Source organism: Columba livia, chromosome 1 (genome assembly GCF_036013475.1).
Source record: "Columba livia isolate bColLiv1 breed racing homer chromosome 1, bColLiv1.pat.W.v2, whole genome shotgun sequence".
Taxonomy (NCBI): Eukaryota; Metazoa; Chordata; class Aves; order Columbiformes; family Columbidae; genus Columba; species Columba livia.
This window is the reverse complement of record NC_088602.1, coordinates 23,115,083-23,259,261: the sequence shown is the minus strand read 5'-3', so window position 1 is coordinate 23,259,261 and position 144,179 is coordinate 23,115,083. Positions and strand designations below refer to the sequence as shown.

At 42.7% G+C, this 144,179-nt stretch overlaps 3 protein-coding genes across 7 annotated transcripts; 1 reads left to right on the top strand and 2 right to left on the bottom strand.

Moving 5' to 3' along the window:
* Nucleotides 1-4,087: 4,087 nt before the first annotated feature.
* Nucleotides 4,088-7,095, bottom strand: GSX1 (GS homeobox 1). Its single transcript, XM_021286174.2, has 2 exons — nucleotides 5,501-7,095; nucleotides 4,088-5,056 (listed from the first exon to the last, which is right to left on the bottom strand). The coding sequence occupies exons 1-2, from the start codon at nucleotides 5,886-5,888 to the stop codon at nucleotides 4,701-4,703; spliced, it is 744 nt and encodes a 247-aa protein (XP_021141849.2). The 5' UTR covers nucleotides 5,889-7,095; the 3' UTR covers nucleotides 4,088-4,700.
* Nucleotides 7,096-58,046: 50,951 nt separating this feature from the next.
* Nucleotides 58,047-76,104, bottom strand: LOC102094897 (uncharacterized). Of its 2 annotated transcripts, none has more exons than XM_065050791.1 (3): nucleotides 75,947-76,104; nucleotides 67,201-67,275; nucleotides 58,047-59,415 (listed from the first exon to the last, which is right to left on the bottom strand). In XM_065050791.1, exons 1-3 carry the CDS (start codon nucleotides 75,970-75,972, stop codon nucleotides 59,130-59,132), a joined length of 387 nt encoding a protein of 128 aa, XP_064906863.1. In that variant the 5' UTR covers nucleotides 75,973-76,104; the 3' UTR covers nucleotides 58,047-59,129. The 2 variants fall into 2 exon arrangements, with proteins under 2 accessions (XP_064906863.1, XP_064906853.1); XM_065050781.1 differs by having other exon boundaries at nucleotides 67,201-67,271; nucleotides 75,947-76,082.
* A 534-nt stretch (nucleotides 76,105-76,638) lies between these two features.
* On the top strand, nucleotides 76,639-137,790 carry LNX2 (ligand of numb-protein X 2). 4 transcript variants are annotated; one of them, XM_065050747.1, is made up of 10 exons: nucleotides 76,639-76,868; nucleotides 109,499-110,014; nucleotides 118,196-118,434; nucleotides 119,518-119,717; nucleotides 123,572-123,943; nucleotides 125,974-126,120; nucleotides 128,297-128,474; nucleotides 130,049-130,280; nucleotides 132,037-132,195; nucleotides 135,398-137,790. In XM_065050747.1, exons 2-10 carry the CDS (start codon nucleotides 109,614-109,616, stop codon nucleotides 135,531-135,533), a joined length of 2,064 nt encoding a protein of 687 aa, XP_064906819.1. In that variant the 5' UTR covers nucleotides 76,639-76,868; nucleotides 109,499-109,613; the 3' UTR covers nucleotides 135,534-137,790. The 4 variants fall into 4 exon arrangements, with proteins under 4 accessions (XP_064906819.1, XP_064906845.1, XP_064906830.1 ...); XM_065050773.1 differs by lacking the exon at nucleotides 76,639-76,868 and adding an exon at nucleotides 95,405-95,640; XM_065050758.1 differs by lacking the exon at nucleotides 76,639-76,868 and adding an exon at nucleotides 95,688-98,987.
* Nucleotides 137,791-144,179: the final 6,389 nt, after the last annotated feature.

The window sequence follows — 144,179 nt, the reverse complement described above, 5'->3', positions numbered from 1 at the left end:
GTGTTCATAGCAAAACCACTTTCAAAATTAATGTAATTGAGCTACTGTTGATGTACCTGTCTACAAATCATTAGGAATATCATATAAAAACATTTTATTTAGGGCCTTTAGTTAACATCCACCTAGATTTTAAAATAATCACATTCACAGACAAAATAATATCATTATTATAGAATCGAATTTCATAGCCTCTCTCAGGAACTTAAGGATTAAAAATGAAGCCTTGTTATCCCAGTAAATTTGTAGGTAAGATTCATTGCAAGTAAACAAGAGTGAAAGAAACACTCAGCTATACCTGATGTAATGCTTTTTCAAAGCAGAAACAGTTTGTTTACTCCAAACACTATTCCAGATCCATGGGGCCAGTACAGAGTTGACACTGTGTAAAATACATTAGCTGCAGATAAACTGAACTATGAGTTGTTGATCTTATGAAGGAACAACTACCCTTAAAATACCAATACATGCTTTAAACTCTAAATCTATGTGATGCAGTCTTTGTGTAGAATGAAGTGAGATACAGGAATAAAAATCAAAACCACATAAATATAAAAGCCAAACAGTGCAAATTAATATTACAATCGCTGTAAGTACACAGGTATTCAGTGCTGAAAAGCTTCTTCGTTCCAAACCTTTATTTTTTACAGGTATTTTTAATTAATCATGTTCATATTTTGTGCCTGGACTGCTGAAGGGAGAGTGGCTGCATATGTGATGGATGGGGTTTGGGTCACCCACACTCAGCAATGCTAACGGGTGGAAAGGAGAGTCCCAAACACCCTGCCCTCCTTCTCCTGCCAGGACAGACACCTTTGCACTGGGACACAGCTTTTAAAGACTCAATAGCATCTGAAGAGTCTCCTCTCTTCATGCTAAGGCAGATATAGCTCAACTTCTAGATAGAAATATGGTCAAAATAATATATGCTGGAAAATATGCAAACTGTCTGTGGATTTTCAAATGTGGTTCCTATTGTAATCAGGCAAGCCTGGGTGTTTTAGATACTAAAATCCTTAAGTAACTTTCAGAAACCTGCTGTCAAAACGGCTAGAGATAGAAAGTTGAAAATTGGCGTTATGACATACTCTGTAGCAGAGGTGCCCATGCTCTTCCCACAGCAAAATTACTTTAATTTGCCCAACCCCAGAGTCCTTGAAAATGACACTCTGAGCATTTGCAGTAATGATTTCTCACTAAATTAGAAAAATGCCCAACTAAGGAGGGATTATCTCTGCATGTGAATGTGGCATAATGACTGTCAAGTACACTGAGAGCCCCACTGGGCTTTGCAAGGTACACAGGGTCTGCAGCAGAGGCCAGCGCATATCAGAGAATATTAATACTGTCTTGTTGGGGGCATCCATTGTGATACTCTACTGCTGTTCAGACACAATTATACCATACAGGGGAATTCTCTTTGGTACTTTGCATATATGAGGTACCTTTTAGGGCCAAGGATGAGTCCCAAATTGTCTGGCTGACAAACTCAGTCCATAAAGGACCCAGGCACATGTGTGCACACACTCTCTGTAACGTGTGCACAAGTGGGACAGCATCACTGCAAGAGTTTGCCTTGAGGCTCACAGTCCATGACCGCTGTGCCTACAGAGAGGATGTGCTGCTGAACTTGGGTCTGCACACCCAGAAAGTCTCCTAGCTGCTTCCCAGGAGTCCAGCAGCTCTGGTCCCAGAGGACAAACTGTTTGTCTCCAGGTGCCTGCATGTTGCTGCCCAAGTTTCACGGCAAGCAAGAAGATGGACAGGCAGTGCCTCATCATCCCTGTCACACAGGAGGAAAGACTTTTCCTGGCTACCTCCACTCAGCCACAAACCAGAAGTATGAGGAGACACTTTTTTTTTTTTTTTTTAGATCAGTGCGTGTGCCATGAAGGACCAGCACAATGGTGGAAATATGCTGGCAGACAAGGATCTTGAGAGTTTCCACATAAGTGCCACAATAGCACTTCAACAGCAGCACTCAAATGCCCAGTGCTGGTGTTCCTCACATCCTACTGCCAGCCAATTGGCTCAAACCCACACCGTTGAAAAGGCACAAGAAGCACACACACATGCCTCTATGGACGCCCATTGAGTCCAGTGCCATGGCCCTGTTAAAGAGGATGTTGGGCCCCTTGGTAAACCTGTGTTAGGCTGTTTCTGTTTTGCAAAGACTTTTCAAAACAAATCTGGTAAATGCGGGCAGGAAGGGAGGTGAGGGCTAGAGAGGCTGCAGGGACCTGCTGACCCAATTAGGGTCCCCTGAGAGGTCTTTCCTGATGGAACTGGGCCACTGGGGAAAGAAGGACACATAGGGAACATCATGTAGCTAAGCACCATGTGAGACTGACTTTTTTAGCAAGATCAGGATTTGATCCCTTATCTGTCAAGTCCATCCCCAACAGTCATGGGAAAAGGAAACAGGACGATGCTGGCCACAGAGTGTCCTAACCACTAGCTTGCCTGATCATCTCCTCTCAGCGGAGTGATGAGTCAGAAAAGGAGGAAGCAGAGAGGGAGAAGCAAGAGGTCTATGGGTTACAGGAGGCAGTGGAGGAAGGCAGCCTGTCAAGGTGAGGAGTAGCCCAAACATTTTGTCCACATGTCCCAAACTTGATGGTGCATCACCTGCTTAACATCACCAAGCGCTTGCCATCTTCTAGCCAGGGGGAACACAAATCAGGACAGTCAGAGCAGGGCATGTGTACTACCTTGTGCCTGTCCTGCACTGCCACATCTCCACAGTCCCCTACACCTCACTCTGAACTGGGATGTCCCAAGGGGTCCACAGTGCCCTGTGGTCTGCGGGGCTGTGCTCTCTGCTCACCCGTGGGATGGTGCTGTAGGAGTCTCTATGTCTCCTGACCTCACAGTTATATGCTGCGAGGACCTGGGAAGGGCAGAGCATGGCACGTTTGTTTTATAGATACGACTTGAGGCTGTTCCAGCAGTGGCAATTTTACCAGCTCTACCTTCACCCTCGATGCCGGGGGATCCCAAACCCACAGATCCCCACACCGACCTCAGTCTGTGTGCAGAGCTGTATGGACCCTTTCCACGTGGATTTCCTGGGGTGACCGACACCTCCGTTCCCGGCTCTTCCCGGTGGCCTCGGTTGCTTCGGACCTGCTCCGAGATGAAGAGCAGGTACCGTCCCGGTGCGGGCAGAGACCGATGGCAGCCCAGCGACCCAAGCCCATTCCCCAGACCACAGGACATGAAACCCACCAGACCAGGCGGTGCAGCCCTGGCGCTCCGCGGGAAGAGCAGGGGCGCCGGCTGCGGGCGCAGAGACGGCCGCTGCAGAACATAGGAGAGCGCGGCTCCCTGAGCCCGAGAGAAGCGGGGTTCCCCGCACAAAGGGCTTTTCCCTAGGCAAACGGAGCGGCAGCGAGAGCGCGGAGTCCCGCACCGTCGAGATGCAAACGCCGGTCGGGCACTGTAGCCGTCTCCCTGCGTTTGGCACCCCCGGGGACTGCGGGACCTGCCGGATGTTTTTCGGCCGGGGTTCTTCACCGAGAAGCTGCGCGTAAAAACGGGCGCTCTGCTTCGCCGGCGGCAAAGCGCTGCCGGGAGGCTGCGAGGCCGAAGCGGGGCTGGCTGAGCCCGGCGGCGGCGCAGGGGGCAGCCTCAGCAGCCGAGTCCGTTCCTCCCCGTGGTAACGGTGGGCACCTGGAGAGGGGATCTGAGCCCAGCCGCCAGCCAGGTCCTTGTATTCACCTATAGTCGTACGTACAGGTGAGTGCAAATGATGTATCTCTCTCCCGTAGGCTTGAGAACATGAAGGGAGTGGTAAAGGGAAGGGAAAGGTGTTCTGTCGAGCCAGACTCCAGCCCGACCTATAGGTCCATGAGAAGGACGGAGAGAGCCCCCGAGACAGGCTACAGGGGACCCCCGCACCCTCTACCTTCAGTGCAGCCCGGCGAAAGGAGAAACCCTCACCATCCGCGTTCGCCAGGGCAGGGGAATCCCGGTCCTGATGCCGGTTACGGCGGAGAGGGACGGAGAGAGGCTGTGGTCCCGGCGCACGCACGCGGACACGGAGCAGCTGCTTTCTACGTGAAGGGAAATAAATAAACCAACAACGAGCTTTTATTTTTACCATCATCATCATCACCATCATTATTATCATTGCCATTTCTCTGCACATAAATAAATAAATAAATATCTCCCGCGGGGGTTGAGGGAGGAGGACGGAACGATACAGCCACAGCTGCGCGCCCGGCAGCGACGAAGTCAAAACCAAACCTGAACAATTTTGGAAAGACAATAAAAAAGTTATATAGATATAATAACCCAAACAGTCCCGACCCTCCCATCCGTCCGCTTTTGGGAACAGCCGAGTAAACGGAGGGAGCCCCGGTACAGCATCCCTTCACCCGTCGTCCCGCAGCATCCGCGCCTGGCTCGGTGCACCGGGAGGTCTGTGAGGACCCTCCCGGGTCCGGGGCTGAGCCTGCAGGGCGACAACTGAGACAGCACTACTGGGGCGCCTTGGGTCCTAGGGAGCTGTTTATTTACAACACGGACACTCACCCCCATGGGCTGGGGGTCTAGAAAGGTCAGAAAAATCCTTCGTAAATTACACAGATTATACAAAACGGTATAAAATCCTTCGGTTGCATGTCAGCACCACAGCAGACCGAACACCCCATCCTGCTTTCACCACAGTTCTTGGGAGGGCAGAGTGCGTGTGCGGGGGGCTAGGGGGTGACTGCGAGGCCTCTGTCGTCCTTCCCCGAGGAGGACGGAGACATGCGCAAGTCCTCGTCATCTTCTGAGCACTTCGTGGTGGAAAGGGACGAGCATTTACAGCTGTGGCCGGCCCCCCCGCCCCGGTGGGAGCTACTTTTGCCTTCTTTCTTGTGCTTGACCCGTCGGTTCTGGAACCAGATCTTCACCTGCTTCTCGGAGAGGTTCAGGTAGGTGGCGATCTCGATTCGCCGCAGCCGGGAGAGGTACATGTTGGAGGCGAACTCCCTCTCCAGCTCTAGGAGCTGCGTGCTGGTGAAGGCGGTGCGCATCCTCTTGCTGCTGGGCAGCTGGCTGGACGTGCTGTCTGTGAAGCGGAACGCACCGTCAGGACCTGCGGGCCCACCGCCACCCGCCCCGCAACGCCGAGCACCCGACAGTCCTCGCTGAGCTCCCCCGCCGCCTGCTCTGCGGGACCGCAACCCTCCAGCCCCGGGGGGACGGTGAACTGGCAAGTGGTTGCTGGCCCGGAGTGCGAGGTCACCGGGTGTCGGGACCGCCTCCCCCCGTTCCCACCGCCTGGGTCGTAGGCTCGGCGGGCAGCAGCGGGGCTTCCCCTGAGCATCCCACGGCGCGCTGGCAGATAGAGGTGCCAGGATTTCTCACCCAGCGTGTGGGCGCAGGGCAGGGATTCCCCGCCCCACGTGCCTTCGGCAGGGTCCTGTCCCTCCCGGGGACCACCATCACGTCCCCAAAGCGACCGCGTTTAGCATGCAGGCCTGCAGACCCTCCCCAGGCATGTCCCCCTTACCCACGGAGATGCAGTGGAACTGCCGGGGGTCGGGCAGCGGGTAGGCGCCCTGGTAGAGCGCCGGTGCGTGCCCGACGCTGACGGTGGAGACGGAGTGCTGCTGGCGGGCCAGGGGCGAGTGGCAGTACTGGGAGCCGAAGGGGGGGAAGGAAGCCTTGATGAGGGGGATGGCGGGCGGCGGCGGGTGCAGCTGGGAGGCGGTGACACAGAGCGGGCAGACGCAGAGCAGCCCGGCCTTGCGAGCGTGGCAGGCGCCGGCCGACAGCCCGGGCAGCGGGTGCGAGGGGTGCACGGCGTAAGGGAAGAGCGGCGGCGGGGGGCTGCTCTCGCCCTTCTTCTCGCCCCCCTCCCGCAGCACCAGCGAGTCCACCAGGAAGGAGCGCGGCATGGCCCCGCGCAGAGCCCGCGCAGCGTCCGCGCAGCACCCGCGCAGCGCCGCTGGCCAGCCCGAGTGGTGCTGAACGGCGCCCGCCCGCCCGCTTTAAATAGCGCCCGCGCCATGTGATGGCGGCGCCGGGGCGCTCAATAGGCTTTCTGTGCCTCTTCTCTTGGCATGCACGCCGCACGCTCCCTCATTATTTCCCTTGTTAACTAAATGAACTGCATAATGTACTCTATTCTTGTCGACCCCACCCACGCCGTAGCAGGCGGCCTCTCCCCTCCTCTCCCTTTGGCGGGGTTATTTTCTCATTCTCTCGCGATTTAATATTCTTTTCTTTCTCTTTATCGCTCTCCTTCTCTTTCAGCCCAGCTTTCAGTCCGCTCCCCCTTGTTTATTTTGCCGCCTGCAGCCGCGGTCTCTGCCGGCGCCAGCTTCCCCTGGCAGTCCCCCGGCACCTTTCCCACCTGTGGCACCAGGTCGGCCCCCCAAGAACCACCGGCCTCTCTCTCTCCCCTCGCCGCCAGGCTGCATCGTCCTGGTTACCGCGTCCGCTGCCGTCCCCAGCCCCGTGTCTTTGTTCCCAGCCCGGTGCCGGGACCCGCTGCTTATCGCTGTCGCCGCCGTCGGGCGAGGGCCCCGGACACCGAGATGTGCCAGCCAGTGCTCTACTGGCCGGTACACCCGCCCGGCCCCGGCGAGGGCGTGGGTGCCTGGGTACGGATAACGGCCACAGAAAGCCCCAAACAGCGCGGGTGTGTTGGTGCGGGTAGAGAAACCCCGACACGCAGATACCGCTCCGTGTCGGCGGTACCCACGGCGAGCGCCTCAGCGGCGGGAGAAGAGGTGCTCGGCACTCTCCGCGTGTCTTTATACCTGTTCCCTCTACCCGGTTTTAGCGGTAACACCCGCCGTCGAGCTCCACGTACCGCAGCTCTGGCCCCGGTCCCGCACCGGCCGCGCCCCGGACCGCCGCGCCCCGCTTAAGTGTTCCTGAGGCTGTGGGGACCGACAGGGAAACGTGTTATTTCTCCCGTCGGATGAGAATTAGCGTAAACACACCGGCAGTGTCTGGATTTGTTAGCACAGCGATCTGCAAAACTTCCAGCGCGGTATAAAGCTAATTTCTGCGCGTTCATCAGAGCTAACGTGCACTGGCGCGGCGGCACGGCGTCCGCCCAGGAGACCTCGGCGTTGGGCTCCCTGGAGCTTTTTGATTTTGCAGGTGAATAAGAAATGCTAACAAATAAGAAAAAAAAATCATTGAGATACGTCTTCCTCCCTGCTCTTCCCGTTTAATATACGGGAAAGAAAAAGACGAACGCACCCGCCGACTCCTGTCAAAATGTGGAGATATTTCTCCCTACAGCAAATCGCCTCAAAAACAGATGGACTTTTCCAAATAAAGAGAAGGAAAAGCCTTGGAATCAGTGTAATCCTGCGTTTCTGGCTTGTGCAGAGGCTGTTCTTTCCTGCAGTCGCATTTCTTACTGAAATCTATGGAAGTTATGCCGAGAGATTGTTGATGCCCGAGCCTAGAATTGTACGTAAGTGCACAAATTAATAGCGAAAAAAACAGAACGAAGGAAAACGAATGCTAGTAAAAACTCAGTCCCACAATGATTTAGAAAGGATTTCCAAGTGCCATTCCCCTGAAAGCGTTAACGTGGTTTGTTTTGGGTTTTTTGTTTGTTTGTTTTGTTTTCTTTTTAGGAACTGGTAATTTAAAGCATTTTCCCCTGAGCTGATGCCCGGGACAGGGCATCTCTTCCCGCTGAGAAGTGGCCAGCCACCGAGGCGGGGGGGATTCAGCCTCAGCCTGAGGGATTCCCGCTGCCCAGGGGCTGAACCCCAGGACTCCGAGCCGCAGGGAGGCAAAGGGTTAACAGCTCCTGAATGCACACCAAGCCCAAAGCTACTGGGAAAGAATATCCCAAAAAATAACCAGTTTTTTTTTCCAGCCGCTGGACCTTATTGAATGTCATTGAAGAAAGTTTTGAATGCCAGATAAAGAGAGGCGAATTAAAGTGTGTGACAGCAGAGGATAAGCAAACACAAAGAGAACTCTGTCACACTTTGGGCAAAATCCGTGGGCTTTTTACCAAGCCTCTTCGCTATGATTGAATTAAGTAATAGGAAAACATTTTCTTTCAGTTTAGAGCCATTAGACAAAAACTTCAAAGCGAATAACACTTTTTAATGTGCAGCCCAACAATGGAATCTGTTTTGTGCTGAAATGTTTAAATGGTTTGTTGTGCAACTGTAGGCTGAAATAACCCAGACTGCAGCAAAATAGCATCCTTCAGGAGGTTTTATGAGCGCTTGAAACTAGCACAGACCTTTAATCCCAGATCTTTAAACTGGCCTCCCCTGTCTTTTTCGCCATTTTTTTTTCTTAGGGGAAATTCGCCTCCTATGTTTGCCATCTCGAAGCGATCGCCACCAAACGAAAACGGCACCGGGCGCGGGGGAAAGACAGCCGCCGAGGGGTACGGGACACAGGGGGCTCGGGGGGACTTGGGGGGCACGGGGGAGCCCTCCCAGGGACAACGGGAGGGCCCCGCCAGGACCTGCCTCTGCCCGCTCTGCCGCACGCTGCCGGGCTGCCCCGGCCCTGCGGGGGGTCGTGCAGGGACTGGGTCCCCGCTACCACCGCGAAGTGCGGGCGCTTGGGCTCCGGAGGGAGAGAAATGTTGGGTGGTAAATGCTACCCCCGCGCCCGGGTCCCCTGCACGCTCTGTCACAGCTCCCGGAGAAGTGGGTAGGGAGAGGGAGGTATTAAGGTGCGCATCAGCTCGGGGGCGCCTTCAGTAAAGGGAGGGTCAGATATCATTGCGGTGAAGAAGGAAAGGGCAAAAGTGTTAGCACTGACAGAGCCCTTGGGGGCTGGGAGGCCGCTATCACTGCTGCCTGCGAGGGGCGAAGGTGTCACACTGCCACTGCCTGGGGACAGCTGCATGGACATTGGCTTTTGGAGGTCCCTCATAATTTTGGGGGACCAGCCGTTGCCTTTTGTGACGAGGCCCTCACTCTCCGGGGATGTTGCCATTAATATCTGGGGGTGGGAGGTGACACACGCCTTCAGTTCCTGAGGAAAGCATGGAGAGGTGCAGTAGTTCAGGGGCAGGGCAAGGTGATGATGGGATCCTGCTGGGATGGGACAGAATCACTGTTTCCAAGGAGAACATGTCCTCAGTAGCTGAGAAGAGTTCACGGTTTGTGGGTAACTATAATATTCTTCAGCCTAGCCCAATAGATTATTTTCTAATGGCAAATAACAAAATGTAAATCAAAGCCATTACTGAACCACAAGGCACACACCGTGTGGTGGATTGCCCAAAGGATGTGTCTTTTTACATTGGATAAGCACACCCAGGAGCAAGCCCATAAAGTACCTGTGCACCCCTTTAATTAACTTGTCCACAGAATGAATCTGAGTTTACTTGAATAACCAGAAACATATTTTTTAAAACATCACTGCTTTATCAGCAAATTTGATTTTTGTGTACTGTACTTTTCTCGTTGGTCTCTTGCTTCATTGAATGGCACTAACGGTATGAACAGATAGCCAAAACTTATTATTTTTGGCTCCTGACTCAAACTGTACTCTGTACAGAACGAGTGTTTCCTCATGGCCTTATCTTGCACACTGACACAGCAGTGCCTGCCTGACCACTTGGTTTTGCAGTGTTTATTTCTATAGCATCTCAGAGGAGAGGTAAAGAAAGGTCCTTTCTGCTGATGGACCACTAAAGCAAAGTGATGAAGGCTGGTACCTATCTGGGACCAGCAGAACATGGTGCTTGCGGTGTGTTTGTGTCACTCTGTATTTATGTGAAGTTCAGTGTCTGAAAACTTCACTATATATTTTTGCACTGACTTGGGTCAAATGTTGGAAGTGTCTGTCACCCTCAAAGCCAGGGCTCAGGGAAGGGAAGCAGTCAGATAAATGGTGAGAACACAGGTATTGACCATCTGCAGAAAAAAAAACAGCGAAACAACAACAACCAAAAAAACACATCACACCACTTTTTATCATTTGTTCAGTGGTCTACTTTGCACTGTCTGTGAATACAGTCAGAGAAGCAAAAATAAAACCCAGTCTAAACATAGGCCACATCACATCAGACCAGAAGCTTATGTACAGCCATAACTCCCCTGCAGCAGTGGCTGTAATGGAAATCTGAGGAAGTCTATGGGAAAAGGGCAAACACAGGGTAAGCCTTCACTGGCTTATTCCTGGCCTCCAGTGATCCATAATGCAAAAGCTTCCAGAAACACAGGTTATATGCTTGTGTTTAATTCCAGTTCTTCCAAAATAAAGGCAAACCCACAGTTTTGTTTGTCATGGAGTTGCCATATTTTTTTCTTAAGCTCTAGCTTAATCTATCAATTCCTTCCTAATTTATCACTGTATAAATCCGATAGCCTGCCAGCAATGGCTTTCACCATGAAGTCCTGATACATTTATGTCACGGTTCATCTAATTTCCACCACAAGCTATCAAGGCAATAACTCCTCTATGCTTGTAAAACCTGTGGCACAGAAAAACCAAATCAAAGCTGCTGGTTTCCAGGACCTGTACTATTTTCCTTTGATGATTTTCAACAGCAGATATCTAGGGTAGAGATTTGCCTTTTAGTTTTTATTCAGGTCCATTGCTTGCTACTAGGGTGGGTCTATAAGTGAATCCTGTAATCCCCTTCCAAGAAGACAGTTTGCTGCTCTGTTTCCCCTCCCTGATTTGTCCTTCCACTCAGGAGGGGACGTCAAAGAAGTAGTTGGACAGGAATTGTGAAAAAGTAGCTGGAAAAAATACGAACATCCTAAATACTCACACAATTGGAAATAGACTCTTGCTTTTATAGAGAGACCACATTTCAGACTGGTAGTGACCTCGTAAGACAAAAGGACATACAGGATAGATAAATTCTTGAGAGTAATGAAGATGAGGAATTGCAAAAATGAGCTGGATATGGATTCTGCAAATCTGGTTCAATTGTTAAATCATTAGAGATATGTTCCTTCAACCTCAGAATCCACCCTGTTTCCCAGGCATTTTTCATTGTCATCTTTTAATTTTCCCAAATTTCTCACCTTTAAGTATGCCAAGTCCTTTAAAAACTGTAAGTTTTTGAGGTTTTTAGTTTACTCTTTGAGAACATCCAAGGGAAAATCCTGTCATCTCATATGATAAGAGACTATACAATATCTGTTATTTCTATGAAGCCTTTGAACAGTTTTCTGCAGTCAATAAACTTTGCGGTTTTTAATCACATTCATGTGACAAGTACTAAACAAACCATACTGATCTGTAGCATGTGTACTTCATGTTATGGATGCACTTGTTATAGTGCTGGCTTCTTATCCCCTACCCAGTGGATCTGGAGGGTTCTGCAGTGGTCGTAGTTATTGCTGAATGAGACATCTGGTTACTGCATTCTGTGATAGTAGAGAGACAAGGTCTGTGCATAGGTATGTTAGAGTCTCTGTTGAAGATCTTTCTTCAACTTCTCCTAAATGAACTTATACAGGAAGGTGGTAGGAAAAAATAGACTTTTCCTGAACCATTTAAAAAAGAATACCAAAGACCTGAAGATGTTGGGGTCAATAAAGACACTCAAGATCAAACTCTTTGCTTGGAAAAATATTAGGACTTAATCTTCTCAGTTGCCCAACACACAGAAGACATTTCCTAGAGGGTTTTGCAACACTGCTATACAGTTGCGTGCAGAAACACACCGCGAGGAGGAGCATGGCAAATGGGGCAGGGTGTTTTGCTTTGGATCAATGACTAGCAGGTTGTGCACGGCAAGTGACCATGGTTGTGAGAAGGGAAGGAGACTTGTTTGCCTGCAGCAGGGTTTCCTGGCCGTTGCTGGTGGCACAGAGAAGAGACAGAAGCTGAAAGTTGCAGATCAGAACTGTGTGGCTTGATTCCTTCTTTGATGTTGGTGAATGCTTATTCCTCAAGTGTTTATCATGTGTGAATGTGAAATTATTATCTTAGATGTTTATTCAACTTGTGTAAAGCAGATATCACCCAGGCATGTTAATTACTTTAACTTGCCAGTCCCAGCAGCGGACTGAGAAGAAGAACACTCTGAACTGATTAAAAATTTTTCTTCTTTTTATTACATTTTGAAGACTTCAAAAACCCTTTTGAAGACAGTGGAGTATTCGGAATATATGAGGTTACATGTGTTTGTGTCTTCATATCTGGGTATGAACTTGTGTATTATATTATTAAACAGATAAATCAATATATTAAGTGTATAGGATAGGGCTGTACAGCCAAATACAACCATATTGTAGCAATTTCATAGAAATTATTTCATGAAAGCTGAGCACAGCCCTTTGTTGACCTCCCTATATTTGTATGGAAATCATCCAATACACAGCAGAATATTTTTTTAGAGACACAAAGAAAGCATTAGTTAACAAAACCATCCATATGGATATCCAAGTCAGTGTATGACAAACATGTGTGATGTCACTGCATTTTTTGTGTATTTCAAATGCAAGTAAAGCCTATGAACCTCATTCTTCCCCTTCCTTGTTTTTGTAAGTATACTGACCCTACACATGAAAGTTTGCATTTGTAGTTGTTATAGCCTGTCCTTGGCTAGTAACAGACCTGGGAAGTTTCCTAGTTGAAATGTGAACTTCACAAATCTGACTGTTTTTTGCTTCATGCCCTTTTGCTGCTAGATATTCATCTTCCATATTTGGAGAGTGGTGACAAAGGCTCTCCTGTCCTGTGGCCCTGTGTACCTGGTGTGCAGAATCACAGCTGAGCAACTGCTGGGGATGTGCACAAGCAAGGAGATCCAAAGTTACTCTTGAAGCAGATCACTTCTTGGCTTTTGTCTAATGCCCCAGTCCCATCCACCATGGGCTAAGGTGGTTCCCTCCATCATGCTTCAGAGATCGTTGATCACATGATTCTAAGCAGAGCTGTCTTATGTTTTGGGAAAGTAACCCAAAGCTCTGTGTTCTGATAGCTTTATGAAAAAGAGTATCCCATGTTATGGGCCTTGTGCTCAATGGGAAGACAGCATACCCCAAAATACAGGTTGGATATCATGGACTTCTGGAATCCCAAAAAACTCGTCAGACCCTTGAACTTTAACTCTTGCAGTTTGTGTGAAATACTTACCTATGAAAGGATACATTTGTGATAGTATAAATGCTTATTGGCAGCCATTCAGAATATTCTTTATCCCCTGTAAGAGATTAAATAACCTTAGTCAAACTTCATTTTCCATATAGTGTTACTGTGGGTACATAAACTCTTCTCAGTGTGTTACCTTCCACTGTACCTATTACAGACATATAGGGAATGTGCTGTTTTAAGAGGAGAGAGTCTACAAAAGAGCTGGTCACCCTTGGTTCCATTTGTAGTCAATGGGGAGAAACAGGTACTTGAAGGGAGGGATTTGTCTGACTTATTTCATAAGTCATTAAAATGAAATAAATCCCATGAGAAACATGAGTCTCGTGTTACAGAGAACCCCTAAACGCTGAACCAAGATGTGTGTGTCCAGGTAAAGCCCACTTGCGCTGTCTCTCTGTATTGTTCTGTCTCAGCTGCTGCCTTTTCTCATGGACGGAGGCTGCAACTCTTCAAAGCATGGAGTCTCCAGGAGCCATGGAGCTGCACAGTGTAGTAGCCAGGAGCAGGCTGTGTGGAACCACTCTACTCCATGGCTTCTCCCATTTTTGTCTTCTACGTTTGAATCATTTGTCTTCTGATATCTTTGGCAGCTTGCATAGGTGAGGTCAGAGCCTTTAACTCCACTTCTGTCCTAGAGTATGGAAGCTAATTAGAACCCTGTGTGTTAAAAACATGTCCCAGGAGACTGAAGTGATTAATTAGATTTTGGTCAGCCATTCCTCTTTACTCTGTATTTTCTAACTTTTCCCTTCAGTTTTCCAACTTCACGCCTTCTTTGGATGCTTTCCTTACTTTTCCTCCTCTTCTTCAGAGTGTCTGTCATTTTTCCGTCATCATCTTCACTCATTGTCTTTGTTTTCTTGTCTTCAGCCAGATCACTACCTCAGTAAATGCAGTAGTTCTTCTAAGACCTTTGCATCCAGAAGTGTGAGAGGTTTGAGTCTGAATTAATGAGGTCTTCTAGTTGTCTCAATCAAAAGATCAATCCAGGAGGGAAGACATTTTTTTTTCACATTACACAGACACAGGGCTAGGGAAAAAAAAAAAGCCGTAAAAGAACAGCATTTTGTCTGCCACAGATTAGGAGACTACTGTGTTGGTCACAGGCATATAAAATGAAATTATAAATTAATCTTGTCTAAAGAACAGGCTGGGGGAAAATCGATGTTGCAATCAAGTAAGATGAGGAGAGAAATTTTAGAAACCTCTACAGATGTCAGGGGACCAATTGTGCCCAGAGATGAACAAACACTTAGACCAAATCTTCAGCACCAATTGAAAAATCTCAGCAATTGCATAAACCATTCCTTTTGCTTCTTGAGAGATTTGAAACAAACTTCTACTTGTCCTCTTTTTTTTTTTTTCATGACCAAGCTTAGATCAAATATTGAAATAATTTCCTTCATGGGTAAAAACTTCTGGAAAGGGATTTGAAGCGAGAAAGTTGCCAGAATCCTCCAGACCCAACATGGCTTTTGGTGTGTTCGTTGACACACTTAATGTACACAGAACAGCACCCAAGAGATCTTTGCTAAGTAGTATCCTGGCCAGGTTGCTTAAGGATAAGGCATGCTCTGTAGGCAAAACATCCTTGTTATGGCAAAATCTGGAGGGTGAAACTGTGGCAACTACATGTTCTCCAGCTGGTTTGTCACTAAAATAGCCACAGATTTGGCTTGACCAAAGAGACGAAGCAGGGTCACATAAAAGGGCTTTAACATCCTGGTGAATGCTCACCAGTATTATCACCACACAGACACCTTTCCCCTGGGCCTGGCAGCAGGGGTGCAGTGCAGACCCCTCTCTGCAGCCTCTCAACTACCTGTGAAGACTCTCCAGTAGTGGCAAAGGCAGAGAAAGGAAAAGTGGCATAAACCTCCTACTTTCATTTTCAGTTTTACCCCCTTTAACAGATGAGATGTCCTATAGCAAAAAAAAAAAAAAAATCAAAAACCAAAAACCAAAAACCAAAAAAGAGACTGAAGTGTGTCTGCTACTAACTTCTATCTCATTTGTCTGAGGAACACTCTTTGTCCTTCACTTCATCAAATCCCTTCCTTTCCAGCAGTATAATCAGCCTCACATCAGGAACAGTCCTCCTCCGTTTAGAAGAGATGGGAGTTTTTTACCACTGATGATCTCAAAACTGTGTTCTCCTATCTGGATTGGTACAGCGAAGCCCAATTTGCTTTGCTTTTCTGAGCAGAATCCTGCATCACCTCTCAGTATAGGTAGCATCTTGCTCTTAAGCAAAGGCAGCGGCACTTTGGAGGAGGCTGTGACCAGTCTGGATATTGCTGGGCTTCTCTCTCCGATACTACAATCATTTTGATACGTGTAGCTAACAAGTCTTGGCCTTACCATCATCCTCGTCATGAAGCTATAGCACACTCTCTTCCTATGCCCAAGGTATTTTCCTCAGCTGATCTGTTTTGGGGTACCACCTTCTTCATCAGCTGGTCCATCAGCACTTTGGTCAGAGTGCTGTTTTGGGGCTAGGGAACCTTGGCTTCCCTCAGTGATACAGTGATAACAACAAAATCATTTGCAACACTGAGTGCTTCCATAGGGAGAACACAATCCTACAACTGTCCCCTATTTTAGACATTTTGGGGCAGTTATTTTTAGGCTTGATTACCTATCATTTTACTTGCACGTATCTTTTGGCTTTACTATGGTACTTAATGTGAAAAATTACTTTATTACACAAGATTAGAAGAACTTCCATGAGGCACAGCTGTTCAGCATCCCATTAGGTACAGTTCACAGCATTTAGCATTTTTTATATATACACACACATACAAAGGCAGACAGTGAGTGTAAATATGTGTATCACTCAGGGCAGCAAAGCTGCAGAACTTATTTCTCACAGATTTCAGGGCTTTAGCTCTGCTCCCCCGGTGTGTCAGGAACGGAGACGACCTGCAGGTGAATTCAGCTGCAGGCTGTTACTGCCCTGGCCTGGGGACATGGCCTCCTGGAGCTCTGGACCCCATGTTGTCCCTGCCCCAGGGCCGTCACATCTACTCCTGCACAGTCGGAGGTGGCTGGGTTAACGATCTTTTTGCAAGCTCATAGAAGTTGGATTTTAAAAGTAAGAGTAAGTATCTGATAGGTTTATTTTGTGTATTTTGGAGCAATAGATTCAGCAGAGCAGCCTTGTGTTTCTTAGAGGAAATGAAAAAGGGGTAGGAAGGAAGAAGAAAGCATTGTCATAAGGAGGCACAAGTGCAGAACTTCTGTTGTCTTGTGCCGTGCTGTTGCACAAGAGTGTGAATCTGTGTGTTGGTTATTTGCTTCCCTGGTGTGGTGGGTGGCCCAGCAGGAACACTTTTTTCTGAGTGATTTGTAGTAACATGAGTTTTCCTTAAGGAGATCTGGCTGTGGCCCATGAGGAGGACAGTGCTCAGCATGGCGGGCCCGTACCGGGGGCTGATCATGGCCAGGAAGCAGCAGAGGGGCCCCATCCCAGCTGGTGGTCCCCAGAGTGGAGCATCATCATGGCCAGACCTGCTCCCATCAGTCACCCTTCTGCACCACCAGACAGGACTCTGTGTCCATGGTGGCTGGAGAGGGTCACCACGAGTTCCAGCCGCACATTCCCAACCTGTCCCTGGAGAGATCAGCAGTCCCAGAGCCCATGCCAGGGTCAGAGTCATTTGTTTCTCTGCAGAAAGTTTGCAAAGAACAAGTGTCACACACGGTGCTCCCCTGGCCCTGTGCTCGGCTGGGGGGTGCAGCCCTTTCATTGCCCCTCGACCTCTCCTGCTGACCTTTTCCCTGCTTCTGCTCTTTTTCACACAGGGGATGTTTGTGTGTGGCTGTGAGAGGGTGTCCTGTTTGTTCTGTGGCCGTCACCATGCAGCACACACCAAAATGAGCTGCAGCAGGGCGAGGGCATCACTCGGGGACAGCTTCTGAAGCATCCAGACCAGTGGCTTTGCAGTGCCTGCTGGTGGGGTTTCTGCAGCACACGCTGCTAGTCATAGCCAGGAGCCCTCAAGCTCAGCATTAATGGTGGTAACAACTCCCTAACTTCTGTGTTGCTGCGTATTTCAGAAAGGCTCCTCTGCCTCTTCATAAATTAACATGGTTTAGATCAGCAGTAAAGTCTCCCTTAGAAGGGAGGAGACCTTCTGAGAGAATAGTTGTATTGGTTGCATGTGACACTGAATAAGAGCACAAGAGTACATGTCTACTCTGAACATGTCTATTCTGTCCCAAGCTTGTCTTCCCTGAGCAACCTGTTCCAATGCCTGACAACCCTTTCAGTGAAGAAGTTTTTTCCTAATATCCAGTCTAAACCTTCCCTTATCCTGTCATTTGCTACTTGGGAGAAGAGACCAACACTCTCCATGCTACAACCTCCTTTCAGGTAGTTGTAGACAGCAATAAGGTTTCTCTTCAGCCTCCTTTTCTCCAGGCTAAACAGCTCCAGCTCCCTCAGTCACTCCTCATCAGACTTGTGCTCCAGGCGCCCTACCAGCTTTGTTGCCATTTTCTGAACTCACTCCAGCACCTCAATGTCTTTCTTATGATGAGGGGCCCAAAACTGAATACAGTATTTGAGATGCAATGCTTGAGGCTGAAAATAACCATTGTGGGCTCCATGAAGCCTACCAGCATGCGGAATGTAATTCAGCTGGTTGCTGTTATTATTATTGCTGATTTTTTTTTCAGCGATGAATACAACATTCTAGTGGTCTCTGAGACCAACACATTCTGCAGACCTCTGGTCACTCCAGAAACTGCTGTCAGTGGCCTCTGCCTGGGAAGCATAGTGGGTCCTGTCCCGTATTTATTACAGGGTGTCATTTAGCATTCCTGGCTCCTTATATGTTACTAGGATCACAAAATGAATCTTCTCTGGCCTGCATTTTTGACACTGATCCTTGTGTCCTGTGATCTGAATTTTTCAGATTTTTATTAGCACTGATGCATATTTGACAGAAGAAAGATTCTCAAACAGTAGCTGATACCTGTAGCTGTTGACAAAGCTATTTTTTCACAGAAATCAGCATGGAAATTTTGGTCAGGATTTTAAGAATAGTTTCTTGTTTTCTGTGTTTCTTTACATTTGGGTCTTACTTCAAGGTTATATGGGCTTGTTTAATGCAGGCAAAGCAGCAGAAGTTCAACACAAGTGCCTTTGGTGTCCCCTTCAGCTATGCTCACAAGTGAGAAACAGGGGAGTGTAATCTGTCTGGCTTCTGTAAGAGGGGAGAAGTAACCCAAGATGTGAGTGTGGGCAAATAGAAGAACTCTGCCACTGCCACACTAGAGCATGTGTTTTACAGGGTAATGCCCATCTCTGCTGAAAAGCATCGCAAGTTTGTGTTGAGTATCATGAGGAACAGTGTGGAGTACTCAAGTGGAGCATCTCAGGTTTAAAAGTGTAAAATTCTCAGCTGTCTGCTCCTTAACTAATATGTACCAAAAGGCTGAAGTGTTGAGCATCACAATACCAGAGAAACCTGCTCTGGGGCAGCACAGCACGGTAGGGTTCAGACACATACCAGTAGCAATAGCACACTGGACTGTTGCTGTGCTGGTTTCACATGACCAAGTCATGCATTGTCCTACTTGGAATTAAAGGACGTGGGATAGACCCTCTTCAGGAAACTGTGGTGTTGGGTGCATGGGTTTGATTTGTTTTTTCTGCTGTTTCACTGTTGATTTGGCCATCTGGGAAGCCATGTCTGAGGACAAGGCTGAGTCTGCACTTGCCTCCTGCACAGACACTGTGATTGCTGAGCAGTAAACAGAACAGAAGGAAAAGTCACCTTCGTGGTATTGCTGGCTGGATGGTGAAGAAAAATGTACATTTAATTTCGCCCAAATTGAATGTGAAAATTCTTTCCCAGTCTTTACTTGGAGCTTCATCTCTGCTCACACAGACAGAGCTTTGCACACAGAAAAAAGGTAAAAACATCCATCAGCAAACTAGTGCTTGTGAGAAGGGCTTGGGATAGCTGAATGTGCATGTGTGTGCTCTTCATTGTGTGCTTGCAGGTCTTTTGGTACCATGACAATCTCAATTTACACTTTGCCCTGAAGTCATGGAGTTATGAAAACTGGTGTGAGACATAGATGTATCCCTCAGTATAAATTTTCCCAATTATTTCCTGCTATGTAAGTCCTTGGACCATGTAAACAAGAAAGTCACTAAAAAAGTTTTGACTTTACTCAGACTGTTGTGTTCTTTATGTGTCATTTCACCACAAGTAATGGCCCAGTTCACATTTTTTGGCTAAAGCAATCAAAGAAAAGTGTGTAACATCACAACACCTTGAAATGTAACCCACCTGCAATGACACTGCCCTTTTTTGCAGCAAGTATCCTTGTTTTGTGCAGACTGGAGAGATGAGTTTAAGAAGAGTAGAAGGCAAAAGCCTTGTGACACATTTGCATTATTTTGTGTACCTTCTCTTAATTCAGCATACAGGCTGACATGAAGGAGTTTTTAACACTGAATGCCTGTGGAAGCATTTTAGATACTGGGGCAAATTATTTCTCCTACATGGGAAACTTGTTTGGAGCAACTTATCTTGTATGTCATTCTCTCTCACATATTTTGGTACACACTTGCTTGGAAATATAGTAGAGATAAAAAAACCCAGCAAATTAGGAAAAAGTGGAAGTCACAAAAAGGTGTTCTGGTTAGCACAGTGTTCAAAAAAATTGTAAAATAACGAATAATGAAGAGGATGGAAAACTCTAAAACAGACAGGGTAATTGTTTTACCATTTGATATTTATGTATGTTAAAATACAAGGGAAAAATCAGGAGCTTGGTGGGTCAGAGAAGAAACCTGGCTTCCTTTGGTTGTATTAGTCCCAAATCTGTGAGTGCACCTGTGTAACCTGTCCTGGGGAGGATGCCAGTGCAGTTCCACTCATTACAGCACCTTGCTAAAAGCACCATGGCAGGAGAGTTGGAAGAATACAGTCCAAGCAAGGTGTTAGGAAACTAGTCTAAACCATTGGGTTTTCACCTTGATGATGTGGTCTTTATCCCCAAGCCCCTCCAGACAAACATTGGAGGCAATCTGTGCAGTGGAGCAGAACTAGGTGGGGCAGTCCCTTGTAAATGTTATATTTCTAGTGGAAAGATACTCAAAATCATAGTAGAACTGTTAGAAACCTAGAAAGCTAGCTGCAAGAAAAGATAGGCAACTCTAATGCTTGCCAACATAACAGTGAACATATCCTTGTTAATATTGTGGACTGGATAGAAGTGGTTGGTGTCTAGCTGTGTTGTGTATTAACAGGTATCTCATTGTTATCCTCCTCATGGCCATGACAAAAAGGAAAAAACATCTGAACTGCCCCCCTGAGAGGGACAAGCACAGACGCTGCCTGAAGGAAGGCAGAGGGAAGGGGTGAAGAGTGCCATACCCAAGGGCACTGATACCTGCCTGTCTGGGCACAACGTCTTTCTGCTGAACCAACCACATGATGGGCTGAGGTCCCAAGTGGTGGATTTCTTGGCACTCTAAGTAAAAGAGAGCTTGAGATTCCACCAATTCGCTTCACTTTTGTGAAGTCAGTAGGTGAACCTGTAAAGATCAGGGTCCTAACAAATAAAGATGAAGGTCTTGCAAAATCAAGAGATGAGTGCTATTAATGAAAATGTGACATGGAAGCCAAATACTATATATTTCTGAGGCTTTCCTCATGATTTTTCGTTGCCTCAGGTTGGCAGTGTTAGACAGCTTCACAGCTAGAAGGCAAAACTGCCAAAGGTGGTTTTTCTAGTGTTTTCATGTCTTAAAGTTTCTTTTTTTTTCCATATAGCTTTACAACATCCCAACACTAAAAATCCCAGCCAACACCAACCTCCCTTTTTAAAGTTGGATGTTGCTCACCATTGTTCTCCATGTGCCATCATCACTTTCAAATGAAAACTGGCACTTCTGTAAATTGGACAGAGAGGAGCAACTGTCAGTTTTCTTCAATTGGAATTTATGGATTATACTTTCCAGCAGAAAAAACAACCTTTTAAAGAGCTTAGTGGCATCTGAAAATACTAGATATTTAAATTCTCATGTTCACCACAGTTTCAACAAATACTGTTTTCACTATTCAAAATTTTACAGTAAAAATAAGGTAATAATCAAGAGAAATTTTCCCTTAGTCATGGAAAAATGTCCCCAGCAGTCTCACAGAATAGCTCAGAAGAGTTAGGCACATCTTTCATTAGAATTAAAAACTAATAAAGGACACAGTGAACACCCAAATATGAGAAACTCCAAACAAAAAAAGTAACCCATTCATTTGATGTTTTTTACAAACTGTGAGTCTGGAAAATATAAAAAAGTTTTAATTAAAATGCTGCTGCTCACAATGTGTATAGGTTTTGTGTTTTTTTTTTTTTCATTTTCTTAGGCTAACATATCATAGCTGCTCTGTTGCTGCTTCTCTTTGCTGCTTCACATCAGCCTGTGGGTGGCTGGACACAGTGGATGTCTCCTGGTATTTGTCCACCTCTCAGCATCCAAACAGGACCGGTGCTGAGAGACTGAGGGTCCTTACAAGGGGAAAAACTGTTACCTCTACGCTTCCTTGCCTAAAATTAAACTTTATTTCTTAAATATTACCACATCTTCAGGTTTGTGGTCAAATGTACTTAGAAGTCAGTGAAAGAACTGCCATTGCTTCCAATGGCTTTTGGATACCTATCACCTTGCAATATTTTCCTGTGTTTTGTTGTTGTCCACGCTTCAATGGATTTGTTTTGTGCTGTTTTCCACACCAGCATGAGGATCAAAGTTCAGAAGTCTCTGATCCTACTTCTCCTTCATGGTTTATATTCACAAAGCTTTATTTCCCATTCTGACATTAGGGGGTCCCTGGAGCACAATCCCGCCATCCTCCCCATGTCCTGAAAGTGCTAACAGCAACAGCAGCAGCTGCTGAGCACTTTAGGGGGCCTGCAGACAAGGGGAAGTCTTGTATGACTAAATGCAAGGTAGGAGCTCACATCAGGTGATACATCTTGCTTAGGATGTGTTTACATTTGAATTTTTGTAGGGAGTAATAGCATTATTTTGAAGTGAATCTCCAACCACCACCTCACATCACACTCAGGCTTAGCTGACAGAATGGTTTGAGCATATGAAAGACAGGTGCGTTCTGGAGAACAGCAAAACGGGAAGTTCTGCCCAAGAGGCACATCAAGTGGGCTACAACCCATAAACTTGGACACCAGGATCTGAAACAGTTACTCCAGAAGCAATGAAGCAGAGGCATGGTGGAGGTATTTGATCCAGGAGACCACTCCAAAGCTTGTTCAGAAGATAGTCTCTCATCTGAGAATGAATGTATTATAGAAGAAGCGGTTGCAGCACTGGAGGTTTAAGGTTACACACTTGCCCCTACAGCACGGCACTACTGCAGGGGTGGGCACAGCCCTGGAAGGTGAAGGGCACCCAGCTCTGGGTCAAGCACATCCTCTCCCCAGCCAGGCCATCCGAATTCATTGTGCTGAATCTGGGACTTTGTTTCCAAGCTATCAAGTGGATGGAAACCTGGGCTATAATGGGAAACCAATTCATCTGAAACCTAAATACCGTTTTTTCTACTCCTAATAAGTATCTAGGTTTTTACCATTTTGCTGATGAAATAGCATGGATTTGGTGCCTTAAACTTGGCTTTCTCATACTGGGAAATCACTGATAACTATGAGAGTGTTTTGCACTACTCACACATCAGTCCTGGAGCAGAGGAAGCCACACTCAGTGCATGGGCTATCCCCCTCTATCTATACCTCTGTGGCTATTTCCCCACAGGTCACTATTTTGAAGATTCACCTCCAAAAAAAGAGAAAGAAGCAGAGTGAACGCTTGCTACTGGGTGCCACAGCTTCTCCTGGAGGACAATTGCCCCTCAAGCTGCACACAATACAGCATTTCTTCCAACACAGAGGCTAAATCTTGCAGAGGGAATTATGAGGCACCTGAGTCACATTTACTGCCTCCTCATCCATGACAGACTGGTGCACCCAGAACTAGAAGAACACTGAAGAACAAGGGTGTTAAAGCACAGAAATAACTGAAGTCCACTTTCTGTGCTAAGTCCAGTCCAATACATCCACCTTACTATACAGACTTGGTAAAATCAACAGTATTTTTTCCTTTGGTGACACTATGTGTAGGAATTGACAAGTTTTACATTGGCTAACATTTTTAATGCTTTTACAGGTTTTGCTTATTAGTTTTATCACTAGAATAAAATGGACAGGTTTGTGAGAGATAAGGATGTAAGTGCAATGCAATTAATTAATGCAATTAATAAAAGGAAGGACATTTGTCTTTCTGCAGCACAAGAAGAAAACCAGATGCAAACATATTCTTGAGCTTCTTTTCTGCATTTGAAACTGTCTCCAAGGTTCCTTTGTCCACTTTCTAGATTGTTCATAGAAATGTATTTCTCAAGCAGTGATTATGGTTTCACAATGAACATAAAGGTCACTATCAGAATAAAAAAATTAAAACCTCCAATTTTTTCTTTTACTATTAACTTCAAATATGGAACAAAAAAAGTCTTTATTTCCATCAATAATAGATAAGGGTCAAAGGCTACACATTAAAATCCCCTCCATTAGGCACAGTCAATTGGATTTTGAAGTTTGGTTTTCTATTCTGGAGACTTGGTTGAGAGCTAAATGTAAGAAGTCGTCACATTTCCTGGAAAAAAAAAAAAAGCCTGGGGACAAAGGGACCTGCTGATGAGTGTTCACACAACTCTGGGCTGTGACAGCAATACGGACTCAGTTCTGACTCCTAGCTCTAAGGAGGCAGTGATGGATGACGTCCCAGTGTGAAGGCTGAGCAGTGATAAATGAGGCAGCCACACTGAGAACACTCAGGACAGCATGGTAGTTTTACAACACATCATAAAACAACTCTGGCTGCTGCTTTGATGGGCAAAACTCATGGAGACTAGAGAGGAAATATCATCTGGCTGTGATAAAGCGTTGGGAAGGTCTGGCTGGCAAGCAAATGCAAATAAGAGCACCTTTGCTGATGCTTCTGCTGGGAGAGCATGAACAGCCATTGGTAGGTAAAGCACAGCTTGTGCCTTTGCTCTGTGGATGGCCATGGAGGGGCTGTGGGTGAAGGACATTGAGCAAAATGAGAGACAAAGCCCCTGAGGTGTTTTGAGCCTTCATCTCAGATGCACAGGTATGGTGGGACATTTGGAACCTTGCTCTTGGACTTTGGAAGGAGACAGTTGTCAAAACTGGTTGGTACAACATTTAGAGAAATTAACTGAGTCTGGGTTCATGTTTGCGTTGGTCCTTTGAGTGGGTTTTCCATGTTGAAGCTATGGCCCCTCAGGCCTGAGTGAGAAGAAAGTGGCCAGATGGCACAGCCCTGGTCACAGCAGACCCATCTCTGTGACCTGTGGCTCTGCAAAAGCAACCAGGGCCAGAGCTGGGTCTGGCTGAAATGGGAGGGAGGTGCAGACACTGGGAGGCACGAGAGAAAGAGCTGCTGAAGAGGACTGAGGTGAAATCAAAGTAACAACCCTTTGCTAATGCCTGTTCCATTGTCTCAGCTGTTGTCCATGGATGGCAGAGAGCAGCACAATAAGAGCCCTGACGCAGTGACACCACCTCAGCGAGTGTGAGTTCAAAGCACCAAAGCATGGACTCATCAGAACAAACACTGCCTAGGTCTGTGATGGAATATGGCACTAAACATACAATCTCTGACACACAGAGGCTGGAAAGGGGAAGTCAGAGGAAGCGGAAGGCCAGATGACCCTCGCTGCCAGGTGGGAACCAGTAGGAGTAGATGCCCTCTATAGTTGCCCTCAGCCATTCCCTGGAACTACAGAGGCATTCCCCTTTGCCTGGTAGTCACATAAACGTAGGGAGTATTAGGTCTCCTCCACAGGCTTCCAGAATGACCTGGTACGCTCATTGACTAAGTGAGGATGGGAGTCATCACAACCACCCTCGGCTGCCCAAAATCTTGGAGTCAAGAGTGAGTCAGCTGGGCTTCTGCTGCATCTCATGGAGGGAGGTAAGCATCTCAGCTGGCAACTAATCCCCCATCAGGGCAACCTCATTTCCCTAGGACAGCACCCCAAAACTCAACCACATATATCATCTGTCAGAATCACATTCCGCCTCTGAGCAGTGGCTGCAACCACACTGCAGTTACATTATCCAAGGCTGCAAACTCTCCTGCATATGCCTGGCTTCTCACATGTGAGCGGTCCCTTTGAAACAGGTGAAATTAAGGACATGCATCGGGCATTGCACTATTGAAGACTAAATTAATAATATGGATCCTGACTTATTACTACAGATCCTATACAAAAATATGAATACAAATAGTTTCATGCAATACTGAGGTTATATGCTGAACACTATAAAATCTTAAGCTGATTAATTTTCATATTAACATAATAAAAATATATATATAGGTGACAATTTGTGTACATTGCACAATCCAACAAGTAGGCCATATACCATCTTCAGATTGTATTTAAATGTGTGGATTAGTGGAACCAAAACAATGAGCCAAGTTTAGAGGAGGAGAGAAATAAGTTTATTTGTTTATAAATGTTTGCTTGTTTTATTTGATCCAGAATTGCCAGTTCAGCAGCAGTTCTCATAGGGAAGATTGAAGACAGAGCATTTATAAGGTAACTTCCAGTTGCTTTTGCCTTCCATGAAGTGAGAGTGCCTTTAAAAAGACACATCCTTTATTTAATTGAATTATTCAATTTATTTTGTGTGATTAAATTTATCCTGTGCAATGGGATAGACAGATGACCTAGAGTATCCTTAGAATATGGTGTTAATTTTTTTTTTAATCCCTAATGTCCTTGATTCTATAAATGTATGTATCGGTGGGGTCCAGGTCCAACCTGAGAACAGCAAATAGCTCAACTGAAATAAGGAGATCTTCACCAAAAAAAGCAAAAGCCACAGGACACTTAGCTCAGAGAGAGACATTTCCTGCCCAGCCCTATCCATCCACCTAGAGCACTGTGGTCCTGCGACATGTATGCAAAGATTCCCAAGTTGGATCTCAAAGGGGAAAACAACAGTGATGGAATGTATCACAAAACCAACAAACTAAAAGAAGTGTACTGTCCTCTATGCAGTCTGCTATGCCTGCTAGTGGGAAGGTTCACTGGCAGGCATGTTCATATGGCAGATTGCTCGGCACCTCTCCTTTGAAGACCCCCTGGTCCTACCTCTTTTCAACTCACTGCTGTGTTAACCCTGAAGTTTTGACTACCCAGTCCAGGTGTTTCTTACACAACACATGGTCAAACAATAGCAACTTGGACATTTCTGAGTAAAATAAGTTTTTTTCTGCCCATGTTTGATGCAGCATTTTTATTCACTGTGAAGCTGTACCATGTGCTGTGGAGAAAGGACTGGGAATTTACCCCAGAGGATGAAAAAACAGGGCTGTTATTATACCTTTTCACTTTCTATTAGCTATCACCTAATTTTGCCCCAGGCTTTTAAGGAACACATTTTAAACATGCTCAGTAGACTTTGCAGGGTTGAACAACTCTTGCTTACTGAACTTAACTCCATCTGAGGGCCAGACAGGGCCATCCTGGGATACAAGTTCAAAGAGACTCAGTCATATCTGTGGACTCACCCTGCTGCATCCAAGGAATACCGGGTGGAGAACAGACAGAGTAGAGGGTGGTCAAGAGGGGAAGCTGAAAGGAGTACACTGAGCCAATGATGCTGCAGAGGCAGGACAGGATCTGTGGTGGAGATGTGAAGACTGTGAGGTGGTACATGGGATAGCCTGGGCAGCTAGAGAGTCCGGAACCTAGACAGCAAGGTTGGAGAGGAGCCTATGACAAAAACATTGTCACAGGCCTGCGACAATGACTGATAAGAGACTTGAAGAGACAGAATGGGGGGAAAAAAAAGGCCAAAATACAAATCAGGGTGGTAAGGAGAAATGGGACAAGGAGGGTGGCCAGAAGGGGCCAGATAAGGGCAGAAGAGCCTTAACATCCTACCATGGAAAGGAATATCTGCTCCTTCATTGTGCCTAAAGCACGCATTATATGGTAAAGCTGCCATGAACTTGGCTTGATAGTGGGGGTTCTCATCTACATACTACAGAGCACCCTCTGTGCAAAGCAAGGGGAAAAGAAGCACACTTCAGATGCATGAGTTGCTAAATTGCAATTCATTGCAAACTTTGCCCTATGGCTGCTAAAGTTGAATGCAGAGGAATAAGAAACCTGGATCCAGTCCCAGAAAAGAGTATGTTTGGTCTGATGCAAACCAACATGTTTGCTTTGATCTGAACCTCAAAAACACCTCAGGAAATAAAGATAGTCCCCAAGCATGAGGACATTAGCCCTCCTGATTCAAGACCAAGATATAATAAATGCCAGTGGGGCACTTCTAGCAGCAGCTTTGCAAAGTCTTGGGACCATGAGTCGACAATGTGCCCTTGTGGCCAAGAAGGCAAATGGTATCCCGGGGTGCATTAAGAAGAGTGTGACCAGCAGATCGAGGGAAGTTATGCTCCCCCTCTACTCTGCCCTGGTGAGGCTGCATCTGGAGTCCCGTGTGCAGTTCTGGGCTCCCCAGTTTCAGAAGGTTAAGGAACTACTGGAGGGAGTCCAGCAGTAGGATACAAAAATGATTAGGGGCCTAGAGCACCTTTCTTATGATGAGAGACTGAGAGAGCTGGGTCTGTTCAGCCTGAAGAAGAGAAGCCTGAGAGGAGATCTCATCAATGTTTATAAATACCTCAAGGGTGGGTGTCAAGAGAATGAGACCAGACTCTTTTCAGTGGTGCCCAATGACAGGATGAGGGGCAATGGGCACAGACTGAAGCATAAGAGGTTCTATCTGAATATGAGAAAAAACTTATTTACCTTGAGGATCACAGAGGACTGCAACAGGCTGCCCAGAGAGGTTGTGGAGTCTCCTCTGGAGACATTCAAAACCCACCTTGACATATTCCTGTGTGATGCACTCTAGGTGAACCTGCTTTAGCAGGTGGGTTGGACTAGATGGTCTCCAGAGGTCCCTTCCAACACCAGCCATTCTGTGATCCTGTGACCTCAGAGCTGATGCTGTTGGCCATTGCCATTGCCAGCACCTCATTCTGCACCTGTCCTGTGGTGGGTTTCCTGACCTGCCTCTGCAATTCCTCTGTGTAACTCTGCAGTGTACCCCATCAAGCTGGACATTTTTTCCCAGTATACTGGCTTTGTAGATTTCATTCATTTTTCCCTTGTATTTTGAGAGGCATTGGAGTCTTCTGTTGCGTGTTTACTTTTGATCAGTGCCACTGCAGTGAAGTGTACACCTGCAAACTCCCTTTTTTGTTTTCTGGGAAGTTCAGTCAGCTCCAGACCTTGGTGAATAATATGTCCAGCTCCCAGAAATCATGCCTGTAATAATAAATCTGAGTTTGTCTTTTTTTGCTTCTGCTATGTTTCAGCCAACAGAAGCCACCTTCTCAAAATTTCCTCTGCAATTTGGACACCATGGAACATGTTACAGTTGTTTCTTAGCCCAAGCTGAGAACATCATATAAGTCAGGATTGTAGGAATGGAGACTGAGAAAAAAATAGAAATCATGAGACATTCATCAAGTCTGCCAAACCTGGCAAATGATGAAGCTCACTGTTTTGGTTTATGGTGTGTTGTTTTCTGGTTGTTTGTTTGTTTTGTTTGTTTGTTTGTTTCTACTGCTGTCAGATCAACCTGCCCCATTTGCTCTGCTGATCTGGCAGAAAGTAACCCAGATGAGGACCTTCTGTCCCTTTGCAGACTCTCTGCACAGGGCTTTTGCCCCAGCTCTGTGCCCCCAAGTCTTTTCCATCTCTGCTCCTTCTCATGTGGTCTGTCCTTTTTGTTATCTTGGACTCAAGGCTTGTTGTAGCTGCTCAGCTTCTCATTACAGGACAAGTCCAGCTCCAAACATAATTCAGCCTCTGAATGAAGTTTATTTTTTTTCTACCTTTCTTTATTCTTTACTTTCTTTTTTTTTTTTTTTTTTTTCTTCTTTCTGATGTATTCTAAAAATGTTATTTGGCTCTTGTTTCATAAAGAAATAAACTAACACATAAAAGAAAAAGTACAACTGTCAGTGCTTTTACCCTCTCAAGTGAAACAACCCCCAAACTCCCATATTTTGTCAAACAGTGATTGGACGTGGATGAGAACTCCTAATGACAATTTTCTATCACAAAGACAGCTTTGTCAAAATCAATATGTGACCAAGGAAGATACCAAGCCTAAAAAATTTTCAGTTAGAAGAAGTTGCAGTGGTTTGTCCTGACTTTATTATTCCATGTTAATAATATTGTAAAATATACCATTTTGATAAAGTCAAAATGTAATAGTTTGAAATTTTTATTCCAGTACTGGTGTTATTTATCATTGAGTAACATTTTATTATAATGCTTTCACTTCATTGAAGTTAAATGAATTGTAAAATGAAAACATGCCAAATTACCAAAGCAAAATCTTTCAAGGATTCTAAATCACACTCTTTTTTTTTTTTTTGATTCCAATGTGCATTCAATGGGGAATTTAAAGTGCTGGCTTTGCATTTAGATATAGTTCACCATGAAACACCAGCCAGTGAGGTGTATCCACAGCATTCCTCCCCCTTCCTCCAGCCTCCTTGAAATGGAGCAGTCAGCTCCTCATTGCTCTGGGTGTGCTCCTACCCACTGTGGGACTCATTATACAGGTATCAGTTATCTTAACTTGCTGTTCAAAAACACACTCATAAGCTGCTGGTAAAACAAACAAGGATGTTCTCAAAGCCTTTCCACTAGTTCGACTAAACCAGTTCAAACTCCTGATTTCAGTCAAGCTTTAGCCATATTCTGTCGCTGATAAGGCTGAACTAATATACAGAAGGGAGATATCTCCAAGAGTGGTCAAAACAGACATTACTCTCGCTGCTTGGGCTGAGTGTCCAGCTTCTTGCCTTTCAAGTAGAAGCCTATATATTCAACCCTTTGTTTACATGTCCCTAATCAAAGAACCTTCTTTAACAACACATCTGGGAGTGATAATACATTTGAGTAGTTTTCATCTATCCTGCAAACACCTATCTGGAGCAAAATGGAAGCCAAGCATTGAGATGTTTGTTTGGCTGGCATCTACCACCTCATGTAGACGTACAGCAACAAGTAACTAAGCCAAACTAGCAAAGAATATAATCAAAACTCTATGGAAACTAACAGAACATCTCTGACTTCACTAGGTTTATGAGAAATTATCCAAAATGTTACTGGAATGTTCATAATATCTTGTGTTTCAGTGGCAAGACACTAATATACCATGAACTTAAAAAAAAATAATTTTCCTGCCCAAGCATTGAGTATCCTTTCCTGGATTAGGACAATGTTTGTGCAAGTCTTTATGTATGAGGCGAAGTGAACTCATTAGCTTATGAGATGGAAAGTTTAGGAAGGAGTCATGGGCAAATTACTGTTGAATTTCATCTTCATGAGATAACCAAACAGATCAGCTTCAATATTGTCTGCTCCATGTGATCTTTTAATGTAGTAGAGATGATGTAAAATCTTTCCTTTTTTCTTGCAGGCTATTATAAGGGTTTGTGCTATGTGCTGACTTCAGCTTTTAGGCCTGCACAGGTATAAATCACTTTGATGAGATGTTCATAGCCCTAAATCTTCTTCTTGCCACCTCATCTGAAGAGTCTGTCTCTGACTGACTCCACTATGTTTGCTCACCTATATCTGCCTTGGCACAGTGGAAGAAAAAAAGCTGTTTTCCATAATAAAAAAGATCACGCATTTTCCTTCTCAATGAAATCTTAAAATATTTTGTGAGAGACTTGGCAGTGGTCCAGTGAAAATTCCCCTGGCCTCTCTTTCTAGTCCGACTGTCATGAGCAGGAATGAGGCTTTGACTCCAGAGGTGCATTGGTGACAGGGTTGGACCATCTCCAACTCTTGTTTGTGGTCTGGGAGCCCCATAAGAGAGCGGTTAGTCTTTACTGTCCACACTCTGTAAACTGAAATGGTAGGGACAGCATAAGCATTTGCCTTTTCCTTTCCAAAAACAGTAGTAGCTACTATTCCTTTTCATGTCCCCTGGAAACAGTCCATTTACCTTATTTCCCACCTGGCCATCAAACATGACAACAGAGAAAATATGCTGCCCATCAGATCTGTTTACCCTACAACTTTAGCAGCAGTGCCTGAGCTATGCAACTGCTGTCATCCAGCTAGGATACTAGTCATGATGCTCAAGAGAAAAGTGAAAGGATCATAATAATCACTATGCTTATTTCCATCAGGCTTTGGTTACACATTTCCATTTCTTAATGTAGAGTTGTGACAAGACATGAAATAGTGGGCAGCTGGAAGGTGTGTTTTTCTCCACTGTCCCACTGTAATTCTCAGAGGACTATAAATTGCTGAAGATGTTGTCTTCTTGAATCTTATATTCTTCTCCTTGCTGATGGATGTGAGGATAAGTATAATACCCCGTTGTCTGCAGTCCTACACGATACAGGCACTTGCTCACTACTGTACTTTGGCTGGATTGACTCCTCACATGACGGAGCTTAATATACACACCATCACTGTCAGAAAGAAACTTGTTTATACTCTTAACATATCAAACTATGAAGTTGTTAAAATGTTTAGGGTTTAGGTTTTTTAAAAGGAACTTAAACTTGTGAATCTAACATTTTTGGAGAAAGCTCAAATTGTTAAGGAATCAGCAGGACACATCACCGAGCTACAATAGGTTCACTTTCATGTGGATGCTGTAGCAGGCAAGCCTTCATGGAAAAACTCTGAATGTGAATTTAGCTAGTTTTGGATAAAGACGCCTTTCAGCGTCAATAAACACCATGAATGCAGCCACGGTAGAGTTACAACTTAATGAGATGAGGGGAAGTGCACAGGGTCAGGCCTCATCTCCCGGCCTCTGTCATGCTAATCAGCTGGGCAGCCTGCAGCTGAAAAACTGCTGGAATTTTTATTTGCATTTCATTTAGTTGGAAGGAAATTGACCCAGATGGTCCACAAAGGCAATAGAAGGCTGGCAAGCAGTCTAGTGCTGCACACTTTTCCGAGGGGCTGCACTTGTCCGTCCATCCCTCTTGGAGCCCAAAACATAAAAGATTAAAACAGCGTAAGGGAATTGATTTCATGATTTTTAGATAATTTCCCTAAGATTTCAGAAAAGACCTAAAACCCCTAATTTAATCAGGCAGGAGCTCAATAGTAATTAAAGGGAAGAAAAGATGAGATAATGAAAGAGGTGGTGGGGATTTTTGCTGTTGCTGGTGGGAACCTTTCTTAATTAGAAAAAGTCTAAAATCTAAATGATGTTAATGATGACAAGCATGAACATTTGTTGCAAAGACTGCGTATCCTTGGTCAACTTTGATGATTGATTGCCAAATCTGATAAACTTCCTCAGAAAAAGATAAAATGATTTGCTATGCATTTGTCCAAGCCAAATACTTCCATATGTTTGCTCAAATGAACAATATTGGTGTCACTGTTACTCATTTGTCCAAAGCTTAGGTATTTGTCCAAGTCATGTGTGATTCCACACCATCTGCTCGTGGTTTCATCTATTTTGTTCTGAAAGCTTAGTTAAACTAATAAAATAAGGGCACTCCAGATTCCACCTACGTTTACACTGTAATCTGAAAGACTGTAACATTTTAGAACAAGTGCAGCAGCCTAATGGAGGACCAGCTGATGCTGTAACTACTTAATTGGAAGATATAAAACATAACGGTAATCACATTACAGAAAGTATATTGTAAGGACAAACTTACAGCCATAAATTGTTTTGACACTGGAGGAGTGCACAGAGATGGAGTAAAGGGCTGGGGATCCCTTGTCTTCCAGTTACATCAGTGGAGGTGCTATTCTTTACCTCCACCCTGCCCTGAAAGGGTGGAACCAACCGGTCTTTGGTTTCTACCAGCATGAATCTAGTCAAGGTTAAACTTCCTACTCGTTTTACAAGCTGTCTTTCTAGTTATGTTGCCTTAAACAGCAGTGTGCTAACCCCACTGGCTTGGATAGTCATTGAACACATGCAAACAAGTCTTCTCAGTGCAAGTCCTGGGGAATCAAACCCAGCCATCTCAAGGGAATTGCTTCTGATTTCCACTTGTATAATAGTGCATGTAAATCTGGACAATCTCCCTTGGATTGCTGGGCTCACACAGGGCTTTGTTTTCATTCTGTTTTTGGGGAAATGTAATAAAAAGAGCCTGAGGTAGCCACAAAGACATATAACAGTGTGGGCAGTGTGACAGTTCATGCAGGAACAGAAAGATTGGGGATTTTTCATCTTCTTTTGGTTTTCTGAGGTCTTGCAGTTGGTTCAACTTGTAGCAGCTCAACTGCTAAATAGTGTGGGCTCTGTCGTCACTGAGATGACCCAAACACACCATCTGGTCCTTGCTACAAGCCAGACAGAGACCTGGCCTTTGTCTTCCAAGCCATCAATGACTCAGCCCTGAGTTATCTCTAGGATTGTTCCTTCCCACAATCATGACAGTCACACTTGAGCTTTGATTTTCTAAAGCTTACATAAAGCACTCATCCACAGTCCTCTATGCAAAGCAGAGTGAGATAATTCACATTCCCAGAACAGTCAGAAGCCCCAAACTGCTCCCAGTGTCCCTGTTAGCAGTTCAGTAGCAAAGAAAGAATGGAAGAACAATAGGTTGTCATTAGCTCCATTTCTTGATATGACAGTGGCTTCTTTAGTAACCTAGAGTAATTTATAGGGCAAATATTTATAAGGCAGCCAAGATTCATATGGTTCTGAAGACCAAATACTCAGGATATAACACCTTAAAATCATACCTGAGAACCATAAGGTAGCAGGCATAGCCACTGTCCACACTGAAGGTGGCTGAAAGAGCTTCTGACACTGCAAGTCCTTGAGTTATCTTCTCTGAAAGTCAGGAAGAGATGAATACTTTTAATGTGGCTTTCAATACTCTTGCTTGGCCTCCACTGTAGAAGGGAAGGATACTGACTGTGGACAATGTCTGTCTTACGAGAATTGAGCACACTGTGTAGGAGTGGTCTTGGCTTGCTTGAATGAACAAGCTGACTAAGGAACACTTTTATTTGCACACATCCTCTTACCCACCTAGGAGCCTGGAGGTGAGAGAACTTCATAGAAAATATGGAGGGCTGAAGCATTCACATGGTGCACTAGTTACATTAAATCCTAAACCACATAAGAAACCCCCAGGAAAGTTTAAAACAGCTCTTCCCAGCTGGGGTACCAATGGCATCACTGCAGGATGCTCCCCTGGGAATAGCAGTGAGGTCAGCAGAGAAACAGAGTAAAGGGCTTAGAAAGACCTGGATCGACATTCAGCATCACTGAAACAAACTTATTCACAGATGTAGGCGTCTCTGCCTCCTCTGGAGTCTTCTCAGTGCAGATACAATCCAGCTTTGCAACCGAATAGTGTCTTGGTGCTAGAACTCAGTGTGGCAGGCCCTGCTGCCAAGGCAATGCCCAAGCTACATTTTGATTGGTGCCTGAAACGCACATGTAAACCCCAAATCTCCTCCTCTTCATACTGACAAGGCAGAAGAAAAGTTTGAGGTAAACGTGGAGCTTTTTAATTTTAGTCATACCACTGCAGACTCAGTGTTGTCCCATCTGGGGTGTGGGTGAGATGCTCACTACCAAGTTGCCTGTTACACATTTCAATTTTGCATGAAATCACTGTATTGTTGCCTATCTCTGTCTAGGGTAGCTGTGGTGTGCAGATGGACTGAATTTAGTGTACCATACATGAGGGCAGCAACCTGCTGGGCCTCATGAATCCCATTTGTAAGACCTGTAGGATGCCCATAGCCACATCAGAGCAGATGACAGTCAGAGCTTGCTCTCTGACCTATTCTGCTAATGAAGCTCGTACTGGGGTAGTTTGGATGAGCAGATTAGAAATGGAAGGTAAAATCTGAAGAAAAAAAATAAAAACACCTATGAAAACAATCAATTTCTTTAGAAATCATTCAATATGTTTAAAGAAGCTTGCTATCTTCTTGGAGTGCTTTTCAGCAGCTATCTGTGCTCTTTAGTTGGAATGTAGATAATTTTCTTCATAAGAGTTACAATCTTTTATTTTTGGTAGCTAGCACAGTCTTTTGTTTTACTTTGGGATTAGAATAATGTGATAACATGCTAAGTTTCCCATGATTTGCCTGAGAAAAGTTAACTTTTTTATTTCCAGTAGCTGGACTATGTTTTGAAGTCGGTATGAAAAGAAGGTAAGAACTCATTGATATTCTGGCTGTTGCTGAGTGAACTGTGGACTTCTTCAGTTTTCCAGCTGCGGGTGCAAATAGTAGCTGGGAGGGAACATAGCTGAACAGCAACCATTTTGACATCTGGGCTGGTCAATGAAGTATTTCCTACCATTGGCATCGTGCTCTGTATATAGCTGGAGCTGGCTTTTCTGACTCATTAGGTTGGATTTTCTGATTCATTAGTTCCATATGAGTTCTGTGTTTGTTAGTTCTGGAGTTAATTCATTAATTTTTGGACTTTTGCTGTTTTGTTCTTCTGCCTTTTTGCTCTCTCCTGGATCAGCTGTTCGGGACTGGAGCACTCTCCTTTCTGAGGTGGGATGTTCAGCGTGATCGTGTTCAAGTGATAACTGCTGACCAGATCTCTGCTCTTTCAGAATTGATTGATTTGGACAGGAGTTCATGAGCAATTGCCTTGTGCATAATTTATTTCATATACACATATATAATTGTTATTGTTATTATCATCCATGCTCAGCACTGGTCCCATGCTACACTGGCGCTCAGCCAGGGACCTGCATATCTGGGAAGCTGTGGGCAAAACAAAGGGCCCAGAGCAGGACAAGGAGAATGACAGTAAGTGTGTGATATACAATGAAAGAATTGGGGTTGCTCTGCTATATGCCAGGGATTTCCTGATCATATTTTTCAAATATGCCAAGAGCTGCTGCAAAGAAGGAGTGAAATGCTCTTCATGCCCATATAGGACAACAGATAATATTCTTAGGTGCAGTGATGATGCTCCAGTAAGGCACTAGAAACATGTCCTAGTGGTATGGACAGTGAAGGAGTGGAGTTGTGCTAGAGATATATGTGTTGCCCATCATGGGAACTCTCTAAGAACAGCTTGGAGGAACCTCCGTCTGACAGGTAAGGGTTATCATGTCTTGTGGCAATAGTCTGGACTAAAAGACTACTTGAAAACCTCACCACCTTTATTTCTATATTTTGCTTTTTTATAACCTTTCAGAGTGAATTTACTTTGATGACTTCAGCTCTTTGGATAGTTTTGGTTTGATTATGTAGAGTCACCTTACAACATGTATAAGGATGTCTGCACTGGTTCATCTCTCCAAAAAATAAAATAGTGTCAAAAATAGGGCTGTAGTATGTGGATACAACTGAGCTAAATGTAATAGTTTTGCAAATTCTTATCCTAAGTCTGAATTTGATCTCTGTGAACCCTATAGAAAAAGTGTTATAGAGCTAGTACATTAAAGGGAAATAATTCTAATGAGCCAAATTATTTAACAGAAAAAAAAAATCATGCTACAGAGCTCTATAGATTGGCTTAAAATTCAACAGAAAGTTAATTCATTAGTAGAGTCACTCAAGCTTGACTAATAACAGCCTGAGCCAAAAAATCTGGTAATTTAAACTAAACCTTTAGTTGAGAGCATAACTTGATGCATATGATGCCAGCTGCAGAAATTGCCATTTCAAACTTCACTCTGGTTGGCACAATGGGAACAAATAGCTCTCAGCTGCAGGTGAAGCCTACCAGACTTTTCTCCTCAATCTTTGTATAGTGTCAGTTCTTCTTAAAAAACAGCCATTAAATTATCGCCATTGTCTTGGGGGAATGGTGATTGATGCCTCTTCTTTTATGCTAACTCAGCTTGTTTTTCTGCTCTAAATGGCCTTGTCTTAGGCGTGGGTGTTGGTAGTGCATCATTAGGTTTTGGTAGGCTTCATGCTGCTAGTTTGCTTGCAGCTTGGCAAACAAGGCAGTCAGACAACGTGGCTGTTCAGCGGATTAATACAACTGCCCTGAACTCCTTAATAGAAAAAGCCACAGGTTCCCACTGGCTGGGGCTCGACCAGGGTGCTTTGCAGGGAACATCTTCCCCTTGTGAATACAAAGGTGACAAGATAAAGTAACCAGGCTTTTCACCTCTGTGGTGTATTTTGGGCTTCATCCTACCTGCCCCAGGCAACCTGGGAGGAGGCATACAGGAGAGTGAGAGCTATGGGAAATCCTCGTGATGGCAGCAGAGTCCAAACCAACCATTTCAGGTCCTTTGGCTGGCACTCAAGCACTGTTGCTTTGCTGTTGCACTGAAAATGTGAGCTACTCCCTCATGTGCTGGTACACTTCAGAGGATGGCCCTTTTTTTTTTACATAGTTGATCACTCTTTGTAGAGGTACAACCGTATACCTTTGGGGAGGGATCAAAAAGGGAAGTGGAAGCCAAAGATCAATCCTCAGTAGGAGAATGAGAAAGCTGTAAAGGTCTGTAAAGAGCTAAAATCAGCTGAAATCCACTTCCCTCATGCACCACCACACTGGCCTGAGCAGGGAGGTGACCTGATCCTTGTTCCTGAGCACTGGGAATCCAACCTGACAGTTCTGCATTTTTTGGGTTAGCAGTCTGAGTTACAGTTCCACCCCAAGTAAGTTGTTCTGCTGGATGTTTCTGCAAAGCAGGAATGATATCTGTGGGATACTCACCAGGTGACTTCTGAGAGCAACTGAACATTTCTAAAGAGCTGTGAAATGCTTTCACAGGAGACTGAGGTGGGGACATGGAGATAAATGGTAGAAGGGTTTGCAGATACTTCCCTTGTGTGAAAAGTCTTTCTTCTCAAAACTATAAACCCGGAAAGAGAAGAGCAGGTTTTACATCTCTCTGGTCCCCCATGTAGCATCACACTTCACCTCACTGGTTCTCTTGCCCCTCTTTCTTTCTTGCCCATTTTGTTTGCAAGTTCTTCAAGCAGAGAATGTTTCCTGCCTCCAGCATTGGCTGTGGTTTGTCCAAGTGAAATGAGGCTTAAATGTTTTATTTTTCCATTCATGTTCCTCAAAGAGCCATAGTTTGAATCAGCTATAATCGTCACAGCTTGTGGATTTCAGCCTTCCAAGTAAAGACAGTAAGTACTAAAATAAACAGGCACATCAAAATTGTTATCTTAAGCAGATGAAAAAGCTTAGCCAATCAGCTATACATCCTACCTGCGGAGTGTGTGCAGCTTACCCATGCAGAGATGAGTGATCTGAGCTCAGAGGTTGTTATTCAGGCTCTTATATTTCAGCAGTTTCTACCTCGGGAATGCTGCAGACACCAGTGCATCTAACAGATTTCACATAGGCAAAATCTCTCCCACTGGGAACCCTGTTTGAACTAAGTGTACTCACAGGATATTACTAGTGAGATGACTATGGTGTTCACGATATAACACAATCCTCTTTATTCAGTGTATAATGTGGTTTATATTTAATTCATGTTTTGTATTCTTTTTCACATCATGAGTGGGGTTGGATACAAGAGGGAAATTTTTCACAACAAGAACAATCAGCCATTGGAATAATCTCCCCAGGGAAGTGGAGGATTCCCCAACATTGGACACTTTTAACATTCAGCTGGACAGGCTTCTGGGCCATCTTGTCTTGACTGTGCATTTGTCAAGAAAGGCTGGACCAAATGATCCCTGTGGTCCCTTCCAACCTGGTATTCTATGATTCTATGATTTTCTTTGATAGAATGAAGAGACATCAAAAACCTTATCTGTCTCATATGTTGAGTATTGGGTGCAGATCAGGTCTCTGCATTTCAAGAAGGCTGTAGTGAAGTCAGAAGATGTAGGAAAAGGCCATGAAAATGACTGGGGACGGAAGCAGTCACCTTATGTAGAGAGACTGAAAAGACTCCTCAGTTTAGAGGAGAGAAGGGTGAAGAGATACCGTACGAAGTTTACAAAACTGTGAGGGTGATGGCTAAGGCAAATGTGGAACTGCTGTTCACCAAATCTCACTGCGAAGGGACCACCATGGGCTGGCAGGAAGTGTCATGGACTAAATGGTTCCCACATCTCTGAATGTGGTCCTGGAGTTACTTTTATTCTGCTTTGGTGGCCGGGAACAATACCCCTTTAATAGAGACACTGTTTTAGAGTGACTCTGTTTACAGACAACTCCAAACAGATTCTTGCAAATGTTTTCTGAAATACAAAATAATTGGTCTGCTCTGGTGGCATTCAACTTCATCTCATTCCTTTCCAGAGATGTGAGGGGAATATGGTTTGTTAGGATGGTCATGGACATAGAGCCTCTGGCAAACATGCTCCTTCATGAAAACTCACAGTAGGAAAGGGTCATCTGGTAAATCTTCAAAGTTTCAGGAATTGCCTAATTTGACATCAGGAAAAAAAAAAAGTGTCTCTAAGTTACCAATTATGGCTCAGTCACAAAACATTAAAAAAAACATCTTAGAAATGCACAAAGCAATTGACAGGTAGTCTGTAGATAATTCAGAGACTGTCCAACTGCTGAGCAAATAGTTACAGGTGAATGACAAGTAAGACAAACAAAATCCTTTTACAGATAATTTTGCAAACAAGAAAATGTCAAATAAAGTAGCATTTGTTAGGAGTCCAGTTTCAGCTTTTAAAATCTAGATTTTGTACAAAGTTGGAATAATAGAAAATAATGGCTCAAAGTGTTGTTTTAGATCTGGGTTGGGTTTTTTTCTTAAGTTTGCAATTGCTTCTTTTGGATGAACTTTATGCCTTTGGAAGATGTCAGGCTGACCTTTCTGTGAACTACAGAACATCTTATTTTTAAGGATAATTCCTCCAAAAGCTAAAGAAACCCTTATTCCTACATTTCCACAGCCAGCCTTTCAACAAGATGATATCCTGTCACTACCCAACACTAAAGGCTTTCCATGTGTTGTTTCTGCTGCTTCCTTTCCTCTACATCTTTTAGGTGTTGAGATCTGTAAAATCATAATGATGTGAAGGTAGAAATTGAAGTAGAACCTACTCTTTTAGAAACCTACTACTAGATGAAGAGGACTTCACCTGTTTCTGGACTTTCTTATGGACATTTAAACTCATCTGTGTTCTCTGTGTGAGCTGCTGCATTTACTGAGTTTATTTGTCCTACGAATTAAAGTACTCAGTTGACATTGTTTCTGCATCAGCTTGGTGTGGGATGAGGTATGCTGGAAACACCTGGGAAAAATTTTTAACCATTTCAAGGCTCTTGAGAGCATTCTGCTCCGAGAAAACTGAGAGCAGATAGCTGTGTTTGGGGAATAAAATGGGATAGGGTGGGATGGCCTAACTTTTGCTGAGCAGGAATCTGGACACAGCGCTGACCCACACCTCTCATCACTGTGTATTCCTTCTGCTGTCTTCCCACAACCACGTCTCTGGATTTTGCACTGCCTTAACATCTCTTAACCTCATAGTTGTTAATGCCTGTTAACAGTTCTTGAGATTCAAGCGGAAAAGATGTGAAAAACTAATGGTCAGATCTGTGGACTAGATCCCGTGGAGACATATTCTGAGAGCCACACTTTTCAGGCTCCAGCTGATTTCTGCAGCAGTAAGGATCACCTACATTTCTGAAATGTGTTCATCAGATGCCCAAACTGCCTATAAGTCACTCCATGTGCAGGGTGATGTGCAAGCTGGGTGTGTGAGCCACCCCAGCTCCCAGGGGTGGAAATGCCAGTGAACCACTCAGCTTTGCTGAAAGGAGGAGATGAGCATCCAGCATTCGGCACACTACTCAGATACCTAAAGGGCTTTATCCAGGTGCCTAACTCAGTGTCCAGGGCTATCTAAGAGGCCTCCACAGTTGCTGGCACATCGATATGTGAGGCTTGCAGCTCTACTCCTGTTGCTGGTGCTCAGACCTCCAGGGACACCCAGGCACACAGGCTCCTCATGCCCAGAAAAGCAGCTAGAAATGCAGTTTAGTGAGAAGGTGGGACAGACTGAGGTGATCAGGCACACAGACTGACCAGTAGCTTTGTTATGCAACCAGCCCTTTTTATTCTCTTTCCCTCTGTTTTTCCACACTTGTTTCCCCAAAGCACCTCCATCCCTCTCTTTGTCCATGTTTAGTCCTTCCCTTACAAGTCCCACAGAAAGTTTTATATGATCCCAAAATGTTCTTCCCATACTGAGTCCCATACACCTGTAGGCACTAACCCCCTCAGTCTGTAAGGTGAGCAGGGAGCCTCTCAGCGAGGTGGTGTCACCCCCAGACCATGGGGCTGATACTTTGTCTGAGACAGGCCTGGGAAGGGTAGGGTTTCTCAGTTAGTTTATGGGGGTTCCTCTGCTGTCACTACTGTTCCTCTGTGCTTTTTTGTGTTCACAGAGATGAGCTTTTAGTCACATAACTTAAAAATTCTAAGCAGCTGAATCCCACTTCTAATGTTGGTAATGAAAATAATAGTTTCTGGAAAGCTGTGCCAAATACTTGGATCATGCACAATCCTTTTTATTGAAATTATCAGTTTGCAGATCTCCTCAAGGCAAGTTATTGTTTTTGAAGATCTGTGTGGCCTGTCATTTGTCTAAAGTTTACTTTCATATTTGTAATTTCTTTTTCTTTCATTCCACTTTTCCTGGTGTAAACAACCCACAAACCTCAGATGCAGGTGAATGCAAGACAAGGTGACCAGCTCACTTCAGCTTTGCACAAGTGCATCCCAGAGGATAGCTGGGGCTCTTGGCATCTCTTCTTGTCCACATCTAAACAGGTCTGACCGTGCCTCCTGGGTCAACCTGGCCTTTCCCTGGCAGTTTACAAGTAGTCTCTTCCTTCTCAGACCCACAACATCAGCTGGATCAGCCACATGCACAAACACCTCTTGGTCCAAGATTGTACTCCTTCCTAGGAAACTCCCAGTTTTCAAGATTTTGATGTTTGAGTCCTAGTTGAAAACTAAATTAAGACTTAAATCTATGTTTTGTCTCTAAAAGCCTTGGATTTTATGCTGTATTCCCAGGAAGACTGAACACTAGTTCTGAAATTTGGTCTCCAAATGCAGAATAAGGTTTATCTCTTGACAGTAAAAGCTGATTACTTCTTTTTCCCCAACAGTGCAGTTGACCGTGAACACGTCAAGAGTCTAACATAACGCAACCAACCTCATGTCTGCCTGTCTGTATTCTAAAAGGATTTAAATAATATTTATCTACCCTGAACATCACCATGCCCTGTTGAACAGATGACATAGAGCAAGAAAAAGTGGTCAGTGGGACAGTCTGCAGGCTTCAACTTTTTTGTCTTCATTTAAGAAATAGAAAGCTCTGATGAACCCCTTCAATGCCCTTGAAAAACTGGACAAAACTGCCACTCCAGCTACAGCCCACACTTCAAATGGCCGTGAGATGGCCTTTTCTGAATGTTACACAGTTCAAGGAGGCAGTGAAGTGCTCGGTGGAAGATTTTGTATGGGAACTTTAACTTCCCATTCCATTTGACTTTTGGTCTTTAAAATACAGGTCAAATCAATGAATTTAATGAAGGCCGTGGAACACAAAGGCTTTGCCTTGCATTTTGACCTAAATAAAGGAGAGTCAGTCCAGGTCAAAAGGCTTTAGCAGCACTTTAAGTGGTTAGTACACAAATGTGACAGAGTGTTTAGACTCTCAGAGACTTGCAAGACCCAGTGACAAGCCGTTAAAAGTATTTGAAATAGCTGCTTGAATACACTTTGATAAGGTTCCGCTATTGTCTTCCATTGTCTCTTTCTTTTCATACCAAAACACCCCCAAAAGAACAAGAGTCAATGAATGTATAATGCAGTCCCACTTTTACTGGATTTGGGGCTTCTTTCGGCCCTTTGGACTTTTTTTTTTTTGTGAACAGTTTATGCCATTTGCATTCGTTTCTCCACATTAAGCTTTTCTCAGACACTAGTGATTAATGTGACTTGTCAGTAAGAGCTTTTAAAGTGTAATGATACTTTGAGAAGCTATAACGTGCCAATTGAGCCTAAGATTAGGAACAAATTAAGAGTAAATTTACTTTTACTGAATCTTCTTGCGAGATGGAGCTATGGTACCTGGAGGTGGTGGGGACACTTTCTAGCTCCCACACCACAGATCCAGGTGTCCAAGGCAAAACTAACACAGAGCAGCAGACTTGGATATTAAGTTCTGGATTCATACCTTTCCTCTGACTGGGATTAAATAGCCTGATGAGATCATCAGGCACTTAACACACATTCACATACTCTAAGCAGGCATCTAAATTAGCTGGTTGAAATCAGCTCGTTGGTAAAGGTAGGTTTCTATTATCAACGATAAATATATTTTAATGGTGCAAAGTGTGCTGTCAGAAAGTGCATGATCCGAAGATCTGCCAGGAAGCAAATCTCCATTTAAATACATAATTAATCTCCATTACTAGAACACATTTGTCCAAGAAAAACTGGTAAAATGTGTAACAGTTCATTATGCAGGACCAAATTTGTCTAGAAAGACCAAAATTCTAGTTAATTTGTGCAAGGCAGAAAGGTTCAGTTTTGTTTTGCTTTTCAATTTTGTTGTAAAAAGTCTGCTTCTTGAAAGCTTTCCAGGCCAGAGATCAGGTTCCCCCTTCATAATGAGAGCTATTAATGTCTGAAATGGGCCGCTCTAAAGAACCACATGTCTGTTTCACATGGTTTGATAGCTCCAAGATTTTGCTCACTGTGCTTTTGGGACTTTTCTCAGTATTCTCTATAGTGAGATTTTTATTGTATTTTACTCTTTTGTCTGGTTTTTGTGTTCAAAAATTTTCCCTTATTCATTGACCAGCAACTTTCTGTCACCCATCTTTGACTTTTCTTCTTACATCTGCATTAAAGCTGTCATTTACTTCTGCTTTTTCCCCTCTCTCCATATTTGACAGCAAAAGCCTTCATCAGCTTTTATCCCTTTTTGTTCACATTATGACATAACCTGCGCAAAGTGGCACAGCTCCCCAATTCTTGTATATAAAATTTGCAACATTTTTTGAGACGGGTCAATGCCCATTTTTGGGATCCTTTTCTTTATCTGAGTACCGTGTTAAAACTTTTTGCAGATGTGAGCTATTCAGGAGCAGCCTGCGGCTGCATGCAGAGATGGGGAAAAGAAGAAAAGGCCTTCCTATTTTGTGATTGCCATAGTAACTCAAACATTGCCAGGGTGTTTGTCGGTTTGGTAGGGCACAGCCACGGAATTTTATTTCCTGTGCAATCAAGCCCTCTACTGGAGATCATGGCTTGTATGACACAGGGTTACAGAGAGGACAGTGGGCTTGTTAGGCCTGGGATTAAGCATTTTGCTTTAAAATAATACCCATTTGTATCCGTTTTGTTCAACATAACAACAGCTGCTGGCCTTGGGATGACAGGCTTGCCTTTTTAACCAAAGTCTCGTATGACATTTATGAATGAGGCAGACTCCATTCATTTTCACTTTGAATTCACATTAGTTATTTTTGCTTGCTTTATTCTTTCTTTTTCTTTTTTTTCTTTTTCTTTTTTTTTTTTTTTTTTTAAGTGTGTGATGATAGTTAACATTGCTCCTGCAATTATATTCATGGTTTATGAGAGCTGAAAATTCAGCTTTATTTGGGGTGTCAAATTATTGCTTTCATTTGAGGGCATACAGGTTAAAAAAAAAAAAAAAAAAGAGGAAGAAGCAAAGAAAGCATCTTTCATCAGTATAGTGGAAGGTTTTTATCAGAGCAATAGATAGAGATGGAGAAACGAACTTTCAGGTGGAGGAGCTTTTCTTCAGGAGCCACAACCCTCAGGTTGCAAAGGTTCCTGCCTCCTTTCTAGATTACAAAAAAGACTTGCTACTCCAAGAGCTTCCTGTTTTTCCAGGCTGTGGCAGACACCATCTCTCCCTGCAAATGGTGCTTTCCATGCACAACCCCAGGCCACCTTCTGTAATGGGTTCTGGCAGGGGACTGGAGACAGATGTATGGATGCAGGCAGGAGGAGGAAAATAACAGCTTGTGGGGAGGCTCCTTCAGACTGTTGATTTCAAAGGGAGTTCAATCTTCTGCTCATTCGTGGTCATGCTTTCTGCTAAGCATCTCAGGGCTGTAGTGAAAAGACTGACCCACCTGAGCAATAGTGATGAGGCTGAGAGACACCCTTCATCCCCCATTCTTTCATCCCCCCAAAAGGTTGTATTGGTTTGCATTTCTAACCAGAAGCAAGTAAAAAAGTGAGGACTACGTTGAGCATGGCATCAAGTTTTCCACCCAGAGGACATGGGGCAGATCTGCATCTGCAAGTCTCATGGCCTTTGGCCCTGGTGAGCCTTCATGCTGGTGTCAGTTAAGCACAGAACATTTCCATTTCAGTCAGGCAGCAATCGCACTCCTGCCTAAGAAAATGCAAAGGATCAAGGCCAGCACAAATCACACCCAGGGCTGTAGTTTGCTACCATAGCTCTGCACAAGAGAGCATTAGCCCTCCTTCCCCATCCCCACCCTCACACAGCCAGTCCCAAGGCCAGGGCTGCCCTGAAGTCTCCAAAGAACTTGCACAAAGAACAGGCACAAGTCCCACATGTCCCACCAGTTCCTCTCCTGACTTCCCTGCTCCTGCAGCAGAGCTTCAAGACTCCCAGACATATTTTGATGCATCTCTCCATTTTAGGACTCCGTATTCCCTGAAGACTTCTAGCTCCAATTAAATACCAGCCAAAGTACTCAAAGTCTGGCACATTGGGAAGGCTATAAGGAAAGACTTCCTTCCATGAAGTCAGAGGTGGAATTTAGCTTTTCTGTGAAATATTTCATAGAGGATAGAGTCAACCTGATCTTTTTCTCCACTGAAGCTCATATTTATGAGCTTCCCCAATCCAGGACAGCAGCATGAAGCAGTTTGGTGGAGCCTCACCATGTAGTGCCCTGCACCTCTCTGAAGAAGCAGCAAGATGAGGTGCGAAGAAGGAAGGTGCTCCTGGAGACACCAGCATAGCAAAGACCTGGAGCTTGGTATCAGATCCCGCCTGAAGGACAGAAGCTGACTCATGCAATGTCACATCATTAAAAAGCTCCCTCCCTCCTGGTGAGGTCCAAAGTTTTCATTCCTACATAATAAATGAGGTTTCAGGTTAAATGATATGACCTGAAAGCTTCCTTCAGTGCTGCTGACTGAGGGAACAAGGAGAATCGCTTGTGATATGAGGGGGGCTACAGTCAGACACAGGAACTACTGGGAAACATTTATTTCATAGTGCACTCAACCTTGTGAATGTGCCTTTTGTGTAAACCAGAGCTTCCTCAGCCCTGTGTCCTCATAGCTTCAGGGTCCAAATCCTGGCTTGCCAGTGAGATGTAGGAAAAGCCAATGAAGACTGAAGTTATCTTTCTACCAACTTTGGAAATAAAATTAAAAATTGCTTTCATATAGACAGAAGCAATGATATAATACTCCAAACCTCACTGACCAAATCTGGTGGTTCAAACAGGGATTTTCCTGCAAATGATATGTTAAGAGATTTTGAATCTGATTTGTTTTGCTTTTCCATTCACAGCTGTGAGACTGGTGGGTATGTCCCATATTGCCCCATGGATTCAGCCTTAACCAGGTTGGATTGCAGCCACAGCCATGACCCATTTGAGCTGTTTGACCATGGAAATGCCTGGACTGAACTGATGTTGTCCACCAGCTGACTGCCCCTGAAATAACTTACCCAGCCAAGCCCCGGCAAAGGCAGCGCCCAGTGCCTGAGGAGCTCTCCAGCCCACCCCGTGGCTGTGCCTTTCTCCTTGCAGGCACTAACAAGTCACACCAGTAAGAACTGGAACACAGATTAAGATCACTAGCCACACAGAGTTCATAGATAAGACATTGAAAAAATCTCTTTGGTCGCATTTGCTGCAGGATCAGCCTTTTTTTTCCTCTCAAACATAAATGAATTAGCTGAGGTAGAACGACGAAGGAAATAAATAATGTACATCAGGATGACGGAGTGGCTGATCTCCTTAAGTGTCTGTTTTCCATGAAGCAGATGCTTTCAGACTGGAAAGGTTAAGATTAATATTCAGCTGTCTCCCTGAAGCAAACAGGATTGTAGCCCAGGACTACTTCATTAAATATGCTTGAAGAGCTGGATCTAGACCATTCAGCTCACAATGGAAGCAAAGCTTAGAAGAAGCCTGAACATGCGTATGACTCATCAGTCCTTGGAAGATCTTCCTCAAGGCCAGCTCTCCTCTGTACTGCCCCCTCACTTTGTGCACAGATGTGAAAAAGCTAATGTGGGGACTTCTGAAGGCTTTGCCCAGCATGTGCACCTCTTCTCTATGTGCTACCTACCTGGTGGGTGGCACTGCACAAAGCCACCTTTGGGCTGGATTGCAGAAGCCCTGTATCCCTTGCCCATTGCATAGGTTTGCTTGTTTGGGACTCCAACCCGGCAAATGAATGCAGAAAATAAATGCAACACAGAATCAGCTTCAGACGTGAATCACATCCTCCTGCCACATGCGAGAGCACTTCTGCCACGCACCGGCATCTGGCTTGGAGCAGGCATGGCCAGTCACTCTGCTCTGGGACTGGATGGGGCTGCAGTCCATGGGGCCATACAAATCAACACTGAAACTGCTTGTACTTCAGAGAATCACACACAATAAGGCAGAAGCATCTGGAAATACCACCAAGCTCACCACTCTGACTGAGGACAGGTTCTATCTGTCCTGAAATCCAAATTCTGCCCTAAGATAAATTCAGTGATGTCAGAAAGTCTCATATGCAACCCAGGGGCAGACTTTCCTCCTTAAAGCAAAGCTGCCTACATCTTGCATTCTTCTGACCTCTTCTCTTTACCAATAACTTCATTTTCCCTCTTCTTCTTCCTTCTTTTCCCCCCAAAATACAAGCCCACTGGGAGAGTCACCATTTAGAAAATAAACTTCATCATTATATCATAATTGACATTATTGTATTCTTTAAATATTTGCCCATTTCCACTACCAGGAATTCTTCCTCTCCCATTACAGCAGGTAAAAAACTCGAGCGGGTTGGTATGCTTCTATGATGTTCATTGTCTGCATATGGTGAAATCAGTCCTATTGTTATCAATAGAAGTTGCACCTGTAATAAATCATCACAATATGATAATGTAATGCTAGGACGTTTGGAGATACTCGTAACTCCTTGGAGACATTCAGAAGCCATCTGGACACAGTCCTGGGCAACCAGTTCTCGGTGACCCTGCTTGTGCAGAAAGGTTGTTGGACCAGGTGACCTCCAGAGGTGCCTTCCAACTTCAGCCCTTCTGTGATGATAAGTTGAATGCTAGTTGCTATAATCTTGCTAAAAACTCACAATGACATTGCTAAACTGCTGTAAACAGTCTTCAAAAAGTAAAGATAGCAAGAATTGAAAAAAGATGTAGAACTTAAAGGATAAAAGAGGCTCTGAAAGAGCTTCACTTCTAATTTTCACCAGCGTGAATTCACAGTAAGTCTTCTGATGTCTACGGATTTGTGCAGAGCTAAGAAGTGAATCCCACCCAAGTCCCATAGTTCTGAAATAAGATGTTTTAAAGGTCAGTCAAATATAGTGATGTATGAAAACCTGTTGTTGTAGAAGATTTCACTTGCATGCCACATCATTCCATGCTTACTGATGTTATTTGCAGAAAAATGTAACTTTTCTTCATGTGGCACTTAGTTTATAAATTTTGCAAGCCCAGGCAATTAAAAATGTATCTGAATGTAGCTGTTTTCATCATGGTCAGGCTGAGGTTTGACGGGATCACTGTCTTCTCTGTGAATGAGTCGTGATTCACCGGGCAGCAATGGATGCTGGGTCCTGGCCTTGCCCTTCTTTCAGCACAGGAATTAGGATGGTAGGGGTATACATTCGCCTTTAGGTTAGAAATATTAAAATCCAGAGGGTGGTGACCTTTGGAATACAGAGGTAATGTGTTTTTCATATGCATTCCAAAATTTACTCTGGAACTTTGTATAAATTCCTAAATTTAATCTCCCAAATTTACTTATTTACAAAATACTTCCACACAGTTCCCAGAACTGAATAACAGGAAAAATTTACTAAAATTGTGCACCACATGATGTAACCCACTTCTAGCGAGAACACCGGTGTGGCTCAGAGATTGTCCTCAAGGTGTGCATGTCTAAAATGCCAGTGGAATCTCAGTCTTCTTCACTACAGCTGTTGTACAAAGATTATTATGGGACACATAAACATGCAGCTGTACAGAGAAAATCAGCTCTGTTAAGTTCAAAATGTATGAGTCTACTGCTATTTCATCTCACAAATTTTGAGCGTAACAGAGCTTAGAAGCTACTTCCATCACTTTGTCCTTTGCAGACAGAAGGGTTCAGTGGAACTCATCCTCAGAACCATTTTTCACTGTGTTATTGCCTTGCCAGGTATTTTAATATGATATAAGCACAAGCAAAGGCAAATAAAACCTGCAGCCAGCTCGTCATCAGCAAGGTGCATGGTGTGCAGCTTCATTGCCACTGCTGATGAAGAAAGATGCTCAGACCAAATGCCTAATGGCACAGGAGAGAGGAGAAAAGAGCCTGCGCTAGCCATGGCAAATCTGTAGCTGTCTCTGGCCCGGGAAGGGTTAAACACTTTGTGGTGAGGTGGGACAAACTTCACTTAAACTCAATTCTGTGGCCAGCCTGATTGTTTTGACACCTGCGCTATGTGAGGGATGGCATGGTCTCCTTTGTGGCGTATAATGGCACATCTTCATTATTGTTCTAATACCCTGTAAAAAAAAAAAAAAAATCCCTAATCTTTCTGTGGTGCCAGTGACTGTAACAATACCGGGACGTTTTATTTTCCTCCTTGCTCTCTCTTTCCCTTAACCCGCTATTGTTGCCATAGCCACGATGGTGCAGTACTGCTGGTTCAGGGAAGTTTCTGTACTGTACCGCCCTGAGCTGATTGTTTAAATCTTTATTATTCAACTGTTCTGAAGATTTACATTTTTAATGGCTCATTTATGTAATCCCATAAATAAAGTAGCAGAAAAGCATCCCACACAAATGAGTGAATTGGGGTTTGAAAAAAGCTGCTGAAGCAGGTCACTCAGGGTCTCAGCTGCGGGGCCTTGATTGGTATCAGCGATATAGCCACTGTGGCAATGGACTTAAGACCACCCAGTCAGCCCCAAAATGGTGCATTACCAGGGAATAGTGGAATGGTGCTATAGTTCAATCTCCCCTATTTAGCAGGGAGCAGAGTTCTGCTGCAAAAACCATTTCAGCCTCAGACTCATTTACCTTATTGCTTTGACAGCTGCACCTCTCCTGCACTAAAGTTTAGATGATTAGCTTTTCCCTCCAAGCAGCTGATGGTGATAGGTTTTTTTTTCTTAACCAGTATATTCCTGGGGCTGATAAATTCCCTCTAAAGACGCTGTGAATTCAAGCACCTGCCTGAAGAATTTGTTTTATAAACTGAGCACTGAGATGGAGATATGTTCTAATAATTCACTTTTAAGCCTGCTCCCCTTGCTGGCTTCCTCCCCACACACAAATCCTTCGTGAACTGTAAATCCTTTGAGCAGGGTGAGTGTGTTCGTAGCTGCAGACGTGCTAGTGAAAGATGGGGAAGATATTTTGTTTACAGCCAGTTCTTACCCTCCAAAGTTGATTTTCAGTTGCTACCTCAAAGAGCAGCCACACAGCCACTGTGCACCCCTGGGACTCTGTCTCAGGGCATCCACCACATCTCCTGATGCATCCTGCTCTCCAGGAGAGCTGACAGCAGCCAGCTACCTGCCCCACACCTCACACCCTCACACCACTCTGCTGAGTCAGCAGGAGAAACTCACCTAACTGCAGTCTTGTCTTTTTGGCACTGCCTTCAGTTTGTGCCACTCTGGCACTGCTTTGGCCCCTAGCATCTAGCATCACCCTGGAGGGAGTTCAGGCTCAGCATGGGCAGCTCGCCTGGGTTTGCCCTGTCTAAGGGACTGCAGCCAGCCAGGCATGAGCTGGCAGCCCCAGGGCTGCAAGACCACTCCTGCCCTGTTTTATTTATTAGCACAGATGTAACTGTGGAGAGCTGGTCCTCAGCATGAGCCCTCATCACCTGGACAGCCTGGGGCTCCATAGGCGCTGGGGTCATGGCAAGATGGGGTAGCAGGAATGGAGGCTGGTGCTACCTGAGAAAGAGATGTAGGATTGCCCACTCCTCCTCCTCACTCTCAGGAGCTCCTCTGGGTACCCCAGTTGGTGCAGCATGTTTGGGGAACAGTTTGCCCTCTTCTAAAATGGGAGGTGGACACCTCTACACCTACCCTGGGGGCACGGAGTAGCTCATCCCTGCCAGTTCCTGCCTCTCAAATTGTGCTGACAGGTAACAACCGGTGCCAGCCTGTCCCTGCTGCAGGACAGCCAGGCCAGGTCCCCGCAGCATTGCTTCCACATGCCTTCCCTTGTCCCCGATAGCTGCGGGAGCACACAGCTGCAGAGGCAGCCCCATCCATCCTCCCTGGCTCTTCCCAAGGCTGCCAGGATGAGTGTCAGCCAAGGCACGGGCTGCCAGACAGACAACAAGCACACAGTCAGAGCAATGTGACCCACACCCAGCACCCAAACTGTGACACACAGTCTGCTGCTACCAAGACACACCAGTGCTGCCTTACCCATGCACAAGTATTTTAAGTGCAAAGGAACAACGAGTTTTCCCCTAATTAAAAGGCAAACCAGCTCTTTACAGAGGTACACCCGTGTGAAGCTCTGCCAGCAGATAAAGTGTGGTGGTGCACAAGCAGCCAGACAATAGCCCTTCCTCAGTTTACCTGCAGGATCTCGTTCTGCCCGGCTGCGTGGAGCGGAGTCAAAGGAAGCTGCTTGGAGGCAGGGAGCAAGCAGCGAGACAAAGGCAAGGAGAATACCCGCCGGCCCAAAGGAACAGTGGGGAAGCTGGTAATTGGGCCGTGTGTGTTTGGCTTTCGCCAGGCTAGCAGGTTTGTTTTTCCCAGGCTGGAGCCTAGGCTGAAAGAGACACAAAATTATGAAAGACCTCAACCTAGAAAGGAGAAAAAGGGAAAAAATGCTGGCAGTAGCGGATGGAGGTGAATCTCGAGTAATGAAAGCACGGTGGGGGCTCTCTGCTCCCTCCCAAGGGCAGAGGTACCAGGGAAATTATTTTCAATTGGCAAAGAAAAATGAAGTTTAGGTAAAATTCATTCCTGTGCACTTTTATTGCTAGCTTAACTCATCTGTCAGGTGGCAGGGAGCCTACTGGGCAGGAGGCAACAGGTCCTGCAATGGAAAGGTGGAGCTGTGCCTTCCAGTCCCTTCCTTGCTGCAAGGAGATTACCACAGGGATCCATGTCCAAATGGGACCCATTGGTGTGGCAGACTCAGAGCCACCCTTGGGAAGGGATTCTCCTGTGACAGGGCTGATGTTTGGTACTTTCACCAGGCAGAAGTCACAAGGAGCTTATGTCTACCTGCAGGTCTACAGTGCTGCTTGCAGGGACAATGCATGTAGGAGCTCAGGGCAGACCAAAAGCCGTGCCAGTACAGCACCAAGCCTGAGCTGCTTCGCCCTGCGCTGGCTTAACATGCCGCTAATCCCAGGTGTTAGCCTCGAGGACTGCGATTCCATGTATATATTTGCAAAGCACACTATAGATAGGAAATTTTAAATAAGGTAACCAACTACCCTAAATATGAGCCTGGTGATAAGGATACATTTGCAGTTTCTTTCCCTTCTGGTTCAGGAAGAAACTGCCTTGACCCTCACAGTCTCCATCCACAAGAAAAGGGGATGCAAAATCCTGCTGCTGGACAGGCAGTCATGAGGGCTGGGGGAAGCAGTACCCAAATCATGAGCCCCAGGGACAAAACAGGACAGGTTGGAGTTGCTGGTGATCCCACGCTGCTCTTCTGGCTTCCCTGCCCCTTTAAACTATGAGTCAGTGGCTTGCTGGACACAGAGCAAGGTGCTTACCTGATGCGAACCAGCCCAGCTCTGCTGACTGCAGCAGAACCTCGCTGATCCATACCAGATGAGGACTTACTTCCAATACAGTATCATCTGCTTTCCTGGAAGCCTACGCTTTCTCCCAGAGATGTATTCAACCAGTGTCTGACATGAATGGGGTCTTTGTGGTAGCCGTGCCCCACACAGCACCCTGATTGTGTCCCTCCAGGAGGGAACTTACCATGGTAAGTTCCACCTACCTCTTCTCCAGGCATACCCCAGCTTGGTAAACTGAGACCAGCAGAGAAAGGAGGTAACATTCAGAATCAAACTCTTTTCTGGACAAAACATTTTCCATCCTCCAAGGACTTCGGAAGTGTCTTCTCTGTGTGGAGGGGTTCAGAGAGTCACTAAACTCCCAGCACTGCTGGGAGAAGCATTAGAAACCAAACTAGCAATGCCATGAAATCTCAGCAACCACCTCTCCACTGCTTTAGCAACACAGTGGATTACACTGAAGAGTGATGTTTTAATTTAGGGGTCTGCTGTGGGCAGTTGCCCAAGTTTAGACATCCAGATTGACAACACCAACTATTTTGCTTACCTTCTTTTTGGCTTTTGCTATTACTCTGGTGTCTGCTAGTAAGGTAGGGAGAGATGACTGTATTTGAATATAATATACAAAATTAAGACAAAGCAATATCTCACATAGAGCCTTGGTTTTCTTCATGTGTTATACTCCGTTCTTAATATTCTTATTATTGAAATTAAATGATGGCTCATTACCAGGAACTGCATGTCACTGCTGATCCTGATGGGTTACCTGCTTGCTGGCCTTTTTTATTTTATTGGAAACATTTTGACTGTCTAGCATTGGGCAAACTTTCAGCCCTTGTGGGACATTTTAAAAGACACAGGCAGTTCCTCTCCAGGAAAAGCTGAAGAATTCAGAAGAAGCAGAGTCTCAAGTAGAATGCCCATCCATGTTTCCCAAAACCAGACTTCGGTTGTATTTACACAATTAGTATTAACCTGTGTGTAATATTGCTCCTGGGGCACTTTCTGCAGTCTTTCCCTATTCCCATCCACGTGCCCCAGGAAAGCATTGGTGACTTTGCTGGGCCATGGGTTTCATGACGACCAGAAGACCAGGGACATGCTTGGCAGGGGGTGAATGTATGTGCTCCTGCCGATATGGGTGGGAAGATGGCAGAGAGCAGCAGGATTTCCCTTCTTTTCACTAGCAAGAGTCTCTGGGCTCTCTAGGGTTATACTTAAAGACTTAGAGTGCAATTAAATCTTCGGTTACATCTGTGCTTTCTCATCCACACTATTAAAGACACCATTGCCTTCACTTTCTGACAAAGCTTTCATTTCTACCTTTGGGACTGCAGTGTCATACCCCTCTAACACTCTTTTTGTGACCATGTCCCAACCTGCGATGACACTGAAAGAGCAGAACACGAATCTGTTTGTCATGCCATACAACAGACCTTAACCCTGCTTCACTGGATACACAGAGTGCCTGAAATTATTTACATGAGGCTGTGACACAATTTTCTCAAAGCATCCCTATATGCTGGGTATTCCTACATCTCAAATCCCTGTTTATAGAGAAGAAACTAAGCCACGGTTCTGCCCTGCTCACTACCAAAGCCATGGTGACCACAGCCTGTCCACATCCCGAGTCAAGGCTTGTGGCAGCGGTGCCTACCTGTTCTGAAGGCACAGGGCTCCAGTGGCCTGTGGGACCTTATCAAACATGGCCAGGCTGGGAAGCTGATGGCCATCTGCAGAGCAGGCAGAAGGACAGAAGGTGGGTGAGAAACACAGCCTACAGTGCTTATGACCACGCAAAACCTGTTCTTCATGGCACAGTCACATTCAGAGCAACAAGAAAACCTGCCTAAGATCCTACAAAGAAGGGGTAGATTTAAAGGAACTCTTCACCAGAGACCTATGCTGATATTACAGGGGACCACATCCCCTCTCCAGGGCACTGTGCCACTCCCCACACAGTATTTGTGCAGTTAGCCCTATGTGATCACAATATTAAAGACATGGGACACTCTCGGGAGAACTACACAGAACTTGCACTGTTCTTTACCCTGAAGTATTTGGCTCAACATTCCAGTTCTAAAGCCAGGCTCATAATTTTGGGTAGCAGTGAATGTTGTAAACTGCAATTTAATGTAAAAAAAGCATATTCTTCTTGCTTTCCCTTAATTTTTTTTCTTCATATGGATGGAGAGACAATGTTTTGAGATTCAAGATGGATGCAGCCTACTAGAAGATTTTATAAGGTGGGGTAACAGGCTGAGAGCTACCAAAACCATATTGGGTAAATTTAGAGTCTAAGCAATACTGAACCGATGTAAAATAAATAAGGGAGGCACATCCACTGTGCTCATTTGAGACTCTGGGAGGCTGCTAAATATTTGTCAGAAAAGTATTGGAGCTTTTTTCAGTCTTAAGACTATCATATCTGGAAATGAGGGTATGAATATATATAGTCTGCAAAATTCTTAAGGCTTATTTTTTTAATTGGAGATATGCCCTCTTTAACATTTACTCTTGACTACTTCCTATTGACAGCCACGAAAACAAAGAGTGTATATTAATGCAGACGAGAGTTTCATTCATAGACAGTAAGCTACAACAGGATTATTTGCAAGTACAAAGATCACTCACATGAATAAAGATTTGGTGGATCAGTGACTCTACTGATAAAATGGATAAAATCCTCCTCCAAACACAATCCAAACATGTTTTCTTGCTACTTATCCAAGCAAGTCTACTTTTGTGTTGTTCCAGTTTAATTAACTGAAAACACATAATTATTAATGAGCGCTCTGATAGGACAGGAGAGGAAACAGGCTTCTAAGCGATCAACTTGCAGCCACAACACAAAACCAGTTCTGTTTGTGCAGGAAAAGCAACCCCCTCCTGCTACATTATTCCATTGATCTACGAACATTTACATCTCCTTTGTTAAGTAGTTTTCTGTAGTTTTCATAATCACTAAGTAACAGTCTTACAACTGCATCTCAAGAAATTTCCGTGAAGTAAATTTGGATCAGTCTGAAAAACAGGGTCCATTTTGCCCAAGTTGTGTTATACATCAAGTCTGTTGGGCTTTTCTTGAACATTCATGACTTGTTGCATATAATTCAAAATGGATTTACAAGAGAAGAGGCTGCACAACGAACAAAAAACCTGCACATTACCATATCGCTGACAGCCAAAACTAATATTTTATAAAGCTCAATCATAAAATGCTTCTCCTCCTCTTTCACATTGTTTTGTGATCTATATCTACTATAACATCGGTGAAGTTTGGCGGATTTCTGTCCACCACAATAAAAAAGTCTAATAAGGTCTTGTGGTTATGGCAGAAGAGCACCCTCACCTGAGTAAACTCCGTTATCCACACAAGGTGTGCTGAAGCTAAACAAAGACAACATTAGCGATTCACAGACAAACAAGGAACACCTCTGAAGGATCATTGCAGCAGCATTAATATGAGGTGTATTCCCTTCCCATTTGAGCAACTAGAGGCTGCAACGCACTACTACAGGAAGCTGAGACCAAGACCACACTATTTTTTGATGTATTTATTTTAAGGACTAGGCACCTTTATGAGTAACAAGTGGTCTAAGTTACAGCAGTTAATAACATATTTTGAAAAGTCACGTTTAGCTTTAAGTTTCAGGGTTTAAATCCTATCTTTAAGATACCTTATAAACATGATTCTGGTGTTGCACAATACAAGCAACTGCAGACATAATACAAACCAGGATTTTTGCACCTAAATTCTTATTAAAAAAGTGATCAGCATGTGAAGATTTGCCTTAAGAACAGTTCATGAGCAGCAGTTCTTTATTAGGTACACTTATGAAAGACAGCACTAAAATATGGAATCAACCAATGAAAGAATAATTCACATATAATCTGTAAATCAGAAAAAAGTGGAATTAGATCTGCACTTACCACCACTGATGAAGACAGGCTTCCTCCAGCTATCTGGTTTAGGTCATGTCAGATCCTCTAGTTGAGCATTTCTAGTATGGAAGTGCTCTCTGCCAACAATCCAGACTAATTTTGAAAGCATATTCTAATCACTTACCCTACCTGAAAGCCTGGCTTAAATTAACATAGAATCAACAGCAGCACTTCTCGTGAAGAGGTGTTTGAAGACTTGAATGTGGAAAGCTCTCAGGACACCATATTATCACTACCAGCCAGACCAGCAAGAATTCGTGGAGCTTTGTTCTGTTGAACATCTCCAGGCCCAATCCTGACCAACGGTGAGATGAATTCTCTGCTGCAAAGCCACATCTGTGCAGCACTGTCACTGCAGCAGAGCCCAGCTGGTATTACAGGTGCTGTCCTTCCAATAAGGATTATTAAGGAGAACACAACCAATGTCCAGCAAAATAATGACTGCAAACAACATCCGTTTATTTAAACCAAAGATAGTCCTATGTTCTCCAAAGATACCACTTTTTCATTCATCCCAGTCCTATGTTCTCCAAAGATACTACTTTTTCATTCATCCCACTTAAATAGTTGGATATTTTCTGAAAGACAGGGACTTCTACAGTGCTCTGGTTGCTGCCAAGAAATAGAGAAACTCTCCACAACTCCCTAGTGGAAATGTAAAAGTGTCCCACTGTGTTGGCTAAACTGACCCTGGCAGGCACTGGTGGCCCCAACACCAGTTTAACTACCTTCCCATAACTCAGAAGAGGAATTCCCAGCTCATGCATCAAAACTCAGGCACGGCAGATCTCCACTTTGATGTCCCCATCTCCCAGCTAACAACGTCCCTCCAAGAGCCGGTTAAGTATAGCAAAACGAGGTATAGAAAAGCCTATAGGTGGCACTCTCGCCCTGGCACAACACTGAAGCACCACGAAGCGCTGGTCCTCCCTGCCCTCAGAAGAGAGAGAGGCCCATGTCAGTTACAAAACCCACTAAAAGCATTACCTCCACAAAGTACTTTTAATGAACATTTTCAATTTTATTGTCAACACACTTAAAAACGGAAGCCTATGTTCAAAACAATTATTTTTGAGAATACCAAAATACAAAATATTTCACATGGAAGTCTGTTACTGTAACACGAACAGAAATGAGACGTAGAATATGCTGATGTGTATTACACGTGCCCCAAGCCACAAGTTTAAGAACTGTACCGCTACAGAATTGTCACACAGACTTGGAAAGTGAGCATTTGACTGTTTTTAAGTATCACTTCTGCACTTCTAGTATTACACATTTACTTGGAAACTTCCCAGCACTGGACAGAGAACATGGACAATTTTGTCTTCAAGGTTTGTTTTGAAAGCACCGTGACAACAGACTGTTCAAAATGCTTCCTTACAGAGGGAAGTCTAAACAGAGGCAATTATTGCAGCTATGGCTTTTTAGGGATAATGTTTATTATTACCTATGACAGGTTTGTGAATATACAATAACAAGCAAAACCAGTGTTTCCTGGTAGCTCCTGCTGGAAAGCAAAACCAGTGTTGCCCATTTTAAATTTGTTCTTTTTATAGTAAAGCAAACTGATATTCTGTACAAAACATATGTGCTTGGCCAGGCACTGATCAGCTTTCCCTTCTAGATTCTGTAGAACTAAACTAACCCAAACACACAAAACTTTATTGGTTAGCAGCAAAGAAGTTCTGCCAACTTTACAGAATAAATAGATTTATGCTTAATTAAAATGTCTTTCCAAAAGAGTGACATGACTAAACGAGTTGTATCAGACAGTGACACACATATCACATTCCATCACTAAGACCCTAAGCTTAGTCAGACGGGGAGAGAGGAATGGAGCAAGGGAAAGGAATGTCTGTTCTAAAACAACTGGAAGATTTACGCTGCACTTTGCTTTTACCTTAAAGGTCCCAAATAAAGGTTTTCTAAAGCCACCTCAAGGTTACTTCTCACACAAGCAACTCAGTTCAAAATTCAATTTTGAACAGCATATTTTCCTGAAAAATGAAGACATCCCTGCAGTCTGACAATTAATGACATTCCTGGCTGGTAACAACACATGTTCATCACCCTCCTCTCCTCATCGTTTGCTTGATCGCTTTTCATGCTTATCCTTTGTGTGCTGGTTCCTGCTTCGATGCCTTGGAGGAGAGTAGTTGACTCTCCTTCTGGACTGAAAGCTGGGTGTGTATGGGTGAATTCTGCGTTTCTTTGGTTTTTCTTCTTTCCTGCTTTTGTTTGGCTCAGGCTCTTTACTGTCTTCCTTTTGTTCACGTTCTTGGTCTTGTTCTTTTTGAGATGGTAACGTGTTTTTGATGGTATTAATAAGAAATCTTTTATTTGTACCAGCAAGAGGACACTTCAGCCTGCAAAGACATTTAAAAGTGATCAAAAGACAAGATAAAAACATCCTGAATCAAGTCTGAAATTTTAACTTCAATAATTTTAAGACAGGTTTGTGCTTTCGGCTTTCCTTGCATGCCACCTAGTGTAAACTCTCAGTACAGAAAGATATTCTCAAGTTTGTCTCCATTCTCCTTTTATCTTACTCTTTATAGGATGAAAAATATTCTACTTCAACACAGTAAAAAATCTACATGATTTTCACAAGGTAGCATGTGCAGGGCTAGGCAGAGGATGACAATATATTTTAAGGTTGACGGTGCTTAACTTGGGTATTCAGGAATTAAATGTTTAGTAACATATTTTAAGTCAAATTGGAATGGTTTACAATATCATAAGCTACTAAAGTCAGTATTATTTAACAAACTGAGATATTCAGAAAGTAAAAGATACAACTGCATGAAGAACCTAAACAGCTGTAGTGATAAAACATATAAGTTAAAATTAGTATGCCTCACATATATCTGGAAACCATCAAACAATATGTTTTTTCTGATACTTATCCAACTCTTCCATTGCTTCTTTCTTCTCTTACAGCTTAACACTTTCGCACTTAGCTTTTCAGCTAGCTTTAGTAAGCAAGGGCTACACATTTCATTTATCTTCTTGGTATCAGCTGTACTCTACTTATTCCAAATTTATAATTTCAGAAAAAACAAGTTTGAATATATTCCTGCAGTAAGTAGGAATCACTCTGAAGGTTTTGTTTATAGTGGGAGCCACCGTGGTGTTTGTCTCCAAAACATTTTTGAGTCTGCACGCTAATGGAGAAGTTACGTGATTAGTATAAAAAAGCAGAGCAGTTGGAGATCACAGTGTCATTTACTATATCAACTATGGAGGCAATTAATCCTAACACCACAATGTTACGATCATCTGTGCTAACTGAATACTTTGTGTAACTGTAGAAGCTATACCCTGAACGCTTAAAAACCTTTGACACTTCTGAATAATCAGAGGTATCAGTATAACAACAGAATTGTAACGAAGAACAGGTCTGATTATTCAGCATACTTCATGTCTTTTAACTGGGTAGGGTAATTACTTTGGTATTTTGCTTCAGGTCTGCCTACTAAGCAGTATTGGTAATTGTTCTTGTCCTAAATCCTTAAAGAACTTATGAGAGTAATTTTAGAGGTACACATTAAACAGCCACACTGTTCTATTTCTGCCAGGTATTTTTCCTGAGATATTTCTACAGCATAACCAGTTTTAGAGTCTTCTAAACTTTCTGCATATAAATCTACACTGTTTTGCTCAAATCCTCGTTTAAAAAAAAATAATCTCTATCTGTATCTAGTATAGCTGTTTTGTAAATTAGGTAAACAGTATTTATCCATTAACTGTATTACTGAGTAAAAATACAAGGCTAACATATATCAGTAGAACAGGGTTTCTACTTCAAGCTACATCAGCTATGAACATGGTGCTGAACTTGGTACAGGTTACACTCAACACATAAAACAAATCAACCAACATTTAAGTCCTCGGTATGTCTTCCGCCAGGATTAAACACTGTACCTCAACATCTCCCACCCAGGAGGGCAGTTTTCTCTAGGCTGCATCCAGAGAAAAACTATTTCACATTTGTCTCCTTCCTCTCACTTGTTCTTTAGAGCTAATGCATTGATTAATCACGAATATATATAGCACCAGAATGAGACAATCTGCCCCAAAATAAATTCACCTTGCTGAAGTATTTATTTCTTTTTGGCACCATGAGTGCTGCCTGAGCTATACTAAGAATTAAAACTGATGAGAAACGCAGAGCTTCAGCATCAGCGAAGAGATGCCACTGGTTCACCATCACACAGTGACAAAATCAAGCCACCAGCCTTTCATGGAGCAGCAGTAAATTACAGCACTGAAGAGAAACATCAGTTCTTAGTTTTATTGACCTCAGACTTCAACAAAGCAAATTCTGCTTTGAAGTTTTAAAGGAAGTGAGATGTGTGGCACATGGTACATTACACATGCACATAAACAAACCCATGTTTACATACGTCCATGGTATATATGGGACTGTGAAGATTAAAAGTGAACTATATTAATCTACCAATGTCTTTAAGAGCATTTCAAATAGTGAGAAAACTGTAGACTACTTCTACAGTTGACCTCCTTGATGACAGGCCTTTGGCTTGCTGTAGGTCTGATTGTGTGATGCTCAATTCAATGACAGCTTTTCCCCGAATGTACGTTCTGAAGCGCTGGGAGGCAAGCTCAGCCTATGCAAGGTGGGACACAATACTGTCAACTAGTAAACAGTGCCACAGAGCAGCTTTTAAATACTTTTCTTTAATAAAAAATATAAAAGACACATTAAAAGAACATTCAAGTTCTGATCTGAAGCGTGCCTGGAGCAGGACAGCAAGTGTGACCAAAACCAGCACGAAACCTGCAATTCTAGAGCAGTCTTGTCTACTAAATTTACTCCAGTTCTGTAGCAACGTATTCACTCAATGTAAGGGTTCACCTTTTGCTTCACATGCTCCAATAAGCTAAATCAAGCTATTCTTAGCAATAGAACCTCATTCCTCTCCACGGAGAAGTCCCACAACCCCCAAACCTCAGCACTATAAAATTATGAAATGTAACATCGCATTTAGGGCAAGAAAAATTAAATCCGTTATTGCGAACACAGGTCAAATCTTAACTCTATTTTTGACATTTCAAGCCAACTTCTCTGTAATAAGACAGAATTTCCAGCCAATACCTGTTATCAAGTGTAGCAGTGCAGCTCAGAGCAGAAGTGCACCGTACCACTTACCAGTAACACACACTAACACCACTTAAGACACAGGAGTACAGCACCATGGGCCACGGCCTGTTCTCTGCTCAGTAACTGGACATATTGAACAGGTGGCCTTGGCACACAGAGCAAATCAGATCTTCCCAGGAAACAGAAATCATTCTGCATGAACTTACAAGTACATTTCTACCGCTTCCAACCTGCCATGGAAAATAAAGTACTCAACAGAATAGTGACTGAAAAAAAGTAAAAAGCAGCTAGAGGTTGTTTTGTTAAACCAACTAATCTAAGCTTTTGTCCTTTCACAGGAGATCTCATAAAAGAGGATGCCTGAGATGACACTGCAAGCTTTTTTGTATGGTGTTTGCAGCTAGATACAGCTGACAGGACTTTGGATGGGAACCTGTGCTCTGATTACAAGATTTTAACATATTTACTTTGCAACCTCTGCCCGTACCCTGTTTCTCCTCCTCTTCACATTCAAATGAAAGAGATATAGTGGAATCACATTGCAGTGTTTCTGCACAGTCATGCAACATCCATTCAAAGAAAAGATGCAATACAGCATTTCGCAGTTCCGATGCCCTTAAACCCTTTGGCTTCATCTTCATTATTTTTGTATTTTGTATTCTGCAGCACTTTTGACTAACAGATTTTATATTGAACAGAAAGCTATCCATAGGAATGAAAGCAATTTTAGGATTGCTTTACAAGAAATAGGATTAAAAATAATTCAGTGCTTTCAACACTTTTCTTCTTTTTTGCAATTCATCTGCTCTTAAAATGTAGAGCTGAATAAACCATCCCAAAATATCCTGTTTTCCATATCTCATTTTTAGGTTATCCAGTAAGATGAGAAGATTACATTCAGTTTAGCCTTAGCTCACTTGCTACCAGCATATTTGAAGACCACACCTCTACACTGGAGGAAGCAAAAAAAAAGGCCTCTAGAACTTGTCCACACAGCAGCTTTTGTGGCATTTTAACTACTTTTCTCAATTAATGTGGAACAACTCCTTAAAATGGGACCTAACTCCCCTACTATAAGAAGCATATGAATTATGTACACAGGACTGACAAAACCATTTAAGGAAAGCTGAGCTTTTAGCTTGATTTTACCTAGACACACAATGGAAATCCTAATGTCTTACAGCTTTATTCCATCTGTTGAATCAAGGATCCATTTATCTAACCGCTTCAAATGTTCTTACACTATTTGTCCACAAGTTCCCATTCTGCATCCAGCTGGCCCTTCAAGGGTTAACTTTCAGACAGCTGCTCTGACGTGTTTTCTGATCTCAGAAGTTCCAGAATCACAGCAGCATCCCTGAGATTTAGTAAACAGATTCTGTTTTCTTTTGCTCAACTTTTTGAGAATTAAGACACCTTTAGAAGAGGATCCTCCCTTCCCATTCTCTTACACATTTTCTTACTTGTGATGAGCTCCACTAATGCTTGAACCAGACACACCATTAGCAGCATTTGTATCATGTGGTATCATAAGGATGTAGGAGAGCCCCAACAAGAGTCACTGTGGCCACAGAATACATACAAAATAGGTACTGCAGGAATTAGAAATACTGTAAAGCTGAGAACCAGAATCTTGTGGATATCCAATGAACAAGTCAGTACTCGAGAGCCAATAATGTGAGATCTACAAAACACTAATATCCCAGTATTTCTTGGATGAATTTGCCATGGACCTAGATACTGCCAGTGTAAGCAGTCCTGAGAGCATGGAGGCCAGTGAGTGAGGACTCTTACCAAGAGCTCATGAACCCCATTGACAATACTAACAGTTTCTCCATGTCCACAGCATCTCAGATTATGTCCTTTCCCACATAAAGTCTTGCCTGATATCACCACCAACCTCCTTGTTTGGGACAAGCCTTTCTTCTACAGGCATCTAACCGCTACAGGTTGCAGCACCTACCCATGTCATCTGCAGCAAACTTGTATTACAATGTAACACTGGCAAAACATTCCCAAACTGGAAGGAATCCTAGCAACGCCACCCCTTATTTCAGGGCTGAATCCTTAAATCAGCGACAGCGGGCTAAAAGCATACTGCTCAGTGCATGTTTTCTGTATCTGTCAGCTATGCTAGCTTGGATGCTTGCAATTTAAGATCAAACAGCTGACAATCCATCTCACACAAGGAGACAGCAAAAAGGTAAGTAGGGGTGCTTGGGGAACTTCTTCAAGCAGTGCACTTGGGCTAAGAAGAACTAATGACTCTGGACACTAAGGGAGCAGTGGCTTGAACCTGAAAGCAGTCCCAAGAGTATTCAGAAGCTTGCTGGCTACGGCTTTGCTGCCATAAACACTCACCAGGAGACACTCCTCCTTTGTACCAGTATGCACAATATAGTTCCCCAGGAATGCCCCAATTCTTATCAAATGCCACTGACTCCAGAAATTTATTTCCCAGTATCCAGCAGCTGCTGGAGATCAACATAATCAGCAAAGTATGAGCAGTAGCAGCCTCTGCTTCTCCTTACCCAAAAGACAGATGGCAGAACAAATCTTTTCTTCATAAGCCGAGTTGCTTCAACTATCCAGTTTGCGCATCTCTTCTCCAGGACTCCTCTGACAAAGGGCCGAGGAAATCCCAGAAGTCCTCATGAAACACACCTGTAAGCATTTTGAGTTTGGCAAGGAAGGAAGGTTTTGTGTTTTTACCTGTTAAGAGTGCTTTTAGCCAAGCAAGTGATGACCTTGTCTCTTTGCTTCTACCACTTATGCTTTCCTAGATTTGGTCCACTAATGCACATTTTCACAAACTAACTTTTCTGCTCATTTCATTTGGTATCCACAAAGCTCAAGGCAGCAGCTACCTTCCACTCCATAGTTTACAGCTGCAAGGTTACATGTCAGTTCTAGATCTAATCTCTGAAGCTCTTCAGGATTTACTGTAACATCAGTTACATCTGATGGTATTTTGCTGGAGTGCAATACTCAGCCGAGCATGGTTAATTCGCTTTCCAAATATCTTACAGGTTACCTCATCTCCCACAGGTATATGCAGTACCTAGATGTTGGGCCAGTTCAGAAGAATCAGAACAGCACAATGGGGCACAAAAAATATTAAGAGGAAGAGAGTAGTGGCAACTTCCGCTGTTGCTCTGTCTGTTGTGCTTGCAGAACTAGACACAAAGACTTCTGGGGAGTCTGCCTATGTGGGAGCTTTACACCTTCCTTACAACCACCCACACTAGCAGGACACTAGCCTATGCCAAACTCTATGGCAGCAGATTTGTAGCAAATGAGGTGACTACCAGTCTCTATAAAAATAAATTCAGAGAGGAAAAAAGTCCCTGGAGAAGTATCATATACAAATATCATATCTGGGTGCAAGATATCCTGAGCTGCAGACTGCCCAAGGCTGGGCTAGCACCTTGAGGAAGTACTGCTACTATCCTGTATTTGTCTTCCTCCATTTCCCAGGCACTGGCTATTGGGCACTGATAAAGACAGGACACTGCAGAGACGGGTCCTTTGATTGACCCGTTATAGCTATTTTCACATTCTTCCACAGCTGAAAGGATCCTTACTCGAAGAGTCTCAGTTCAGGATATCACTGCGCCAATCCCTATGTCAACAGTCTTCCTCTGCCTGAAGCGTTCTTGACCATCCTCTTCCTACACCTTTAACACAACCCTGGCCTAGTCACCTGCTCTTTCACTCTAGTTGAATCCGCAGCTGTTCTGAAGAACAGGTCACCCTTGGCTGTCCCCTCCTCTAGCAGGTCTTGGGCATCAGGCTTTAGCAAACCATATTACCCTGAGCTGCCCATCACAGCCAGCTGAGCAGGACCACTACTCTTTTACAAGGAGCATGAAATAGCCAGAGCTGGGAGGAGAAGCCCAAACACACTCCTGGCAGCTTTTCCAGACTGCACAAGCAGCAGCAAAGTTGCTCAGGGACACTTGGTTATCTCCCAACAGAAATCTTTAGTCTCCATAGTTGGAACTCACTTGCAAATTCACAGTAGCTGGATGCATGCAACACTTCACAGTGCTAATTATCTGCATTGGTGTACCTGGCCATCTGACAAGTCTGACAGGTTAAAAGCATGCTGCATCTGTATAGCTATAACCATTCCAGGGGATTAAACCAATCTAACTACTTCAACATAAAGCATATAAACTGCATTCCTAGCAGAAACACTGGGTAAAATATATAAACCCCACAAAACTTGTTTAGAAAACATAAAGGATTATCTTTTTTTTTTTTTTTCCCAGCACTATTTTAATCTCTTCAGAGCTACTAAAACAAACATAGCCAAGAAATAAACTGAGAATTTCATTAACAGTGCAGGCTTATCTTTTACTACTGTTGGTGGAGGAAGCCAAATCTTATCTACAAATGTGTTTAATGCAGTCAACTGGTGCCCTACTTGCGTGAACATCCCTAGATCCAATAGCTTCTTATCAAAGTCATGTACATTGTTTTAAGATGAATGACTCTTCTCAGCATGTTATTACTTCTTTAGTTATATGCATTACGTTCCATGAAAATCTAGCTGTAAAAGTGAAACAGTGCATTGAAGAATTAGTACTGTATTTCACTTAAGATTTAAATACTGTGATTCTTTTCCTACTTGCTATACAAATTAGCTCCTGGGTTTTAGGTTTCTTTTTTAGTATTTAAAAATACCTCCTTCCAAAATTGGATTACACTTTTGAGTTCATTTTTGGCTGCAATTTACAGATGAATTCTCTATTAGAGGATAATCTATTATTTTTACTGTTTTAAGGGTTTAGATTTCTTTGTCAGGCTATGAACTCTTAAAAAGAGTCTAACCCAGTAACAAGTGGCCAGTATGTTCTTTCTTATCCGGACTCCAATTTTTACCCAGACAAATTAGTATGTGGATGAAGACAAATTATTATTTAAACATGAAGCAAATTAAAAGGTAGAGACTTCTGTCACACATCAAATGCAAAAATTATTTTGGCATCAGTCATAGCATTCATTTTCTCTTGGGCCAACTTACCAGCCCATGGCTCCCATTGTTTCTGCTCTGGTTCTCCCACGTTTTGCCTCTTTAAGTAACTCTTCCACAGCCTTCCTACGTATAAGAGAAAAAAGTTACCACTTGCAGAACACAAGAATTTGCCACTTCATGCACTTACGTAAATAAAGTGGAGAGCTTCTTCACTGTAGTGAACTTAACAATAAAGAGGTTACCAAAATCACCTTGACTTTCTTAAGATTATTCAAATTCCTATGCACTAAGATTAAAAGAAACATTTTAATATGTTAAAAAAACCAAAACAAACATTAAATCTGTTCCAAATACAACAACTGCAATCCTAATTTAAGAGCAGTAATAAAGTGTGCAAAACTGGTCTACTACACCAAAAAGCACAGTCCCCATCACTTCACCTTGGGAATGTTCTTCCCTGCTGTCACATCACTTGGATTCTTCCTAAAGTCTTTCAACCACAGCAGATGTATTTTGAGCATGGTTAAACAACTCTAGTAAAATAGCAAGCAGTCAAATGACAGTAAAATCACCACAACTACCAGCTGTTAAACTGCACTAGCTTTGTGCAACAGTGGAAGAGCTCATCTTTGTAACTATGAAGCAATGTCAGTCTCTTGGTTCTCTTTACAAATTAATCTCAACCTCAAAACTTACGTAACTGCTCTAGAGTAAATGGTTGAAGCTAACAGGAAAACCAACGAACGGATAATGTCAGTCATTATATAAAATGAATGCATAAACCACCAATTTGATTAGTTAACTGTAAGCAACTATACACATCAAGCAAAAAGAATTTCAAGACAGAAAAGGAAAGCTATGCACCTGGCTGTAATACCCAGTATACGAAGCTAAAGCATTAACCCCACTGACACGGGTAATACTGAAGGCTCAAGGAACTGAAGGTAGGAGGCAACACAGGATATTTATTGTTTAGTTCCCCCAGTTATGACGTGGCAGAAGGGTTGCTGGCATTCTGACTATGTGAGCAACACAATCATCATCTTGATATTACAAGTGCGTGTGTAGACTGTGCAAAAATGTAACTGCCAACACACTTCAACTCAAACTTCAAGGAAGCCATGTTCCATCATGTTGTTATGGTATTATCAGCACAGCAGGATTTTGCTGCTTTGCAAAATTAAAAAAAACCCTTGATTATCAATTTTACTGTTGAGCCAAAATTGATACAAGAGAAGTCAAGAGTCGTCATCTTAGAGCAGAAGCAGGTCTGAGAAGAAAAGCAAGCAGTTTATACGGCAGGTCCATGGGAAGATCCAACAAGTTAATGCTGGGCTCTAAACATCTAACAGAGTGGTTTATTCCCATCTGGATTATTCAAGTCTACACAGAAAACACAGGAGGTCTTAGCTTTAACTGCGTACACTGCATGTGCAATAACGGAATGAAAACAAGCAGTACAGAATTTCCTACAGTTGCTAATGAGGAAATGTTAAGCAGTCACACAGCAGCCTACATCTGTTGGGCAAGATCTAACCTTCTCCAGTTTGTTACGGTATTAACATAAGCCCTCACCAGCCCCCTTCATATGTGTGATCCTGGATTTGTTCATTCATTAGGATAGGCTAGTGACTTTATAAACACAGATACACTTTTTCTTCTGTCTGTATAACTTTTGGGCATGTTTTGGTTTTCCCTGGCAACAGAAACCAAACTGGTGCTAAATGAGTACAACTGTAATGTACACCAAGGTGTAGCAACTCTTTCTGCAGTTACTCTGCAGTTCTGCTTGAATATAGTGAAATATTTGTACTTAAATCAGCTACCACTGAACTACTTCCACACTTTATAGTAATTTCCAGCAAGCAATACTTTAGCTAAAGATTCATAAACAAGTTTCCAGAATGGGTCACAAGTTCTCTAACAACATATAAATAATCCTCAATCAACTTATTTACACACATTCCTTTGTTTCAAGGGGAAACCATTCTATCCAGCAAAAGCTGAGATCTGTGCCAGACAGACATGCAAATACTCACAGGTCATAACGTTTTCCTTTGAGAGTTTGTGTTTGAAGGGCTTTGCAATGGAAAGCGTCCAAGGCTTTCACAGAAACAACAGTAGAGAAATGCAGCAAAAATTGTACTACTGCTTCTCCATGCACTAAACTATTAATGGCACATTGGTTTAAGGTTCCTCACATCCTCATCTTACTAGCTTTATAAGTCAACATCTTCCATTCTTATCAAACGTTGTTGCCTAATATCGGTCTTTCAACAGTACTCTTATTCAGTGTGCCTTTACAAAGCCCTTTCGACTTGCACAGACAAATGAAAAAATACTCAGATCCTCTTTGAAATAATGTGTTTCCACTCAGTGAACTTATATTCTCTACACAAGTAAGCCAAAAGCTTAAAAGCTATGCAAACAAGGTTTTTACATTTGCTTTCACAGGCCTCTTGGGACTCTGCATTCCTTGCTCTCTTCATTTTTACAGCTTGGCTACAATACAAACAGTCCTGTGGCTGCCAGCTTCCACTCCAAGAGCAGCAGCATGAGCAAAGGGAATGCAGCACGCAGCTTTCACATGAGCAGAACCAAAACACTGCGGAATTGACAGGGGGGGAAATTAGGGACAGGGGCACATTTAAGAACACTGTCATCATTCTGGCAACTTTTACAGCAAGTTTTAAGTGGTGCTTCTTGTGGCAATCCTTTTTGAGCAACCAAGCTTAGCTGCAGAATTACAGTAACAGGAAAGTATAAGCAGTGATGGTTTTATCTTCAAGATTATGGTCCAAGGCCTATTTACTTTTCTGAGGATTAGACTTTTGCCTCTATATTTCAAGGTTACAGGCAAAGCTCTCATTGCACAAATCCTAACAACTTGCATCACAAATGCATGTGTCCAAAGAATGGGAAAATGTTAAAGGTTGTGCAGTCAAGCAAAACCAGAGATATTTCTTATTCCTCACTCAGGCAAAGAGCTCCATCATCTTTTCTGAAAGATCAAGTGAATAAAAATGAATAATTGGTAATAAAGAGGTATGTCTGATAGTTACAGGCAACAAAAACACCATGTCGTTACAGAGACCACCCAATGTCTGTAATTATAGACCACTCTGTTAGGAGAAAACATATCATGCTGGATCTGACAATTGAGCAGCCAGGCAGCCACAGCTCCACGCCCAGGCCCAACTAGTAGCGAGACTGAAAATCCACTCCCAGCAGGCAGACACACATAGTGTATGTACACACCACTGCCCACATCGATCACAAACAGACACAGGGTGCTCACACCAGCAGCTTCACCCTGCTCTTCCCTCTGTCCAGGTGTAGGAGCCCTGAAGCTTCAGCCCAACAAACTGCTGGTACAGGCTGGGACACCCTGGACCCCCAGTACCCAACGCCACCGCAGTTTTGCCCACAGAGACAGGCACACACACATCTTGCCACTGGAGACACCCTGATCCTACAGCCTCTGCAGCAGCTGGCCAGGACTCCCTGGTGCCTTCAACAGCTAGCTCCTCCCATCTCCTACTTTATTAACCCATCTACCAGCTGATCCAGCTTGATTTTCACTAGCAGCAATGTTCTGCCTCACATATCCTTACTTCCTCCAGTACTGCAGCGCAGATAAAGAGGTCCCCAATCCCACTCCAGTGGCTAACACTTGGTTTTACTCACTTGATCAAGTGTCCCCAGTTGCTACCACCCAGCCCTCCAGCTCAAGGTCCCAGCCCCACTGCTGGCGCCCAGACCTGCACTTGTTCCAGTTGCTGGCACCACAGACACACAGTCCCTCCAAGTCATGGTTTGACTCTAGTTGCTAGGGCTGAGATGTATACCTTCTGCCTTCAAATAGAGACTCTCGCTCAAGAAAGAGTCAGAAAGGAATTTAACAGGAAGACAAACCAGGCTGCGCTGATCAGGTGCAGGGCATGGCCAGACAAGTATACCAACAGGCAGCCTATTCACAAAGGATCAGACCTTCTTATCCCTTTATTCCTCTATTTTCCCACTCTTGCTTCTCACCAAATCACCTGAACCTCTCCCTTTCCCCTCCTTTGGTTCATCCTCTACACATCCCACAATAAGCCTCATGCAATCTCAAAATGCTCTTCTCTTGCATCCTACAATGCATTCTCCACCCCTACACAGCAACACCCTTAAGCCCCAAAGGCACCCCAGCATTGACTCATCTTGATGGGTGTCACTCCTGGAGGCCAAGGCTGCCTCCCAGCAGGGCCCAGAGAATATCTTCATTCTTCTGAGTCCTTACTGTGGGTTCCCTCCTGCCACTGTGCCATTGTGTTACTCTGGGCTCGTGGAGATGGACCTCTGATGGGCTGGTGGCTCCTGAGATGGGCATGGCAGAGTTGGGCACTATTTGGGCTTCCCCATCCACCATGGTCTCTCTTTAGTCCTCTGTGGGTGTACGTGGTAGCTTTCAGCACATAACCTAACAAACTCTGCCATCTCCACCCATGCCATCATCTCATTAAAGATCCTGATGAGAACTGTAATGAAAATATATCTACTGGAATCGCTTCACAGCATGCAATTGGCTAAGGAAGTACACAGACCTGGGAGTAGGAATACGGAGTTCAACATCTCCCAGAGTCAGAGAAGGAACATTTTTATCAAATGCATCTTCATGGAAGATCTTCCCAGCATTAATAATTGCTTGCAGTCTATACCACTACTATTCAAGCTCAAAGGCCAGGCAGCTTTGCTACTGTGATCCCCAAAATTGTACTTCAACCTGCCTCCTGAGGCACTCTAGGTTCTGACAGCAAGCTGCAAGCCCAGGAAAAAAATAGCAGTTTTTAAAATAAAATTTCCTCAGAGTGGTTTTATGCTGACTATACAACTTATCTTTAAGCATGCATGAGACTGGAAATAGAAGTGGATGCTGGTATTCTGATTACATCTGAATGATTAATACCAAGACCTTCAGTCAAGTAAAGGACTGAAGATACTGCCTTCCACAATAAAGGAATGGTAATGAATGCCAGTGCAATTTATAATTAACTCCTGTGAGCTCATTTGTCCTATCTGCTCACACTTACTAAGAGAACTGATGAAAAGGAATGTCAAGAATAAAGCCTAAACGACCACATTAAGAGCAAGAATGAAAAAAGTCACAAATATGCCACAAATTTCCTAATGTTTTTTCAAAGGCAAAGATGCCCCACATCAGGTATGTGAATGCTCTCATTCTTTGTCAATGAAGTTTCATACTTATTTAAATATTCTATTTGTCAGTCCCATGAGTACTATTTGCAGCACACTCCTGTGCTGATATTCTCACCAACTTGAGCAGTGAACATACCACTCCATTTCAAACATCGGTTTTATCTTGCAGGGCACTTTTCTGCCACAAATATGGGAAAGAATGGCATACTGAATCCTGACACTTTAACTGTTAAAAACAATAGTAAGAACTTTCAATTAATTTCTCCCAGGCACAAAGCTTACTTGTTAAAAAGTATAATTAGGATGCCTGTGCAGTAAAAATATTAGACTATTGATTCCCAGCTCAACTACAGGCCTCTTGTTACAGAATTATAGTGTTCCTTGTGATTCAGAGCAGCATGTCCTTAGGAAACACTTGCTTCCAAGTAAATGATGCTCCAAACAAGTTTGGTAGGCACTTCTAATAAGGTATGGTATCCAAGGTTGTGAAATATTTATAGCTGTTGAAAGACTGCCCAAATTACAGAAGGATTTGGACATACAGTATAACAAAGCCACTGCCTTTATATGAGCAGAGAAATGACATCATTTTCTGTGCTTCAAACACACGAAGCAACCATGACAACAATTTCAGAAAGAGAGGAGGAAGAAAGACTTTTTTTTTTTTTTTAGATAGGGATGAAAATAGAGACCTCTGTAATATCCCAAAGGATATTTAGTTGACATAAACTAGGAAAAAACAGATACACCTGTTTGCAGGGAAAACAAACTAAATATTTCCTAGTAGCTGATTTGTAACCTTTTTTTTCCTACTCATTCTTGGGTCATATGTTCCCAATATCATTAATTACAAATCAGCAGAATTTAGCCTAGAATTTTCTTAGAATCACATTGTATCTCAGGCTCTGGGTCTTCCCCACTGTACCACCAAGCTCCAAAGAAAACAAAAAAAAGTCAGTTCATACTTTCAACAAAGGTTATTGGATGAGATAGAGGAGGCAAAATAATTCAGTAGAATGTCACAAATATTACTACACACCTATGCTATTTATGGCTTTTAGAGTACACAACAGTTACATCGTAACCTGCAAGTTAGTATTCAGCTTTGTTAGCGACTATCACTTCCTATTAAAGTGAGGAAAACATCAAATGCAAGGTCAAACAAGAGTCAGACACAGTAAAACTGAACAACAAGAGCACAGAAGTGTGGCAGTAAGGACAAAATAGAACAAGGAAAATGAAGACACCTCTCCTTAGTTAACAACAACAAAAAAATTGGACAACTGACTTGTCTTAACAGATCACTTCAAAATGCTGGGACACAAAATCATCTTCAGATCTGAAAAAACACCAACAAATATAGCTACTCTTCTTTTTTCTCCCAGGGTAAATCAAATAAAAAACACACACACAAAAACATTAAGCTGTTATTTAAGACTTGTGCATTGCAAGACAAGCCTGAATTCAGAGACAGACTATTGAAAATATTCCAAATAAACCCATTTTTAAATGCTAAAAGTCTACCTAAAATAGTTAACACTGGGGCTACGGAACAGAAATGCCATTATTTGTAGGCTAAGGCCATATTACAAAGAGCATAAAAATTATAAACCCTAAATATCATCGCTGTACTACTCACATGACAGTACGATCAACAGGTCATTGAATACAAAACTAAGACGTAATATAGTAATGTCTGTAAACCAAAGGATAAAGAAAGGTCTGTATTAGACTCTTGAAAACTGTATGGGGTAGTGTATTTACAGTAAGAAATGCCAAGTATGACATGTAAATGCACATAGCATTAACTGAGTACAGGCTGCTACTAGCAAAACAAGCTGTTATGAAAGCTGAGGGTATGAAAAAGTAACTAACAACAGGTGGATCCAGGACAGAAAGTGACTAGTCATCAACTACACTATATTGTACTTACTATGTGTTCAGAGCTGATTAAACACGTACAGAAGTGAACAGCAGCATGGATTGAAGACACCAGACCCCTAAACCTGACCATGTACCACTTGATAAGTAATACTGAGCTTCATCCTTATTATCTGCCATGCTGCCAATGAAAAGGAAAAGCAAATCCCAACTGAGATTGAAGCCATGAGGCAGGATAAAAGCTTTGAAGCTGGTTCCTGGGAACCACCCAGGAGAGTGTCAGAAGGAGTGTCTGGAGCAGTGAGCTATGGCTGCTGAGCAAGCAGCTACAACCATGAACTGCCCAGGGGACCCCAAGTCCACAGCACAGCAACAGCAGCCAGAAGACAGCATGGAAGAACAGTGACACGGTTTCAACTTGCTATGAGTGAAAAATGTTTAAGTTTGGAATGGCACTAGGAAAAATAACATTTATGCATATACAGAGAGAAGCTTTAATTATTAAACTGATAATCTGAGAGCAAAAGTAGTTTACCAAGAATTAAAAGCCTCTTAGAAAGCATCATGCTCCCAAGCCCTCCAACACCCCAGTGCTATCGCATTGTCCCATTTAAAAACTTGCCAGATATAAGCAGAAACAAGTTATTTTTAAAAAGCATTCTCAAACCTGATTTCTTAGAAGTTAAGGAAGAGAACCATGAGAAGAGTTCAGAAAGCTCCTAGTCATCATTTCATTGTAACAGGGTTTTTTGTCAGCAATAAGAGAAGTGCCGTTACTCACAAATGAGCTTGCAAAAAAAAAAATTCTCCAATAACTACAAATAAGATTATTATCCCCAAAATTTGCGATATAAACACCAGAAGTCTATTTCCGAAGCAGACATAAAGAGAGGCCTACTGTGACTGAGTATCCAAATGCAGAAATCTGCATTTTAATCCTCAGTGTTTGCTTTGGAACACTGTAACTCTGTACATACAGCAAGAGGAACCCTCTTGTCCCAAAAAAATGGAAAATAGAAAGCTATTTTATTTTTTGACAGAATAACTGCCAAGCATTTTCTATCACTCCATAGAAGGAACACGGCAATTTTAACAATTAGTCAACTGGCACATCTCTCACACTGAAAAGTGGCATTTGTATGAAGTGAAGTTTATTTGTTTGGTTTTGATTTATCGTTACTTTTAAATTTTACCAAGTATACCTAATCACAAAATTATAACTGATGAGAAATAAGCCGCCTAACACTTTTCAATCTTGTTTCTAAACGGTACCAGCATGCTTCACAAGAAGAGCTGATTTTTTTTTTTTTTTAAGTAGTGGATTTTCCCCGTTACGTAGGAAGATTTTATTTATTTTCTCTTGCAACTCCCTCAGCGAGGGCTCCGAAGTTTTGTCTGAAGACACAGCCCAAGCTGCGCACCCCTGAGTCGCACGCTCGCCGCAGGCGGCGCCGGGCAGAGCCAGGCCGGGCCCAGAGCGCTCCTCTCCATCAAGGACCGGCCGCCGCCTCCCCGAGAGCCGAGGCCCGGCGCTGGTAGGGCCCGCAGACGGCTCCGGAGCACACGGACGCGCAGCGCTTGGCCCCGGCCGCCGCGCTGGGCCCGGCAACCCTCACCCTGCTCGCAGACCCCGGGGACTCTGTTCGTCGGAGAGGCCCCACCGAGACCGTGAACTCCCGGGGCCGTTCAACCGCCCCCACAGCCCGCCCCTCACCTCTCCAGCTCCGGGTCCTCCTCCATGGCGGCACCCGCTATCCCCCCGCGCTGCCCGGCTCCTCAGGCGCAGGCCGCCGCCATGCCCCACTGCCAGCCCGGCTTGGGGCGGGGCGGGGCAGGCGCAAAGGACGGCGAGGACCCCGGCGGGGAGGAGCCGGGGCGGTGCGCGCCGAGCCGCCGGCACACCCCTCTGGGCACCTGCGGCCGCGCCCGGTCTGCCCCGAGGGGAGCGCGGGGGTGACAACCGGCCCAGTGGGCTCCTGTCCGCCCCGCTGCATGTCGGCGGGACCCACCGCAAACCTCCGCACCGGCGGCGGGAGTGCTGCAGGCCCAGCACGCGGGGAAATAGGCGTGGGGCGGTCACCGCTCGCTCGCCCGTGGCTGAACGGGGGTGCGCTCGGCGGCACGCAGGGAGGCGGGAGCGGAGCTGCCACCTGCAGTCAATGGCAGAGTCCCCCGGAGCTTGCCCCCGGCAACGCCGCAGGGCTCTGGCGGGCAGGGACAGCTGTCCGGGCAGGGCAGGGCCGGGCGCCGCGCGGGGCAGATCTCCGGCCGGCCCCTCCTCCGCCCCGGCCCCTCCCGCACCCCGGCGCGGCGGGCTGCGATCAGGCGAGTGGCGGGGACACCCCGGCCCGAGGCTCCGGCGCGGCCCGCCCCGGCCCGCTCCGATAGGCTGCGGCGCGCCCCGCCGCTCGGCCCCGCGCCCCGGGCTGCCGCCGGAGTGGCGGAGCGCGGCTGTCACTTGGGCGGCGCCGCTGCCTGGGGCGGGGGGCGGAGGCGGGAGCACCGGCCCGGCCCGGCGGAGACGCGCTCCGCCAAGTGCTGCCCAGAGTTTGCCTTCCGTGGAGCGGGCGGGCACAGCCGGCTCGGCTGAGGGGCGCGGCAGCGGCTGAGGAGAGCGCGGCTCGGAGCCGGCGGCGGTGAGTAACTTCCCTGCCCCGCCGCGGCGCTGGGCGGCTCTGCCTCCCCTCGGCCGGCGGCGGCGGGAGGGCCGCCGGGCAGCGAGGCAGCCGCACGCCCACCTCCTCCCCCACCATTCCCTGGGCCGCGGCGGCGCCGGGGTCTCCCCGCGGGTGTGGCGGGGCCGGGCCCGCTACCGACGCCGGGCTGGGCCGCCCTGTAGGGGCAACAAGTCCGAGAGCGGGGCCGGGGCTGATGTGTGTGCGCCGGGGAGCGGGTCCCTCGCCGCGCGGTCCCGGCCCAGCCCTCGCCCGGGCGGACTGCGCCGGGACCCACCGCGCGTCTCGGCGAAGCTTGAGCTGTGGGCTCGGGTGTCGGGAACCTGCCTCACCGGCTCCCGGTTCTGAAGTCCCTCGGTACACCTAGGCTGCTCTCCTGTAGCTTTATTAAAGAAGCTGCTGCCTGAAAAGGAGTCAAATTACTGCGTGCGGGGGAGGCGAAGAACAGCTGCAAGCAAACCCCTGCTGCAGGAGCTGGTTTCAGGTTATGTGTTTTACAGCTGCGCCAGAGGAACTCTGAGCTGTGTGTAAAATGTCTCTAAAGCTTTTGTAGTTGGCAGCTATTTCAAAATGCTAACTCTAGTTCTCGGTGCGCTGACCCAGGATCTCCTTTTTTTTTTTTTTACCATTTGTTAGCTCTTACCATTGAAAACGTGGTTTAAAAACTTAAAACCTCATGTTTTTTAAACTTTAACAAGCCATACTTTAAAATTGGCATTGCTCTTGAGAGAATATTAGTACTCTGTCAACTAATTGAGAAACCAATTGCTGGAGTTGTGATAGTGACAAATCTCACGGTCCCTTGTGACTTTTTTTACTGTGGTCCCAATGCATAGTGCTGATTGTTTACTTCTGTAGAAATCCACTATTAAGCACTTCTGAGCTTCGTTTAATTCCTTTTTTAATTACATGATGTTGTGGGTTTGTTTTTGTCTCTGTGTGCAAAGTAAGAGCTGTCTGTTAGGAATTAGCTTTGGGGTACATTTGATAGTGTCTGGAAATAAATTTTGAATCATAAATGCATTCGAGCTTCTGTTCAAAAGAGAAACTGTTCTCAGCTAGACTGTCATTAAATAAACACTTTGAATTACTGAATTTTTTTTTCAGTACTCTACCCAATTCCTTTTGGCTTCTCGATGCTTTATTCTAAGCTGCAATCCAGCAGCAGATCAAGGAGGCTTAGGAAGAAACATCAGATGGTTTTGGTTAGTGTCCCTACCACTTGGAAAATAAACATGTTAGTACCATATGCTGCCCTGAGTTTAATAAAACAAATTTCCTCCAAATGGAAACAAGGTATGTCAGTGTACTTGCTAAAACCATAAGACTTAATAACGTCCTGTATAATTTGCTCTTAAAAAAAATAATAAATCAGCTCTACTGAGGGAAGAATGCTCTTTCCTGAACGCAATATTATATAAAATGATTAACTTCAAATTCAGCAGACTGCAAAGAACACCATTGTGCCCACTTAGTGTTTTGGGTGTTTTTTTTTAAATAAAAAAGTACGTAATGTTACATTTTAAAATCTCTGGATATTGTAAAAAACAAACAAGCATAATTTTAAAATGAGAGTTTTTAGTACTGAGTTTTTAACTGTACTGACCCTTAACTCTGCCTGGTGACTTCAGCAAGAGAGAGCCCAAGGCCTTGGACTCAGGTCTGAGATTTGCAGACACATCATGATTTCCTAACACAGGACTCAAATTTTTTATTATAAAAAAAAAAAAAAGCTACAATTTAGGCATGAAACTTTGCAAGAGGAATGTAAGCTGGTGAATGGGTGGAAAAGTACTGTTCACTTGAAACAGGTTAGGTTCGGTTAAAAAATAAGCTTGCTAACCCCTGTTGGGCATAATTACAAAAATGTTGGCTTTGACATTGTAAGCTTTGGTGTTTGTTTGGAGTCTGCTCTTGTGGAAGCACTGGTGACCTCAGTGAAACATTGTTTTTTTCATAAGGCTTTACCTGCACTGAACAGCCTGTCAGTCTCAACCTTGGTAAATATTTATGGACCTGTATGGCTAAGAACCAGCAGAAGTTTGTTAGCTTCTAGATAAAACTATTTACTGGAAAATACTTCAAAATATCCTCTTTTTTTTTTTATCTTGTTTTTCTGTGCTCTTAAAAATGTCTTCATATAGTTCAAAGCAACTGTGAAGAAGTGATACCAACAATATCAAAGTGAAATGTGTAAGGATGTGATGTATGCTAGACCTTGGATTAATTTAAATTAATGTCATAAATTAGCAAGATGATGCTTACCTAAAGAGTGATTAGATATTAAGAGCTGTAACTAATAAGAAAACAGCATTTATTCAGTGTTAAGATGTTCTCTGGTATAAAAGTCACCAGAAGAAACGGGTTGCCTATTTGATATAGCAGTGGCTTGTCTCTGACATTTGAAAGTTTGTTTTGCAGAAGCAATTTTAATGTGACCCCATTGAATTGCATGCTGTGTAATTTCTTTATTAGGTCAATGGAGTTTGTTGTTTAGAAATTGTAGTGCTTTTCAAAGTTGAAAATTATTTTAAATATCAGTATTATATTATGTAATTGTTAGGTCATGGTGCCTACAGAGCAATAAATAACAATAATGTTGTGGTGTGTGCTTTTTGGTTTTTATGACCCCAATTCTGTCGACGTTTGCACTTACATATGTTTAATTTTAAACACCCAAGTATTTCTTTTGGAATTAATGCCCGGTTTTTAGGCTTAATGTTAAGCCTGCATGTAAATATTTTTAGGGTCAGGATTTATGTTCACAAAGTTCATGGGATAAATGTGTCATGTGTTTTCATATGGACTGTGCTGTATTTTGGATGAGATAATGTAAGTAGCTGACTTCTGCTTCAGAACCGCAGGCTGGTTTATCGGTTGGCACATAAAGAGACGCTCTCAGCCCTACTCTGCGTTACCGTGCTGTACCTGAGCTGACTCGCTCTATGCATCTCTTTCATTTTTAAAGTATTTTTGGTGATTTTGCATATGTCAATCCTCAACATACTTGTAGAATGCTCGTTTCAACTGATGTTAGTTTTACAAGTATTCAGGGGCTGGAAGAGGAGGGGAATCTCTTGCTGAGCCACTCACACTGAGCTGTGCATTAGCTGGTGAAAACAAAAGCTGAAGTATGCAGTTGTTTGATATAAAATCAGGGAACTTGTGAACATGCAAGATTTTAAATTGCTTTGCGTTTCTGTGATTTTTCCACCTCATTAGTAGGAACTATTTTTATTTTAAAAAGTGGAAACTTGGGGTAATGTAGCTCAATATTTGCAACCTCATTTTTGTTTTGAGTAAGCAAGTTGTAATGTTGCTCTGGAGTTGTGTTATTTTGTTAAGAATGTCTAGAATTTCTTTGCTGTCATCACAGCAAAACTGAACAAATCAGGTAAGAAAGTAATTGCGAGGTTATAAATGTGTCAGATCAATACTATATAGAAGTTAATTTTTGTCCAGGCAGAGTTGTTTTACTTTGGGATGGAGTGATAAATGTTGCATTTTGCCTGGCTGTTTTTGCTTCGTTCCACAGATAATAATGTGTTTTTATATTTCATTGCAGAGATTTGTCACACTTAACCACTGTTTGATGGGGTGTACAGAGTTTTTATGAAGAACCCTTGTTCGTAGAGCAAAATGCAATTTGATCAAGGAGCATGCCCACTATATGAACTGTTCTGGTTTTAAATTGTTGTAAATGGTAGTAATAAGTAGTTCTAGATCATGAAGGAGGAACTATGACTTATTTATATTGTTTCTAACAATAGAGAATAACTGACAGTGGTGTGTGTTGAGCAAGAACCTGTGTGTGTCTGGGTGAAGGGTGGAACCCAGTAGCTGTAGAAAGGCAAGGTGAGACTTTTGGATCAGGTTGCCTGGAGTAGTGTAGTGCTGTCAAATATTACACAGCACAGTGGGGAAAAAATGAGCGACAAATTACCTGCTTCTGCATTGGTATGTTCTTTGCCAGTGGGAGTGATCTGAGGTGTGTTACAGGCTGTGCTCCCCATGCCAGCCCCGGATATAGCACTGCAGTGTTCTCGTGCTCATATCCAAAGAGGTTGCAGAAGCCTGTGGGAGGTGTCAAGATGCTGGTGTTGTGTATCTCCAAGGGCTGACTGGTTAGAAAACGACTGGGAATAAGTACAGTTCATTATTGGGTTCAAGTCGGTGTTCCTGTATGTTGACAGTTTTATTGACTCTTGAAGTTGTAGATTATTCTTTTTTTCATACAATTTTTGTTGGAATCCGAGACCTCCTCCACAGACAGCTCTCTCTTAATGCCGTATAATCGTCAAAATTTTGTCCCTGAAACACCAAAGAATACTAGTGATGGAGGATTTTAAGCTCTTACCTTTGCGTGACTTTCTTTGTTCTTCAGATTGGTGCTAATCCTCATTTCTGAGTTCATACATAGGAAAAAGAAAGCTGGTGCAGCAGACGTTTTTGATACATCAAAAGCAAATGGAAATTCAAGCAAAGCTAACAGATGGAGGCAAAATGCCTCTGACTCGTGTACTGAAACCAGTTCATGGAAAGCAGTTTTCAGTGGGCTCTCTATTCTGCTTGGATAAGCTGTTGTGTTTTGCCACAGGAATGTTGTGTTTGCTTTGGAAGGACTAACCCATGGGTTTTTTTTTCGAACACAAAGCAACATTTCAGAATCTAGGCGTGTCATGCTTGTTCTGGCTATCAAGTTTTGGTTGGTGTTCCTGAACAAAGTCTTCATTAAAAAAAAAAAAAAAAAGCTTGACTGGTATCAGTGAGCCTTCTTGGTACATTTTATTTTGTCATAACAGGAATGTGCTTTTGTCTGTGTATCTTGTATTAGTCCCCAAATGAAATGAGCTGCATCAGCAATGTACTCTTATGGCAGTATAATAGAGCCTATACTGAGTTTTTTTGCAAGTATAGTGATGTCATCCAAATAATTCCCCTAATTGACATCACTATCTGCTACACCATTAAAAACCAAGCAACAAGAAAACCCACAGTCCCCACAAGTCTCTTAACACAGTTAGTTCTTCCACCACCATTAGTAATGGTCTGTGTGGAACAGTGCATTCAAATTCTCTTATGGCTGGTTTTATTCAGTGCATGAGACAGTGACTTTCTCATCCAAGGAACATGTTTTGCAGAGTTTTTTCGTACATACTTCAGCCTACATCTACCCAGGTAGAAGAAGTGACTTCAAGGAGGACACAGTAGATCTTAGTATCTCTACATACCTCATGGATAGTGCACTGAATATCTGCAATAAATTAAATGTGGACTATATGAAACTACTTCTACACATTTGGAGGTTAAAAGTGATAGAAAATAACAGCTGTTGCCACTTCGTGCAGAGGATGTGTTATTATTACTTCCAAGTTAATGCATGTCTTTACCAATAGCCCACCCTTCCTTGCATTTTTGCCTCTTCTTATTAAATTCTTTTCCCTGCCCTATGTCATCTTTTTTCCGGTTGTATTTTCTTCTTTTAATCAGGTTGTTCAAAATTTGTTTGTAACCTGACTGAAATAACTGTACATGAAAGCTGATTGATACATCACAAGACCACATAGATCCTGATGTGTTGTATAAACTTTCTGGTTGTTTTCAAAGAGTTTGCTGGAAACCCTACTCTGATCCTACAGCTGTAACTGCACCTGTGGTATGAGATGTGTGCACTGTAGCCATCATCCAAACCCCCATGCTCCTTGGGGCTGTCTTGATTGTTAATTGGTGTAATTTTATTTTAAAAAACTTTTTCAATCAAGCTTCTTCTGGAGCAGGTGGGTGGCTATTTCCTTCTGTCCAGCCTCTTTTTCCTGTCATTTGCTCTAGGGTGGTTTTCTCAGCTGTTTATTGTTACTGACAGGAACTAGTGAAGGCTTACCCAGTGAATTAGTAAAACAGTACCCTGTCTGTGATAGTCTTGCATTTGTATTAATTAAAGATTGGTACAAGTCAATTCCTGAGCTGTTTTTACATGTAGTCCCTTACTAAGCTGTTATTGCTGCTTCTAATGAAGGTTGAAGCTGCAGAAATCAGAGTTTCCTGCCTTATACTAAAGGAGTATAAAATCCTATTTGTTCAGTATTGAATGCCTTCAGAATTTAGGTTCACTTCTTAACTATTTTAGTTCCTTTTAAATGCTAAAGCTAATCTCATCCAGGCTTTAGTAGGCTAAAAAAATACAGATTTGTTTGTGTACTTGTAGATCTGTCATGCATTTGATCTGAATGTCTCAAAAAGGTATCTATGTTAGATCTTTACATACACATTGCAAAGCTTCATAAGAATTCAGTGACAACCACCAAATGTGTTTCTTTTTCAAATCACCAGTTAAAAAAGGTATCTTTCTACTTTGGCAAAATAACCACTCTGCTTTCCTGTTATCTAGGGGATGGCTCAGCATGTCTGTTCAGTGCTTATACTTTCATATTCTATAACTTCTGATAGTGTTTGCTTATAGCTGCAAGTGACATGAGCTGAATTAGGCTTTGCTGCATGTACAGCAGCAAATATACCTGTCATGGTGTATTTTTTTTTTTCAGTCTAAGCATGATTCTGTATAAATAATACTTGCGTTTTCAGCTGTGGGGAGGTTTTTTTCCCCAATCTGCAATCTGTTTTTACTGATAGCTGCTGATTTATGTATTGAGTGTAGCTCTCCTGCTTTCTGCAGGGAAAATAACTTTTCGGTGAAGCAAAAGTGAAGGCGATTCAGTGGTGGTAAAAAGGAGAATCAGCAGCACAGCTTGTCTGTGCACTTGACCTGACCTGTCTTGCCATGTAAGCAGAAAAAGAGAATCTATGGGAAAATTAACACTGAAGTGCATGGTAATGTAGAATTTTGGTTTACTGGAGTGTGAAATGAAACTGTGAAGTTCTTTCTTCTGCAGTAAGGGATGTGTGCCGTTGACCCTGAGTGCAGCCTCAGTAAGTTTGCAGATGACACTGAGCTGGGTGGGAGTGTTCATCTGCTGGAGGGTAGGAAGGCCATACAGAGGAATCTGGACTGGCTGGATTGTTGGGCTGAGGCCAGTTGTAGGAGGTTTAACAAGGGCAAGTGCTGGGTCCGGCGCTTGGGTCACAACAACCCCAGGCAGCGCTACAGGCTTGGGGAAGAGTGGCTGAAAAGATGCCTGGCAGAGAGGGATCTGGGGGTGTTGATTGACAGCTGGCTGCATATGAGCCAGCAGTGTGCCCAGGTGGCCAAAATGGCCAACAGCATCCTGGCTTGTATCAGGAATGGTGTGGCCAGCAGGACCAGGGAAGTGATCACCCCACTGTACTTGGCGCTGGTGGGACCCCACCTTGAACCTTGTGTTCAGTTTTGGGCCCCTCATCGTAAGAAGGACATTGAGGTGCTGGAGAGAGTTCAGAGAAGGGCAACAAAGCTGGTGAGGGGTCTGGAGCACAAGTCTGATGAGGAGCAGCTGAGGGAACTGGGGCTGTTCAGCCTGGAGAAAAGGAGGCTGAGGGGAGACCTTATCACTGTCTGCAACTACCTGAAAGGAGGTTGTAGCATGGAGGGTGTTGGTCTCTTCTCCCAAGTAACAAGTGACAGGACAAGAGGAAATAGCCCCAAATTGCTCCAGAGGAGGTTTAGATTGGATATTAGGAAAAAAACACTTCACAGAAAGTGTTGTCAGGCGTTGGATCAGGCCACCCAGGGAAGTGGTGGAGTCATCATCCCTGGAGGTATTTAAAAGGCATTTAGATTAAGTTCTTATGGACATGGTTTAGTGCTAGAGTTAGGTTTTGCTTGGACTCGATGATCCTGAGGGTCTCTTCCAACCAAAATGATTCTATGATTCTCTGATTCTATGAGTAGCAGAATGCTGTAGAAGTATAATGCTTTCCCAAGTTGTTATATATTTTGACAAGTCTGCAAAGCTCTGAAACCAGGAAACGTTCATAACTAAGTGTCATGTTGTTATGAAGCAGAACATACTTGATGCAGAAATTTTGGATGCATCTTGGTATGTTGCCTCCTCCAAATGTTGAGAAACATATGGATTTCACAACAGGTGTCATTGGACTTAAGTCTCAAGTTTAGTGAAGACAACTTATTTCACACAATAATGGTAGCATTGTGCTGTGGGATTTGTTTTAGGTTTTGGGTTTTGTTTTGTTTTTCCTCAAAAGATCAAAGAGGAAATATTTCTGTTTTAGGTATGATACTGCCTTGAGGATAAAGAAGGTGATTTCTTCTAAAGCAATATAGGTGAGCCCATGTATTCCTGGAAACCTGCTAAGCAGGTGAAGTTTAAATGTGGGAGAGAAGGGACTTCACTCCAGTGCACCCACACATTAGGAGCAGTTGCTGTCCCATGTATGCTCTTTTTCAGATGGCTTATCACATGCTGAGTCTTACTTAGCTATCCCTGCAGCTTGACCGTGCAATTGAATCTGCAGTGGTGGCTCCATGGGGTCCTTTTTTGACCTGAAAGTCCTTTCGCTCCCAGGAAGTCACTGAATTCACTACAGCTATGACAATTTGGTTATAGCAAGGTATCCTTTATGGGATTTCTTTGCTAAGTCTGAATTACTTCTGGTACAAAACTGGTAACCAGAATACTAACTTCTGGTTAGCATTCTACTTGTCCGTTAACTTGCTTTACATATATGTGCATGTATATATTAAAAATTAATTTCTACACATAAATAAATAAAGCTGTATAAAAAGGACAAAAGCAAACCCTGTGGTTATTCTTTCAACATTTTTTCCTTCTTTTATTTCTTTTCAGATCTTAATTTAGAAATTGCTTCCAAATTTAGTTCTAACATTGGGTATTTTTTAATAGAAGAATGAAGTTGAAATACAGTAGGTAAAGATGTTATAGAAATCTGGTCTAACATGTTTTTACCAACTCAATTATTGTAAATTTCTGTAGTTTTTACTTCTCAGTTGTGGAGTAACTTTATTCTTCTGGTTATAGCAGTAAGGAGCTTCAATAATGTGTTGTTTCAATAGAAGATCTGTATAAATACTATTGATTATCAACATTGATTATAGAAAATGCCATGAACAATTTATGGGTTTTATTGAGGGGATTTTCACATAAATCACCACAACAAATGTCTGGAAAACAACGAACGAGTGATGGAAAAATACTAACCTTTATAGGATAGGAGGAGTAAATTTCTTCATTTTCTAGCTGACATCAGATTGCTTTTGCTATTATGATCTAATATAGTTTTCTGCTGTCTAGAGGTTAAATTCTGTCCTTATTTGATAATAAACTTATTCAGTTTTCTGACTTAAAATTAGCCTGATTCTCAAATTTGAAATAAAATGGAAGCAATCAAAAAAGGTGGAATAACCAATAGTTTAATCAGGTATTAAAGTTATATTTAAGTATATTTAAATATTTATTTATAAAATTGTATTTAAATAGATTGATAAAACTCTTTGTTGGAAAAAAATGCTCTGCCTTAACAAGAACCGAAGAGGATTAGGATTTAATAAAGTGAATTACTCTTTTCTGTTTGAGGGGGGGAAAATGTTTTCCCTAAGGTTTTGCTTTTATACTACCGTCTTTCTTCCCAGATGTTTTTGAATACATTCTGCATTGTTTTAAAACAACTCTAATCTTTAATACGATTATCTGTAAACTTCCTTTGTTTACTGAGGGATTTTTTCAGATTATCAAATAATTTTATATACAAATCCTCCTTTTCTTGGTGTGTGCCATAAGTCTCCATTGCATGCTCCAGGCAGTGCCCCAAATGAAGCCGACTGACATCAGTTATTGATGATTTCTCTCTGCACACTGGGAAGTGAAGGGGAGCGTCTGGTCTCGATTCATGGTTCGTTTCCAAGATGGGGTAACGAGACCAGGTGCAGGGGGACACTGAAGCGTGTGCGCTGATTTGCAGTGTAAGTGTAGACAAGTTACATAAGAGTATATGGGACTGAGAAGAGAAAACAGTTGGAGCTGAAGTTGTCATTTGCTTCTAAATAACTTGGTCAATATGTATGTACTCCTGGTATCTCTACAGCAAAATGAGAGAAGCTATTTCACAGTGCTGGGACATGGGACAGCACTTAGCAGGAGGGAAGAGCCCCTCTGTCCTGGTTCTCCATTCCACCTGAGCGTGGCCTGATCCGATTTGCTTTGACTGCATCAGGGAAAATTGCACTCCCAATCTCTCACGCAGCAATAACTTTCTTTCTGTGGTGGTTTTTAAGTGTGAAATCAAGCAACCTAACGTTGGAAATATGCTTGTGCATCCCTCATGCTGTTCCTTTTTGTGGCCGCCCCTCGCGCGGGCTGGACTGCTGGGGTAAAAGGCTTCTGAATAGAAACCAGCAGTGGAGTTGCGACACAGGCTCCCGACGGGTGGGGAAAACTGAAAGGCAGTGAGATAGCTAAAAATTGGCATTTCCTAATTTTGTAAATTAGTTTCAACCTGAATCATCGTGTTTTAACATTGTTACATGTAATTTTTGACATATTTTTAAAGGACAGCAACAGTTGGGGCAACTATATAATTACTAAAATCCTTACTGTTTATGAGGTTTAGAAGGAGCTGGCAATACTGCTTGAGCTACGAGATGGCTTAGACACAGGAGAAAACTTTATTATCTTATAGAGGAAAAGTACTCTGCTTGTTTTTGCTGGAGAACAAAATGATCAGTGAGGATTTGGGTCCAGCCGGGTTTTCCCCCACTGCAGGTTCTTTCCAGCGCTGCCTGCCTCTTGTGGGTCCAGCTGCTTGGGTTTCCCTGCAAAGCCTTTGCTTTTGGAGATTATTTGTCAAGCTGTGTTTATGTGTTCTGAAGAACAGAGAAAAGAAGGGAAATACTAATTTTTTTCAAAACCCAGTGTGGAATTTGTTGGGATAGAGCAAGCCATGCAGGCACATGAGGATTTTTCATGTTTGAAGTTGTCAGAGTCTGTTGTAGGTAAAAAGGTCAGATGTGAATTCAGGAGCGTGATGTTTCCCCATCAGAATAACCCCTCCATCTTCTGGGTGCAGGAGTTCAAATGCCAAACGTAGCAGGGGAAATAAAAAGTAAGCAAGAGACGATGCATCTTCGAAGGGCGAATCGGTGTGTTGAGAGCCTCCCTTGCTGGCGAAAGCCTGAGTAAGCAGGTGGGACTGGCAGCGTGCCCTCAAGGTTAATGTTCTCAGTCACCAACCCGGAGGGGGGCCAAAGCCTTCCTTCGGCAGGGCATCTCTAGAAGGATGCTCTGAGAGGCTTCTGGCTGCTGCCTCTCATTTCACCTTGGGTGCCAGGAGAAAGAAATGGTAGCTAGGGCTGAGACAATGCAAGGCTAAAAAAAAAATAAATCAATTTATATAGTATCAGTGTCATTTAGAACCGCACTGGTTTCTTTCGTGGGCTCTGAAGAGCAGCCAGTGTTTCGTTTCTTCTGCAGCTCTGCTGCCAGGGTGGGCTCAGGGGCTGCTGTCTGCCCCCCCAACCACCTCAGCTGCCCGCCCCACCTGCTGGGGTTTTATGGTGCCTCTGGGGCTATTCCTGGATATCAGGTCTGCACTGGAGAAATACGGCCAAATTTTTTTTAGTGCAAGTGCAGGAGAGGTCTAGCTGAGCACAGAGACAGTGATACTGTTAATTTTCCAGGCCGTTGCTATCTTACTCTCAGCTGTCCCTAGGCATCCTCACCATTTAATGTTTCCTCTCTAATGGCATGAGCCAGGATGTCATAATATCTAAAATCAAATGTACCAGAAAATATAATAAATTAGAATCTGGCTAGCAGAGTAATTGAAGAATAAACTGAATTTTAAACAACACAAGGTTGCATTATGAGCTGATTGCTATGCACAAAGTACACCAGAGGAATACGACTTCATGTAGATTTACTATTGATGGCAGCATTTCCTAGATTGCTACGGGTAATAAAGAAATGAAAACGGTTTGAACTTTTGAGTTAGTACCACAACATAATGTTGCAGCAAAGGAGAAGTACCATTTTAGTCATACTGCAAAGTAATCCTGGAAGAAAAATTTTCTAAGCACTTTATTTATTTATTTAAGAGGTTTTCATGTATTTAACAATTTTGGAGTTTATAAAGCCACAAAGCGAGGGCAGGCTTTGTAATGGAAAGTACTAAATTTGTCCTCAATTCCTAATGTATTTTTTCTATAGGAAATTGAGCAGTATAGTAGATTCCTCCCAATTCAGAAAATTGAGTTTAAGGACATTTGGTGTCGTTAAGGAATTAAAAGGTTGTTTGCCAGATCAATTCTATGGCAGTCTGCACATTTTGTTTGAATAATTTTCTTGTATTTTTTATTTCATTAGAAACAGGTAACGGACATACATAAGATATTTTAAAAATAACTCTCTAGCTGTCATGCTAGTAGAGTTATAGGGAGATGGCATAAAACGTGCTGTTTTTGTGAACTAGAAGTTACCTCAGCTGAGCCCTGGAAGCTGAGCATCTGTGTTCTCCTGGTCTTGTGAAACATGAAATGAGATAGTGCTAGCAAAAGACACCTGAAGGCTGTTCTGACAACCAGAACTTATGGGAAAACCAATGAAATCCAAATAGTCAGTAGCAGGTATTTGCTAAAAGATAACAAATATCGCTTGAGCCTGGGTTGAAGAATCTGATTGGGCTGGATGAAAGCAGGTCCTGCGCAGAGTTATTGGTACCGAGGTAGTCAAGCTGCTGATGTGCAGAGAAACATTAAAAAAACCGCTTGTGACTGTACTTTATTTTTCTATTCATCCTGATTTTGAGAACACGAAGGAAGTTTTGTAGGGATCAGATTTTTGGTGACAATAATTCAAAGTCAAGGGAAGACTCTGCCACTTCCAAAATTACATTATGTGGTGAAGTATCAGTGAATGGAAGGGCTGTTCAATGGTAAAAATCAAACAAGCCTTCTTTGTGGTAGCAGGGAGGGCAGGAAGGTAAAAAAGTAGTATTACTTCACTAAAAGAATCCAATTTTGTAGTGATAAACAGTATGATTTAAGTGAATATTTTTAAGTTTAAAGTTGTATTTAAATGTGATATGGTAACGTTTATTTTCATTATTCTTGTAAAATTTAAATAAGGTTCTCTACCAGGAATGGTAATGAAATACATTTTATTTTTAAAGTAATTTTATAAAATAGTGAAAAGGTAGCTTGTGAGTTAAATACTTAAATATACACAGTAAGCTTTAGCATTATTAAACTAATTCAGAGTGCTGTAAATCCCTGGATTTAAATTACTTCAGTGTGCCACAACCCAATAGAAGCAGAAATTAATCTAGAAGGTGCAATTAATAAGCTACTTACATCCCCTGTGTAATATTTTAAAATGGATTATTTTTCCATCTGTATTTTGATCACTTAATAACTTACCTGTTCACACCCATCCCGCTTCTCCATAGAAGGGGCTGAGGGAGGACATCCCGCTGCTGCCCATCCCTCCAGGCTGCTTGGGAAGAGGGAAAGGGCCCGTTTCATGAAGAGGCCACAGGTCACCATGGCTCTGGCTCCTCAAACTTCTGTAGGAGGACACTTGAGAGGGTGGAGTTATGAAGGAAGAATTAATCTACTCATCAATAGGGGGAAATAGGCAGCATTTAACACATTTAAATAGAAACAACCTTGAGCAGTACAGAGCTGAATTTTCACTACAGTGGAAAATTCAGAGCTCACCTGTGCTACTGAGGTCTCCGTGTTCTTTTTCCCCTGTCCTGCATCCCGGGTGATGTTCAGGGAGTTATGCAAACACCATTTATCTTTGAGAGTTTTCTCCAGCCGGATATGACACTTGTAGGAAATATTTGCACAATTAAACCTTTCTATAACTGTGGTCTGTCTCTTAGTCTCTAGTACATGTTGCCTATCAGAGGGAAATCTGCATACCGTGGGAGAGCTCTTAGTACAGGTAGGACCACTCGAGAAACCTTGAGTGCTGTTGTTAGGGACGATTGTGATGGGTAAATGGAGTTCATTCAGGGAGTCATGGAGAATTGTTTTTTTTCAAAATATATTACTGGCATGCAAGAAAGCAAGCGTTTCTGATAAAGTTCATTGCAATAGTAAATGTTAGAAACAAGTCAGGAATATTGAGCAGTCCAGATCATGTTGGAAGCTGCAGGCAGTTGAGTGACATATTACAATTTAAGCTATGTGTTTTCTGTAACATTTAGAAGCAGAAAATCTAAATAATTTTCACAGGGTGAATGCATCCTGGAAACATGCAGCAGTCATCCTGATAAAAAGGAAAAAAAAAGTTACAAAAATTATTACAGGCTGTTTTATGTTATTTATTCAAGATCCCTTCCTTCTTCATCTAATTGATAAATAAACTGTAGCGCATAAACGTAATGGGTGGTTTCATAATTTTAAAGAGATGCTTACATATCTGGTGGCATTGCTGACAGGCAGCTAATATAGCCAGGTAGGCCTGATAATGGTTTTCTACAGACTGAGTAAATATCATAAACACTTAATGATGGGAAACTCTCAGGAACAGTAAACATGACTAGTTAATAGCAATAAGTAATAATTTCACTGTTGGATGCAAAATTGCAGTAATGTATATTTAATGTGCACACACTTCAGCTGGATACATCGTACGGTGATGCTGTTGGGATCAGCACTTAATAGTACAATTTCTGTTAAGGAATGCTTTTCCTGTGGTGGGTGGGCAGGGAGCCAATGCTACATAAAGTCATTGAAGTCACCCCAGGGTTGCTGATGAGGGGAACAGGTGGGACCAGATGTCCTGAGACAAATGTACGAGGCAACCATCTCAATCCCTGCATCCACTGCTGCTGCCATGTTGGCCCTCTGTCAGGCAGCAAGCACAGACTGAAGCACAGGAGATTCCATCTGAATATGAGGAGAAACTTCTTTACCTTGAGGGTGCCAGAGCACTGGAACGGGCTGCCCAGAGAGGTTGTGGAGTCTCCTTCTCTGGAGACATTCAAAACCCGCCTGGACACATTCCTGTGCGATCTGCTCTGGTGAACGTGCTTTAGCAGGTTGGTTGGACTAGATGATCTCCAGAGGTCCCTTCCAACCCCAACCATTCTGTGATTTACAGTATGTCGTAAGTCCTGTAAGGAAAGTCTTGTGTGGTGATCAGCCTTCCAGTGGAAGCCGCTATGTTTGAAGAATCTCTTCAGTCTGTTGTTTTAAATTATGTATGCTCTGAAGGGGGTTTGAGTGCTCCTGGTGTGTCTATTGGACAGGCAGATGGACAGCTCATAAATTCAGATGTTGCTCTGTTTCATGTTCAGTCAAATAGACTTCGGTTGTAATGCAGCAACACAAAGTCATTTTGAGTTTTGTAAATGCAAGAAAGAATATTAATATAGTTCAGCTTTACCCCAAAAAGTCCAATGAAAAAATGAGGAAAAGCCTTCAGACATTTTGTTATATTGTTTTCCTACCTTGATGAAAGCTTCTTCTCTTCAGTTTTAATAACAGATGTAGTAGCTGAAAGGAGGCATTTCCCATGGGAAGGAAAAAGGTGAGACATTGCAAAATGAGCTTACAAGATTTTCAACAGAAATATTTCATGGGGCTTACAGAGGATTCCTTTGTATGAAAGTGGGAGAACTACACATATAAACTAAGTCCCTACATGAACTAATTTTTTGTTTGAAGTGGCACACCAATAAAACTGTTATTTTTCCCTGCCAGCTCTTCTGTGTGTTTGAAGAGGGCATAGAAAAAGCCCATCAAAAGAGTTCATAAAGGTTAAGACTTTTATGGTTGTCAGTGACTTTGAGGTTCTTGGGTAAAGACATTAAATAAGTGGCGTATGCAGTGACGGTATCACAGGCATTACGGTGTTCCATCACACCTTACAAAGTTAACAATGTCATGAGTTCGAAACTTGTTTCCTCATATTTATGCACAACATAGAAGAACACAATTGCTCAGCTAAATAAACAGGACATTTTCAATTAGAAGGTGCCATTACCTTTGTGTGTTCTTGTCATTTATGAAATCAGTGGGTGGTTAATTAAATTGCTCCTTTGCACTCTTCTGAAGGCTGTGTATTAATTGTATTTTAGTGATGGTGTGCACATTTCTCAACTTTTTAATGAGGGTAAAAGTTGTTTACCTCTTCCTTCGGAAATAGCATTTTTTTAATTGAGGTTAGGGTAATATGGGGTTTTGTGGTGTCAGCTGCTCATTGCAGTCAATGCTTAGTTGAAATCAAATGTTAAAATGTTAATTTTACAGTTGCAAAGCACTACTAAAACAGCCATATCTGTGCATTAAACCCTGTGTTGATGGAGTGAATAGGTTCATCACTTGAAAGGAGAAAATGCTTCCTTCAGCCATCAGGTCTTTTGAAGACATGGCTCCTGGAGACAATTTAGGGGCTCCAGCTGAGAATTTCATTTCAGCCCATTGGCTGAGCAGGCAGATCCTGGCTGTCCTCCTCCACCTCCACCTTCACCAGCAGGAAGAGCAGCGCTGGTGTTTGGGGGTTCAGAGGGAACCCCATGGTGGGAGGGCTGGACTGGGGAGCAGCTTTCACGCGGGGGGGCCAGGGCTCTGCTTTTACCCCTGTGCTTTGCGGAGTTTCACCGCACATATCCCAGTGCTAAAAATTTTGGTATCTTAGCAAATGCCATTTCCAGCTTTGTCTTTCTTTTTAGTTTAATGAATGACATTTGCATACTAAAGGAAGCCCATGTAGGTGTAGTGTGGGTGTGCTGACAGAGGAATGCTGTAGGCAGGATTGCTTTATATTTGTTCCTCAGATGAAATGGTGTATTACCGGCAAATGTTCAAGTCCAAAGAAGAAGCCTCTAGCCCAGTGTAAATATCATTGATACCGTAATTTTAGTGCTGTTGGAAGTGCCTCTAGCAGAGGTCAGAAGTTTCTCTAGGTCTTTGAAATGCCATCGCAGGCTTTATCTCATGGGAACGAGCAGAACAGGCCTCGCTTCTGATCAGACCATTTATTTATTATAACTGGCCTGGTGGCCTCACCGGGGGTGACATCTCGTCTGGGCTGTGCAGCTTTCCTGTGAACCAAAAAGACATCGGTCCTCTTCATTACGCTGTTTATCCAAGCCTGTTTATTTAAGACCATACCAAGCCAATAAATGTCAAGAAAAACAGTTTGGTACTTTTTGAGATGGGTAGTTTACTTTGCAATTGTGTGTTCTCAAGTGGAAGGTGATAGAAAGACCACCCTGAAGTCTGCCGAAGCATCTATCCACTGAGACCTCAAACCGAACCCTTTACCACTGGAGCATATTTGTCTACTGCTGATTTATGGTGGTGTTTGTGGTTTTAGGTTTTTTTTTTAATCCACTTTACGGAACTAAGTAAGTGAAAGGAGAGGACAGTATCTTGAGGGGTATAGTGGTTATCACATTTAGCTGGCTGTAGACTCTCCTGCATGTTGTTTGTATTATGTCCAGTATAATGGAAAAAAATTACTTAAGTATTTAGTTCAAAAGTGAAAAAATTAAAATCCAATTTACTAGACTTTATAAACGCAGCTGTGGAAGACAGTGGTTTGTAGTTTGTGAGTCTGCAAATATGAAATTGAAAAAACCAGCAGGTTAGTTAATTTGAAAGAAAAATACTATTTTTAAAATTTTTATTTTAATTGACAAAAGCAGAGTAATTTCAGGATGTAAAGCTGACTTTCTGCATGGAATACTCCCCTAGGATTGAGATACTGAATTATTAAACTATATAGAAATTGAGAATTTTGCAGAAAGTATGCACAGTTTTGAGAACAGTTTAAACATTTCGTTTAAAATTTCTTTTTAAAAAAACAGGATTTTTCTAAAATAGAGGAGGGGAGGAAAGGTTATATAATCTGATTTGTTTTTTTTCTTGCAAATGTTGTGTTGCTGAAGTAGCTTTACATAGTATTCATGGTGACATATACATAATATTCATGCACATGGTGAGCATGATAGAGACTTGAAACGTTCTGTATGTGTTGTAAAGGCACTATATACGTGGAGTTATTGTAAGTATTCCTGTGTGTGTGATACCCGCACATGCTCCCCGGGTGTGCTTGCGAAACTGTGATGCGCTAGATGTAGTAGCACCATTTCATTATGCATTCATGAGAAATTGCTGGTGACATTTTAGCCTACGTAGCGTTAGGTTTAGGGTTTGAAAAGGACACAGTGTAAGAGAGTGCCTGCAGATCCTTTACGCTGGCTTCTTCTCTGGTTAGTATTTACTGAGCCACAGCTTTTACAGCTTCGCTTGTATTCATGTGAGGGTAGGTGATCAGATTAATTTACTGCTTTAAGTAAATCAAACCCCAAGAGCTGCTGTAGTGGTTACAGGAGGGGCTGGTCCTGTTTTAATTACTCACCAGTGAATTAATTTGTGTATACCAGCATGCCGACAGCCTTTTTCCTTGAAGTTCCCTGTTGTCATGTGATATCCTCTCCTCCCAGCGAACAACAGTATATTCTCCTTTTCCTTTATGTTGGGCAGGTGCGCTGTGCTCCCTCCTCGCCTCTGCTGGGAGGGAAGGGTAAGAAATGTAGACTAAGGAGGTGGAAAAGGGAAGGGGCTGCCGTGCTCTGTGGTACAGGTTTTGTAACAGATCCTCGGTGCTGGCTGCCGAGGAATCACACCTGGGTGTTTCTGGTGCTCCGCTCGGCATTTTAAAGATGCTCTTCTTCAGAGGCTGGATGACGAATGCTTAATTGCACGTTAGACCCTGTGATGAGAATGACAAACAAGAAATTACGGGAATGCTTTCAGTTTGCCTCGTTTCAAATGCATAGGCTGTTCTAACCTCTAATCTGAAGTGTAAAGTAACCTTCTCTTGAATTATCTGATTTGTGCTTCTTGTTTGGTAGTTTGTTTGTTTTTTTTTCATTTCTCTTTCTAAGGGTTTTTTCTAGATTATATCGTTCTCTGATGTGTTGTATTTAACAGGTTGGATGTTTTAAAAAATGTTGTGGTCAAGAATCTAAATTTCACTTGCATGAGTACAAGGGCTCTTTCTAGTGATTTGCATGTATGTATATAAATTTTTAAAGACTGCAAGTTTTAGTTTTGCTGTTATAAAATTCAAGTTTAAAAACACGTTTTCTGAATTGCATGAGATTTCTGACATCTTTTTAGCCAGAAGATGAGAAAGAAGGAGAAGTGACATAAAATTAAATGGTTTTTGTTGATATAAGCAGAGGTCAGTGTACATTCTGGCTGAAATAAAACCATGTCCTCCTTTCCCACAGCTATTTGTATTATTTATAAATGCATGAGATGTGTATCGAGAGGGTGGCTAGGAAATAAGCTCTTAAATGTGAAAGCTCTTTGGTCTCCTAGGATACGTATGTAGTAATAGTTGTACAGTTATCCATAACGTTTTCCAATAGGCATCCTAGAAACCCGGGTAAACTTTCAGGTAGCCTTTATAACCACCTTGCAAAATAGGCTTCTCATTTCGTTGGGCGTTGTGCAGTGCATGCAAACTTTTAACACAAGTCCTCTGGTTAAGGCTCTTTTGAAAACAAAAAGGAATCATATACTTTTATGTCAAGTATAAACAAGGAACAGAAGATCATTCATGTTTTTGTTCCTTCTTTTTACTAAATCTGTTTGTTTTCAGGACTTCTTGGTAGAAAAATAAGAGCTCTAGTTTGTAGGTATTTTAAAATAACAGTACTAATGTTTTCAAGTAGAAATGTTTGTCCCAGAAGAGAAATTAATGTTTCACTGTTTTTCTGGGATTTGTGGAAAGGAAGGAGGCAGAGAGAAAAATGGGAGAGCAAGTGAGGTGTCAGGTCTGTCTGTCACGAGGGTTTTTTTTAATTGTTGGTGAGGTTCAGCGGTTTTGCATTTGTATTTTCTTACCCTAATCATGCTGTGTACCAATGTTTACAATAATTACTTGGGACAAGGTTCTGTAGCGTCCCTTTGGTTGCATTCACAAGTCTGAAAGGAGTCATGAGGGCAGTGGAGAACGTGGGTCTCCAGCCCACCGGAGCCCCAGCAGACGAGCTGTTCTCCACATCCGATGTCCAAAAAACCACATCCATCTTCTGTTGCATATGGGAAAGGTGAAGTGATTTATTTTAATTTACTTAGTGAAAAAACAAGACTCTTTGTAAACCCTTTTAGCTTTAAATTTACTTCCATTTAGTAGTGGGGTCAGCTGAAGCTAAAGCAACAAAACATGCTTTAAAAACAAAGTAAGTATCAGTTCAGAATTTAATCTCATTGAAGCTCTCATGTTAAGTTAAACCGGTCTGTAAAGACAAGCAGCAAATCCAAGTTCATATATTTCCCGTTCTGAAGTTCATAAAGGGAAATGTATGCAAATCATGGCTTTTAGCCAAAACATGCTATGTTACTGCAATACGTTTCTAGTGTAACTTCTCAGTCCGTGAAGCTTGGTTTGCCTTTTTCCCTCCCCTCCCTGATCTTAAAATTGCTCAGCTGGGATGGTTTTTCAGTACTCCTTCGTTTTCCCTGTGTGTGTTCTTTACATTCACTCTATATGCGGAGGCACACTAGTTGCCTGGGATTCTATGTATTGTTCTCTGTTCTTATCCTGATAATAAAGAGACAACATTGCTTGTAGCTGAGTCTGCTGCCCTTAAAGTAAGACATTTCCTTTGAGTGAAAATTTCATCATATTCTTGACTGCCTTTCTGGTTTTCAGATTGTGCACTGAAAGGACAGGAGGAAGGCTTTTAATTACCCTGTTTCCTCACCTCTCAGTTCACTGAATTGGAATGATTAGCCTTTGAACTCTCAGAATCAGTGAAAATCAAGGCTGATTTTATTGCAGTATCAAATAGTTCTTTACAGAAATGTGTAATGTTGTTTTTCTGACCCAAATGTCTGTGTCTAGCTGGAAGGTAATAACCATAGAGCGGACTAATTTTTTATGTGGACTCCCTCTTAATTGTCTATATTACAAGCTTGATGCAAAAGAGACCCTTCTCAGGATAAAGCGTGCACTCATTTCTTAGGTATTCCGTAGCTTTTTAGCATCTCTGCCAGGTGAAGATGACTTGTGGCATAGTCTCTTTGACCCACTAGACCCTGTTCCTGTGAGCTGCTGAACTGCTCTGAACTTGATAGTAAGTTTGAGTCATTTCTTACAATATCTGGATTTTATGAACTGGCAGTTTGCAGGTGAACTTCTGACTAATTCCTTGAATACTCATTGTTGCTGATAGGAGCAGAGATGTTTGGAAGTATGCTGTTTCCAAATACTCCGTTGCATGCTTGTGCCAATGCATGAAGTTAACCTGGCCTTATCAAAACTTCTCCTACTGTTGCTTTTTCTCATGGAAGGGTAGGCGTGTGTCTACAGCAGCACTGTGTAGCATTTCTGGGGTCTCATCATCCTGGTGCACAGCACTGCTCCCTTTTTATGAAAAAGAGATATATCCCATGGGAATGTGAGTCTTTATCTCATAGAGACAGCATTTTCTTTTGGGTTCATTTGCACAGCACGCAATGTAGTAGGAACATTGTCTGTGATCATTTCTGGCTCTTGGACAATGTAACAATTAAAAGAAAAAGTTTATAAAATTTTAAACATGTTTAAGTATCTGGCATAAAACATGTGAAAGTATTTGGCATGGGTTAGAAATAAAGAGAAAAAAAGGTGTGGAAATAAATCAGAGCTTGAATATTTTAAGTCTGTGAACCTAACCTAACTTGTTGAGAAGTGCCTGGTTTGGGAAAATGAGCATTGTGGTTAGGGACTGAAAAGAAGTTGGGCACTCCTGAGGCTGAATCATCTGCCTCTTAAAGACCTTTTTCCAAAAGCAATGCTAATGAAGTAATATCCTTCAAAGCAAGACTGGTATTTTAAGAGCTAGCTCTGAAGGGTTGAATACATAGAATAAATGAGGAAGTGAAAATTGTATCATCCTCCACAGAATCTCAAATGCAAAATTTCAGTGTGCTGAGAAGAGATTGGACAGGGAGGAGGAGGAGGAGGAGAAGGTTGGCTCCTTCCCAGTGTAGCATGCTTCTGTCAGCCTCTGTTGCTGGAGCCATTTTGACCACGGGTATAGAAAAATGGTGCCTGAAGTCAGGAACCTGGGCATCCTACCTGGTGGGGCTCATCAGCGCATCGTTCCTTTCCCACTCTCTTCCCAAAATGTGGTGAACCAAAGTTCTCTACTGACGTGAGTAAATGTCTTCTGTATGTTTTGCAAATTCATGATTAAATATCTGAGAACTGAAATGCATTTTTCTTTCAGAATTGTAGGTCTTCATTTTTTTAACAACTCAGCTTTTGCTCACTAGATGAGTGTGGCAGTTGGAGCCCTGGTGCCTTCCCAACCACCGAACTTCTCCTGACCCGTCCCCCTGTTTGCTCATAGGTCAAGTAGCTTTCTCTGAGCACTTAACCCTCTTGTGCTTGTGTTGGACAATTTTATTCTAGTCGATTTCTTTATTGATAGCTATATAAATATATATGTTATATATAATTTCTGCATAAGGTTGCCAGTTTGGTGTTTTACGTAGGTGCTACCACTTAAGTGTCTTTAGGGTCATTTTGTTTTTCTTTGATTTTTGTTTTAATTTGTACTGCTCACTTAGAAGGTAATGATTTTCGTCTGCCTTTGTTTAGGAATCTTGTTTTTTGAAACAAAGAGAACAAGACTACCAAAGAAAGCAGACAGAAATGCTATAACAGCAGTTCAGCGCTCACTCCTCCACATTATTCATTCTGCAACGGGGAGGGAGAAGATTGCTGCTTAATATTTAGCCCCTGTCACTCATTTGAGAATAACGTACCAGGACCTGTTGCTTTACTGTGTGTTACTATGTATCTTTGCTAACATTTTCACTTGGAATTTAAAGGAATGTTTTTTAACAGTGCTCCTACAGAAGTGGTTTCTTTCCTAAGAGCCCTGACAGGATTCGGGGGGGACACAGCAGCAGCAACCAAACTTTGCACCTCAGGCAGATAAATAACTGCACTGTAAAAGCCTCCCTATCTAATAGGTGCTGAAATTATGGGGTTTTTTTAAATATATATAAATATATATATATGTGTGTGTGTGTATGTTAGTATATATTTAACTTGCAGTCAGCCAAGCTAATAGGGAAAGTAATTGAAATAAACACCTGGCAAACATGGTTAACAGACAGAGAAGTGTGTTAAGAAAAATGTTTGGGGTTTTTTGGTGCTGTTCTTGTGTTTTGTTTTGTTTTTCCATTCCACAAATGTTGTCTCCACTTTTTCTTGCTGGCCATGGAATTGCAAAGACTCAAATGGACAATAGATGATTCCTACAGCTGGACTATAAACAAATGCAGTGCTTTCTTTGTTTCCATGTTCTTTGTCAAATCTGTATAACCAGACTTGACTTTACATACTCAACTCAGTGTCTGCTTCCCTCTCTGAATCCTGTCTGGAGGCTCCAATCAAATGCTAGTCTACTGTGTATGTAAAGACCTGTTTACATACAAAATATTTAAATGTTGTTGGTTTTTTTTTTTTTAAATTTAAGATAGTATTTGTATATTTAAGACTACAGCTTCTAGATCTAACATGTTCTTGTTATGTAAATTCTGATGATGCGTGAGCTATTTGTTTTCTTTATCTGTGTACAGAGTATGTCTATCTGAGGTATGGTACATGTACGTATAGAGAGTGTAAGCAGAAGATCTCAACGTAAAACTTTTATTTTCTGACAAGTGTCCTACAAAATAATGTGGGAGTATTTTGTATAAATATACAAGAGCATGAGGACAGGTCACGCTCTGCCTTTCCTGTGTGCTCAAAGCTGGGTTGGGCAACTGGCTCTGAAAATAACCTTTTAACATGGATCAGAAGGAAAGTTCTCCCTGGAAGTTAGGTAGAAATTAAGTTATATACAGCAGCAAAGTGAAATGTCTTCAGCAGAGTTAATAGGGAGAGGGGCAGCTATCACCCTGAAGTGTTAAGAATCAAAGAACTTGCCTTTATCATGGAGTTAATTCAAGTGACAGCTTGTGAATGGCATCCAGATGTCATTCCCAGGGACAGGTAGGGGTGGCTCAGGCATGGCGGTGCTTTCAGGACGAGTCACCTGCTTGCCAAGGGGTGGCTGGGCAAGCACAGCTTTCCCTGAGCTGCAGACCAAGCGGGTGGCTTGGCTGGTGAACCAGTCACCCTGCCTGCAGTGCCCCCACTCACCAGCAAGTCACAGCTTCTGGCTGATGAGCCCTGCCTTTAGGTAGCTGAGGTTAAACACTCTTTTGACTGTGGTTTTAAGAAGGTGCTTTTTGTTGTTGTTGTTTTTCTTAATTGAAGAGTCCTGATGTGGTGATACTTGTTTTCTTATATTAGGGAGAAAATGTCTTGGCAGTGTCTTGGCTGGGCAGACGGGTTTAGGGGCTTGCCTTAGTACTTCAAGTGATGCTCCTGAGCTGCTGGGGTGGGTGCTGTTCGGTAGGTTGAGGCTGGAGGCACAAACCTTCTGTCTAGACCATCCTCTGTACTTTTTCACCTGTACTTTCAGGTTTCTTCCTCTCTGCATAGGTTGTCATGAGTTCCTTGTAGCTGATGGGCACTTACTCCTGCAGAGGATTCCGCCTGCTTTCCTGCAGAGCAAGGATGGCATATGGCTTATGATTTGTCTGAGCTGTCTCTAACACGTGCCTTCTTGGATCTGTCTCATACAGATCTTGGAAATCTTCATTTTGATAGAAATCGTCCTTATTGGTAGCATAGTAGGGGGCAGCTTCATTTTTTCGTAATGTGGCTGAGTTAGAGTACTGCTTAGTAACAGCATGGTTTATGTTTCAAAATAGCTTTCCACCATCGCTCAGGTTGTGGTTGATGGGGGAAACCAGCTGTAACACATTACACAAGGTGGCATATGCCCAAAGGAAGAGATGGGGCTGGTGTTTTTCTCTAAAAATAGTTAGTCCTGCAATTTAACTACCCAGAAAGTTATTTTATCCTTCTTTCCACCCCTCCACCCCCAGCTTCTCTTTGTCATCAAAGCCATTCTGTGATTAATCTAAGTGTTGTCTCCCTGAATTTTCTCCATGCACACTCATAGAGATGGGGGCTGTTATACAGAAGAGCAGAAAAAGGGAATGTAACTCTCCACTTATTTCTTTATTTTCTTTAAAATGCTTCAGCACCTCTAAAATCTGAATTAATCAAATCAAATCATCTCTGTGCACATCCAGGAACCAGCTACATTTAATCTAGTTAAGTGTTTTCTGTTCATCCACAAAAGTCCCTGTTTCAGGGTGAAGTGCGCAGGGGAGGGCTTTCCAGAAGGTTTAGCGTCTTGATGGACAGCTTTCTGCTGCCTTCATCTCTCCAAACAGAAAGGGTGGCACATATGGCAAGGGCTGGTGGACAGATTGCACTGCAGAAAATAACCATGGCGGATAAGCAAATGTTTTACTCTTTCTTGCCTTTCTACTCTGCTCCGTCGATGAGAAGAAAGCCTTGCTAATTGTCTCCTTGTCGTGGATTTTTGACTGTTGGGTTACTTCTTTTGCTCCCACTGGATATAAAAGCCCACCTGTTACAACAGCAGTAATGAGATGCTGCTTTCGTTATTCTCTTTGAGTGAGGAAGGAAGTTTGGCTCTACTGGAAGGTAAGTAGGGTTATTTTCACTTTCATTTCATTTTGCTTCTTTTTATTTATTTTTTTTTCACTACTGCAAAAATCCCAAAAGGGATTTGGGATCTTGGAGGAGGTTTCGTCCAGGGGTTTTTTTATACTCTCGGCCCTGAAAGTTGCAAACCTGCTCAGTCATTTAGAGAGACCTGGGAGCATCCTGAGCCACCTGGCACTTGTCCTGTGTTTGGGGGTTCCTGCGGTGGGGTGGCTTCTGACACCAAGCAGTGTTAACCCCCAGAAACAGGCCCTTTGCTTTACACTTAGCAGTGAATTGAGTGTACCCACAGAAAATAGATCTTCTGGCAAATCATAAAGGTGGTCACCACCTCTCTTGTCAAACAGGGTGGCAGAGAAGGGCAAATACTTGTGACTGAGACTTTGAGTAGGATGGGCAGCAGTGGCTGCTGTGCTGGTGGAGGAGGGGGTGCAAGTTCAAGTCCTTTCTTCTCCGGGGGGTTCAGGGTTCCTGCAACCCAACAGAGTGGCTGGCCATCCAAACCCAGGTAACTCTCATCTAGCTTGGCTTATGCATTTTACCTCTTCGTTTTTCAGCGCTCCTCTTGTTCAGTAGGAATATGCAAACTTTAATCTGTAGAGACGTAGTTGTGTCTTTGCTAAAGATTCATGCTCTTGCCTCTTTCTTCTTTTCTAAGATGATTTATCGGATGTAGCTCTGTATTAGCTATAAAGAATGGATACTTCGTTGCAGAGACCTCCTCATCTTCCCCATCGTGTTAGAGACCTATTTGACTAAAGTAAAGCTATTTTAATCTCCTGGTCCCAAAATAGAAGCCATTCCATTTGTGCTGTAGAAAATGGCTACAGGATGATCTTGGCGTGTTTGAGCAAAACCTTCTGGCCAGTTGTTTTCTCTCAGGGCACCTCAGCTGTCTCTTTCCTCCCATTGTCCCCTGGTGTTGAGCATCTCTGGGTCTGAGGTGCTGTTTTTGGGAGATGGGCGTCATCCTCCTTCTAAGAGTGGATGGCCTTGTGCTTCCCCCTTTCTTTACGTCTCTTGGTTTGCTGATGTGATGGTTGCTCAGACTCCCTGAGTCTCTGCAGGCAGTGGCCGGGCAGCATGGGCGTCCCTCCTCCATCCTCTCTCACACACACCGGGGTACAGCCGGGGCCCTTAACGTCGTGATGGTAATTAAAGCTTGTAGCCCCCAGTTGCCATGGAAACGCAGCACTCCACAAATACCGAACACAACTTACAGCCCCGTTAATTTCCCCAAACACTCCTTATTCTCCAGATTTAAGGAGGGTTTCATTTCGCAGCCTGGAAAAATGCCATACTCCAGAAATACCCAGCAAGGGAGCGTGTGTGCACATCTTTTTTAGGATATTGCATGTAACAAGCTGAACCCTGAAGTGGGGAAAGAGAAGCATTGCCTGCAACCCGCTGCTTTTGCAGCAATGATGCCATGTCAACATCTGGTGCAGGGCTGACACCTTCCCTGTGTGGGCATTGCTTTAGTGGAGCGAAAAGACAAGCACAGAGGCAAAGAAATAATCAGTGAAGAGAGAGTTTTACTCCAAACCCAGCCTTGCCTGGTTGCAGTTCAGTGAAACAAAGTCACTATTCAAGCACAATTTTTTTTAGCTTGATTATAAAAATCCCACTTGTTCTACTGAATGACTTAAACGTGGAAAAGGGTTTCTCATTGGTACAAAAATATAGGTGTATTGGATAATTGTCATGCAGTGACAGTGTGGCTGCAGCATTAGCAGAAATCTATCCCAGTCTAATTGCTGTGCTCTGCCCATCTCTCGTATGCTTTTCCCTGACTTTGAGCTGCCAGATGCCATCTTTTGACAAAATTTTCAGTTGCTTGCATTTTCAATGAGGAAGAGCCTAACAGGATTGCTATCTCATAAATTTGGACTAGAGTCAAATTGGGGTTTGATATTTGAAGACAGTGCAAGCCTCAGATATCGGTGTAATTAACATGGATATTGTAAAGTCAATACAAGTTGGTAGTTCTGCTTCACTTGTTTGCTGTATGGCTTTAATATTAAAGCAGAGATTGTATCTAATGAGATAGGTCATGCTTATTGGAAGATGTGGAATAACACTTTCCCCTCTAGTGCTGTGTGCCAGCTATTTATTCTCATCATGTTTTTTATTACAGTTTCTGCTATCTTTTATTCTTCCACTCAAGCTAGGGTCTGCTTTGAAAACAGCTATGAATCATCAGTCTGATGTTGTAATTTCTGTGAAGGGTGCTGGACTGGGAACTAACAACCAATTTTTAAGCAGTTATGATGTGTGTTTTTTAAGCAAAGGTTGTAATCACTCTCTAGTTTCCCTCTGCTGGGGCTTGTGTTGATCCACTCCTGTCTGCTAAGAGATCCTGTTCACAGCCCTCGTGTTTGAACAAGGCAAGGGAATTTAGATACCACGAGATCCTTCTGAGCTATCTTGGGTGCTCAGGTGCCATGGAGAGCAACTTCAGAAATCCTATGACTGTTTTAGATTAAGGCAACCTTTCCTCATATGAGAGCATTTGTGTTGCCTTGTAAATTCAAATATGACCAGGAAAGGACTGCCTGAGCTCAGGATCATATGAAACCTTCACCGTAGCTGTTATACCCTTCTATACCCTTCCCTTCCCCACTGCAGAGGGATAAGAAGGGGCTATGCTGAGGCAACCCTGTGCTGGCAGCAGGCAGCAAGTTTTTGAGACTTGTGGGAAGAGAAGCAGCAGCCAGCACCTGGTGGCATTGGATCGACAGGAGATGCAGGTGGACGTTTTATCACCTGCAGTTGCTTTAAAGCACGCTGTATAAATTAAGCATTAATTCAGTGGTTAGATACAGCTCAGTGAGATGATGTCCATTCTAGCGTGGAGCATTATCAGCCACAGAACTGACACCTGCATCCCAGAGGTTTTGGGATACAGGGACACCAGAGTCCAGCAAAGAAACAGTGGTGTCATTCGTCAGAGGGTGTTCTTTTGATCTTTGCTTCTGCTTGGGAAAATTGCATTGGGTAGTAAACAAAATAGGAAATTGTGGTATATTAAAGATAATTTTTAGCGGGATTAGTTGGTAAGATGGGTATTTTCTGTAGTTATTTGCTTTTGGGGTATAGTCAGATTTTTTTTGTAAAATTTTGAACTGTCAGTTAATGGTCTCTACACCTGCAAGATTTTAATAATATAATTTACAAACAGATTGCTTAGATCTCTGAAAACATTCATTGCAAATACATATTTCCATTAATTTCGAACTAAAACTAGTGTTATTTATTTGTGACTTATATAAAAAGGCAAACATAGTAAAAGAGCTAAGTTATTGCTACAATTCTGATTTGGTTGTGTTTTGTGTTGGTTTTTGTTTGTTTTCTGTTGTTTTGTGTGTTTGTTTTAGTGCCCCTTCAGACAGAAGGAGTAAACATCGTGAAATCTAATGCAGGTATAAAGCCTGACGTCTTCTGCTTTTGTAAAAACATGTCAAGCTTCTCCAAATAACGTTAGTGGAATCAATAAGTCAGAACCAGAGGAGGCCTGAGGATAAGGCTTTCAGTCTAAAATCACTCTCATGCACAGTCCACTTAAAAATAAATCACACAATTGGATGTCCAGTCTTGCCCAGTTCCCAAGTGGACTGTGATTTAAAACTAAAAGCAGGGCACCACCTGCACTGTTCGGTTGTTGTAGGGAAGTTCCAGGAGAATTATTTCTTGGCGAATTATAGGCCTGGCTGGCTCTTGTACCCTCTTATTGTTTTTTATAATTCTGACTATTTTTCCTGTTTGCAGCTTTACTGAGCTGATACCATACTGTGGAGGTGGTGATCTTTGGTGATAAAAGATACAGCACGTAATAGAAGGGATGCATAGAGAGGGTTAAAGTAGGGTATTACAATAGGCAGTGCTCCAGTATTGTGGATTTCGGGGAGATAGTGCTTTACATCGGTGAAATTTAGACCCTGCCTGCTATCCCAATAATTTCTTGGACCACAAATATTGTGTTTGTGAGTTTTGTAAGTCAGTTGATATTTTGCACTGGGAATAGTCTTGGAATTGATAATTAGGCGGCTGTGGTATATAATCAATACAAGTCCTGGTGAATGATTCCTCAGTCCTGGAACAGTGAAGGCAGCAGTGTGAAAGAGAAGAAATCTCAATGGGATTTTTATTTGTTTGGTTTGGTTTATTTTTTAGGGGGGTCAGGGGACCATGGTAGTGGTTTGGTTTGGTTTTTTTTGGTGGGGTTTTTGTTGGGTTTTTGTTTGTTTGTTTGTTTTTGGTTTTTTTTTTTTTTTTTTTGGATCTTCATGTTGTAATCCACTATCTGTTTCTCCTGCAGCTCTGCCAGCAGGGAGGTGATGGGAGAGTGGTCACGTCAGCCACAGGAAAAGTGGTGGGGTTAGTTTATATAGTATTTATTCGTGGTTTAAGCTCAGAGGGCACTGGCAGCACTGAGAAGCGGCCAGAGGCGATGTCAGCAGCTGCAGGAGCAGCCTGTCCCTGGCCTGAAGTGGCACCTCCGCACAGCCCAGGGCACTTCTCACTGTACCAGCAGCGTTAAGAGACTGGGATGAGGCGGTGGTAGGAACTGGTCTGTGTGCTCACCTGCTTCAGGCGTGGGCAATCGAGAGTGACTGCCTGTGTTTCACTGTGCTTTCAGTAAATAGAGCTTGTCTCTGGATATGCCTTTCCTGAGAAAGAAGGCTTCTCATGGTAATTTAAAACACGACAGTGAAAGCCTGATCACTCAGTAACTTCTCATTTTACTTTTTGTTCAAAATTGATAGTGAGCTATTTAAAAAAAAAGTAAAAAATGAAAGGTTTTAATTGCAGCCTTCTTAAAGAGAGGTGCAGGTATCTTTCACCATAGCAAGTATGTGGTCAAAGTATCTCACGGTATATCTGCTGTATGACACTGCCTGGTGCTCTGCAGCAGACTGGCATGTGAGTCACATAGACTTCAAAGGACAGAAATGCTGGAAGCTTTCAGGTACGTGAATTCGGGATGCTCAGCGTCAGGGGTCTGTGGCAGACCTCCGTAACTGCAGCCTGTAGCCTGGCTGATGTAGGACTTGCTCCTTTCTTGGGACCTGGGTGACTGGGAGGAGGAGGAAGAGTCCTGCTCATTGTCAATAGCAGAAGTACATCTGGCGTTTGGGTAACACACTGTTAAAATGGCTTTCTCTGCCAGTTCTGCATGTCCCTTTTCTCTGCCCTGCCTGTTGGGGCTGCCAGTACCCCCACGTACAATATGACATGCACTACGTATTCCTCTCCTGGTGCTCTAAATGGCAAAATAATTTGGTAAAGCCTCAAATCAATACGGTATCTTTCTAGAACATTTATCTGGTTTATTTTGCGTTACATAAAGGGCAGCCATTAGGCGGGTCTCATCCCTTCTGCGTTAATCCATGAAGGCAGAGCGCGAGCACTGCAGTTCGAGCACGAGGGCCCCGCGCGCGGCTCTCCTGAGCTGCCCTCCAATCTTCGAACTCTTATATAATACATTTAAGACTGTTTTTTGAGTAATCTCTTTTGGGGTCTCATTTTGCATTCGCAGTCTCCAGTAACAAAGAACAACTATGCTCTTCCCTGGTGAAATCCTTTCCAGAAGGTGCACATTATCTAGTACGAGGCAGGGCAATGATGAGCATCAATTTCCACGGCAGAATAGAAGCCTGGATTACAAATTACTATTTAATCCTTTTTGCGTCAAAGGATATAATAATCCTTGTAAAATGTGCTCTAAGTCTTATGCTTGGCTGTGTGAGGTTAAAGGGCAAAAACCAAAACAGGGATTCTCTTAAAAAGTAAGACATGGTGAAATGCATGCGTTCCACAAGAATTTCTGAATATATTTATGACTTCATTTCAGCAGCTAAAAATAAAGGTGGTGGGCTGGTACCTAGACTAGCAGTTTTCATTTCCCTGTTTGCTTGCTACTACTGTACTAGAACACAGTAAGCATCTGTCATGAGAGTTGCTTGCTGAATAGCAATAAAGAACTTGGCCACAAACTAAACATTTCTCAAATTTGATATTTTTTTTTCCCCCACCAATGAAAACATTTACGAAAACTAATGAATGAGGAGGCCTCTAAAGTATGTGAGAAGATTTATTTTGTTTTCAAAGTTATCCTGTTATGCGTGTCAAGCAACGTGATTTTTGTAAGGGAGAGAAGGGTAAATAGCATTGGGAGGGGTAAGGATTCAGTGTTTGAAATTGCAGACTGATGGCTGCTCAGTTTCCTGACCAGGCAGCTATTTTAAGAGAGGCAAAGTTGAATAACTTATATAGTTTGGAAAAGAAATCCCGCAGTGACTGACTTACGTTCTTTTGACTGACATGATTATTGTCACATTGAATATGCTGTAATTTTGTTAGATAAAAAGCAAAACAAATTAGTTGTTTGGAACCAGTAGTTTCATATGATTAGTTTATTCCGTATTTTTATTAGTGGCCTCTGTACTAAATCAAATGTGGTGTATTGGATAGAATCAGTCCTTCTCACTGTGTAGCAGCCCACAGAGAAAATGTGAAGGTAAGTGGTGACAAGCATGCAATATTACTGATAGAAAGAACAGGGTAAGGGGCTTGTTGCTGTTGTTTTTAATGCAATGCATTTAGACCTTTAATGTGTAATATTCTACATTAATAGTCAAAATTTGAAAAAAGATAATAGGACCAGATTAAAATCATAATCTCATATAAAAGAACACATTTAATTACTTGGTCAAATAACCATTATCCCACAATAGGGTATTTTTGTGCTAGACAGTAATTGCACGCTTCTGGTGTGACAATGCGTAATGCGGTGTCCTTGCTGTCACAAACTGGTCATCTTGCAGGTGAAAGCTGTGCAGTGCAGCAGCTGTTATGAAGCTGTAAAATGTTTATGTTGTAAAAGGAATCATACTTACACATTTTTTTGTTGCTGTCTTCTGTGACGAATTTACAGAAAACGGGAATATTCTCTTACTCTAGCTGTTGTGTTTTGGTAAACCCAGAAGAAGTCAAAAGATCTGACAAGAACTTTCATAATTCATGCAAAATGAATGGTTATTATACCTTTATTTGTTGCAGAAAATGACACTTGACTGAAGAGCATAAGTCACCCTGGAAGGCGTTGCTCCCCTCTGAGCTTTAAGTGAGCAGCCCTGTCGTATGAGGAGGATCCGTCAGCCTTCTTAGCTATACAATGGGCACCACAGGTGATGACATGGCTTCGGTGGAGCAGAACGCCTCCTTGAACCCGCTGTGCTTCGAGTGCGGCCAGCAGCACTGGACAAGGGAGAACCACCTCTACAACTACCAGAACGAAGTGGATGATGACTTGGTCTGCCATATTTGCCTTCAGCCCTTGTTGCAGCCATTGGACACTCCCTGCGGACACACTTTCTGCTACAAGTGCCTAAGGAACTTTCTGCAGGAGAAGGATTTCTGCCCGTTGGATCGAAAAAGACTCCATTTTAAACTCTGCAAAAAATCCAGCATTCTTGTTCACAAACTGTTAGACAAGCTGTTTGTTTTGTGTCCCTTCTCTTCGGTGTGTCAGGAAGTCATGCAGCGATGTGACCTGGCGGCACATCTCAAAAACAGGTGAGCGGGACAGGTGCTTTCATTGCGTATTCCTTGCACGTTTCGTAGGTCAGTTTGTGTAGCATTAGGAATTGAGGGCAGGAAGGGTAAGAGTGTTGGAGGTGGGGTTTAAATTTGTAATAGAACACCATAGGAAATGATCAGTCTGTAACAGGGCATAGCTGGAGCACTGCATCATCTTTTGGACATTGCACTTCAAGAATAGTGAGGCGCATTTCAGGAGGGTCATGGGGAGAACAACATCATTCATTACAGAGGTCTTGACAACATGATTTAGCAGTAAAAGTTAAAGAAAACGGTCTTGTTTATCATACGGGGACAAAAGGCTGAAGGAAGGGAAAAGAGATGTGCAAACCACATCTGCAAAGAGGAAGGAAACAATGCAATAGGAACAAAGGAGATTTAGTTCAATTTTTAGGAAAAAAAGCTTTAGAATGATCCAGCACTAGCGTAGGTTGCTTGGGGGTGGGGTGGGGTGGTTGTGTATTCCCCACTTTACGAAGTGTTTCCGAACATATTAAACCAGACTTTGTCAGGAACAGCTGTGGCAGAATTGATTCTTTGAGTTAGGCAGATGAACAGGCTATCTCTGGAGACTCCTTCAAAACCTATTTTTCTCCATGTTAAAAAAAAATCTGTTTACTGAACAGGTTGATAGTATGTCATGTGAGCATGCCGTACTTTCTAGGATTGTTTGTTTGTTTGTTTTGATTGCTTATAGAACACTTCCAACACCCTGTTAATTTGGTAGAAACTCATGACTTCACACCAGTGGGATGTTTTGGTGCAGCTGTTGTGAGTGATTTTTTTGTGAGAGAGATACATTCTGAAATTACCTGCACCTAAATGTTTAGGACCTTATTTTGAACTGTTAATACTTTTGAAGTTCTTCTGCTTTATGCCATCCTACCCTAAATATTTAAATATTGAAAAGAGGCCATGATAGAAAGAGGGAAATAAGATTATTATAAGGTTGGACCAGATGATTCTTGAGGTCCCTTCCAACCTGGTATTCTCTGATTGTCAAATTCTGATAGAATAACACTTCATATTGTGCAGACTAGTGCACTTCTGTTCTTTCAGCAGAGGAATTGCCTCCATACGATGTGTGTGCTGCCCTGCTACATGAAGGTGTTTTATTCTTCTCTGTAAGGAAAATCCTTTTTTCTGATGGAAAAATGTTAATCTTGTTTTGAGGGGTACATTTGACTTCTTTTGTTTCCTCTATAGAGTGGAGTATATTTTCAGTAAATAAACAGAATTCTGTTAGTTATTAGTTATTTCATTACATGAGTCATGAACAAGAACTTGGACATACCATTTATGTTAAAGCTAAAATATGGTGGAATTAATGAGTCAGGGCTAAAAAAAAATAATGCATATCTATACCAACTAACTTAAAACTGTTTAGGGATTTATGAAATGATAAGAAGAGTATAGTTAAGGATTACATAAAGAAGGAAATTATGTATTCAAAGGTGATGCATCTGACATCAAAAGGATCCAGTTCAGGTGAATTGCATCTGCCTCCAGAAAATATTCCCTGTGCACAACTCAGTGCTATTTGAAGACCTGTGTTCATTTCACAGAGAAAGGTTTCAGAAAAGTATGTAACTGTCCTTGCAAAAAACATTAAACCCAGAAGAATAAGCATTGCACATAGCAACTGTACATAGACAAAAGGCACTAGGAAAATACAATTCAATATTCGAGTATTTTTGTCAGCAGCATTTGTAAAAACAAGCATATTGTCTGGTGAAAATGGATGGTAGGAGTACTAACTCCTCTGGTCTCCTCAGTCACCAGCTGACATGAGATCTTTTCATTTCCATAACTTAATCATGGGCTTTGTTCTCACCTGCATTGCTTTCATTCATTTTGATACTATTTTCTTTTTTCTTTTTTTTTCATTTTTTTCTTTTTTTTTTCTTTTTTTTTCTTTTTTTTTCTTTTTTTTTTTTTCCTTTTTAAATTTCTGCACAGTTTCCACGTTAGCTTAGGTTCTTGCTTGTTTCATCCAGGCAAGTCATTTCTAACGTATATGATGACTCAGGGGTGATGAGGCCGCCTAACTGTTCGTTCAATTTATAACCTTCATATTGAACAGATTTGATTTTAATAAAAAGCAACATGTTAGCAAGATTCCTGCTTCGTATTTGGTTCATCCTCTGGTTTCCCACTGTCATATCCCTCACCTTTCCAGTCCATTTTCCTTCGTTGACATCTGTTAGAGTGATATTAGGGCTGTTCACTACAAGGCCATGTAATTTATTTGTACATGGAACACTATGTGTGCTCACTTTAGGTATACATGAAATATTCATTTACTTAATGCACAAGGTTATTATGAAATCCAAGTGAACTGAGTCACTAGCTTTCCCTGTCTGGTGGCTGCAAAAAAAACCTTCAGTTGCAGAAAGCTGCTCATCTTCAATTCCGCCTGTTGTCTTGGGATGCTGATACACACTTTGAGAATATGGTGATTTACAGTTTTCAATTAAGTTTATTTGCAAACATTTGAACATCTGTAAATTATCACTGCTGACATAAACAATGTCTGCAACTCCATAGCTTGAATTTGATTTTAAATGGATTAGTGAATCCAGTAAAATTCTACTCCTGATGATTAAATGTAGGAAAGAAATATAAAATTCAGTATAGTTTTCAGCATAGATTAATATAAACCAGTTTCAACAAGCCCTTCTATGAGCTAGTTTGTATTTTTAAGAAGTGCAATATGGTTGGTTAGTTTTCATTGTCTAAAAACATTCACACTCAGGTTTTCCAGTGTTGTAATCAGCGCCATTTGAGCATAAAAGCTTGAAGAAAATGTCATCGTACCCAGCAGGCACCTCGGAGTGTGAGGTTGCTTCAAGCTGCTCCAGCAAAGAGACGAGAGGCACAAGACACAAACTTGATTACTTCATGGTGACTAATTGCACTCCATGATACCTCTTCGCAGAAAGAAAATATTCTTGATTTATCAGTCTTTCAGCTTCATCACATTCACTTGGGAACCGTGGGTTTCAAAGTTAAACACAATGCATATAATCTGATGTAAAGAAAAAAAATATATGTACACTGTTTTTCCTAGTCACTTGGTATAGAAAAATTTTAATAGGTGCCAATTTCACTTTTAAACATCAAAGGTAAATTTATCAGAAAAAAAGCCGACAAAAAAATATTGAAATTTTTTGTGTATGATTTTAGTTAATTTAGTTCTTACAGATTATTCAGGCCTGAATAATCTATATTGTACAAAAACATACTCTGAAATTTGTACAACTTTTTAGTGAGAGGGTTAACTGTTGAGTTTACGTATTGCTTTTGCATTGAACTTCAGGTTTTGCTTCCTATATTCTCCCATGGGGGCTTAAGTTATCATTTAGGATTTTTCCAAGTGTTCTGGTGCTGAGGCTGACATTCAAGGCAATTTTATGTCAAGTTAAGTTTGAACTTTTTATAGGATTGTGTTTTCTGGAATTGAAGAAATTATTGAGCTATTCACTGTGTGTCCATCAGCATGCTTAATATATGGATGTATACTAACAAGATCCACAGGAAAATTAGTTGTATAAATACAGATTTTTATCATTCAAACACTTGGCAATCCTGCTTATTTTGGTGTTTACAATAGTGCTGCTGGGTCCTGTTCTTCCCCAATGGCCCCATGTTGGCTGCAAGCACTGTCCTGCCCTGCTTCTTGTAGCACCAGGAGAAATGAAGAGGATCTGTAGAATTTACCCTTCTCTTGGCAGGTCTTTTCTTACAGCTGAGCAGTGGATAGGCAGCAGATTCAGAGTTTCTCCATGTCCTGTGGACTCTTTCCCTTGCTGGAAAGGTGAAGGATCTTTCTGTGGTGGGTCTTTGCTCCAAAGCCTCTTGGTTGGATCCTCGGATCATTTGGTATGAGACAGAAATGTGCAACAAAACCATTCTTTCATGGTTTTTTTTTCTTTTTCCTGAGTATTCTCAGATTCCCAAATCAAGATAAGTCCTAGTGCCCCGTTTTCTTTTTTATTTTTTATTTTTTTTTTTCCAAAAGGAAAAACAAGTTTCAAACACTTAACTTCCCAAAGCAGCACCATGTTTTATTCTGAATTGCAGCTGTTAATCTTGCCAGAATTACTGTTTAAGGTCACTTTGCTGGCAAAGTTTTATGAGCAATAGCAAAGGCATTTGGGTTGCTTCTCTGCAGTCTTTGCTTAGATTGAGCTCCTACTTGGAAAACGATTTAGTGCAACTGGTTTGAGGCTATTTGGTGCGTTTGCTTTTATCAAACCTCTAGACTGGGCAGAAGCTGATGGCATAAATTACAATGAAATCTTTATTTTCAGTAGTCAGTGAGCAGATCTGTTTTTTGAGCCCCTACTGTTATTCCATGGAACACACCGTAAACTACATCTTAATTTTGTATGAAAGCTCTTTCTATCTGCAGAGAGGGATTGCTGCCAGGGTTCCAAGAAGTCAGCTTTTAAATAAGAAACACAGCAGCCTTGGCTGAAAAGAAAAAAAAAGGTAAACTTTTCTTCTGTCTGAGGTGAATCAAGAGGAGTTGGAGGTAAAAGCTACACTTTGTCGCCATCCAGAATTAAGCAAAAGCTGGTGCTGAAGGAAGGAGAGGAGGGAGTCAATGAATATAAGCACAGGCTCATTTTACATCCCAAGAACAACTGCCCTTTGAGTTTCCTGATAAATAACATTGCTCAGTTGTTTTAGCTGGTTGTTTCAGTATCTCTACCATTGGACACTTTGATTCATGAAAGAAATGAAATAATTCCTGGAAATTCTAAAAAACCTGCCCACCTTTCTTCTCGCTCCTAGCCAAGATAATCTGGCTTTGCAGGTAGATATGAAATGCTGTTCCTGTAAGACACATTTCAATCTCATTTCAGCCCTTATTTATGCATTTTGTTGTGTGAGAATAGGTTCCTGTACCCATAAAAACAATCTTCAATGCTAGTTTTGATCCCAAGATGCCCATCTGTGTACATAACTTGTTACAAGATTTAGTCCAAAATGCTCTTTATTCCAGACATTGGGCAAAAATAGTATTAGTGAAAGTGTGTACCTTTAGATATTTATTGGTGCTTGTTAACTGTTACAGTTGTCGTATGGTTTTGCTGTTTGTGAATAATACATTCCTACTGGCAATAAAAATCTTGTTATGTTGCAAGTGTAAATGGAAAATTTCCTTACAGGTGTACTTGAATACCAATACTGAGTTTTACTGCTTGGTAGGTGGCAGATCGTGTTTAAAGACTGAGGAACTGACAACCCATGAACTAAGGTCTCCACCAGACAACTACTTTCCTGGCAATGGAGTTCCACTATACTGGGCTGAAAGTCATAGTCTGTTACAATTAGTGGTGAATTTGAGGAAGAATATATATTGGTTTGATTTGGTTGGGGTTTTTTGTTTTGTATCTATTCATTTATTTATTTATTGTGGGGTTTTTTGTTTGGTTTTGGGTTTTTTTTGTGTTTTGTGGGGTTTTTGTTTTGGTTGGTTGGGTTTTGGTTTGGTTTTGGTTTGGTGGTGGTGGTGTTTTTTCCTTTTTTGCCTTGTAGAGTTGGAATAGGTGTGCTCAAGAGGTTGTTTAGATTTCCTGATATTAGCCTTTGAAATGATAATTAAATATCACTGGCAAAAATAAACTTCAAATCTATTTATATTTCACATGATGACTTTCATCAGCTGCCTGGTAATGGTGGGGGAATGTGCTCTGTGGGGGAAGACCTGTCTGTGGTTTGGAAGGCTTTGACAGAAATAGGAGAGTTCTGAGAGTGATTTTTTTGTTCTGTCCTGGTTTTATATAGTTTGAAAAACAATACATTTCCAAGATGTGCTTTACCATCTACACCAGCTCCTTGGGGATCCATGGCTCATGTGAATTGGCTGCATGAGAGTCGAGAGCACAGTGTTCTGGTAGAAGATAGCAAAAGAACCATCTGGTTCACAAGTAGTCCAGTGAGGCTGGACTCTGCAGCTCAGACTCAGCGGGATTGAAGCGTGGTCCTCTGACAGTGTCAATTTTGAGTGATTCATTCACCTTTCTGCTGAAAATCGCACCTTCTAGCAGAGCAGTGGAGGGACAGCAAGGACATGCAACTTGGGGAGGCTTTGTCCTCAACTCTGGCAGGTCGTTGTGGGTCAGCACATCTGTCAGAGCTTCCAGCAGACGAGAGGTTTCCTCTGCAGGAACATTCACTCCTTGCTGTATTGCTGCAGAAGTGAGTGATGCTGGAGATTAATCCTTTGTTTTCCTGTTGTCAGTGCTAAGATTTGGGGGATTGTGGGGCTAACCTATCAAGTTAAAGTATTTTAGAAATTTTGAGGAAAGGGATTGCATCTTTCCTTTTCTTGGCCTTTTGGGATTCTTTTTTTGAGGTTGACATTGTGAAACGGTGAACAATAAAAACTTCCTGCCAAGTTTCACCTGTACCTGTGGGTCTCTGGCCACCAGAATAAACTGAGACCAGCCAGGTTTCTTAGCTGATCGGTCACACCATGCCAATGATTTTTATGTAGTAAATATTACCTGACCAAAACTAAGCAGTAGGGTTATGTTCCTTCATTAAAATCAGAGAATCATTTTCACAAAGCAAAACCTTTCAAATAATTTTCCTCTTTCGTGGTTGTGCTTTCTTAACTTTGTAGAACAGCATGACCAGTAGTCTCCTTGGGGAATGCCCCAAGAAATGGTTACTTAAATGTGTAATTTCGTAACATGAACCATCTTCAAGTTATGTATTTAAGTGTATTTCACAGCACATTTGGGTTACCAAATGCCATTCTTCTAGACCTATATATCATTATATAGAGAGATATATATGACTTCATGTATGTATAACACTGCTGAGGGTCACAAAAGCTGTACAGGTATTTTTATCAACATACTTCAGAGCTGAATTGCTTTGTTAATATTTCTTCAAAATCCCTCATTCTGAAACCATCTAATCATCTAATTATCAAATCCCCTTCAAAGAATGCCAGAACAGAATTGTGATTCTTAAAACATTCTGGTTTAACAAGTTAGGACATGATTCGACTTTTGCTCTGTTAACACATTTATTCTTCCGTTGCAAAAAGAAAGCATTTTTTTCTTTTGTTTTAACAACTCGTTAAGTTCTCAAACAAGGAGTCTTTTCAAGAACACAGCTTCTTTTTTCTGGCGCTGCTACAGTATGAGCATCTTTAGGTGGTCAGCAGCTCCAGAAGCAGAAACTTTAAAGATATCAGATACTGAAAGAAGTAGAATGTCACATGCTGGCAAAACTGTCACATGGGCAGATGTAAGATTGATGTCCACATCCAATTATCTACATGTAGATGTAAGACCATTTGATAAATGAAGACTTACCATGAGTTTGCAACATCGCAACCCTTCTTTGCAATGAGCTGTTGTAGGATTTTAAACATAAGCAAAAAAACCACATTGCACTAGGAATAATGGGAACTCTCAAAAATTTATTTACACTGAAAAGCGCAAAATGCCGATGGAGTGTCATTACATGAGGGAAAGGAAAAAACTACACCTCCTATGTGAAGTCAGGAATTAAAAAGGGGAGACAGGAGGAGGATGAATCACCATCTATTGATTCAAGAGGAGATGATGAGCAGATCTGTTACTTTTGCTAAACTTTTCATACAAACTTTAGACAAGCATTTTTTTTCCAGTACTTTAACACTTAGGTTGCAATATAGGTAAAAGGTTCATCTCTTTCTTTCCTCCCCCAAATGACCCCAGGAAAATACGATGCTTGCTTTTCTCTTGGCTTACTAAGGTGAAAGGAGATTGCTTCGGGGGGCTCCAGATGTCTTTGAATGGGGTGCCTCTTCTCTGGAGTTTTATGCAAGACTTGTTTAATCTTCTCAGCAAAGTTATCTTCCAGAAACTGGAGTGCACATAACAGTCCACATTCACAAGGTGTTACTGCACATGTTGTTCGTGGACGGAAAACTATGTAGTAAAAATTTTGTGAAGAAGGCAGTATTGTTTTGGGATTCTGTCCACTCAACCATTTTGGCCTTAAAATCCAATGTGTTTAATATTTTTTATGATTAGTTTAAAGCTGTGGCTTTGAAGAAGACTGATTTCATTTGATGGAGTACCTAGGCATTTTGTGCTACAATCATTACTGCAGGCTTGAAGTGCAGTATAAACCTTGTCTTAACAGGTGTCCTGGGGCTTCTCATCGACGGGTCGCTCTGGAGAGAAGGAAAACGAGTAAACTGCAAGCAGAAGTGGAGGGCGAGAGTGGACCTGGTGGGACGGAGCAGCCCGGCAGTTTGTCTCCGGACGCAGATCAGGGAATCGTGCCAGCCGAGCAGAGCTTCACCTCGCCCGCCCTTCCAGCCTGGACAGACGAGCCCGGCATCGATAACCCGCCTTTTGAGGAGAACACAGTAGCAGATAGTATGTCATCGCTTGTCTTCTCAAGTCTCTTTTGTCAGATGTGAAAATATTTGTGGTGTCAGAGCTTGTCTGTTGCTGACCGTGAACCTGCATCTTCATTTTCTGCTCTTTTCTCATGCGACTCCTGGAGAAATATTAGTGGGTTTCAGTTTTGTTGCAAGTATACAACTGGGATATGGTCACTGTTAGGAAGGAAAGAAGTATCTTGCAGTATGTGCTGGATATCGTGGTGCTGTATCATCATGTATCATCATGGTGCAGAAGTTCACGTAAATCTAGTAGTAGTACTGTTCTTGCAGTGATTCGGAAGGAGCATATTTTCTGTCAAATTACAAAAGTTGTTTTCTAAGATGAGATTTCTTTTCCCCTGTTTCCCCTTCCCCTCCTGCCCGGATCAGCAGCCTTCCCACACACGGAGAGCTGTCCTGCTCAAGTGAAAAGGCAGCTGAGTAGCTCCTGCATCCATCTGCACCGAACAAGCAGTAACGTCTCTAGCATCTGGGATTTTAGAGAGGAAGCACTGAGCCTTACTGCAGAGGAAGGTGGTCCTGTCCCCTTCCTTCTCCTCTGTATTTGCCATCCTTTAGCATCCCCCTTTTTCCTCTTCAATTGCCTCCATGTTTGCTTCAGAAATGGGCTCCTTCTCTTGAGCCGGTAACTCAGTGGCAGCTCCTAGTGCAGTTGTGAGACCGGCTGACGAAGAGGCATGACCATGTCATGCTGCGTGGGATAAGCCCCAAACAAATTGTTGTTGTTGTCATCAAACGTGAATATACCAGTGACCAAGTTGGAAATGAAGTGTATGGAATTTACTATAAAGGACAAGATCCAAAGGATTCAGAGTGTCATTTTCTGATCCAAATGACCCCATTTCATGAAGCGTGGATGCTACTAAGTCGTTAGAAAGCTGTTTCTAACAAGCTGGGTGTTCCAACAAGTAGTGGAACTAACCCAATTGCACTTGTTTAGTTTGTTTTTAAGCCGTTGTCATGTGGCCTGTTTACATTGTAATTTGGTGATTTGCTTTACTGAATGAGGTATAAAGGATGTTAACCATCTTTCTTTTTAAAAAATAATCGGCAGCAAATCAACAGCCACCTACCCTGCCTGAAGGAGAGATCACTACTATTGAAATTCATCGGTCTAATCCTTATATCGAATTAGGAATTAGCATAGTGGGTGGCAATGAAACACCTTTGATCAACATTGTCATTCAAGAGGTCTATCGAGATGGAATCATTGCCAGAGATGGAAGACTTCTTGCTGGAGACCAAATACTTCAAGTATGGAACCTAATTACGTATTCTGTCTGCTTGCTTTCCATTCGCTCCTTGCAGAACTGCTTGTTAAATGAGATGGGAGATTTTCCTTGTTGGACTATATTGTGTAAATGTTAGCTTTGCAATTATCAGTTGGAAGGCAAATTAATATTCAGAGCAGAGCCTGTTGCTCTAGCATTTATGGCTATCATGCTTTATATTGTTGGTGGGATCAGCCTTCTAGAATTATTTTTCCTCTTAGCATCTCTTACGAGTTTTTAAAACATGGGTTTATTTTTCTGTTTTTAAATGTCCTGAGACTTGTTCTTCATTTCAACTTTATGCATGCTTTCTGAAGGAGCCCAAGATTGCTTCTGGATAACAAGTTAGCATAATTTGTCCTATGTGAAAAGCAATTTGTGGATTGTAAGGTTGACTTCATCTAAACAGCTATTTTAATCTGGCTTCACTGTCATCTTCCATAGCCCAGGCAGCCGACCTGCATATTTCAGTATGTGTAGGAGTCGATATTTTTCACGGACAAGGTGCTCTAAGCATTTTTCAAAAAAATAGACAAAATTAAAGTTGGTTATGATAGTGTGCATTTTTTTTAAGTAGTTACCCACAGACAGTGTAAAAAGATCAAATTATTTTAATTTTTGAGTTTTAATTTTATATTAGGGGAAGGGACTCTTAAGAATGGATGTAAACAAGATGGTCCTCCATCTTTTTCTTCTATTTTTAATCATTCCACCTGAAACAAATATATTACCATAATTTCAAAATTACTTCAGTAGCAATGTTGGCTTTTGATCTGTGAGCCTGAGATCTGCCTTTCAGTAGTATCAGCCCTTTTCATTTCACTTTTTTGAAATCAAGCTGATAGAAGTAGATTTAAATACTGTAGTTACCCTTGGAATTAAATCAGTTTGCACTTCAGAAAATAAAGTCCCTTTTGAGAAATGTGTCTTTTTCCTCTCTTGGAGTGCTAGCATAGTGGCTGGCCAAGAAAGTGACCCAAGAGGTTTCCAAAATGTTGCCTTTTTAACAAGCAGAGGCAGACACTGATTGAATGCTGCCTAATTTGTTTCAATACTCAAGGGCTCTCCTTGGTTGCCAGAATAGGGAGCTTGAGCCCCAGCAGAGCTTTGGAAATTCTTGCTGTTTGGGCAGGTGTCAATTATAGTTTGCAAAGCTGTAAGTGGCAATAAATTGACTATAAATAGGATTTATAAGCTGCAGTGAGTCTCCCCTATCAACATGCTGGCACATGCTGGGGGGATGTCCATCAGAGTCACCCTGTGGTGCTGAGGGAGAGGTACAGGAGCTAAAAGCCAAACTTTTTGGAAGATCTCTATTGCTTTGAATTTACCTGTGCAGGTGCTGACCTGTTGTATTAAAATGACCAGGCTTGGTCTCCACAAGCTGTGATGAAGTGCAGAGTTGGATGCAGTCCAGTGTGCACACTTCAGTCAGATGTTTCTGAAAATGTTTTCAAAGGCTTTTATGAGCAGTAAAGGACTAAAAGAAAGCCAGAAAGGACTGTGAGGTGAAACTCAGCATTTTCTTGCCCAGTCAAACAAGAATATTACACTTTTAAAATCTGAGGGAACAGCATTCAGTAACAGCTACAAGTTAGTAAAAGCATATGTTGTCTGTGAGGTACAGGTGGGTGCCTAACATTAAACGCTCTACAAATGGCCCCTTTTTTGTGCTGGACTCTGACTGTAATTCATGTAAAATGTGTGCTAATGAGAATCTCTTTCCCCAAGAAATGCTAAGGCTGTTCTGTTCTGAAATTGTGAGCTGCCTTGTAGAAAGAAGAATTACATTTTATTGCATATATTCTTCCGCTCCCTTTGAATGCCTCCATATTTTATGTATTTACTTTAGCTAGCGACAGCTAAAAATAAAACTAGATTTAATTTAAGGGCTCTGACGGATGAGCCCTAGTGGGTTTTGCTGGTGGCAGCTCTAAATGTTATTTCTTCTAGCTCTGCCTTCTTTCCCTCTTCCCAAGGTTACAGCCTGTCTTGGGGCAGTAGAGGACCAGGGCCACCTCCTGCTTTGCTGCTGGAGCGAGAGGCTCTCGCAGGAGTGTGGTGGATGCAGCCACCCCTTTGCCATGCTGAAACCACCACAGCCAGATTGCTTGGCATTGAGCTCTCAAAGCCCTTCAACTCAGATGCGTGATGTAAATGTGGCAGCTGTTGTACATAGGCTTCTGGGTCATTTCTCTTCCTATTTTTTTTTTTTTAAAGTGTTACTATTGCTATTACAGATTCATGGAATTGTTAGGGTTGGAAGGGACCTCTGGAGATAACCTAGTCCAACCCACCTGCTAAAGCAGGTACATCAGAGCAGATTGCACAGGAATGTGTGCAAGTGGGTTTTGAATGTCTCCAGAGAAGGAGACTCCACAACCTCTCTGGGCAGCCTGTTCCAGAGCTCTGGCACTCTGAAAGTTAAGAAGTTTCTCATATTCAGATGGAACCTCCTGTGCTTTAGTCAGTGCCCTTTGCCCCTCATCCTATTGTTGGGCACCACTGAAAGGACTCTGGTCCCATCCTCTTGACATCCACCCTTGAGATATTTATAAATATTTAGATGGTGGGAAGCTGCAAGTTTATGGTTTTACTTACTCAGGTTGCAATGGGGAGCATTTAAAGGCTTAGGTGGGGCAGGTCGTTATAGTCCATTTGGCGTTGGTCTCTATCTGCTAAAGTTGTGGGACAGGGGTTCCTCTGTCAGGGCACAATAGTACATGGGAAGGATGAAGTTTTGTTGCTAGCTTTGAACTCCTTACAGAACAAGGAAAATACAGCTTTTGTGCTGTTTTTTTGTGGTGCCCCTGTTTTCTCCCAAATCTCCTTGCACTGTCAATTTTTATCTTGACTTCATAGTGCAAGAAGTAACTGAAGATTACTGATCTTTGCATCAGTGGGCCACATAACAAACACAGTTCTTGTCTGTAGGGAGGGAAAGTTTAATCTGTTTTTCATTTACAACTGAATTTTGAGCGATAGAGGTCATAAGTCTGAAACTCTGACCTAGGTGAAGTCAGTGGAAAATCTCCTAAGTTCATGCTCAGATTTGAGAACTAGTACAACCACCTTTTTCTACTGTCTTAAGGAACAAATTTCATTATTCTGGATTTCAGGGGTTTTTTTAACTTTTGACATCATAAAAGTACTACATGTTGATAGACATAAGCTTTTTTTCAAAGATTTGGATGTATTCTTTTTATAGCTATTATTTTATAGTTTTAAGTGATCCTGAGCTGAGCTTAACACTGAAATCACATGCAAAGTTTTTGTTCTGGAGAACAAACAATGTAAAGATCTGAAGAAGACAAGTGTTAGGAGACCAGGAAAACAAAAATCCTGGACTATGATGACAGAGGGTGTTCACCATTAGAAAGATGATGTCACCTTTGTGGGAAAAGGCCACAAGTTGTGCCAGCGGACTTTTAGATTGGATATGAAAAATTCACTCACCAAGAGGGTTGTCAAGCAGTGGAACAGGCTGCCCAGGGAAGTGGTTGAGTCACCATCCCTGGAGGTATTCAAAAGACATATAGATGTGGCAATGAGGGACATGACTGAGAGGTAGACTTGATGGTGTTAGGTTAATGGTTGGACTTGATGATCATAAGAGGCTTTTCCAACCTCAAAGTAGATTTGTAGATTGAGCAGCCCAAGTGTGTTTCTAGGAGAGGGTGGAAGGAGGAGAGAGGAAGGCTGGTAGAGTCAGATATGTAGGTTGCTCCAAGGTCAGTTTTGCAGTGAGCTCTGAACTGAGTTTCAAAAGGACTTTATTTCCATAACCAGGAACAATTAAACATGTGAAAATATCATTTTGTTTTGTTTGTTTTGCAGGTCAATAGCTTTGACATAAGCAACGTTTCTCACAACCACGCTCGAGCTGTGCTTTCCCAGCCGTGCTCGGTGCTGCACCTCACTGTGCTGAGAGAGCGGCGGTTCGGCAGCCGCACGCACACCCACGCGGACACCACCGGCCCCTTGCGAGAAGACAGCTTCCAGGTGACACTGCACAAACGCGACTCCAGCGAACAGCTTGGCATTAAACTTGTACGCAGAACAGACGAGCCGGGAGTTTTTATTCTCGACCTTTTGGAAGGGGGTTTGGCTGCTCAAGATGGCAGGCTCTGCAGCAATGACCGTGTACTCGCAATCAATGGACATGACTTGAAGCACGGGACACCTGAGCTTGCTGCTCAGGTTATACAGGTAATTTGCATTCCTACCCGAGTCCTTAGCTCGGCTTTATTTCTTGAGCAAAGCCTGAGGTAGAGACTGTTCCAGACAGAACAGCTTGTGTAACACCTAAAAGCCTACAGTGATGCAATTTGCTGTGATTTATGTTCTGGAAATAATAGTGCAAAACAGGGTCTTGCTTTTGTTGTCCCCAAAACAGGGTTCTGTCACCCTGTGTGGAAAAAAAAAGAGCTGAATTGTAGCACACAGAGATGAGATATTGTTTATTACAGAGTTGTGCAAGCCTGGATGCTGGAATAAAGCCAGCATACCAGAAAGAAAAGTAACAGCCATTATATACTAAATCTTAGCACTACATTCACACCCTAAAGAGCCAGTTGGTTATACATTCGCATATTTGTTACATATTGTTTTAGTGTATAATGAGCAACATTCAGCTGGAGGACACTTTAACATGTATCTCAAGACTGTTAGATAAAGCAAGACTCAACTAATTGTGAGGTTCCAAAAAGTCTGCACTGCAAGGACAGTATTCTTTGTAGTTTGTGATGATGTGTTTTCCAAGTCATCCTTTCTCAAATGAGCAGACTGACCTAAAACTGAAAGGATTCACATATCTTTAGGTTAGCAATTGCCAGCAAGATTTATTCTTTCAAGTTGTAATGACTACAGTTTGGCACCTAACAGATGAACTTCACCTCCACAGAAGTAAAAAGTCTTCCCTGGCATGAAGACTGAACGTTAGAAGACTGCTCATATGAGCAAGGAGAGTACCATGTAGCCTATTGCTAAGCAGAAAAATAAATGAGGATTATTATTATATTTATGTATGTACTGTAGTTTTAATCTCTCAGTAAGCTCTATAAAAGCAGGCTTTGTTTTGTATTGATTTGCCTGTGCGTGGAATTGGGGTTAAAACAGGAAAGTGATTTGTCAGACTTCGTAGAGGCAGCAGGTAGCAGCTGGGAAGAAAAAAATAGATCTTCCAGGAATCCCATACACTAAAACTCATTTTCTGAGTGTTTAAGAAATGGCTATTCCCAATGTCTGGCTCTGTTCTAGGCACAAATGTTACCCAAAGCTTGATGCAGTCTGACATGTGACCGTTCCCTGTTCCCACAGGAAAACCTTTACTCCGTGCCTTTCTCCTAGTCTGTAAGGAAACAGCTGCAGCACATCGCTGCGTCCTGCTGACAGGATGTTTGTAATTGCTCTCGTTTTAGGAAAACTGGAATAGACCTGTAGTATGTTCTTGCAGTCTAGTGCAGCCATCTTTACTTAACCCAGCACCACCATATAGAGAGCTGCAAAACAAATGAGTAGTAAATATTCATTTCAGGTATCATTTTAACAGCTTCAGTTGCAGTGAAAGGAAAATAACAGTGATCTTGGGAAATGTGAGTTCAGTTTCCCAGTTTTTGGATGCAGTGGTCAGAATTATACACTGGGTAACTTTTATCTATTGAGGTGTATATTTGCAGCAATAGAAAGAATTGCTGTTTCATTTAACATCTGGTATCTGAGTTTCCTGATACTCCCCATACTCCAGAATTTGATGGTCTGCTCACATGTAACATCTTTCTTGGAACTCTTGTTTGGAAACAGCAGAGTTGTTCAGAGCTTTTGACCAAAATCTGCAGGCCCTGGAGCCTTCATGTGGGCATTTCTTTCTTTTATTGCCATGCGTTGCAGTTCACACAGGCTACAAATGGAATTGCCTGATTTTTTTTTTTTTTTTTTATGTTTGAAGCTTTCTAATACATTTTTTTAATGTGAGAAGCATCCTTTTGCAAAGGATTTCCAGCTACTACAGATGTAACACCAGGGGAAAAACAGGAGTGTTAGTATCACTTCTGTTCTGGGGGGAATTGCAGCAAGAAGCCAGTAAGAGACTGTGCAGTCTAAGCAGTTTGTGGCACCTCTGAGGTGTGGAAAAAAGTTCTGCCGTTGTTTTGTTTCATATTTCACCATATGTTTTCCTCCCTTTCTGATAATAATCAATATCCTACCAACTTCAGTACTTTGTTTTATGTATTCGACAGGCTAGTGGGGAGAGGGTGAATTTGGTCATCTCTAGGCCCCTGAAGTCACAGACCGTCAGTATTATCCGAGACACCGCGACTCACAACAGCAACCCACACCAACACCAGTCCCAACAGCTGTTTCACAGCAGACCCAACTCACATAAGGTTGGTCTTTCTCTTTCTAAGAGTTATAAACACAGTTGTAGTCTTGTTATGCTCTGAGTGTGTAGCAAGACAAGATTTGAAGAAGGCATTATATATTCTTTTCTACTTACTCTTTTTTAAATTTTAAATTGACTTCTGAGTACTCAAATCCTGCATCATGTCTGGAGTGAAAACAAAAGACACGCAACAGCTTTTCAGTATATTTTTTTGATTTGGGGACTGCAGTGAAAGAAGCGGATTTTCTGAGCTGTAGTTGTTAGACCTTGTCTAGCACAGTGGCTCATGTTACTGCTGCATGGGAGAGCTGTCATTCAATAGTGTTATTTTTTTGTTGCTGCTGTGCTGGCTGCAACCAGCAAGGACAAGAGGTGTGGTGCACATCATCCAGCATATAAAGAGCATGTTGGAGGGATGTGTCATCTCCTCAATGAGCCAGCCGTGCTGGCTTCAAGATTGCTGAATTCTGCAGGGTCAAGCAGAGAGGGAAAGGCAGAATGAAGAGACTTTCATGAAGCTAGTGGCAGATTATCTGGAAGACCTGTAGAAATAAAGCCTGTGCTTGAATGTTCTTGTAGTTAGAAAAATATCACTTGTCAGTGTTGAGAAGTTGATTTTGTGAAATAATTGTCATTCTGACCATGTCAACCAAGCCATCTTTCCTCCTGTCTGCACTGTTGGCGTGTCTGTTTAATATACTTCTGTTGGCAAGTTTTACATATGTTGAAAATATTTTCTTTTAAAAGCTTGGGTAATTTCAGAAAAGAACAAGTGAGGCTCCAGGAAGCTTCTTTTTTTCTCCCAAGGGACAAAGATGAGGCTCCTGATTAGAGCCACTGATACTTGTCACAATGTTAGGCCATATCAGCACAGCAGTTACAGCCCACCTGTATCTGAGCTGGATTGTGTTCATATGGCAGTTTCGAAAGTTGAACTGTTGGCCGAGCTGATCTCCCTCATGTATCAGTCCCGTCCCTGGGCTCTTTCAAAATGGGATGTCCCCTCTCACCACAAACAGACATTTCCCGTGTTTCATACCATTTATCTTGGCCTGCCTCTCTTTAATCTATAGTTGGCTTAGAAGTCTTGTGGTTTAAAAACTGTTTATATAATTGCATGGCAGCAGCCACTTAGTTCTGAAGACTTAAGAAGAGGCTGTCTTCATAAACTATGGTATGTATATGTATAGCGACATGTGAGATTAACACCTACCTGAGAGTAGCAGAGTCAGTCAGAAGGAGAATGTGGCACTGGAAGTCAAAGAAAGCAGTGTTGCCATTTTCCAGGAGAAGGCAGGGGAATAAGTAAGTATTTGTAGCTGGAAGAATCTCCGAGGTTATTTCTTCTGTTGTTTTACATTCCTTGCAATTATTCTGTTGATTTAAGATGCTACTACAGGTTTATGTGCTATGGTTTGAATGTGTCACTAAATATCCTGAAGAGGAAGGGCTTCAGCACATAAAATATGCTTTGATTCAGGTTTAGATGCTTTTGATGGGGCAGAACTGAATGTGACCTAAACTTTATTTATCAGGTGTTAGAAAATGAAATGCAGGATCTCTTCTTGCTTCAAGTTTGGGTCTTTGTTGTAATCATTAGAGTCTGCACAAGGCACCCATTACCAGCCTGTAGCATCGATTGGCCTTAGTTACTTCGTGCTCTGGGAGACTCTCCATACCAGCTGCAAAAGAAAACATGATGTATAAGGGCTTTGAATGGTCTCTCTTTGTCATCATGGAAACACACGTGTTTTCGTTTCTTAGGAGCTTCTTTGTCGTTCTGGGTCATATTCTACTGACAAATGAGGCAATGCTGTTGTTCACCAAGACATCAAAAGACTTGTTTCTGGTTTGTGCCCACTCTTTTGACCAAATGGTTTTGTAGTGCAGTCCTAAAATGTAGCCTATTCCATTGTAGGATGCTAAGAAAAACTGGAGTGAGATTTTCAAGACGGGCCTTAATAAATTTTCTGTCTATATTTAAGGATCTACATGAGTGGCTTTTATTTTTTCTTTTTCCTGACCTGGAGGAAATCTAGCTGAAGCCAATTTACTCTACTTAGTCCTTTTAAACCATTCTGTTAAAGTGCCAAAGTACAGCTTTGGGGTGTATTTAGTTGTGTTTTGTTCTGGTTTTGTTTTTTTAAATTTTAACAATGTTGTTTATCCTTGTAAAACAGGATCTCTCCCAGTGTGTTACATGCCAAGAAAAGCACATCACAGTGAAAAAAGAGCCACATGAATCTCTAGGAATGACAGTGGCAGGAGGCAGAGGCAGCAAAAGTGGCGAACTGCCCATCTTTGTGACAAGCGTACAGCCTCACGGGTGTTTGGCAAGAGACGGCAGGATTAAACGAGGTGGGGCTTGGCTTTCCTGGTGGCGTGGCTGGCCTCTGCTGTTTGATGAGCATGTTCTATGGGGTCGGGTGGTGTCAAAAAGTCTTTTCACAGATGTAGGGAGGCGCCGATGGATGTTTTTCTTCATGTTTCAATACAGTATTTAATATTGCACTTCCACCTTTTCTAGGAAAGGGATGTTTAGAGAATGATATCAGGGGAAGCAGATAAGATCAGGAAATGTCTGGTTAAATTCTTTAAAGCTGACAGTAATCCCCTGAGCTGAGGGCCTGGTGTGGTGCTTTGTACTGTAGTGCACTCATCCTGTTTTTGTGTTTAAAGTGGTGGGCTGGGTCCCACCTCTGTCTGAGGAATCTCTGCTTCTTGATGTAATATTTGAACAGCAGAGATGCTCTGATGGCCCACCACAGCTCACCCGTGCCAAGTGTACCCCCAGAGCTACGTCAGTGTTGACCCTGGCTGCCGAATGCTTTCTTATCCCGTGGGACAGCTTGAGTTTGCCAGTTTTCAGGGGTGCTACAGCACCCATCCGTGTTCCTCAGCTTTGCAGATGGGAACCGGGAGGTGGAGGTTGAACTCAGTGTAGGTAAAGGCAGCATTTGATCATTAGAACCGTTGTGCCGTATGTGAAACAAAGACTGCCTGTGGGATCTCTGCAATTCAGAGTTCACAGAATTACAGATTATTTTAGGAAAGAAACTTAGGAAAAAAACCTTCATGGATTGCAAATTTTAAAAGAACAGTGTGGGAGCATCCTCATGTGCTTCTGAGAGAGGGAGATTTGCGTCCACATACCAACGAATGTGCTTTCGTTTTCTGTACTACTATGAAAAACACGCTTGATGGGAGAATCACAATTTCTCTTTCATTGTTTAATATTAAAGTAGCCACAACAGTAACTGAAGTGATTTCAAGTTAAACTGCACCTTAACTTCAGCTTTCTCTGGGAGGAAAAAGCTTTTGAAAAATATGTCTCATTCCAAATGGGACCCAGGTGTTCATATTTATGATTTGGTTTTTCTGTCTTTCGTCGCTATTGAGACATTGTGTGAAAGAGGAAATGGTCACTGCTTGGACAGTAAATAACATTCTTGTTTTCATCCTGAGGCTTTTAAAAAATATTGTGAACTAAAATACAAATTGTTGCAAATTTTTACTGGCTTTGACTCTTTCCAGATTATCTTTGGTTACTTTGTATGCTTGTATTTTTCCTTCTGTCATTCTTCCTTCCCTTTTAAAGTTAGGATGGACCTAAGATCCACCACTGGAAATTACTATCTTGTGGCATCTGCAGTAGCTTAGGTAATTTTTATCTCAAATTTTCAAGGTGATATACCATGAAAGCCCCAATATCCGATATGTTACATGAAAACAAGCGATACTGATCCAGCTTAATAGTTGAATACATTGATGTTTCAAACTGGCAGTATGAGGCTTTAGAGCTATTCAGTACCCAGGCTGTTAGTTCAGAACATCTGAACTCCAAAAAAAATACAGGATTAGATGAAACCCTGGCACAGGAGGTGCTGTGGGTAAGAATGACTGACAGACTTCCCACTTGTGCCTTTGGACAGGTGATGTGCTGCTGAACATCAACGGCATCGATTTGACCAACCTGAGTCACAGCGAGGCGGTGGCCATGCTGAAAGCCAGTGCTGCCTCTTCGGTAGTCGCCCTGAAAGCCCTGGAAGTCCAGATTGTAGAAGAACAGCCCCAGGCTAATGAAGAGCAATTGAGTACCATCAGTGAAAATGAATATGATGCCAGCTGGTCACCATCATGGGTCATGTGGCTGGGACTTCCAAGGTACGTAATTAATCGATAAAGTAAATAGTTACCTGTTTTAAGCTAAGTCTGAGAGAGAGACAAAAGCAGAGACCTTATTAGTTGCAGCTCATCTGCCCTTCTTTCTGCCTGGCTGACCATATCAACTGTATTTGGTTGGCAGTGTGCTAAGGAAGAGGCCTGTGAACAGGAGCAATGTTTCAATAGGAAACTGGAAGATAAATAAACTTGGTTTATGCCTTCACAAACCATAGTAACTACCCATGTGGATTCTTCTCATTGAACACAAGACATCTTTTCTGTTGCTTAACCATATCATAGCTTCCAGTAGAATACCTAAAACCAGAGAGATTATTAATAAAAACATGAATTATTTACCCAGTTGACTTTTTGCTAAGCTGCTACATAAATTTACAAGGCCAAATATATAACTTTAGAATATTGGGTCAGACTTGCCATTCTTACAGACTCCTGACTCAGATCTCTCACACATACACAAGCCTGTAGTTAAATCCTCATATATTACTTTTTTCCAGGAACCCACTACCATCTCTGCCAAACACAAAAACTCTCCCAAGATTTGCAGTGAGTGAGCTCCCCTTGACTGATCTGCAGGCTGCTGGACATCACTGTGTTTCATTTTTACTCTGCTGTTTTTCACTCTCTTGTGGCTACAGCTATATAATCTCATTCTGGTGTTGCTTGCTAGCCAGAAGAGCAGCTAGCCACTACAGCAGAAGTGTTGTTCACTTCAGTCAGGGTGCGCAGGTTAATTCCTCTCCCTCTGATAAAGTTACTGGGCTCAGGTCTGTAGTTTAAGCATCAAACCACAAGAACCAGGTGTATTGGTAGCAGAATGCAGATGAAGATAACAGGACCATGTGTTCCAAAGATTTCACACCTTTTTCTGAGTTTTACAATCAATTAATTTCTCTTCCATTCAAGAATTAATAAGTTATGCAATTTCAATAAACAGCTCTCAGTTTTGGTAAATGTACTTCTTTTCCACAGTCATTTATTGCTTATATGCTACAGATACCCATGCGTGGCTCTTGAAGTTACGCAATGCATTGTGGTGGTGTTCTTTAAAGGTGTGTTGTACATCAAGAAAGAAATTGACATCCTTTTTACCCAAAAGTTAATTTCAGTGTTGTTTTATTTTAATTGCAGTCAGTGCTAACTTCATTGGCAAAAAATAATTTTCTCTAGGGGAGGTAACATATACCAATACAGTTTGTGAAGCTTGATCTGGATTATTTAAATTCTGTATATAAATTGGTTAATAGTTTATATTTTCATTACTTGTGATTCATGACTTCAGAGGTAGAGAAGATGATGCATGGATTTTTAGCTCTTTACTTAAAGTGGAAAAAGCCTAAACTGCCTGGGGCTATGAGAGACTCACTAGAATTTTGACTTGCATACTAAACACATTGGATATCCATTTTCTACTCACATTCTTGCTACCTGTGAAATCCCTAAAATGCCATCCTATTGCTGTCAGTTTACAGAGTTAACTGTGTTTAAGTTATTATTCTAGTACTGCATTATTTCTTTCATAACACTTTTCTGTCTCAAGATTGTGGGATTTTTGAGTAATCTGTTTGAATATTGCAAAATTATTCTGGGAACAGAATTCTAATCACCATCCCTCCCCTCATCTTCCACGCTTAGCACAGTGGTAATGATGATACAGCAGGTGTTGTACCTACTATAAAAATATCTATATGTGGTATACATGGCTTTTCTCTTGCTATCCTGTGCTTCCATTCCACAGCTGCCTACACAGCTGCCATGACGTAGTCCTGCGGCGAAGCAATTTAGGGAGCTGGGGTTTCAGCATTGTTGGTGGCTACGAGGAGAACCACACGAACCAGCCTTTCTTCATTAAAACGATCGTTCTTGGAACTCCTGCATACTTTGATGGAAGATTAAAGTAAGCTACAATAACAGTAGTAATAATTATCATCAACACTTTTAAGTAGCTATGCACTGGTGCAACTAATGGCTTAATGAAATACACTGTAGCATCTTGTGTTGAGGAGGGTCTTGCAGCCCAGTCATGCTTTGCCTTCCTGATGAGTGGTGCAAGGAAGTACAGGGTGTTTCTGCTGGGGAAGGGGCATCTATCAGGTGCTGGCTCCTCTGCCATCTCCTGTCCTCCCTAGCTGTGGTGCTGGTGTCACCTGCTGTCTCCATCTCCCTGTTGAACTCTTCTTTAGGCCAAGAGACATTTCAAAATGTGTAGGTGCAGAACTGGCTAGTTGGTAACATTATTGTCATCATAGAGAACAGCTGAAAAATGCGAACTTACTTCTGTAAAGCAGGGAAAACTGCTTTATCCTTTCATCCTTTCTCCTTCAGAGAAGGGCAACAAAGCTGGTGAAGGGTCTGGAGCACAAGTTCTACGAGAATTTGCTGAGACAACTGGGGCTGTTTAGCCTGGAGAAAATGAAGCTCAGGGGAGACCTTATCACTGCCTAAAACTGCCTGAAAGGAGGTTGTAGCATGAAGGGTGTTGGTCTCTTCTCCCAAGTAGCAAGTGATAGGACAAGAGGAAATAGCCCCAAGTTGCTCCAGGGGACGTTTAGGTTGGATATTAGGAAAAAATTCTTAATGGAAAGAGTTGTTAGGCATTGGAACAGGCTGCCCAGGGAAGTGGATGAGTCACCATCTCTGGAGGGGTTTAAAAGACATATAGATTAGGTTCTTAGGGACATAGTTTAGTGGTGGACTTGACAGGTTAGGCTGGCTTGATGATCTTAAAGGTCTTTTCCAACCAAAATGATTCTATGAGTCTATATAGCCTTCTGAAGCCACTACTGGAAACTGGTGCTGAAGATGGGCACTGCTACTTTAATGGAAAGGCAAGAAAGCAGATGAAAAAGGTCTCTGAAAATATTGTTAAGGAACCGAGTCCCTGTGCCAGTGCCTTAAGAGTCCATTAGCTGGCAGGAAAGACACTGATAAATGACACAAGCTCAGCAAAGGCCCCTAAGACGGTGGGTGCTGGAGCACTTGGCCATGAGGAGAGGGCATCAGGGGCACCTAACAACCACTGTCAGTACCTACAAGGAGATTATCAAGGACACAGAGCCCAGGCTTTTCACAGTGGTGCAGGGTGAGAGGAGAAGAGACAATGGGCACAGGTTGAACAGAAGAGGTGGAGACTGGTTATAAGGAGAAACTCTTTCCCCGTGAGGACAGTCAGTCTGTGGCACAAGGTGTGTGGCTTTTGCCTTTAGAGGTTTCTGAGACCCAACTGGATAAAGCCCTGAGAGACCTGGTCAGATCTCACAGCTGACCTTGCTTTGAGCAGAAGACCTCCTGAGGTTCCTTCTGGCCTTGAAGATTATATGATTTTACTTACACATTATGTTTGGATGCAGCTCCCAGGTCTAGTATCCATATATGCATCTTAGCCTTATGTAGGATTAGTTCAGAACTAGGATTTAAAATTCCTATTAAAGGTTCTCTTGTTCATAAACTGTTGTGGTTTTTTTTGTGAAGATGGCAATAAAAAATATGCAACTTGAAGTTTTATGGAATGATTGTTACATGTTGATTTGCTTACAGAATAACTTAAGAAAAAATGTACTTATGCCTAGAGCCTTGACAGTAATTGATTTTTCAGTTCAGTGACTAAATAAATAAATGAAAAAATAGCTTGGCTGAACACAAAATTACTCTTTTTTTGGCCAACTATGAAGCAGTTTGGATCAAGTGAAAGATTTCAGTTCAAGCCGAAGTAAATTATTTCATATTGGTTTCTTAATAAGTCTTCACACGAATGGAAATTCAAGCATCGTTCCTAAGAAGGGGGGAAGAGTGGTTGTGGTCACACTTACCCACTGGTAAGGAATGGAAAAGATGCCCTGGTGTGATATTGTGATGTAGTGTCTCACTGTGAATACAGAAATGAGGCATCAACAAGGGAGAGCTCCTTAGAACCTACACCATGAGTTATCGTGGGGCAGGTCTTTTTGAAGCTGTGCTGTTTTGTTTGAGTTATCTAAGTATTTTGTTAGGCTAGAGGGGAAATGAGTAAATAACCTCACAATACAGTAACTAAGACAGTTTTCTGCCTTACATGATCTGTCTGGTGTGATTTTATAGAAGGTGAAATGACTTCTGCAGCAAGGCTGGGTGAGTGACACCCCCATCAGTGAACCATAGCATTGTGGTTTGGGTGCTGGGGCACCTTGGTTCGGGCAGAGAAGGACTTCAGAATGAACATTTGACTGTTGTTGGTCTCACTTCCTCTTCTTCCTCTGCCCTGCCCTAGTGGAGGGCACCAGGAGAGCTCAGGAGAGCATCCTTTTGCCATCACTTTTGCCATCCTTTTGCCATCACTTTTGGGAGGACCAGATTCAGGAGAAGTCCTGTGTGATCTCCAGACTCATGTGCCACTGCTCTGGGGGATGCCAAATGCACACTCAAGTCACAGAGAGGAGTTGCTTGGAGATGGAGCATGCTCAACATAGGAACAACTTAGGTGCTTTTTTGAAGTTTATCTTGAGCTTGTAAAAATTGAAACTTAACCCTTTGAGGTCAATTTTCTCAAGGCCATAAAACAGTACCCTCCCAAATTTTCAGTATCTGCTTCAAAACACATGAGATGCTACAGCTTCTCAGTTGAACCATCTGCTGAGGGAGATTTCAAGCCAAGTGGTTACATTTTACAAAAACGTAAGCCATTGAAAAGAGGGTTCTCTTGGAATGCAGTTGGTAACCATAAGTATCTTTACTTTCACCTCCTACAGTGAAGGCGTGTTTGGTGTAAATGTGTTATAATCCACACAAACAAACAAAAATGCTTCTGTTGTGCACATGCTGTCTTGTGATCTCTTGACTCCATTAGATCTTGCCACCTCTCTCTTCACATTTCCCTACAGGTCAATTCCTAATGCTGCAGAACTGTTTTTGTATTAGAATTGAAATCCAATGATTTTATAATTTCCTAGATGAGTTTCAGTATTAAAAAAGGCTTTAAATTGAACCCTTTGGGGTTTTTTAGTTACACTTCCAGCGTGATAGAAATCTGTCACCCCAGAGGTGAAGTGCTGTTTGTTGGTATGTGCTTGTCACTGCAGAGCGGCAGTCATCATTATTTTTCCTTTTTCTTCTTGTGTTTTCAGGTGTGGTGATATGATTGTTGCTGTAAATGGACTATCCACAGTTGGAATGAGCCATTCTGCACTCGTTCCCATGCTGAAGGAGCAGAGGAACAAAGTGACTTTAACAGTGATTTGCTGGCCTGGAAGCCTCATATAGATTTGTGAATCACTTTTGTTCGAGCAGCTTCTTTTTCTAGATAGCTGGCACAAGGATCTCCTTTGTCTTTTTTTTTTTCCCCTATTGATACAGCTGGTTATAAGCAGGGCCAAAACTGCTGTATTTTCTTTTTTACGGGCCTCTCAGACTCACTCTATGTATCTTTCCATCCTGAAATAGCCATTTCTGTTTGCTACATGCACTGCTGATGCAATTTCAAATATACACGGGCTCACAGAGAAGCTCGCACTCTGATACAGCTGTCACTGAGCTTTCCCCGCAAGGCTTGTTGACTCGGCAGAAGAACTTACTGGTTCTTTGGGTTTCTCTGCACAGTCCTCAAGTTATATGTGATATATAAACCTAATAGCCATGGGCCCATTCTTCCCTGCTCAGAGAACATGTGTCAGTACCACCATGACACATCTATCTGCTGCTATGAATCAAAATCCATTTCCAAAGGTACGTCTCTTCATTTTGTAAACCTTTCCATTATTGATTCACTATTTCAGACTGATCCGAGAAATCCGTGTTACTCCTCAGAAATTACTTGGTCCCCCAGATTTTTCTTGCAAGGTGTCAGTGTTCATAGAAAAGTAGGAGAAAAGCCTGAAATTACTGGAATTTTTATAAAGTGCAATAATTGGACTCTTTGTTAGGAAACTTTAATATATTTCAGAGTTTTTATCCTATATGACAAGAAATATGGAAGTAATTACTGGTGCAACGCTGGCAAGGATACATGTGCTGAGGTCACCTTGAGTGAATGGCTTGCAGTATTAGACTTGACTTTACAAATGAATGTTTTGCTATGTCAGAGAATTTTGATGAACATTTTTATGAAGATCATTTTTACCGTTTCTATTGTAGTTGTCAGCTGTCTTTATTCACATGTGGAAACAACACTTTGACTTGTACTTTCTAAATGAGGGAATGATTTCCAGGAAAAAAAGCAAGCTATTAAGAAACCATACGTTATGGTTTACAGGTGGGCAGGCTCGAAGAGAGGCTCATTGAATTTGAGTCCAACTGCAAAGCAAGCTGCAAAGTTCAACTCTTATTCTGTCACCTCATGACAAATGTGCAAATGCCCTGATATCAAATGCTGAAACGCTCTCTCTTGTATTTCAGGATTTTTTGTTTCCTTTAGGGAGCACCTGCTATTAAGTTGTCAGTAAGAGTAACGCTATTTATCTTGGATTGTATTTAGTATTTTTACAAACCAACCTGTAACTTCTAGACTTTTGCCTTTCCATAATATTTGCAGGCTAAGCACCCATTTGATTAAGGAAAGAGGGGTGGAGCCCAGAAAGAAATGTGCTGACCTGGAGCAAACCCTGTGTGCTGTCAGTGTTCTGTGTGTTTGGAAATGAGCTTCATTTATAACCAGGTTCCCAACCTGAACTGATTTTATGAATGACCTCTATATTGTATTACTAATTACCAGAGAATGTATTTGAGAATCACAGTATATTTGAATTGTGAAGCATGAACTTCGTTTTCAAACTTAGCTGGTATAATATCGGGGCATATTATCGCATGTCATTAATTCCAGTAGCTTTGTTTTCAAAACAAATAAAGTTACTCTTTTGCAAAAAATTAAAATTCTCATATTAATGACGTGGTTTTATTCTTTGCTGTAATGTATACTATTGGTTTAATTTCATAATATTAAAATACAAAAGAATGTCCTCTACAGTACATACTGTACTGAGAATCTTGGTTTCTGAAGCAAACACCAAACTTATTTGATAGTCTGAGTGATTTGAGAACAAGTTTCCTCCCATCCCCAGATGCTGTTTAACTGTACGCTGTGCTCTTAACATAGATCTTTTTTTTTTTTTAAGTACATCTTAGTGTAGTCTTTAGGGAAGATTTTGACATATGTACTAGAGTTAATGGTTTTTATTTTGAAAATTACACTTTTCATTCAAAATCCTGCAGAAGTCAGATTTTTATGTTTTTTTTTTTCTTTTTTATGTATATGTAACAAAAGCATGGGTTAGCTTCAACTGTGCAGTTTTGTTTCTCTGTGCTGTAGCTTTTGATCAGAATGTCTAGTGAACAAACGTTTCTGAATTAATTCCCATCCTGAATCATTTTTCCCGTTTCTCTTGTAGCTGCATAGTTGGGTTTGGTTTCCTGTGCCTTCTGTTTTAAATTATTTCAAGACTTTTTTTTTCCCAGATATTGCTATCTAATTGTATGGTATTAATGAAGGATGAATGAAAATAAAAGTTCATTCTACTCATTGCAATAACTCAAAAGTATTGTCTCAGTCTTTGCAAAAGATATGGGTAGCTCAATGCAGACTCAGTTTAAATATATCGTTTTTCTTCTATGATTTATTATAAAATGCAGTTAGTGAATGTACCAAAAGACTCTGAGGGTGTGCTCATCTTGCCAGGGAAACGTACCAGCTGTTTAACCCGCAATTCCAGCACTGGGAAGTGTTTCTGAAGCAGAGGTAAGAGCTGTGCCTCGTGGTGCTTTGCTGCAACAGCGTTTCCTCTTTTCCCTCAACGCCAGCTGGTACCGATCAGCTGGAGGATATTTTCACAGCATAGATTTGATGCAAGGATATAGTCTTGCTGGAAAGACCAGTTTTACAGCTGAAACTTGAGCCTTCTGGTAATCAGTTCCCATCTCCATCTCCTGCAGGCGAGTATCTTTAGATATCTGCAAAGCTGGAATGAGTCTAAAAGCAATTTCTTCAAGATTTGCAGTAAAGTTGCCCAGAACCTGGATTCTTATTCTTTGCAGTGCTTAATAGGTTACGAAGAGATGTTTCTTTAAAACAAAACCATGGCTATGTACAAAAACGCAGAAGAAAACAGCCGCATCTGCCAGAAGGTTATTGGCTTTTGTACTTTTTGTAAGGTAAGAGCCAGACAAGCAGAGTTTTGATTTACAGACAGATTAATGAATTCACTGTTGCAGCTGAAGGTGCACAGAGCTGCTGTGTGAGGTGGTGGATGTAGTCATCTGTGTGCTGTGTTCCTGGGAGGAAAACCTTCCCCAACAACCCTAGGGATCTCTGGCAAAGAATGTGAAACATGCTGCTTCACAGCATGCCAGTGAAGTGAAACCTGAATATATTTCATTTGCCTCTCTAAACTTCCATTTTACAGTCGGGAACAATGGAGGGAAAAATTCAACATCCCAGAAGAATTAATAATTCATTTATTTACAAATTCCCTCATAGATCTGGGGTAGGTATCATGAAAATCTAAGCTTTGTTCTGAGACACAGTGTGACCCAGATACTATCAGAAGCAAGACAAGTTCCTTTTAGTTAAGAAACTTGACCATTTACTTCTGAGCCAGTTTTAATAGATCATAACCTTTTTAATGAACTAAGGTAGGAGATCTTGATGAGTTAAAAGAATTATCATGCCAGGCAGGGCAGCACTGATGGCAAATGTCAAGTTAAGGCCACAGGTGTCTGATTCCACACAGCCCAAAAAGATGTTATAACACCAAGAAAGATGAGTGAACATCCTTATCCCAGTTGTCTCAGGCAACTTCTAGGCAAGCTTACTCACCTAAAAAGTGGATCTCCCCCAACACATAGAAAAAGGAGAGACAGGAAGTGATTTGCAGTGGCCTCATCACACCTGACATAAATGTATCCAGCTAGCGACAAACAATTCTTAGATTACTTGTTACCCAGAGAATGGAGAAGGCTCTAGACTTTATTCTGGGACAATCAAAATAATGTTATATGGGTAAGAAAGCTAAATTCTAGCTAAATGTTGATGTTGTCCTTCTGTTTGTTGCCATATGACATGGATGGGTCCCCTGAATATTAGCAGTGCAATATGGATGCAATGCCCCTGTCAATAGTGCATTGCAATTGGTATGATGGTGATGAGCTTGCTTCTGTAGAGTGACGCAGAAAACTTCAGACAACTCAGAAATCAAAGTGGTCTTAGAGTCCAATCAAAGGTAAGGAGCCTGCTTGGCATCAGCGATGGCATTCACTGCACCTGGAGCTGTTTTAGAAGGAGAAGGAATGTGTTTGGGGGTTGGTTTTGTTGTTAAACTGTGCTGTTAAAGGCTGGCAACAGGAATCTGTGGGTTGCAAGCACAGCCAAGCAGAAACAGCAGCACGGTCCTCAGTGAAGAAAGCCAAGCTTGTTTTGCCAAGTGAGGAATGAGAGCCAACTGCTCCCATCACAGGAGGGGAAGGAATTGGGCAAGAGAAGGAAGGTGAGAGCTTCTTTTGTGACTTTTGGGGGCAACTATCACATCTAGGTAGGGCTGCTCCTCTTCGCCCTCCTTCCCAAGTAGCAGTAGCTAGCTTAATCACCTCAACTCCCCTCCTGGACCTTTCCTACTCAGCTGCAGCAACCAGCTGTGGAGACCATGGCTCAGGTTTGGAGAGAAGAGGCAGCAGCATTGAGGCCGCTTTGCATCCCGCAGCAGCTGCCACAGTAGGAAATACCAGCTGCAGCTATGCTGGGGTCAGCACTCCTGGTCTCAGTGGTGACTCGGTCTTGGGTGTCTGGCAGGAGGTGCTCTGCAAAACCACCACCCCTGCATGCTAAGGTGCAGCTGCAAGGCTTTGTGTAAACACATCAGGAGTGCTTTCGAACTCTGGTCTTGAAGTTAGGCTAGCCTAATGCTACAGATCCGTAGCACACAGATTAACCTCTGCTATGGTGGTGGGTTCATGTAGGGCTCTGCTTTACCCCCAAAGCACAGTGTGTGGGGGTGCAAAGCCACTGCTATTTCAGCAGCAATGTTTGGTCTTATACAGCTCTTCTACCATACCAGCACTGGCAATCATTAGAGGAACAGTTGAAGGAGAGGAGATAAGTTTTAGTAAAAGAGAGATCTTTCTTTAAGCTTTTACCTATTCATGGACTAGTCGCATTCTCAGCAGCACATTTGCTGTACTGTGCCTTCAGATTAATAACAAATTGTGGCATATGAGCACTAAACGGCCATGGAAATTAGAGGTGGATGTGTTCTGTTGCATTAACTAGTTTACCTCTGGGCTGGACAAGATACATCACGTAAGGGAGATGGTATCATAAGCAGTGAGAGAATTTAATTACAATGACGAATTTAATGCTATGATGGGTTTGAGATGTAGCCATGACATTAGGTACTTGTAGTGACTTCATTGCTTAGCAACCTCAGCACCAGGCAGCAAGACCCAAAACGTCTTTTTTCTGCCCCTGAAGCAGGTGGGTATTGAACCAAAACAGCCCCAGGGTGAGCCTGGGCATCGGGCTGGTTCCACAAGCCCTTTCTCAGTGAGCAGCTCCTCTAAAGCCAAATAGGGCCAGGTTTGCAGTTGGGACCCAGCTCTGCATGGTAACAAATGAAATACGCAGTTAAGGAGAACCCATTTGGTATGTCTTTCTATCTGGGACAAACTAAAGTGCTGGTGGCTTTGCTCCCAGGTTTTGCTATAAAGCGATTGCAGAAAGCTACCGAAGAGAAGCATTTTAATCAGATTAGAATAGATAAAGAGTATAACCCCATGGTTATACAATTGAGCTTTCTAATCATATTAAACTTTAATACCAGCATAAGTGCCGTATTGGAACAACAATTGCAAAAAGCTACAAGCATAAAATATTACAGATCCTTAAACATATTACAAAATGTCATCCACTGAAGTTAAAAAATGTTATCATGTTTGGGGAAATGTGCCAACTAAAAAGAAAAAACCAAAACCACACAAAAAAACCCCATGGGAGCCTGAAGTCCTGGGTACATGTGCAGATTAAATGCAGCACAGCAGAGGCAAGGCTTGACCTTTTTGTTTCTTACTTTTTTTGTTAATTAAATTGCTTCCCAAACAGCTACTTCTGCTGCCACTATTACCCACCTTAGTCCTCATCCACCGAGATGCTAAGTACACTTAGCTCTTTTTGCAATCAATTAAAGGGTCCCTTGTTGTAGGATGCAGCAAGAGGTGGCTCCTCTTTACTGGTGAAGTAGCCCTGGGAAGAAACAGCTTCAGCTGGGTCACACCTCTGCCATTGCAGCCACTGCTCAGCATCCATCGTGCTTAAAGCAGGAGTGGACTGTAGCCAAGAGCTGAAGGAAAGGGGCTGTTAATGCACATCAAATGCCTGATTTAAGTGGGTCTGTCTTCTGGCATCTATGTGTTTCCACCCATTTGAGTTTTCTTTTTGATTCAGGTTTGTAAGTACAAAGGATCCTTCTTGGAAATGATGGCCTTGAGCTGAAACTCTGCCTGCGAGTCCTGCCAGTGTGGCTCCAGGCTGCAGCAGCCTTGAATCACCGCAGCTGTCCCTCCTGGAGCAAAATGGCCAAGCAATAATTCAAATGCAAAGGTTTTCCTTTCTTCTTCCCTCCAGCTGGAATTTCCTCTTCCCACAGACAAACTGGAGGAGCCATGTGATTTGTTTTGATTGGATAGACTCAAGGTGGCAAAGATCTCGCATTTGAATCACATGGCCCCTCCAGCTGTGGTGCGAGTGCAGCTGCCATGGGCCAAAGTCCATGGGGGCAGCCGGGAGGGGAGCCACCGCACCACTGCAGCCCCAGGTCAGCCATCCAGCTGTGATGGGTTCTCCTGTGCCCCTGGGGGGAAGTTTTGTTCTGCTGAATACTCTGCACCTCACAGAGTCTTTCACATCTTTGAACTAAATAGCATTTATCCCCAGCTTTTTGTTCCCAAGTTTTCCATCGTTTTTTTCTGACCTTTTTGCATGTTCTCTGTCCCTCTTCCCACTGCTGTAATGCTTGGACACTTGCTTACGACCGTTTAACCTTTGCTTTTCCCAAGTCTTCCAGCTCGCTAGTGCTTCCTCCAGGCTCACAGTCTCTCTGCATCATTCTCTGACAGGCAGTGCAGGGTCTGTAGCACGGGGATGCCTAAGGAGTAATTTGGACTTTCTATCACTGCCAGCACTGCTGGGGCTGTAGCGTGATGCCGGGACAGCTGCTGGGCTTGCTGCTCCCCATGGCCTGGGAAGCATCACATCTAGGTCTCAGAGAGGTCCCTCATCTCCAGCACCCCACACACCAGCAGCCCTGCGGCAGTGGGTGGGGACCACTCTCTAGCAGCCTGGGAAGTTTGGCTCTTTGTGTTTCTTTATGATTGACGCCCTGGTAATTATGCACCTTATGAAGATATGCGATGTAATCATACCCTTCTAAAAATGCCTTGGATTAAAAGCTTTTCCCAGGTCTTTAGGTGATGGGCCTGCAATTACAGAAAATGAACTGCATTTTAGCTTTCCATTGAAATTAATAACAGTAGTTCTCCAGTTGACTCTGTGAGTAGTTAATGGAACAAACTGGATGCTTCACTACAATATGGGTTTCAAAGCTATTTGAGAGAGATTCTGTGTTTCAAATAAGAAAATAATTCACACGATGCAAAACCATTTTGTTTGCATCTTTGTGAAATAATGGTTCTGTGTAGCTTCGAGATGTAACTGTTTATCGATAATGATGTCAATGTGCTCTTCCATCCCTCGCTGCACTTGAGGGGAATGACCTGCAGAGAACTTTGGAAAAAGAAAAACAAGCCAAGGAATTAATGATGCAGAAAAGAGCTCCAGCCTGGCCTGAATTGCACCAATGGGTTTTACCATAAACCTTTAAAAATAAATTTGTGTGAGTTCATGCAGGGGCAGAACAGCAAATATTCTGAGATTTGTGGAATTTCAGTTAACCTGTCTCCAACTCAACCCATTTGAACTCAAACTGTGATAATCAGCAAATTTTGGAGTGTTCCTGGTGGCTTGCAACAGGTCTTGGGTGAGAGCAGCCGGCCCCTCTCCTACATCCCAGGTAACCTGCCCCATAGACAGGGCACAAATAGCTCACATCTTCTGCTGCATCTGCCTCCTTTCAGAGCTCCTCGCCCACCGAGCAGAGGTGCATCTGGGACATGACTCTCCAGGTTAGCAGAAAAGCAAGTGGTCCCTCTTTCCCCAGTGCCTCTTGTGTACGATCTGGGCTAAGGGTGGACCAGGCCCCAACTCTGAACCTCCTACAGTGAACCCAGTCCTGCTGCTCCTCTACACTGGGGATATTGGATGTCCAGAGCAGGTTCAGACCACCTGTTCTGTGGAGCAGGTGTACTGCAGGGCCACCCTCTCTCCCTCCACCATCAGGACCCATGTACCACCAGCCTGCCCGCTCCTGCGGTGCCACAGCTCGCCCCAGAAACATTTCAACACCTTTGGTCCCTGGTCAGCACATCCATTCTCACAGCAGCCGCCAATAGCTGCTCAGCCTTTAGGGTCACTGTTTGTCTCCCACAACTGGGAAGTTTTTCCTGGCACTGGCCTTTGCAGGGACAGATGCCGAATTAGGTGAGCTGCATTAGCTCGTACTGCAGCCGTTGCTTTCCACCAGTGGCCACAGTGTTCTCAGAAAAGTGTGACCCTGTCCCTTATTCCTCTGTGGACGCTGTTTCAGTGGTCAGGGCACTGTCTCTAACAGGTCTTCTTTATTTTCTCATTTGCATGAACATTTTTATCTCCTGTCCAGTGAACACTTGCACTGTGAAGCTAAAGCAGAGCGGGTGCTGAGTGCCACCAGCAGCCTGGCACTGGGGCTGTCACCAGAGATGCCTCCCTAGTCCTGGTTCATTTAGCAAGGCAAGAAAAGACCCAAGCACACCCACCTCCTTGCCCAAAAAGTCTTC

Bases quoted from the DNA above. Each gene is read 5' to 3' on its own strand.
- LNX2 (XM_065050747.1), top strand. From the start codon at position 109,614: ATGGGCACCACAGGTGATGACATGGCTTCGGTGGAGCAGAACGCCTCC. The intron at 110,015-118,195 runs GTGAGCGGGACA...TTGTCTTAACAG, and splicing joins GCGGCACATCTCAAAAACAG to GTGTCCTGGGGCTTCTCATC. The intron at 119,718-123,571 runs GTATGGAACCTA...TTTGTTTTGCAG, and splicing joins CTGGAGACCAAATACTTCAA to GTCAATAGCTTTGACATAAG.
- GSX1 (XM_021286174.2), bottom strand. From the start codon at position 5,888: ATGCCGCGCTCCTTCCTGGTGGACTCGCTGGTGCTGCGGGAGGGGGGC. The intron at 5,057-5,500 runs GTAAGGGGGACA...TCCGCTTCACAG, and splicing joins GTTCCACTGCATCTCCGTGG to ACAGCACGTCCAGCCAGCTG.
- LOC102094897 (XM_065050791.1), bottom strand. From the start codon at position 75,972: ATGGAGGAGGACCCGGAGCTGGAGAG. The intron at 67,276-75,946 runs GTGAGGGGCGGG...TCTTATACGTAG, and splicing joins GAGGACCCGGAGCTGGAGAG to GAAGGCTGTGGAAGAGTTAC. The intron at 59,416-67,200 runs GTAAGTTGGCCC...ATGTCTTTGCAG, and splicing joins ACAATGGGAGCCATGGGCTG to GCTGAAGTGTCCTCTTGCTG.